General features: G+C 44.1%; 2 protein-coding genes across 2 annotated transcripts; both read right to left on the bottom strand.

Annotated features, from left to right (window-relative positions):
* Positions 1–17466: 17466 nt before the first annotated feature.
* SEZ6L2 (seizure related 6 homolog like 2) lies at positions 17467–80923 on the bottom strand. Its single transcript, XM_073646236.1, has 10 exons — positions 80487–80923; positions 77723–77872; positions 57166–57417; positions 56903–57036; positions 56428–56620; positions 29874–30059; positions 21113–21281; positions 20873–21036; positions 20387–20581; positions 17467–17609 (listed from the first exon to the last, which is right to left on the bottom strand). Exons 1-10 carry the CDS (start codon positions 80542–80544, stop codon positions 17467–17469), a joined length of 1644 nt encoding a protein of 547 aa, XP_073502337.1. The 5' UTR covers positions 80545–80923.
* Positions 80924–115954: 35031 nt separating this feature from the next.
* Positions 115955–118799, bottom strand: LOC141162563 (nucleoside diphosphate kinase A1). The gene is made up of 5 exons (XM_073648789.1): positions 118669–118799; positions 118258–118390; positions 117468–117569; positions 117116–117228; positions 115955–116239 (listed from the first exon to the last, which is right to left on the bottom strand). The coding sequence occupies exons 2-5, from the start codon at positions 118387–118389 to the stop codon at positions 116119–116121; spliced, it is 468 nt and encodes a 155-aa protein (XP_073504890.1). The 5' UTR covers position 118390; positions 118669–118799; the 3' UTR covers positions 115955–116118.
* Positions 118800–137941: the final 19142 nt, after the last annotated feature.

Genomic DNA, 137941 nt, shown 5'->3' with positions numbered 1-137941 from the left:
TGTGTATGGTGTGCGCTCTTTATGTGTGTATGGTGTGCGCTCTTTATGTGTGTATGGTGTGTGCTCTTTATGTGTGTATGGTGTGTGCTCTTTATGTGTGTATGGTGTGCGCTCTTTATTTGTGCATGGTGAGTGCTCTTTATGTGTGTATGGTGTGTACTCTTTATGTGTGTATGGTGTGTGCTCTTTATGTGTGTATGGTGTGTGCTCTTTATGTGTGTATGGTGTGTGCTCTTTATGTGTGTATGGTGTGTACTCTTTATGTGTGTATGGTGTGTGCTCTTTATGTGTGTATGGTGTGTGCTCTTTATGTGTGTATGGTGTGCGCTCTTTATGCGTGTATGGTGTGTGCTCTTTATGCGTGTATGGTGTGTGCTCTTTATGTGTGCATGGTGAGTGCTCTTTATGTGTGTATGGTGTGTGCTCTTTATGTGTGTATGGTGTGTGTGCTCTTTATGTGTGTATGGTGTGTGCTCTTTATGTGTGTATGGTGTGTGCTCTTTATGTGTGTATGGTGTGTGTGCTCTTTATGTGTGTATGGTGTGCGCTCTTTATGTGTGTATGGTGTGTGCTCTTTATGTGTGTATGGTGTGTGCTCTTTATGTGTGTATGGTGTGTGCTCTTTATGTGTGTATGGTGTGTGTGCTCTTTATGTGTGTATGGTGTGTGCTCTTTATGTGTGTATGGTGTGTGCTCTTTATGTGTGTATGGTGTGTGTGCTCTTTATGTGTGTATGGTGTGTGCTCTTTATGTGTGTATGGTGTGCGATCTTTATGTGTGTATGGTGTGTGCTCTTTATGTGTGTATGGTGTGTACTCTTTATGTGTGTATGGTGTGTGCTCTTTATGTGTGTATGGTGTGTGCTCTTTATGTGTGTATGGTGTGTGCTCTTTATGTGTGTATGGTGTGTGCTCTTTATGTGTGTATGGTGTGTGCTCTTTATGTGTGTATGGTGTGTGCTCTTTATGTGTGTATGGTGTGTGCTCTTTATGTGTGTATGTTGTGCGCTCTTTATGTGTGTATGGTGTGCGCTCTTTATGTGTGTATGGTGTGTGCTCTCTATGTGTGTATGGTGTGTGCTCTTTATGTGTGTATGGTGTGTGCTCTTTATGTGTGTATGGTGTGCGCTCTTTATGTGTGTATGGTATGTGCTCTTTATGTGTGTATGGTGTGCGCTCTTTATGTGTGTATGGTGTGCGCTCTTTATGTGTGTATGGTGTGTGCTCTTTATGTGTGTATGGTGTATGTGCTCTTTATGTGTGTATGGTGTGCGCTCTTTATGTGTGTATGGTGTGTGCTCTTTATGTGTGTATGGTGTGTGTGCTCTTTATGTGTGTATGGTGTGTGCTCTTCATGTGTGTATGGTGTGTGCTCTTCATGTGTGTATGGTGTGTGCTCTTTATGTGTGTATGGTGTGTGTTCTTTATGTGTGTATGGTGTGTGTGCTCTTTATGTGTGTATGGTGTGTGCTCTTTATGTGTGTATGGTGTGCTCTTTATGTGTGTATGGTGTGTATCATGTGTGCATTACAAGTGTATGGTGTGTGCTCTTTATGTGTGTATGGTGTGTGTTCTTTATGTGTGTATGGTGTGTGTGCTCTTTATGTGTGTATGGTGTGTGCTCTTTATGTGTGTATGGTGTGCTCTTTATGTGTGTATGGTGTGTGTGCTCTTTATGTGTGTATGGTGTGTGCTCTTTATGTGTGTATGGTGTGTGCTCTTTATGTGTGTATGGTGTGCGCTCTTTATGTGTGTATGGTGTGTGCTCTTTATGTGTGTATGGTGTGTGTGCTCTTTATGTGTGTATGGTGTGTGCTCTTTATGTGTGTATGGTGTGTACTCTTTATGTGTGTATGGTGTGTGCTCTTTATGTGTGTATGGTGTGTACTCTTTATGTGTGTATGGTGTGTGTGCTCTTTATGTGTGTATGGTGTGCGCTCTTTATGTGTGTATGGTGTGTGCTCTTTATGTGTGTATGGTGTGTGTGCTCTTTATGTGTGTATGGTGTGTGCTCTTTATGTGTGTATGGTGTGTGTTCTTTATGTGTGTATGGTGTGTGCTCTTTATGTGTGTATGGTGTGTGCTCTTTATGTGTGTATGGTGTGTGCTCTTTATGTGTGTATTGTGTGTGCTCTTTATGTGTGTATGGTGTGTACTCTTTATGTGTGTATGGTGTGTGCTCTTTATGTGTGTATGGTGTGTGTTCTTTATGTGTGTATGGTGTGCGCTCTTTATGTGTGTATGGTGTGTGCTCTTTATGTGTGTATGGTGTGCGCTCTTTATGTGTATATGGTGTGTGTTCTTTATGTGTGTATGGTGTGTGCTCTTTATGTGTGTATGGTGTGTGCTCTTTATGTGTGTATGGTGTGCGCTCTTTATGTGTGTATGGTGTGTGCTCTTTATGTGTGTATGGTGTGTGCTCTTTATGTGTGTATGGTGTGTGTTCTTTATGTGTGTATGGTGTGTGCTCTTTATGTGTGTATGGTGTGTGCTCTTTGTGTGTGTATGGTGTGTGTTCTTTGTGTGTGTGTGCTCTTTATGTGTGTATGGTGTGTGCTCTTTATGTGTGTATGGTGTGTGCTCTTTATGTGTGTATGGTGTGCTCTTTATGTGTGTATGGTGTGTGCTCTTTATGTGTGTATGGTGTGTGCTCTTTATGTGTGTATGGTGTGCGCTCTTTATGTGTGTATGGTGTGTGCTCTTTGTGTGTGTATGGTGTGCGCTCTTTATGTGTGTATGGTGTGTGCTCTTTGTGTGTGTATGGTGTGTGCTCTTTGTGTGTGTATGGTGTGTGCTCTTTATGTGTGTATGGTGTGTGCTCTTTATGTGTGTATGGTGTGTGCTCTTTATGTGTGTATGGTGTGTGCTCTTTATGTGTGTATGGTGTGTGCTCTTTATGTGTGTATGGTGTGTGCTCTTTATGTGTGTATGGTGTGTGCTCTTTATGTGTGTATGGTGTGTGCTCTTTATGTGTGTATGGTGTGTGCTCTTTATGTGTGTATGGTGTGTGCTTTTTATGTGTGTATGGTGTGTGCTCTTTATGTGTGTATGGTGTGTGCTCTTTATGTGTGTATGGTGTGTGCTCTTTATGTGTGTATGGTGTGTGCTCTTTATGTGTGTATGGTGTGTGCTCTTTATGTGTGTATGGTGTGTGCTCTCTATGTGTGTATGGTGTGTGCTCTCTGTGTGTGTATGGTGTGTGCTCTTTATGTGTGTATGGTGTGTGCTCTTTATGTGTGTATGGTGTGTGCTCTTTATGTGTGTATGGTGTGTGCTCTTTGTGTGTGTATGGTGTGCTCTTTGTGTGTGTATGGTGTGCTCTTTATGTGTGTATGGTGTGCTCTTTATGTGTGTATGGTGTGTGCTCTTTATGTGTGTATGGTGTGTGCTCTTTATGTGTGTATGGTGTGTGCTCTTTATGTGTGTATGGTGTGTGCTCTTTATGTGTGTATGGTGTGTGCTCTTTATGTGTGTATGGTGTGTGCTCTCTATGTGTGTATGGTGTGTGCTCTTTATGTGTGTATGGTGTGTGCTCTTTATGTGTGTATGGTGTGTGCTCTTTATGTGTGTATGGTGTGTGCTCTTTGTGTGTGTATGGTGTGCTCTTTATGTGTGTATGGTGTGCTCTTTATGTGTGCATGGTGTGTGCTCTTTATGTGTGTATGGTGTGTACTCTTTGTGTGTGTATGGTGTGTGCTCTTTGTGTGTGTATGGTGTGTGCTCTTTATGTGTGCATGGTGTGTGCTCTTTATGTGTGTATGGTGTGTGCTCTTTGTGTGTGTATGGTGTGTGCTCTTTATGTGTGTATGGTGTGTGCTCTTTATGTGTTTATGGTGTGTACTCTTTATGTGTGTATGGTGTGTGCTCTTTATGTGTGCAATGTGTGTGCTCTTTATGTGTGTATGGTGTGTGCTCTTTATGTGTGTATGGTGTGCTCTTTATGTGTGTATGGTGTGTGCTCTTTATGTGTGTATGGTGTGTGCTTTTTATGTGTGTATGGTGTGTGCTCTTTATGTGTGTATGGTGTGTGCTCTTTATGTGTGTATGGTGTGTGCTCTTTATGTGTGTATGGTGTGTGCTCTTTATGTGTGTATGGTGTGTGCTCTTTATGTGTGTATGGTGTGTGCTCTCTATGTGTGTATGGTGTGTGCTCTCTGTGTGTGTATGGTGTGTGCTCTTTATGTGTGTATGGTGTGTGCTCTTTATGTGTGTATGGTGTGTGCTCTTTATGTGTGTATGGTGTGTGCTCTTTGTGTGTGTATGGTGTGCTCTTTGTGTGTGTATGGTGTGCTCTTTATGTGTGTATGGTGTGCTCTTTATGTGTGTATGGTGTGTGCTCTTTATGTGTGTATGGTGTGTGCTCTTTATGTGTGTATGGTGTGTGCTCTTTATGTGTGTATGGTGTGTGCTCTTTATGTGTGTATGGTGTGTGCTCTTTATGTGTGTATGGTGTGTGCTCTCTATGTGTGTATGGTGTGTGCTCTTTATGTGTGTATGGTGTGTGCTCTTTATGTGTGTATGGTGTGTGCTCTTTATGTGTGTATGGTGTGTGCTCTTTGTGTGTGTATGGTGTGCTCTTTATGTGTGTATGGTGTGCTCTTTATGTGTGCATGGTGTGTGCTCTTTATGTGTGTATGGTGTGTACTCTTTGTGTGTGTATGGTGTGTGCTCTTTGTGTGTGTATGGTGTGTGCTCTTTATGTGTGCATGGTGTGTGCTCTTTATGTGTGTATGGTGTGTGCTCTTTGTGTGTGTATGGTGTGTGCTCTTTATGTGTGTATGGTGTGTGCTCTTTATGTGTTTATGGTGTGTACTCTTTATGTGTGTATGGTGTGTGCTCTTTATGTGTGCAATGTGTGTGCTCTTTATGTGTGTATGGTGTGTGCTCTTTATGTGTGTATGGTGTGCTCTTTATGTGTGTATGGTGTGTGCTCTTTATGTGTGTATGGTGTGTGCTCTTTATGTGTGTATGGTGTGCGCTCTTTATGTGTGTATGGTGTGCGCTCTTTATGGGTGTATGGTGTGCGCTCTTTATGTGTGTATGGTGTGTGCTCTTTATGTGTGTATGGTGTGTGCTCTTTATGTGTGTATGGTGTGTGCTCTTTATGTGTGTATGGTGTGTGCTTTTTATGTGTGTATGGTGTGTGCTCTTTATGTGTGTATGGTGTGTGCTCTTTATGTGTGTATGGTGTGTGCTCTTTATGTGTGTATGGTGTGTGCTCTTTATGTGTGTATGGTGTGCGCTCTTTATGTGTGTATTGTGTGTGCTCTTTATGTGTGTATGGTGTGTGCTCTTTATGTGTGTATGGTGTGTGTTCTTTATGTGTGTATGGTGTGTGCTCTTTATGTGTGTATGGTGTGTGCTCTTTGTGTGTGTATGGTGTGTGTTCTTTGTGTGTGTATGGTGTGTGTGCTCTTTATGTGTGTATGGTGTGTGCTCTTTATGTGTGTATGGTGTGTGCTCTTTATGTGTGTATGGTGTGCGCTCTTTATGTGTGTATGGTGTGCGCTCTTTATGTGTGTATGGTGTGCGCTCTTTATGTGTGTATGGTGTGTGCTCTTTGTGTGTGTATGGTGTGCGCTCTTTATGTGTGTATGGTGTGCGCTCTTTGTGTGTGTATGGTGTGTGCTCTTTATGTGTGTATGGTGTGTGCTCTTTATGTGTGTATGGTGTGTGCTCTTTATGTGTGTATGGTGTGTGCTCTTTATGTGTGTATGGTGTGTGCTCTTTATGTGTGTATGGTGTGTGCTCTTTATGTGTGTATGGTGTGTGCTCTTTATGTGTGTATGGTGTGTGCTTTTTATGTGTGTATGGTGTGTGCTCTTTATGTGTGTATGGTGTGTGCTCTTTATGTGTGTATGGTGTGTGCTCTTTATGTGTGTATGGTGTGTGCTCTCTATGTGTGTATGGTGTGTGCTCTTTATGTGTGTATGGTGTGTGCTCTTTATGTGTGTATGGTGTGTGCTCTTTATGTGTGTATGGTGTGTGCTCTTTGTGTGTGTATGGTGTGCTCTTTATGTGTGTATGGTGTGCTCTTTATGTGTGTATGGTGTGTGCTCTTTATGTGTGTATGGTGTGTGCTCTTTATGTGTGTATGGTGTGTGCTCTTTATGTGTGTATGGTGTGTGCTCTTTATGTGTGTATGGTGTGTGCTCTTTATGTGTGTATGGTGTGTGCTCTCTATGTGTGTATGGTGTGTGCTCTTTATGTGTGTATGGTGTGTGCTCTTTATGTGTGTATGGTGTGTGCTCTTTATGTGTGTATGGTGTGTGCTCTTTGTGTGTGTATGGTGTGCTCTTTATGTGTGTATGGTGTGCTCTTTATGTGTGCATGGTGTGTGCTCTTTATGTGTGTATGGTGTGTACTCTTTGTGTGTGTATGGTGTGTGCTCTTTGTGTGTGTATGGTGTGCTCTTTATGTGTGCATGGTGTGTGCTCTTTATGTGTGTATGGTGTGTGCTCTTTATGTGTGTATGGTGTGTGCTCTTTATGTGTTTATGGTGTGTACTCTTTATGTGTGTATGGTGTGTGCTCTTTATGTGTGCATGGTGTGTGCTCTTTATGTGTGTATGGTGTGTGCTCTTTATGTGTGTATGGTGTGCTCTTTATGTGTGTATGGTGTGTGCTCTTTATGTGTGTATGGTGTGTGCTCTTTATGTGTGTATGGTGTGCGCTCTTTATGTGTGTATGGTGTGTGCTCTTTATGGGTGTATGGTGTGCGCTCTTTATGTGTGTATGGTGTGTGCTCTTTATGTGTGTATGGTGTGTGCTCTTTATGTGTGTATGGTGTGTGCTCTTTATGTGTGTATGGTGTGTGCTTTTTATGTGTGTATGGTGTGTGCTCTTTATGTGTGTATGGTGTGTGCTCTTTATGTGTGTATGGTGTGTGCTCTTTATGTGTGTATGGTGTGTGCTCTTTATGTGTGTATGGTGTGTGCTCTTTATGTGTGTATGGTGTGTGCTCTCTATGTGTGTATGGTGTGTGCTCTTTATGTGTGTATGGTGTGTGCTCTTTATGTGTGTATGGTGTGTGCTCTTTGTGTGTGTATGGTGTGCTCTTTATGTGTGTATGGTGTGCTCTTTATGTGTGTATGGTGTGTGCTCTTTATGTGTGTATGGTGTGTGCTCTTTATGTGTGTATGGTGTGTGCTCTTTATGTGTGTATGGTGTGTGCTCTTTATGTGTGTATGGTGTGTGCTCTTTATGTGTGTATGGTGTGTGCTCTCTATGTGTGTATGGTGTGTGCTCTTTATGTGTGTATGGTGTGTGCTCTTTATGTGTGTATGGTGTGTGCTCTTTATGTGTGTATGGTGTGTGCTCTCTATGTGTGTATGGTGTGTGCTCTTTATGTGTGTATGGTGTGTGCTCTTTATGTGTGTATGGTGTGTGCTCTTTGTGTGTGTATGGTGTGTGCTCTTTGTGTGTGTATGGTGTGCTCTTTATGTGTGTATGGTGTGCTCTTTATGTGTGTATGGTGTGTGCTCTTTATGTGTGTATGGTGTGTGCTCTTTATGTGTGTATGGTGTGTGCTCTTTATGTGTGTATGGTGTGTGCTCTCTATGTGTGTATGGTGTGTGCTCTTTATGTGTGTATGGTGTGTGCTCTTTATGTGTGTATGGTGTGTGCTCTTTGTGTGTGTATGGTGTGCTCTTTATGTGTGTATGGTGTGCTCTTTATGTGTGCATGGTGTGTGCTCTTTATGTGTGTATGGTGTGTACTCTTTGTGTGTGTATGGTGTGTGCTCTTTGTGTGTGTATGGTGTGCTCTTTATGTGTGCATGGTGTGTGCTCTTTATGTGTGTATGGTGTGTGCTCTTTGTGTGTGTATGGTGTGTGCTCTTTATGTGTGTATGGTGTGTGCTCTTTATGTGTTTATGGTGTGTACTCTTTATGTGTGTATGGTGTGTGCTCTTTATGTGTGTATGGTGTGTGCTCTTTATGTGTGTATGGTGTGTGCTCTTTATGTGTGTATGGTGTGCTCTTTATGTGTGTATGGTGTGTGCTCTTTATGTGTGTATGGTGTGTGCTCTTTATGTGTGTATGGTGTGCGCTCTTTATGTGTGTATGGTGTGTGCTCTTTATGGGTGTATGGTGTGCGCTCTTTATGTGTGTATGGTGTGCGCTCTTTATGTGTGTATGGTGTGCGCTCTTTATGTGTGTATGGTGTGCGCTCTTTATGTGTGTATGGTGTGCGCTCTTCATGTGTGTATGGTGTGCGATCTTTATGTGTGTATGGTGTGCGCTCTTTGTGTGTGTATGGTGTGCGCTCTTTATGTGTGTATGGTGTGCGCTCTTTGTGTGTGTATGGTGTGTGCTCTTTGTGTGTGTATGGTGTGTGCTCTTTATGTGTGTATGGTGTGTGCTCTTTATGTGTGTATGGTGTGTGCTCAGTATGTGTGTATGGTGTGTGCTCTTTATGTGCGTATGTTGTGTGCTCTTTATGTGCGTATGATGTGTGCTCTTTATATGCGTATGGTGTGTGCTCTTTATGTGTGTATGGTGTGTGCTCTTTATGTGTGTATGGTGTGTACTCTTTATGTGTGTATGGTGTGTGCTCTTTGTGTGTGTATGGTGTGTGCTCTTTATGTGTGTATGGTGTGTGCTCTTTGTGTGTGTATGGTGTGTGCTCTTTGTGTGTGTATGGTGTGTGTGCTCTTTATGTGTTTATGGTGTGTGCTCTTTATGTGTGTATGGTGTGTGCTCTTTATGTGTGTATGGTGTGTGCTCTTTATGTGTGTATGGTGTGTGCTCTTTATGTGTGTATGGTGTGTGCTCTTTATGTGTGTATGGTGTGCTCTTTATGTGTGTATGGTGTGTGCTCTTTATGTGTGTATGGTGTGTGCTCTTTATGTGTGTATGGTGTGCGCTCTTTATGTGTGTATGGTGTGCGCTCTTTATGTGTGTATGGTGTGCGCTCTTTATGTGTGTATGGTGTGTGCTCTTTATGTGTGTATGGTGTGTGCTCTTTATGTGTGTATGGTGTGTGCTCTTTATGTGTGTATGGTGTGTGCTCTTTATGTGTGTATGGTGTGTGCTCTTTATGTGTGTATGGTGTGCGCTCTTTATGTGTGTATGGTGTGTGCTCTTTATGTGTGTATGGTGTGCGCTCTTTATGTGTGTATGGTGTGCGCTCTTTATGTGTGTATGGTGTGCGCTCTTTATGTGTGTATGGTGTGTGCTCTTTATGTGTGTATGGTGTGTGTGCTCTTTATGTGTGTATGGTGTGTGCTCTTTATGTGTGTATGGTGTGTGCTCTTTATGTGTGTATGGTGTGCACTTTATGTGTGTATGGTGTGTGCTCTTTATGTGTGTATGGTGTGTACTCTTTGTGTGTGTATGGTGTGTGTTCTTTATGTGTGTATGGTGTGTGTTCTTTATGTGTGTATGGTGTGTGCTCTTTATGTGTGTATGGTGTGTGCTCTTTATGTGTGTATGGTGTGTACTCTTTGTGTGTGTATGGTGTGTGTTCTTTATGTGTGTATGGTGTGTGTTCTTTATGTGTGTATGGTGTGTGCTCTTTATGTGTGTATGGTGTGTGCTCTTTATGTGTGTATGGTGTGTACTCTTTATGTGTGTATGGTGTGTGCTCTTTATGTGTGTATGGTGTGTGCTCTTTATGTGTGTATGGTGTGTGCTCTTTATGTGTGTATGGTGTGCTCTTTATGTGTGTATGGTGTGTGCTCTTTATGTGTGTATGGTGTGTGCTCTTTATGTGTGTATGGTGTGCGCTCTTTATGTGTGTATGGTGTGCGCTCTTTATGTGTGTATGGTGTGCGCTCTTTATGTGTGTATGGTGTGCGCTCTTTATGTGTGTATGGTGTGTGTGCTCTTTATGTGTGTATGGTGTGTGCTCTTTATGTGTGTATGGTGTGCGCTCTTTATGTGTGTATGGTGTGTGCTCTTTATGTGCGTATGGTGTGTGCTCTTTATGTGTGTATGGTGTGCGCTCTTTATGTGTGTATGGTGTGCGCTCTTTGTGTGTGTATGGTGTGTGCTCTTTATGTGTGTATGGTGTATGCTCTTTATGTGTGTATGGTGTGTGCTCAGTATGTGCGTATGGTGTGTGCTCTTTATGTGCGTATGGTGTGTGCTCTTTATGTGCGTATGGTGTGTACTCTTTATGTGTGTATGGTGTGTGCTCTTTATATGCGTATGGTGTGTGCTCTTTATGTGCGTATGGTGTGTGCTCTTTATGTGTGTATGGTGTGTGCTCTTTATGTGTGTATGGTGTGTGCTCTTTATGTGTGTATGGTGTGTGCTCTTTATGTGTGTATGGTGTGTACTCTTTATGTGTGTATGGTGTGTGCTCTTTATGTGTGTATGGTGTGTGCTCTTTATGTGTGTATGGTGTGCGCTCTTTATGTGTGTATGGTGTGTGCTCTTTATGTGTGTATGGTGTGTGCTCTTTATGTGTGTATGGTGTGTGCTCTTTATGTGTGTATGGTGTGTGCTCTTTATGTGTGTATGGTGTGTGCTCTTTATGTGTGTATGGTGTGTGCTCTTTATGTGTGTATGGTGTGCGCTCTTTATGTGTGTATGGTGTGTGCTCCTTATGTGTGTATGGTGAGTGCTCTTTATGTGTGTATGGTGTGTGCTCTTTATATGCGTATGGTGTGTGCTCTTTATGTGTGTATGGTGTGTGCTCTTTATGTGTGTATGGTGTGTGCTCTTTATGTGTGTATGGTGTGTGCTCTTTATGTGTGTATGGTGTGCGCTCTTTGTGTGTGTATGGTGTGTGCTCTTTGTGTGTGTATGGTGTGTGCTCTTTATGTGTGTATGGTGTGCGCTCTTTGTGTGTGTATGGTGTGTGCTCTTTATGTGTGTATGGTGTGTGCTCTTTATGTGTGTATGGTGTGTGCTCTTTATGTGTGTATGGTGTGTGCTCTTTATGTGTGTATGGTGTGTGCTCTTTATGTGTGTATGGTGTGTGCTCTTTATGTGTGTATGGTGTGTGCTCTTTGTGTGTGTATGGTGTGTGCTCTTTGTGTGTGTATGGTGTGTGCTCTTTATGTGTGTATGGTGTGTGCTCTTTGTGTGTGTATGGTGTGCGCTCTTTATGTGTGTATGGTGTGCGCTCTTTATGTGTGTATGGTGTGCGCTCTTTATGTGTGTATGGTGTGCGCTCTTTATGTGTGTATGGTGTGCGCTCTTTATGTGTGTATGGTGTGCGCTCTTTATGTGTGTATGGTGTGCGCTCTTTATGTGTGTATGGTGTGCGCTCTTTATGTGTGTATGGTGTGTGCTCTTTATGTGTGTATGGTGTGCGCTCTTTATGTGTGTATGGTGTGTGCTCTTTGTGTGTGTATGGTGTGTGCTCTTTATGTGTGTATGGTGTGTGCTCTTTATGTGTGTATGGTGTGCGCTCTTTATGTGTGTATGGTGTGTGCTCTTTATGTGCGTATGGTGTGTGCTCTTTATGTGTGTATGGTGTGTGCTCTTTATGTGTGTATGGTGTGTGCTCTTTATGTGTGTATGGTGTGTGCTCTTTATGTGTGTATGGTGTGCGCTCTTTATGTGTGTATGGTGTGTGCTCCTTATGTGTGTATGGTGAGTGCTCTTTATGTGTGTATGGTGTGTGCTCTTTATATGCGTATGGTGTGTGCTCTTTATGTGTGTATGGTGTGTGCTCTTTATGTGTGTATGGTGTGTGCTCTTTATGTGTGTATGGTGTGTGCTCTTTATGTGTGTATGGTGTGCGCTCTTTGTGTGTGTATGGTGTGTGCTCTTTGTGTGTGTATGGTGTGTGCTCTTTATGTGTGTATGGTGTGCGCTCTTTGTGTGTGTATGGTGTGTGCTCTTTATGTGTGTATGGTGTGTGCTCTTTATGTGTGTATGGTGTGTGCTCTTTATGTGTGTATGGTGTGTGCTCTTTATGTGTGTATGGTGTGTGCTCTTTATGTGTGTATGGTGTGTGCTCTTTATGTGTGTATGGTGTGTGCTCTTTGTGTGTGTATGGTGTGTGCTCTTTGTGTGTGTATGGTGTGTGCTCTTTATGTGTGTATGGTGTGTGCTCTTTATGTGTGTATGGTGTGCGCTCTTTATGTGTGTATGGTGTGCGCTCTTTATGTGTGTATGGTGTGCGCTCTTTATGTGTGTATGGTGTGCGCTCTTTATGTGTGTATGGTGTGCGCTCTTTATGTGTGTATGGTGTGCGCTCTTTATGTGTGTATGGTGTGCGCTCTTTATGTGTGTATGGTGTGCGCTCTTTATGTGTGTATGGTGTGCGCTCTTTATGTGTGTATGGTGTGCGCTCTTTATGTGTGTATGGTGTGCGCTCTTTATGTGTGTATGGTGTGCGCTCTTTATGTGTGTATGGTGTGTGCTCTTTATGTGTGTATGGTGTGTGTGCTCTTTATGTGTGTATGGTGTGTGCTCTTTATGTGTGTATGGTGTGTGCTCTTTATGTGTGTATGGTGTGCTCTTTATGTGTGTATGGTGTGTGCTCTTTATGTGTGTATGGTGTGCTCTTTATGTGTGTATGGTGTGTGCTCTTTATGTGTGTATGGTGTGTGCTCTTTATGTGTGTATGGTGTGCGCTCTTTATGTGTGTATGGTGTGCGCTCTTTATGTGTGTATGGTGTGCGCTCTTTATGTGTGTATGGTGTGCGCTCTTTATGTGTGTATGGTGTGTGCTCTTTATGTGTGTATGGTGTGCGCTCTTTATGTGTGTATGGTGTGCGCTTTTTATGTGTGTATGGTGTGTACTCTTTATGTGTATATGGTGTGCGCTCTTTATGTGTGTATGGTGTGCGCTCTTTATGTGTGTATGGTGTGTACTCTTTATGTGTGTATGGTGTGCGCTCTTTATGTGTGTATGGTGTGCGCTCTTTATGTGTGTATGGTGTGTGCTCTTTATGTGTGTATGGTGTGTGTGCTCTTTATGTGTGTATGGTGTGTGCTCTTTATGTGTGTATGGTGTGCTCTTTATGTGTGTATGGTGTGTGCTCTTTATGTGTGTATGGTGTGTGCTCTTTGTGTGTGTATGGTGTGTGCTCTTTGTGTGTGTATGGTGTGTGCTCTTTATGTGTGTATGGTGTGTGCTCTTTATGTGTGTATGGTGTGCGCTCTTTATGTGTGTATGGTGTGCGCTCTTTATGTGTGTATGGTGTGCGCTCTTTATGTGTGTATGGTGTGCGCTCTTTATGTGTGTATGGTGTGCGCTCTTTATGTGTGTATGGTGTGCGCTCTTTATGTGTGTATGGTGTGCGCTCTTTATGTGTGTATGGTGTGCGCTCTTTATGTGTGTATGGTGTGCGCTCTTTATGTGTGTATGGTGTGCGCTCTTTATGTGTGTATGGTGTGTGCTCTTTATGTGTGTATGGTGTGTGTGCTCTTTATGTGTGTATGGTGTGTGCTCTTTATGTGTGTATGGTGTGTGCTCTTTATGTGTGTATGGTGTGCTCTTTATGTGTGTATGGTGTGTGCTCTTTATGTGTGTATGGTGTGCTCTTTATGTGTGTATGGTGTGTGCTCTTTATGTGTGTATGGTGTGCGCTCTTTATGTGTGTATGGTGTGCGCTCTTTATGTGTGTATGGTGTGCGCTCTTTATGTGTGTATGGTGTGCGCTCTTTATGTGTGTATGGTGTGCGCTCTTTATGTGTGTATGGTGTGCGCTCTTTATGTGTGTATGGTGTGCGCTCTTTATGTGTGTATGGTGTGCGCTTTTTATGTGTGTATGGTGTGTACTCTTTATGTGTATATGGTGTGCGCTCTTTATGTGTGTATGGTGTGCGCTCTTTATGTGTGTATGGTGTGCACTCTTTATGTGTGTATGGTGTGCGCTCTTTATGTGTGTATGGTGTGCGCTCTTTATGTGTGTATGGTGTGTGCTCTTTATGTGTGTATGGTGTGTGTGCTCTTTATGTGTGTATGGTGTGTGCTCTTTATGTGTGTATGGTGTGTGCTCGTTATGTGTGTATGGTGTGTGCTCTTTATGTGTGTATGGTGTGCTCTTTATGTGTGTATGGTGTGTGCTCTTTATGTGTGTATGGTGTGCGCTCTTTATGTGTGTATGGTGTGTGTTCTTTATGTGTGTATGGTGTGCGCTCTTTATGTGTGTATGGTGTGTGCTCTTTATGTGCGTATGGTGTGTACTCTTTATGTGTGTATGGTGTGCTCTTTATGTGTGTATGGTGTGTGCTCTTTATGTGTGTATGGTGTGCGCTCTTTATGTGTGTATGGTGTGTGTTCTTTATGTGTGTATGGTGTGCGCTCTTTATGTGTGTATGGTGTGTACTCTTTATGTGCGTATGGTGTGTACTCTTTATGTGCGTATGGTGTGTACTCTTTATGTGTGTATGGTGTGCTCTTTATGTGTGTATGGTGTGTGCTCTTTATGTGTGTATGGTGTGCGCTCTTTATGTGTGTATGGTGTGTGTTCTTTATGTGTGTATGGTGTGCGCTCTTTATGTGTGTATGGTGTGTGCTCTTTATGTGTGTATGGTGTGTGCTCTTTATATGCGTATGGTGTGTGCTCTTTATGTGCGTATGGTGTGTGCTCTTTATGTGCGTATGGTGTGTGCTCTTTATGTGTGTATGGTGTGTGCTCTTTATGTGTGTATGGTGTGTGCTCTTTATGTGTGTATGGTGTGTGCTCTTTATGTGTGTATGGTGTGTGCTCTTTATATGCGTATGGTGTGTGCTCTTTATGTGTGTATGGTGTGTGCTCTTTATGTGTGTATGGTGTGTGCTCTTTATGTGTGTATGGTGTGTGCTCTTTATGTGTGTATGGTGTGTGCTCTTTGTGTGTGTATGGTGTGTGCTCTTTGTGTGTGTATGGTGTGTGCTCTTTGTGTGTGTATGGTGTGTGCTCTTTATGTGTGTATGGTGTGTGCTCTTTATGTGTGTATGGTGTGCGCTCTTTATGTGTGTATGGTGTGCGCTCTTTATGTGTGTATGGTGTGCGCTCTTTATGTGTGTATGGTGTGCGCTCTTTATGTGTGTATGGTGTGCGCTCTTTATGTGTGTATGGTGTGCGCTCTTTATGTGTGTATGGTGTGCGCTCTTTATGTGTGTATGGTGTGCGCTCTTTATGTGTGTATGGTGTGCGCTCTTTATGTGTGTATGGTGTGTGCTCTTTATGTGTGTATGGTGTGTGTGCTCTTTATGTGTGTATGGTGTGTGCTCTTTATGTGTGTATGGTGTGTGCTCTTTATGTGTGTATGGTGTGCTCTTTATGTGTGTATGGTGTGTGCTCTTTATGTGTGTATGGTGTGCGCTCTTTATGTGTGTATGGTGTGCGCTCTTTATGTGTGTATGGTGTGCGCTCTTTATGTGTGTATGGTGTGCGCTCTTTATGTGTGTATGGTGTGCGCTCTTTATGTGTGTATGGTGTGTGCTCTTTATGTGTGTATGGTGTGCGCTCTTTTTGTGTGTATGGTGTGCGCTTTTTATGTGTGTATGGTGTGTACTCTTTATGTGTATATGGTGTGCGCTCTTTATGTGTGTATGGTGTGCGCTCTTTATGTGTGTATGGTGTGTACTCTTTATGTGTGTATGGTGTGCGCTCTTTATGTGTGTATGGTGTGCGCTCTTTATGTGTGTATGGTGTGCGCTCTTTATGTGTGTATGGTGTGTGCTCTTTATGTGTGTATGGTGTGTGCTCTTTATGTGTGTATGGTGTGTGTGCTCTTTATGTGTGTATGGTGTGTGCTCTTTATGTGTGTATGGTGTGTGCTCGTTATGTGTGTATGGTGTGTGCTCTTTATGTGTGTATGGTGTGCTCTTTATGTGTGTATGGTGTGTGCTCTTTATGTGTGTATGGTGTGCGCTCTTTATGTGTGTATGGTGTGTGTTCTTTATGTGTGTATGGTGTGCGCTCTTTATGTGTGTATGGTGTGTGCTCTTTATGTGTGTATGGTGTGCGCTCTTTATGTGTGTATGGTGAGTGCTCTTTATGTGTGTATGGTGAGTGCTCTTTATGTGTGTATGGTGTGTGCTCTTTATGTGTGTATGGTGTGCGCTCTTTATGTGTGTATGGTGTGTGCTCTTTATGTGTGTATGGTGTGCGCTCTTTATGTGTGTATGGTGTGCGCTCTTTATGTGTGTATGGTGAGTGCTCTTTATGTGTGTATGGTGTGTGCTCTTTATGTGTGTATGGTGTGTGTGCTCTTTATGTGTGTATGGTGTGTGCTCTTTATGTGTGTATGGTGTGCGCTCTTTATGTGTGTATGGTGTGTGCTCTTTATGTGTGTATGGTGTGTGCTCTTTATGTGTGTATGGTGTGCGCTCTTTATGTGTGTATGGTGTGTGCTCTTTATGTGTGTATGGTGTGTGCTCCTTGTGTGTGTATGGTGTGTGCTCTTTATGTGTGTATGGTGTGCGCTCTTTATGTGTGTATGGTGTGTGCTCTTTATGTGTGTATGGTGTGTGCTCTTTATGTGTGTATGGTGTGTGTGCTCTTTATGTGTGTATGGTGTGTGCTCTTTATGTGTGTATGGTGTGTGCTCTTTATGTGTGTATGGTGTGCGCTCTTTATGTGTGTATGGTGTGTGCTCTTTATGTGTGTATGGTGTGCGCTCTTTATGTGTGTATGGTGTGTGCTCTTTATGTGTGTATGGTGTGCGCTCTTTATGTGTGTATGGTGAGTGCTCTTTATGTGTGTATGGTGTGTGTTCTTTATGTGTGTATGGTGTGTGCTCTTTATGTGTGTATGGTGTGTGTTCTTTATGTGTGTATGGTGTGCGCTCTTTATGTGTGTATGGTGTGTGTTCTTTATGTGTGTATGGTGTGCGCTCTTTATGTGTGTATGGTGTGTGCTCTTTATGTGTGTATGGTGTGCGCTCTTTATGTGTGTATGGTGTGTGCTCTTTATGTGTGTATGGTGTGTGCTCTTTATGTGTGTATGGTGTGCGCTCTTTGTGTGTGTATGGTGTGTGCTCTTTATGTGTGTATGGTGTGCGCTCTTTATGTGTGTATGGTGTGCGCTCTTTATGTGTGTATGGTGTGCGCTCTTTATGTGTGTATGGTGTGCGCTCTTTATGTGTGTATGGTGAGTGCTCTTTATGTGTGTATGGTGTGTGCTCTTTATGTGTGTATGGTGTGTGCTCTTTATGTGTGTATGGTGTGTGTGTTCTTTATGTGTGTATGGTGTGTGCTCTTTATGTGTGTATGGTGTGTGCTCTTTATGTGTGTATGGTGTGCGCTCTTTATGTGTGTATGGTGTGCGCTCTTTATGTGTGTATGGTGTGCGCTCTTTATGTGTGTATGGTGTGTGCTCTTTATGTGTGTATGGTGTGCGCTCTTTATGTGTGTATGGTGTGCGCTCTTTATGTGTGTATGGTGTGCGCTCTTTATGTGTGTATGGTGTGCGCTCTTTATGTGTGTATGGTGTGCGCTCTTTATGTGTGTATGGTGTGCGCTCTTTATGTGTGTATGGTGTGTACTCTTTATGTGTGTATGGTGTGCGCTCTTTATGTGTGTATGGTTTGCGCTCTTTATGTGTGTATGCCGATTAGGCTACTGACTCCTTACATTTCTATCTCCAGCAGCACCCTCCGGTCCTCCTGCACATGGATCCCCCATACACAGTCCTGGCCCTTTGCGTAATTCTGGGGCCAATCAGGAGACAGGATCACCCCGGCTGGTTCAGAGATTTCTCCTCCACATAGCGCTGATAGACAGAAGAGAGGAGAGGCCACAAAGTACAGTCCATTATATACATAGTACAAATAAAGGGGGAAAGGACAATGATACACTGACACTCGGGGTACAGGATAATGACACTGACACTCGGGGTACAGGATAATGTCACTGACACACGGGGTGCAGGATAATGTCACTGACACACGGGGTGCAGGATAATGTCACTGACACTCGGGGTACAGGATAATGACACTGACACTTGGGGTACAGGATAATGACGCTGACACTCGGGGTACAGGATAATGACACTGACACACGGGGTGCAGGATAATGTCACTGACACACGGGGTGCAGGATAATGTCACTGACACTCGGGGTACAGGATAATGTCACTGACACACGGGTTGCAGGATAATGTCACTGACACACGGGGTGCAGGATAATGTCACTGACACTCGGGGTACAGGATAATGACACTGACACTTGGGGTAAAGGATAATGACACTGACACTCGGGGTCCAGGATAATGTCACTGACACACGGGGTCCAGGATAATGTCACTGACACTCGGGGTACAGGATAATGTCACTGACACTCGGGGTACAGGATAATGTCACTGACACTGGGGGTACAGGATAATGTCACTGACACTCGGGGTACAGGATAATGTCACTGACACACGGGGTACAGGATGATGACACTGACACTCGGGGTACAGGATAATGTCACTGACACTGGGGGTACAGGATAATGACACTGACACTCGGGGTACAGGATGATGACACTGACACTCGGGGTACAGGATAATGTCACTGACACTCGGGGTACAGGATAATGACGCTGACACTCGGGGTACGGGATAATGACGCTGACACTCGGGGTACGGGATAATGACGCTGACACTCGGGGTACGGGATAATGACGCTGACACTCGGAGTACAGGAAAATGACGCTGACACTAGGAGTACGGGATAATGACGCTGACACTCGGAGTACAGGAAAATGACGCTGACACTCGGAGTACGGGATAATGACGCTGACACTTGGGGTACGGGATAATGTCACTGACACTGGGGGTACAGCATAATGACACTGACACTTGGGGTACAGGATAATGACACTGACACTGGGGGTACAGGATAATGACGCTGACACTCGGGGTACAGGATAATGACACTGACACTTGGGGTACAGGATAATGACACTGACACTCGGGGTACAGGATAATGACACTGACACTCGGGGTACAGGATAATGACATTGACACTGGGGGTACAGGATAATGACACTGACACTGGGGGTACATTATAATGACACTGACACTTGGGGTACAGGATAATGATGCTGACACTCGGGGTACAGGATAATGACGCTGACACTCGGGGTACAGGATAATGACACTGACACTCAGGGTACAGGATAATGACACTGACACTCAGGGTACAGGATAATGACACTGACACTCAGGGTACAGGATAATGACACTGACACTGGGGGTACATTATAATGACACTGACACTTGGGGTACAGGATAATGATGCTGACACTCGGGGTACAGGATAATGACGCTGACACTCGGGGTACAGGATAATGACACTGACACTCAGGGTACAGGATAATGACACTGACACTCGGGGTACAGGATAATGACATTGACACTGGGGGTACAGGATAATGACACTGACACTCAGGGTACAGGATAATGACACTGACACTGGGGGTACATTATAATGACACTGACACTGGAGGTACAGGATAATGACACTGACACTCGGGGTACAGGATAATGTCACTGACACTCGGGGTACAGGATAATGACACTGATACTCGGGGTAGAGGATAATGACACTGACCCTCGGGGTGCAGGATAATGTCACTGACACTCGGGGTACAGGATAATGACACTGACACTCGGGGTACAGGATAATGACACTGACACTCGGGGTACAGGATAATGTCACTGACACTCGGGGTACAGGATAATGACACTGACACTCGGGGTACAGGATAATGACACTGACACTCGGGGTACAGGATAATGACGCTGACACTCGGGGTACAGGATAATGACACTGACACTCGGGGTACAGGATAATGACACTGACACTCGGGTACAGGATAATGACACTGATACTCGGGGTAGAGGATAATGACACTGGCTCTGGGGGTAGAGGATAATGTCACTGACACTCGGGTACAGGATAATGACACTGATACTCGGGGTAGAGGATAATGACACTGGCTCTGGGGGTAGAGGGTAGTACAGTGACAGTTTTCGGTACCGGACACTGACCCTTTTGGGTCTCCCGGCACGTCTCCTTGACATTAGGACCTGGTTCTCTTTTCGTTACATAACATTGAATTTTCTTAGGTTTCATCTCTTCTGGTGGTGTAAGGGTTAATCGGGAGCCCTACATTAGTTACCATGGCAACTGGAAATTGCTAAGAAACATCTCAGCTCCGCGGCCCCGCCTTCACGCCTCCCGCCTCCCCGCCTCTCACAGGGTGAGGTGCGTGTGGAGAGCCGCCATGTGACGCAGCATGGCGCCCTCTAGTGTCCTATAGCAGGACTGCCATATACGGATGATGGGGGCGCACCATAACCGGAGCTGTCTGTGAGACATCCCTGATTGTACCAGCAGAGGGCAGCACAGGGCGGCCTGTGATCAGGGGTCAGACATGGGGGGCAGCATGCAGATGATGACTACTTGTCTCCGTGTATCTCTAGGTGTAATTCCCCTGGTTATCCACCTGGTGACGCCACTGCATACGGTGGGCTGCAGGGTGATTGTGGCGGTCTCTTACCTTTGCACACGGGCTCGCTCTCGTTCCAGTGAGGGTCGGTGGGGTCCACGCACTCTATGACGGGGGGCCCCTGCTCCAGCATGTACCCCGCATTACATGAGAAAGAGACCAGGGTCCCCGGGGAGAAGAGGGGGTCCGTGGTGCTGAAATTACCGTGGGCCAGGAAAGGCTCGTAACATCGAGTCTCCGAGAACACTGCAGAGAAAGAGCGGTAAATAACCGGACCACCAGAGGGCGAATGGGATGTACTACTACCCCCAGCAAGGCACGATGAGGACTCCGCACGTAAAAGAAATTGTACTTTTTACCCTCCAGTCACCTCCAGAGCTGCTGCACGGCCCTCACCCCTCGCTGCTGCCTCCTGATGTACATTAGTTTGATGTGAACATTACAGCCGTGCATTGGAAACGTAACCGCAGCTTTAGATGTAACCGGAGTAAAAATAGTAAGGAACACTCACAAGGAATATACAGTATATCCAGTTACCTTCATAGCGCAGGCTGAGCAGCAGGGGGACGGCGGGGTTCTCCGACACCAGCTCTATGTACAGGGACTGCGCGTCACTCAGGAGACCCCTCTCCGGGGCATCGTCTATATCCGAATCATAGATGAGGGGGGACAACGTGGAGCTTCCGGAGTGAACGACCAACCTGAGGGGAGACGTGTATATATATATACCAGGCACAGAGCTGGAGATATTAGGGGTAACAGGAGCACGTAACTCACCTGTCATTGTCCTCGTCTAGAGAGACCCTCTCAAAGTGCAGGTGAAGCCGCTGACCCTCAGACGCCTCAATCAGCCAATGACAGCTCAAGTTGTTCCCGTGATGCGTGGTGACATCAGGAGAGACGATACGTCCAACGGTGGCGTTACGTATAACACCGCCACAGGTCGCTGGACAAGAGAGAGAACAATATAGTACGCCAGGTAATGCACCTCAGCATACCCTGTACTGATCCTGAGTTACATCCTGTATTATACTCCAGAGCTGCACTCACTATTCTGCTGGTGCAGTCACTGTGTACATACATTACATTACTGATCCTGAGTCACATCCTGTATTATACTCCAGAGCTGCACTCACTATTCTGCTGGTGCAGTCACTGTGTACATACAATACATTACTGATCCTGAGTCACATCCTGTATTATACTCCAGAGCTGCACTCACTATTCTGCTGGTGCAGTCACTGTGCACATACATTACATTACTGATCCTGAGTTACATCCTGTATTATACTCCAGAGCTGCACTCACTATTCTGCTGGTGCAGTCACTGTGTACATATATTACATTACTGATCCTGAGTTATAACCTGTATTATACTCCAGAGCTGCACTCACTATTCTGCTGGTGCAGTCACTGTGTACATACATTACATTACTGATCCTGAGTTACCTCCTGTATTATACTCTAGAGCTGCACTCACTATTCTGCTGGTGCAGTCACTGTGTACATACATTACATTACTGATCCTGAGTTACATCCTGTACTATACTCCAGAGCTGCACTCACTATTCTGCTGGTGCAGTCACTGTGTACATACAATACATTACTGATCCTGAGTCACATCCTGTATTATACTCCAGAGCTGCACTCACTATTCTGCTGGTGCAGTCACTGTGTACATATATTACATTACTGATCCTGAGTCACATCCTGTATTATACTCCAGAGCTGCACTCACTATTCTGCTGGTGCAGTCACTGTGTACATACAATACATTACTGATCCTGAGTCACATCCTGTATTATACTCCAGAGCTGCACTCACTATTCTGCTGGTGCAGTCACTGTGTACATACAATACATTACTGATCCTGAGTCACATCCTGTATTATACTCCAGAGCTGCACTCACTATTCTGCTGGTGCAGTCACTGTGCACATACATTACATTACTGATCCTGAGTTACATCCTGTATTATACTCCAGAGCTGCAGTCACTATTCTGCTGGTGCAGTCACTGTGTACATATATTACATTACTGATCCTGAGTTATATCCTGTATTATACTCCAGAGCTGCACTCACTATTCTGCTGGTGCAGTCACTGTGTACATACATTACATTACTGATCCTGAGTTACCTCCTGTATTATACTCTAGAGCTGCACTCACTATTCTGCTGGTGCAGTCACTGTGTACATACATTACATTACTGATCCTGAGTTACATCCTGTACTATACTCCAGAGCTGCACTCACTATTCTGCTGGTGCAGTCACTGGGTACATACATTACATTACTGATCCAGAGTTACCTCCTGTATTATACTCCAGAGCTGCACTCACTATTCTGCTGGTGCAGTCACTGTGCACATACATTACATTACTGATCCTGAGTTACATTCTGCATTATACTCCAGAGCTGCACTCACTATTCTGCTGGTGCAGTCACTGTGTACATACATTACATTACTGATCCTGAGTTACCTCCTGTATTATACTCTAGAGCTGCACTCACTATTCTGCTGGTGCAGTCACTGTGTACATACATTACATTACTGATCCTGAGTTACATCCTGTATTATACTCCAGAGCTGCACTCACTATTCTGCTGGTGCAGTCACTGTGTACATACATTACATTACTGATCCTGAGTCACATCCTGTATTATACTCCAGAGCTGCACTCACTATTCTGCTGGTGCAGTCACTGGGTACATACATTACATTACTGATCCTGAGTAACCTCCTGTATTATACTCCAGAGCTGCACTCACTATTCTGCTGGTGCAGTCACTGTGTACATACATTACTGATCCTGAGTTACATCCTGTATTATACTACAGAGCTGCGCTCACTATTCTGCTGGTGCAGTCACTGTGTACATACATTACATTACTGATCCTGAGTTACATCCTGTATTATACTCCAGAGCTGCACTCACTATTCTGCTGGTGCAGTCACTGTGTACATACATTACATTACTGATCCTGAGTTACATCCTGTATTATACTCCAGAGCTGCACTCACTATTCTGCTGGTGCAGTCACTGTGTATATACATTACATTACTGATACTGAGTTACATCCTGTATTATACTCCAGAGCTGCACTCACTATTCTGCTGGTGCAATCACTGTGTACATACATTACATTACTGACCCTGTACTGATCCTGAGTTACATCCTGTATTATACTCCAGAGCTGCACTCACTATTCTGCTGGTGCTGTCACTGTGTACATACAATACATTACTGATCCTGAGTTACATCCTGTATTATACTCCAGAGCTGCACTCACTATTCTGCTGGTGCAGTCACTGTGTACATACAATACATTACTGATCCTGAGTTACATCCTGTATTATACTCCAGAGCTGCACTCACTATTCTGCTGGTGCAGTCACTGTGTACATACATTACATTACTGATCCTGAGTTACATCCTGTACTATACTCCAGAGCTGCACTCACTATTCTGCTGGTGCAGTCACTGGGTACATACATTACATTACTGATCCAGAGTTACCTCCTGTATTATACTCCAGAGCTGCACTCACTATTCTGCTGGTGCAGTCACTGTGTACATACATTACATTACTGATCCTGATTTACATTCTGTATTATACTCCAGAGCTGCACTCACTATTCTGCTGGTGCAGTCACTGTGTACATACATTACATTACTGATCCTGAGTCACATCCTGTATTATACTCCAGAGCTGCACTCACTATTCTGCTGGTGCAGTCATTGGGTACATACATTACATTACTGATCCAGAGTTACCTCCTGTATTATACTCCAGAGCTGCACTCACTATTCTGCTGGTGCAGTCACTGTGTACATACATTACATTACTGATCCTGAGTCACATCCTGTATTATACTCCAGAGCTGCACTCACTATTCTGCTGGTGCAGTCACTGTGTACATACAATACATTACTGATCCTGAGTCACATCCTGTATTATACTCCAGAGCTGCACTCACTATTCTGCTGGTGCAGTCACTGTGTACATATATTACATTACTGATCCTGAGTCACATCCTGTATTATACTCCAGAGCTGCACTCACTATTCTGCTGGTGCAGTCACTGTGTACATACAATACATTACTGATCCTGAGTCACATCCTGTATTATACTCCAGAGCTGCACTCACTATTCTGCTGGTGCAGTCACTGTGCACATACATTACATTACTGATCCTGAGTTACATCCTGTATTATACTCCAGAGCTGCACTCACTATTCTGCTGGTGCAGTCACTGTGTACATATATTACATTACTGATCCTGAGTTATATCCTGTATTATACTCCAGAGCTGCACTCACTATTCTGCTGGTGCAGTCACTGTGTACATACATTACATTACTGATCCTGAGTTACCTCCTGTATTATACTCTAGAGCTGCACTCACTATTCTGCTGGTGCAGTCACTGTGTACATACATTACATTACTGATCCTGAGTTACATCCTGTACTATACTCCAGAGCTGCACTCACTATTCTGCTGGTGCAGTCACTGGGTACATACATTACATTACTGATCCAGAGTTACCTCCTGTATTATACTCCAGAGCTGCACTCACTATTCTGCTGGTGCAGTCACTGTGCACATACATTACATTACTGATCCTGAGTTACATTCTTCATTATACTCCAGAGCTGCACTCACTATTCTGCTGGTGCAGTCACTGTGTACATACATTACATTACTGATCCTGAGTTACCTCCTGTATTATACTCTAGAGCTGCACTCACTATTCTGCTGGTGCAGTCACTGTGTACATACATTACATTACTGATCCTGAGTTACATCCTGTATTATACTCCAGAGCTGCACTCACTATTCTGCTGGTGCAGTCACTGTGTACATACATTACATTACTGATCCTGAGTCACATCCTGTATTATACTCCAGAGCTACACTCACTATTCTGCTGGTGCAGTCACTGGGTACATACATTACATTACTGATCCTGAGTAACCTCCTGTATTATACTCCAGAGCTGCACTCACTATTCTGCTGGTGCAGTCACTGTGTACATACATTACTGATCCTGAGTTACATCCTGTATTATACCCCAGAGCTGCACTCACTATTCTGCTGGTGCAGTCACTATGTACATACATTACATTACTGATCCTGAGTTACATCCTGTATTATACTCCAGAGCTGCACTCACTATTCTGCTGGTGCAGTCACTGTGTACATACAATACATTACTGATCCTGAGTCACATCCTGTATTATACTCCAGAGCTGCACTCACTATTCTGCTGGTGCAGTCACTGTGCACATACATTACATTACTGATCCTGAGTCACATCCTGTATTATACTCCAGAGCTGCACTCACTATTCTGCTGGTGCAGTCACTGTGTACATACATTATATTACTGATCCTGAGTTACATCCTGTATTATACTACAGAGCTGCGCTCACTATTCTGCTGGTGCAGTCACTGTGTACATACATTACATTACTGATCCTGAGTTACATCCTGTATTATACTCCAGAGCTGCACTCACTATTCTGCTGGTGCAGTCACTGTGTACATACATTACATTACTGATCATGAGTTACATCCTGTATTATACTCCAGAGCTGCACTCACTATTCTGCTGGTGCAGTCACTGTGTATATACATTACATTACTGATCCTGAGTTACATCCTGTATTATACTCCAGAGCTGCACTCACTATTCTGCTGGTGCAGTCACTGTGTACATACATTACATTACTGATCCTGAGTTACATCCTGTATTATACTCCAGAGCTGCACTCACTATTCTGCTGGTGCAGTCACTGTGTATATACATTACATTACTGATCCTGAGTTACATCCTGTATTATACTTCAGAGCTGCACTCACTATTCTGCTGGTGCAGTCACTGTGTACATACATTACATTACTGATCCTGAGTTACATCCTGTATTATACTCCAGAGCTGCACTCACTATTCTGCTGGTGCAATCACTGTGTACATACATTACATTACTAACCCTGTACTGATCCTGAGTTACATCCTGTATTATACTCCAGAGCTGCACTCACTATTCTGCTGGTGCTCTCACTGTGTACATACAATACATTACTGATCCTGAGTTACATCCTGTATTATACTCCAGAGCTGCACTCACTATTCTGCTGGTGCTCTCACTGTGTACATACAATACATTACTGATCCTGAGTTACATCCTGTATTATACTCCAGAGCTGCACTCACTATTCTGCATGTGCAGTCACTGTGTACATACAATACATTACTGATCCTGAGTTACTTCCTGTATTATACTCCAGAGCTGCACTCACTATGCTGCTGGTGCAGTCACTGTGTACATACATTACATTACTGATCCTGAGTTACATCCTGTATTATACTCCAGAGCTGCACTCACTATTCTGCTGATGCAGTCACTATGTACATACATTACATTACTGATCCTGAGTTACCTCCTGTATTATACTCTAGAGCTGCACTCACTATTCTGCTGGTGCAGTCACTGTGTACATACATTACATTACTGATCCTGAGTTACATCCTGTACTATACTCCAGAGCTGCACTCACTATTCTGCTGGTGCAGTCACTGGGTACATACATTACATTACTGATCCAGAGTTACCTCCTGTATTATACTCCAGAGCTGCACTCACTATTCTGCTGGTGCAGTCACTGTGTACATACATTACATTACTGATCCTGATTTACATTCTGTATTATACTCCAGAGCTGCACTCACTATTATGCTGGTGCAGTCACTGTGTACATACATTACATTACTGATCCTGAATCACATCCTGTATTATACTCCAGAGCTGCACTCACTATTCTGCTGGTGCAGTCACTGGGTACATACATTACATTACTGATCCAGAGTTACCTCCTGTATTATACTCCAGAGCTGCACTCACTATTCTGCTGGTGCAGTCACTGTGTACATACATTACATTACTGATCCTGAGTCACATCCTGTATTATACTCCAGAGCTGCACTCACTATTCTGCTGGTGCAGTCACTGTGTACATACAATACATTACTGATACTGAGTCACATCCTGTATTATACTCCAGAGCTGCACTCACTATTCTGCTGGTGCAGTCACTGTGTACATATATTACATTACTGATCCTGAGTCACATCCTGTATTATACTCCAGAGCTGCACTCACTATTCTGCTGGTGCAGTCACTGTGTACATACAATACATTACTGATCCTGAGTCACATCCTGTATTATACTCCAGAGCTGCACTCACTATTCTGCTGGTGCAGTCACTGTGCACATACATTACATTACTGATCCTGAGTTACATCCTGTATTATACTCCAGAGCTGCACTCACTATTCTGCTGGTGCAGTCACTGTGTACATATATTACATTACTGATCCTGAGTTATATCCTGTATTATACTCCAGAGCTGCACTCTCTATTCTGCTGGTGCAGTCACTGTGTACATACATTACATTACTGATCCTGAGTTACCTCCTGTATTATACTCTAGAGCTGCACTCACTATTCTGCTGGTGCAGTCACTGTGTACATACATTACATTACTGATCCTGAGTTACATCCTGTACTATACTCCAGAGCTGCACTCACTATTCTGCTGGTGCAGTCACTGGGTACATACATTACATTACTGATCCAGAGTTACCTCCTGTATTATACTCCAGAGCTGCACTCACTATTCTGCTGGTGCAGTCACTGTGCACATACATTACATTACTGATCCTGAGTTACATTCTGCATTATACTCCAGAGCTGCACTCACTATTCTGCTGGTGCAGTCACTGTGTACATACATTACATTACTGATCCTGAGTTACCTCCTGTATTATACTCTAGAGCTGCACTCACTATTCTGCTGGTGCAGTCACTGTGTACATACATTACATTACTGATCCTGAGTTACATCCTGTATTATACTCCAGAGCTGCACTCACTATTCTGCTGGTGCAGTCACTGTGTACATACATTACATTACTGATCCTGAGTCACATCCTGTATTATACTCCAGAGCTGCACTCACTATTCTGCTGGTGCAGTCACTGGGTACATACATTACATTACTGATCCTGAGTAACCTCCTGTATTATACTCCAGAGCTGCACTCACTATTCTGCTGGTGCAGTCACTGTGTACATACATTACTGATCCTGAGTTACATCCTGTATTATACCCCAGAGCTGCACTCACTATTCTGCTGGTGCAGTCACTATGTACATACATTACATTACTGATCCTGAGTTACATCCTGTATTATACTCCAGAGCTGCACTCACTATTCTGCTGGTGCAGTCACTGTGTACATACAATACATTACTGATCCTGAGTCACATCCTGTATTATACTCCAGAGCTGCACTCACTATTCTGCTGGTGCAGTCACTGTGCACATACATTACATTACTGATCCTGAGTCACATCCTGTATTATACTCCAGAGCTGCACTCACTATTCTGCTGGTGCAGTCACTGTGTACATACATTACATTACTGATCCTGCGTTACATCCTGTATTATACCCCAGAGCTGCACTCACTATTCTGCTGGTGCAGTCACTATGTACATACATTACATTACTGATCCTGAGTTACATCCTGTATTATACTCCAGAGCTGCACTCACTATTCTGCTGGTGCAGTCACTGTGTACATACAATACATTACTGATCCTGAGTCACATCCTGTATTATACTCCAGAGCTGCACTCACTATTCTGCTGGTGCAGTCACTGTGCACATACATTACATTACTGATCCTGAGTCACATCCTGTATTATACTCCAGAGCTGCACTCACTATTCTGCTGGTGCAGTCACTGTGCACATACATTACATTACTGATCCTGAGTCACATCCTGTATTATACTCCAGAGCTGCACTCACTATTCTGCTGATGCAGTCACTGTGTACATACATTACATTACTGATCCTGAGTTACATCCTGTATTATACTACAGAGCTGCGCTCACTATTCTGCTGGTGCAGTCACTGTGTACATACATTACATTACTGATCCTGAGTTACATCCTGTATTATACTCCAGAGCTGCACTCACTATTCTGCTGGTGCAGTCACTGTGTACATACATTACATTACTGATCCTGAGTTACATCCTGTATTATACTCCAGAGCTGCACTCACTATTCTGCTGGTGCAGTCACTGTGTACATACATTACATTACTGATCCTGAGTTACATCCTGTATTATACTCCAGAGCTGCACTCACTATTCTGCTGGTGCAGTCACTGTGTATATACATTACATTACTGATCCTGAGTTACATCCTGTATTATACTCCAGAGCTGCACTCACTATTCTGCTGGTGCAGTCACTGTGTATATACATTACATTACTGATCCTGAGTTACATCCTATATTATACTTCAGAGCTGCACTCACTATTCTGCTGGTGCAGTCACTGTGTACATACATTACATTACTGATCCTGAGTTACATCCTGTATTATACTCCAGAGCTGCACTCACTATTCTGCTAGTGCAGGACTGTCTGTATTTCTACTCTGTACAAATTTTCTCACCTGTGCAGACTGGGGGTTTTCCACTCCATTGAGGGCGGGTGATATTGAGACAGACAAGTGAATCTGCACCTTTCAGTGTGAACCCAGGAGCACAGTGAAAGTTAGCAGATCCTCCAGGATGGAGGTCGGTAACAGTGACTTCGCCATTTTCAGGTCGAGGTGGAAACACACAGCTGAGGACATAAGCTGGAAAGAAGAAAATAACAATTACCTTTGCAATAACAGCCATAAATCTAAAAATATAGTGAGACATCAGCCTTATACAGTATAATACTGCCCCTATATACAAGAATATAACTACTATAATACTGCCCCTATGTACAAGAATATAACTACTACAATACTGCCCCTATGTACAAGAATATAACTACTATAATACTGCCCCCTATGTACAAGAATATAACTACTATAATACTGACCCTATGTACAAGAATATAACTACTATAATACTGCCCCTATGTACAAGAATATAACTACTATAATACTGCCCCTATGTACAAGAATATAACTACTATAATACTGCCCCTATGTACAAGAATATAACTACTATAATACTGCCCCTATGTACAAGAATATAACTACTATAATACTGCCCCTATGTACAAGAATATAACTACTATAATACTGCCCCTATGTACAAGAATATAACTACTATAATACTGCCCCTATGTACAAGAATATAACTACTATAATACTGCTCCTATGTACAAGAATATAACTACTATAATACTGCCCCTATGTACAAGAATATAACTACTATAATACTGCTCCTATGTACAAGAATTTAACTACTATAATACTGCTCCTATGTACAAGAATATAACTACTATAATACTGCCCCCTATGTACAAGAATATAACTGCTATAATACTGCTCCTATGTACAAGAAAATAACTACTATAATACTGCCCCCTATGTACAAGAATATAACTACTATAATACTGCTCCTATGTACAAGAATATAACTATTATAATACTGCCCCTATGTACAAGAATATAACTACTCTAATACTGCCCCTATGTACAAGAATATAACTACTATAATACTGCTCCTATGTACAAGAATTTAACTACTATAATACTGCTCCTATGTACAAGAATATAACTACTATAATACTGCCCCCTATGTACAAGAATATAACTGCTATAATACTGCTCCTATGTACAAGAAAATAACTACTATAATACTGCCCCCTATGTACAAGAATATAACTACTATAATACTGCTCCTATGTACAAGAATATAACTATTATAATACTGCCCCTATGTACAAGAATATAACTACTCTAATACTGCCCCTATGTACAAAAATATAACTACTATAATACTGCCCCCTATGTACAAGAATATAACTGCTATAATACTGCTCCTATGTACAAGAAAATAACTACCATAATAGTGCCCCCTATGTACAAGAATATAACTACTATAATACTGCTCCTATGTACAAGAATATAACTATTATAATACTGCCCCTATGTACAAGAATATAACTACTATAATACTGCCCCCTATGTACAAGAATATAACTACTATAATACTGCCCCTATGTACAAGAATATAACTACTATAATACTGCCCCCTATGTACAAGAATATAACTACTATAATACTGCCCCTATGTTCAAGAATATAACTACTATAATACTGCCCCCTATGTACAAGAATATAACTACTATAATACTGCCCCCTATGTACAAGAATATAACTACTATAATACTGCTTCTATGTACAACAATATAACTACTATAATACTGCTCCTATGTACAAGAATATAGCTACTATAATACTGCCCCTATGTACAGGAATATAAGTACTATAATAGTGCCCCTATGTACAAGAATATAACTACTATAATACTGCTCCCTATGTACAAGAATATGACTACTATAATACTGCCCCCTATGTACATGAATATAACTACTATAATACTACCCCTATGTACAAGAATATAACTACTATAATAGTGCCCCCTATGTACAAGAATATAACTGCTATAATACTGCCCCCTATGTACAAGAATATAACTACTATAATACTGCTCCTATGTACAAGAATATAACTACTATAATACTGCTCCTATGTACAAGAATATAACTACTATAATACTGCCCCCTATGTACAAGAATATAACTGCTATAATACTGCCCCTATGTACAAGAATATAACTACTATAATACTGCCCCTATGTACAAGAATATAACTACTATAATACTGCCCCCATGCACAAGAATGTAACTACTATAATACTGCCCCCTATGTACAAGAAAATAACTACTATAATACTGCCCCCTATGTACAAGAATATAACTGCTATAATACTGCCCCCTATATACAAGAATATAACTACTATAATACTGCCCCCTATGTACAAGAATATAACTACTATAATACTGCTCTCTATGTACAAGAATATAACTACTATAATACTGACCCCTATGTACAAGAATATAACTACTATAATACTGCTCCTATGTACAAGAATATAACTACTATAATACTGCCCCTATGTACAAGAATATAACTACTATAATACTGCCCCCTATGTACAAGAATATAACTACTATAATACTGCCCCCTTTGTACAAGAATATAAATATAGTTATATTCTTGTACATAGGAGCAATGTTATAGTATTTATATTCTTGTACATAGGGAGCAGTATTATAGTAGTTATATTCTTGTACATAGGGGGCAGTATTATAGTAGTTATATTCTTGTACATAGGGGCAGTATTATAGTAGTTATATTCTTGTACATAGGAGCAGTATTATAGTAGTTATATTCTTGTACATAGGGGTCAGTATTATAGTAGTTATATTCTTGTACATAGGAGCAATGTTATAGTAGTTATATTCTTGTACACAGGGGGCAGTATTATAGTAGTTATATTCTTGTACATAGGGAGCAGTATTATAGTAGTTATATTATTGTACATAGGAGCAATGTTATAGTAGTTATATTCCTGTACATAGGGGGTAGTATTATAGTAGTTATATTCTTGTACATAGGAGCAATGTTATAGTAGTTATATTCTTGTACATAGGAGCAATGTTATAGTAGTTATATTCTTGTACATAGGGGGAGTATTATAGTAGTTATATTCTTGTACATAGGGGGCAGTATTATAGTAGTTATATTCTTGTGCATAGAGAGCAGTATTATAGTAGTTATATTCTTGTACATAGGAACAGTATTATAGTAGTTATATTCTTGTACATAGGAGCAGTATTATAGTAGTTATATTCTTGTACATAGGGGGCAGTATTATAGTAGTTATATTCCTGTACATAGGGGCAGTATTATAGTAGTTATATTCTTGTACAAAGGGGGCAGCATTATAGTAGTTATATTCTTGTACATGGGGGGCAGTATTATAGTAGTTATATTCTTGTACATAGGGGCAGTATTATAGCAATTATATTCTTGTACATAGGAGCAGTATTATAGTAGTTATATTCTTGTACATAGGAGCAATGTTATAGTAGTTATATTCTACTACTATAGAATACTACTACTATAATACTGCTCCTATGTACAAGAATATAACTACTATAATACTGCTCCCTATGTACAAGAATATAACTACTATAATACTGCCCCTATGTACAAGAATATAACTACTATAATACTGCTCCTATGTACAAGAATATAACTACTATAATACTGCCCCTATGTACAAGAATATAACTACTATAATACTACCCCTATGTACAAGAATATAACTACTATAATACTGCCCCTATGTACAAGAATATAACTACTAAAATACTGTTCCTATGTACAAGAATATAACTACTATAATACTGCCCCCTATGTACAAGAATATAACTACTATAATACTGCCCCTATGTACAAGAATATAACTACTATAATACTGCCCCCTATGTACAAGAATATAACTACTATAATACTGCTCCTATGTACAAGAATATAACTACTATAATACTGCCCCCTATGTACAAGGATATAACTACTATATAATACTGCCCCCTATGTACAAGAATATAACTACTATAATACTGCCCCTATGTACAAGAGTTTAACTACTATAATACTGCTCCTATGTACAAGAATATAACTACTATAATACTGCCCCTATGTACGACAATATAGCTACTGTAATACTGCTCCTATGTACAAGAATATAACTACTATAATACTGCTCCTATGTACAAGAATCTAACTACTATAATACTCCCCCTATGTACAAGAGTATAACTATTATAATACTGCTCCTATGTACAGGAATATAACTACTATAATACTGCCCCCTATGTACAAGAATATAACTACTATAATACTGCCCCCTATGTACAAGAATATAACTACTATAATACTGCCCCCTATGTACAAGAATATAACTACTATAATACTGCCCCTATGTACAAGAATATAACTACTACAATACTGCCCCTATGTACAAGAATATAACTACTATAATACTGCCCCTATGTACAAGAATATAACTACTATAATACTGCCCCTATGTACAAGAATATAACTACTATAATACTGCCCCTATGTACAAGAATATAACTACTATAATACTGCCCCTATGTACAAGAATATAACTACTATAATACTGCTCCTATGTACAAGAATATAACTACTATAATACTGCCCCTATGTACAAGAATATAACTACTATAATACTGCTCCTATGTACAAGAATTTAACTACTATAATACTGCTCCTATGTACAAGAATATAACTACTATAATACTGCCCCCTATGTACAAGAATATAACTGCTATAATACTGCTCCTATGTACAAGAAAATAACTACTATAATACTGCCCCCTATGTACAAGAATATAACTACTATAATACTGCTCCTATGTACAAGAATATAACTATTATAATACTGCCCCTATGTACAAGAATATAACTACTCTAATACTGCCCCTATGTACAAGAATATAACTACTATAATACTGCTCCTATGTACAAGAATATAACTACTATAATACTGCCCCCTATGTACAAGAATATCACTGCTATAATACTGCTCCTATGTACAAGAAAATAACTACTATAATACTGCCCCCTATGTACAAGAATATAACTACTATAATACTGCTCCTATGTACAAGAATATAACTATTATAATACTGCCCCTATGTACAAGAATATAACTACTCTAATACTGCCCCTATGTACAAAAATATAACTACTATAATACTGCCCCCTATGTACAAGAATATAACTGCTATAATACTGCTCCTATGTACAAGAAAATAACTACCATAATAGTGCCCCCTATGTACAAGAATATAACTACTATAATACTGCTCCTATGTACAAGAATATAACTATTATAATACTGCCCCTATGTACAAGAATATAACTACTATAATACTGCCCCCTATGTACAAGAATATAACTACTATAATACTGCCCCTATGTACAAGAATATAACTACTATAATACTGCCCCCTATGTACAAGAATATAACTACTATAATACTGCCCCTATGTTCAAGAATATAACTACTATAATACTGCCCCCTATGTACAAGAATATAACTACTATAATACTGCCCCCTATGTACAAGAATATAACTACTATAATACTGCTTCTATGTACAACAATATAACTACTATAATACTGCTCCTATGTACAAGAATATAGCTACTATAATACTGCCCCTATGTACAGGAATATAAGTACTATAATAGTGCCCCTATGTACAAGAATATAACTACTATAATACTGCTCCCTGTGTACAAGAATATGACTACTATAATACTGCCCCCTATGTACATGAATATAACTACTATAATACTACCCCTATGTACAAGAATATAACTACTATAATAGTGCCCCCTATGTACAAGAATATAACTGCTATAATACTGCCCCCTATGTACAAGAATATAACTACTATAATACTGCTCCTATGTACAAGAATATAACTACTATAATACTGCTCCTATGTACAAGAATATAACTACTATAATACTGCCCCCTATGTACAAGAATATAACTGCTATAATACTGCCCCTATGTACAAGAATATAACTACTATAATACTGCCCCTATGTACAAGAATATAACTACTATAATACTGCCCCCATGCACAAGAATGTAACTACTATAATACTGCCCCCTATGTACAAGAAAATAACTACTATAATACTGCCCCCTATGTACAAGAATATAACTGCTATAATACTGCCCCCTATATACAAGAATATAACTACTATAATACTGCCCCCTATGTACAAGAATATAACTACTATAATACTGCTCTCTATGTACAAGAATATAACTACTATAATACTGCCCCCTTTGTACAAGAATATAAATATAGTTATATTCTTGTACATAGGAGCAATGTTATAGTATTTATATTCTTGTTCATAGGGAGCAGTATTATAGTAGTTATATTCTTGTACATAGGGGGCAGTATTATAGTAGTTATATTCTTGTACATAGGGGCAGTATTATAGTAGTTATATTCTTGTACATAGGAGCAGTATTATAGTAGTTATATTCTTGTACATAGGGGTCAGTATTATAGTAGTTATATTCTTGTACATAGGAGCAATGTTATAGTAGTTATATTCTTGTACACAGGGGGCAGTATTATAGTAGTTATATTCTTGTACATAGGGAGCAGTATTATAGTAGTTATATTATTGTACATAGGAGCAATGTTATAGTAGTTATATTCCTGTACATAGGGGGTAGTATTATAGTAGTTATATTCTTGTACATAGGAGCAATGTTATAGTAGTTATATTCTTGTACATAGGAGCAATGTTATAGTAGTTATATTCTTGTACATAGGGGGCAGTATTATAGTAGTTATATTCTTGTACATAGGGGGCAGTATTATAGTAGTTATATTCTTGTACAAAGGGGGCAGCATTATAGTAGTTATATTCTTGTACATGGGGGGCAGTATTATAGTAGTTATATTCTTGTACATAGGGGCAGTATTATAGCAATTATATTCTTGTACATAGGAGCAGTATTATAGTAGTTATATTCTTGTACATAGGAGCAATGTTATAGTAGTTATATTCTACTACTATAGAATACTACTACTATAATACTGCTCCTATGTACAAGAATATAACTACTATAATACTGCTCCCTATGTACAAGAATATAACTACTATAATACTGCCCCTATGTACAAGAATATAACTACTATAATACTGCTCCTATGTACAAGAATATAACTACTATAATACTGCCCCTATGTACAAGAATATAACTACTATAATACTACCCCTATGTACAAGAATATAACTACTATAATACTGCCCCTATGTACAAGAATATAACTACTATAATACTGTTCCTATGTACAAGAATATAACTACTATAATACTGCCCCCTATGTACAAGAATATAACTACTATAATACTGCCCCTATGTACAAGAATATAACTACTATAATACTGCCCCCTATGTACAAGAATATAACTACTATAATACTGCTCCTATGTACAAGAATATAACTACTATAATACTGCCCCCTATGTACAAGGATATAACTACTATATAATACTGCCCCCTATGTACAAGAATATAACTACTATAATACTGCCCCTATGTACAAGAGTTTAACTACTATAATACTGCTCCTATGTACAAGAATATAACTACTATAATACTGCCCCTATGTACGACAATATAGCTACTGTAATACTGCTCCTATGTACAAGAATATAACTACTATAATACTGCTCCTATGTACAAGAATCTAACTACTATAATACTCCCCCTATGTACAAGAGTATAACTATTATAATACTGCTCCTATGTACAGGAATATAACTACTATAATACTGCCCCCTATGTACAAGAATATAACTACTATAATACTGCCCCCTATGTACAAGAATATAACTACTATAATACTGCCCCCTATGTACAAGAATATAACTACTATAATACTGCTCCCTATGTACAAGAATATAACTACTATAATACTGCCCCTAATGTACAAGAATATAACTACTATAATACTGCCTCTATGTACAAGAATATAACTACTATAATACTGCCCCCTATGTACAAGAATATAACTACTATAATACTGCCCCTATGTACAAGAATATAACTACTATAATACTGCCCCTATGTACAAGAATATAACTACTATAATCCTGCCCCTTATGTACAAGAATATAACTACTGTCATACTGCCCCCTATGTACAAGAATATAACTACTATAATACTGCCCCTATGTACAAGAATATAACTACTATAATACTGTCCCTATATACAAGAATATAATTACTATAATACTGCCCCTATGTACAAGAATATAACTACTATAATACTGTTCCTATTTACTAGAATATAACTACTATAATACTGCCCCTATGTGCAAGAATATAACTACTATAATACTGTCCCCTATGTACAAGAAGATAACTACTACAATACTGCCCCTATGTACAAGAATATAACTACTATAATACTGCCCCTATGTACAAGAATATAACTACTATAATACTGCCCCTATGTACAAGAATATAACTACTATAATACTGCTCTTATGTACAAGAATATAACTACTATGATATTGCTCCTATGTACAAGAATATAACTACTATAATACTGCCCCTATATACAAGAATTTAACTACTATAATACTGCCCCCTATGTACAAGAATATAACTACTATAATACGGCCCCTATGTACAAGAATATAACTACTATAATACTGCCCCCTATGTACAAGAATATAACTACTATAATACGGCCCCTATGTACAAGAATATAACTACTATAATACTGCCCCTATGTACAAGAATATAACTACTATAATACTGCCCCCTATGTACAAGAATATAACTACTATAATACTGCCCCTATGTTCAAGAATATAACTACTATAATACTGCCCCCTATGTACAAGAATATAACTACTATAATACTGCCCCCTATGTACAAGAATATAACTACTATAATACTGCTTCTATGTACAACAATATAACTACTATAATACTGCTCCTATGTACAAGAATATAGCTACTATAATACTGCCCCTATGTACAGGAATATAAGTACTATAATAGTGCCCCTATGTACAAGAATATAACTACTATAATACTGCTCCCTATGTACAAGAATATGACTACTATAATACTGCCCCCTATGTACATGAATATAACTACTATAATACTACCCCTATGTACAAGAATATAACTACTATAATAGTGCCCCCTATGTACAAGAATATAACTGCTATAATACTGCCCCCTATGTACAAGAATATAACTACTATAATACTGCTCCTATGTACAAGAATATAACTACTATAATACTGCTCCTATGTACAAGAATATAACTACTATAATACTGCCCCCTATGTACAAGAATATAACTGCTATAATACTGCCCCTATGTACAAGAATATAACTACTATAATACTGCCCCTATGTACAAGAATATAACTACTATAATACTGCCCCCATGCACAAGAATGTAACTACTATAATACTGCCCCCTATGTACATGAAAATAACTACTATAATACTGCCCCCTATGTACAAGAATATAACTGCTATAATACTGCCCCCTATATACAAGAATATAACTACTATAATACTGCCCCCTATGTACAAGAATATAACTACTATAATACTGCTCTCTATGTACAAGAATATAACTACTATAATACTGCCCCCTTTGTACAAGAATATAAATATAGTTATATTCTTGTACATAGGAGCAATGTTATAGTATTTATATTCTTGTACATAGGGAGCAGTATTATAGTAGTTATATTCTTGTACATAGGGGGCAGTATTATAGTAGTTATATTCCTGTACATAGGGGCAGTATTATAGTAGTTATATTCTTGTACATAGGAGCAGTATTATAGTAGTTATATTCTTGTACATAGGGGTCAGTATTATAGTAGTTATATTCTTGTACATAGGAGCAATGTTATAGTAGTTATATTCTTGTACACAGGGGGCAGTATTATAGTAGTTATATTCTTGTACATAGGGAGCAGTATTATAGTAGTTATATTATTGTACATAGGAGCAATGTTATAGTAGTTATATTCCTGCACATAGGGGGTAGTATTATAGTAGTTATATTCTTGTACATAGGAGCAATGTTATAGTAGTTATATTCTTGTACATAGGAGCAATGTTATAGTAGTTATATTCTTGTACATAGGGGGCAGTATTATAGTAGTTATATTCTTGTACATAGGGGGCAGTATTATAGTAGTTATATTCTTGTACATAGAGAGCAGTATTATAGTAGTTATATTCTTGTACATAGGAACAGTATTATAGTAGTTATATTCTTGTACATAGGAGCAGTATTATAGTAGTTATATTCTTGTACATAGGGGGCAGTATTATAGTAGTTATATTCCTGTACATAGGGGCAGTATTATAGTAGTTATATTCTTGTACAAAGGGGGCAGCATTATAGTAGTTATATTCTTGTACATGGGGGGCAGTATTATAGTAGTTATATTCTTGTACATAGGGGCAGTATTATAGCAATTATATTCTTGTACATAGGAGCAGTATTATAGTAGTTATATTCTTGTACATAGGAGCAATGTTATAGTAGTTATATTCTACTACTATAGAATACTACTACTATAATACTGCTCCTATGTACAAGAATATAACTACTACAATACTGCTCCCTATGTACAAGAATATAACTACTATAATACTGCCCCTATGTACAAGAATATAACTACTATAATACTGCTCCTATGTACAAGAATATAACTACTATAATACTGCCCCTATGTACAAGAATATAACTACTATAATACTACCCCTATGTACAAGAATATAACTACTATAATACTGCCCCTATGTACAATAATATAACTACTATAATACTGTTCCTATGTACAAGAATATAACTACTATAATACTGCCCCCTATGTACAAGAATATAACTACTATAATACTGCCCCTATGTACAAGAATATAACTACTATAATACTGCCCCCTATGTACAAGAATATAACTACTATAATACTGCTCCTATGTACAAGAATATAACTACTATAATACTGCCCCCTATGTACAAGGATATAACTACTATATAATACTGCCCCCTATGTACAAGAATATAACTACTATAATACTGCCCCTATGTACAAGAGTTTAACTACTATAATACTGCTCCTATGTACAAGAATATAACTACTATAATACTGCCCCTATGTACGACAATATAGCTACTGTAATACTGCTCCTATGTACAAGAATATAACTACTATAATACTGCTCCTATGTACAAGAATCTAACTACTATAATACTCCCCCTATGTACAAGAGTATAACTATTATAATACTGCTCCTATGTACAGGAATATAACTACTATAATACTGCCCCCTATGTACAAGAATATAACTACTATAATACTGCCCCCTATGTACAAGAATATAACTACTATAATACTGCCCCCTATGTACAAGAATATAACTACTATAATACTGCTCCCTATGTACAAGAATATAACTACTATAATACTGCCCCTAATGTACAAGAATATAACTACTATAATACTGCCTCTATGTACAAGAATATAACTACTATAATACTGCCCCTATGTACAAGAATATAACTACTATAATACTGCCCCTATGTACAAGAATATAACTACTATAATACTGCCCCTATGTACAAGAATATAACTACTATAATACTGCCCCTTATGTACAAGAATATAACTACTGTCATACTGCCCCCTATGTACAAGAATATAACTACTATAATACTGCCCCTATGTACAAGAATATAACTACTATAATACTGTCCCTATATACAAGAATATAATTACTATAATACTGCCCCTATGTACAAGAATATAACTACTATAATACTGTTCCTATTTACTAGAATATAACTACTATAATACTGCCCCTATGTGCAAGAATATAACTACTATAATACTGTCCCCTATGTACAAGAAGATAACTACTACAATACTGCCCCTATGTACAAGAATATAACTACTATAATACTGCCCCTATGTACAAGAATATAACTACTATAATACTGCCCCTATGTACAAGAATATAACTACTATAATACTGCTCTTATGTACAAGAATATAACTACTATGATATTGCTCCTATGTACAAGAATATAACTACTATAATACTGCCCCTATATACAAGAATATAACTACTATAATACTGCCCCCTATGTACAAGAATATAACTACTATAATACGGCCCCTATGTACAAGAATATAACTACTATAATACTGCCCCCTATGTACAAGAATATAACTACTATAATACGGCCCCTATGTACAAGAATATAACTACTGTAATACTGCTCCTATGTACAAGAATATAACTACTATAATACTGCCCCTATGTACAAGAATATAACTACTATAATACTACCCCTATGTACTAGAATATAACTACTATAATACTGCCCCTATGTACAAGAATATAACTACTATAATACTGCTCCTATGTACAAGAATATAACTACTATAATACTGCCCCCTATGTACAAGAATATAACTACTATATTACTGCCCCTATATACAAGAATATAACTACTATAATAATGCCCCCAACGTACAAGAATATAACTACTATAATACTGCTCCTATGTACAAGAATATAACTACTATAATACTGCCCCCTATGCACAAGAATATAACTACTATAATACTGCCCCCTATGTACAAGAATATAACTACTATAATACTGCCCCTATGTACAAGAATATAACTACTATAATACTGCTCCCTATGTACAAGAATATAACTACTATAATACTGCTCCCTATGTACAAAGATATAACTACTATATAATACTGCCCCCTATGTACAAGAATATAACTACTATAATACTGCCCCCTATGTACAAGAATATAACTACTATAATACTGCCCCCTATGTAAAAGAATATAACTACTATAATACTGCCCCTATGTACAAGAATTTAACTACTATAATACTGCTCCTATGTACAAGAATATAACTACTATAATACTGCCCCCTATGTACAAGAATATAACTGCTATAATACTGCTCCTATGTACAAGAAAATAACTACTATAATACTGCCCCTATGTACAAGAATATAGCTACTCTAATACTGCCCCTATGTACCACAATATAACTACTATAATACTGCCCCTATGTACAGGAATATAACTACTATAATACTGCCCCCTATGTACAAGAATATAACTACTATAATACTGCCCCCTATGTACAAGAATATAACTACTATAATACTGCTCCTATGTACAAGAATTTAACTACTATAATACTGCTCCTATGTACAAGAATATAACTACTATAATACTGCCCCCTATGTACAAGAATATAATTACTATAATACTGCCCCTATGTACAAGAATATAACTACTATAATACTGTTCCTATTTTCTAGAATATAACTACTATAATGCTGCCCCTATGTGCAAGAATATAACTACTATAATACTGTCCCCTATGTACAAGAAGATAACTACTACAATACTGCCCCTATGTACAAGAATATAACTACTATAATACTGCCCCTATGTACAAGAATATAACTACTATAATACTGCCCCTATGTACAAGAATATAACTACTATAATACTGCTCTTATGTACAAGAATATAACTACTATGATATTGCTCCTATGTACAAGAATATAACTACTATAATACTGCCCCTATATACAAGAATATAACTACTATAATACTGCCCCCTATGTACAAGAATATAACTACTATAATACGGCCCCTATGTTCAAGAATATAACTACTATAATACTGCCCCCTATGTACAAGAATATAACTACTATAATACGGCCCCTATGTACAAGAATATAACTACTATAATACTGCTCCTATGTACAAGAATATAACTACTATAATACTGCCCCTATGTACAAGAATATAACTACTATAATACTACCCCTATGTACTAGAATATAACTACTATAATACTGCCCCTATGTACAAGAATATAACTACTATAATACTGCTCCTATGTACAAGAATATAACTACTATAATACTGCCCCCTATGTACAAGAATATAACTACTATATTACTGCCCCTATATACAAGAATATAACTACTATAATACTGCCCCCTACGTACAAGAATATAACTACTATAATACTGCTCCTATGTACAAGAATATAACTACTATAATACTGCCCCCTAAGCACAAGAATATAACTACTATAATACTGCCCCCTATGTACAAGAATATAACTACTATAATACTGCCCCTATGTACAAGAATATAACTACTATAATACTGCTCCCTATGTACAAGAATATAACTACTATAATACTGCCCCTATGTACAAGAATATAACTACTATAATACTGCTCCCTATGTACAAAGATATAACTACTATATAATACTGCCCCCTATGTACAAGAATATAACTACTATAATACTGCCCCCTATGTACAAGAATATAACTACTATAATACTGCCCCCTATGTAAAAGAATATAACTACTATAATACTGCCCCTATGTACAAGAATTTAACTACTATAATACTGCTCCTATGTACAAGAATATAACTACTATAATACTGCCCCCTATGTACAAGAATATAACTGCTATAATACTGCTCCTATGTACAAGAAAATAACTACTATAATACTGCCCCTATGTACAAGAATATAGCTACTCTAATACTGCCCCTATGTACAAGAATATAACTACTATAATACTGCCCCTATGTACAGGAATATAACTACTATAATACTGCCCCCTATGTACAAGAATATAACTACTATAATACTGCCCCCTATGTACAAGAATATAACTACTATAATACTGCTCCTATGTACAAGAATTTAACTACTATAATACTGCTCCTATGTACAAGAATATAACTACTATAATACTGCCCCCTATGTACAAGAATATAACTACTATAATACTGCCCCCTATGTACAAGAATATAACTACTATAATACTGCCCCTATGTACAGGAATATAACTACTATAATACTGCTCCTATGTACAAGAATATAACTACTATAATACTGCTCCTATGTACAAGAATATAACTACTATAATACTGCCCCCTATGTACAAGAATATAACTACTATAATACTGCTCCTATGTACAAGAATTTAACTACTATAATACTGCTCCTATGTACAAGAATATAACTACTATAATACTGCCCCCTATGTACAAGAATATAACTGCTATAATACTGCTCCTATGTACAAGAAAATAACTACTATAATACTGCCCCCTATGTACAAGAATATAACTACTATAATACTGCTCCTATGTACAAGAATATAACTATTATAATACTGCCCCTATGTACAAGAATATAACTACTATAATACTGCCCCCTATGTACAAGAATATAACTGCTATAATACTGCTCCTATGTACAAGAAAATAACTACCATAATAGTGCCCCCTATGTACAAGAATATAACTACTACAATACTGCTCCTATGTACAAGAATATAACTATTATAATACTGCCCCTATGTACAAGAATATAACTACTATAATACTGCCCCCTATGTACAAGAATATAACTACTATAATACTGCCCCTATGTACAAGAATATAACTACTATAATACTGCCCCCTATGTACAAGAATATAACTACTATAATACTGCCCCTATGTTCAAGAATATAACTACTATAATACTGCCCCCTATGTACAAGAATATAACTACTATAATACTGCCCCCTATGTACAAGAATATAACTACTATAATACTGCTTCTATGTACAACAATATAACTACTATAATACTGCTCCTATGTACAAGAATATAGCTACTATAATACTGCCCCTATGTACAGGAATATAAGTACTATAATAGTGCCCCTATGTACAAGAATATAACTACTATAATACTGCCCCCTATGTACATGAATATAACTACTATAATACTACCCCTATGTACAAGAATATAACTACTATAATAGTGCCCCCTATGTACAAGAATATAACTGCTATAATACTGCCCCCTATGTACAAGAATATAACTACTATAATACTGCTCCTATGTACAAGAATATAACTACTATAATACTGCTCCTATGTACAAGAATATACTATAATACTGCCCCCTATGTACAAGAATATAACTGCTATAATACTGCCCCTATGTACAAGAATATAACTACTATAATACTGCCCCTATGTACAAGAATATAACTACTATAATACTGCCCCCATGCACAAGAATGTAACTACTATAATACTGCCCCGTATGTACAAGAAAATAACTACTATAATACTGCCCCCTATGTACAAGAATATAACTGCTATAATACTGCCCCCTATATACAAGAATATAACTACTATAATACTGCCCCCTATGTACAAGAATATAACTACTATAATACTGCTCTCTATGTACAAGAATATAACTACTATAATACTGCCCCCTTTGTACAAGAATATAAATATAGTTATATTCTTGTACATAGGAGCAATGTTATAGTATTTATATTCTTGTACATAGGGGGCAGTATTATAGTAGTTATATTCTTGTACATAGGAGCAGTATTATAGTAGTTATATTCTTGTACATAGGGGTCAGTATTATAGTAGTTATATTCTTGTACATAGGAGCAATGTTATAGTAGTTATATTCTTGTACACAGGGGGCAGTATTATAGTAGTTATATTCTTGTACATAGGGAGCAGTATTATAGTAGTTATATTATTGTACATAGGAGCAATGTTATAGTAGTTATATTCCTGTACATAGGGGGCAGTATTATAGTAGTTATATTCTTGTACATAGGAGCAATGTTATAGTAGTTATATTCTTGTACATAGGAGCAATGTTATAGTAGTTATATTCTTGTACATAGGGGGCAGTATTATAGTAGTTATATTCTTGTACATAGGGGGCAGTATTATAGTAGTTATATTCTTGTACATAGAGAGCAGTATTATAGTAGTTATATTCTTGTACATAGGAGCAGTATTATAGTAGTTATATTCTTGTACATAGGAGCAGTATTATAGTAGTTATATTCTTGTACATAGGGGGCAGTATTATAGTAGTTATATTCCTGTACATAGGGGCAGTATTATAGTAGTTATATTCTTGTACAAAGGGGGCAGCATTATAGTAGTTATATTCTTGTACATGGGGGGCAGTATTATAGTAGTTATATTCTTGTACATAGGGGCAGTATTATAGCAATTATATTCTTGTACATAGGAGCAGTATTATAGTAGTTATATTCTTGTACATAGGAGCAATGTTATAGTAGTTATATTCTACTACTATAGAATACTACTACTATAATACTGCTCCTATGTACAAGAATATAACTACTATAATACTGCTTCTATGTACAACAATATAACTACTATAATACTGCTCCTATGTACAAGAATATAGCTACTATAATACTGCCCCTATGTACAGGAATATAAGTACTATAATAGTGCCCCTATGTACAAGAATATAACTACTATAATACTGCTCCCTATGTACAAGAATATGACTACTATAATACTGCCCCGTATGTACATGAATATAACTACTATAATACTACCCCTATGTACAAGAATATAACTACTATAATAGTGCCCCCTATGTACAAGAATATAACTGCTATAATACTGCCCCCTATGTACAAGAATATAACTACTATAATACTGCTCCTATGTACAAGAATATAACTACTATAATACTGCTCCTATGTACAAGAATATAACTACTATAATACTGCCCCCTATGTACAAGAATATAACTGCTATAATACTGCCCCTATGTACAAGAATATAACTACTATAATACTGCCCCTATGTACAAGAATATAACTACTATAATACTGCCCCCATGCACAAGAATGTAACTACTATAATACTGCCCCGTATGTACAAGAAAATAACTACTATAATACTGCCCCCTATGTACAAGAATATAACTGCTATAATACTGCCCCCTATATACAAGAATATAACTACTATAATACTGCCCCCTATGTACAAGAATATAACTACTATAATACTGCTCTCTATGTACAAGAATATAACTACTATAATACTGCCCCCTTTGTACAAGAATATAAATATAGTTATATTCTTGTACATAGGAGCAATGTTATAGTATTTATATTCTTGTACATAGGGGGCAGTATTATAGTAGTTATATTCTTGTACATAGGAGCAGTATTATAGTAGTTATATTCTTGTACATAGGGGTCAGTATTATAGTAGTTATATTCTTGTACATAGGAGCAATGTTATAGTAGTTATATTCTTGTACACAGGGGGCAGTATTATAGTAGTTATATTCTTGTACATAGGGAGCAGTATTATAGTAGATATATTATTGTACATAGGAGCAATGTTATAGTAGTTATATTCCTGTACATAGGGGGCAGTATTATAGTAGTTATATTCTTGTACATAGGAGCAATGTTATAGTAGTTATATTCTTGTACATAGGAGCAATGTTATAGTAGTTATATTCTTGTACATAGGGGGCAGTATTATAGTAGTTATATTCTTGTACATAGGGGGCAGTATTATAGTAGTTATATTCTTGTACATAGAGAGCAGTATTATAGTAGTTATATTCTTGTACATAGGAGCAGTATTATAGTAGTTATATTCTTGTACATAGGAGCAGTATTATAGTAGTTATATTCTTGTACATAGGGGGCAGTATTATAGTAGTTATATTCCTGTACATAGGGGCAGTATTATAGTAGTTATATTCTTGTACAAAGGGGGCAGCATTATAGTAGTTATATTCTTGTACATGGGGGGCAGTATTATAGTAGTTATATTCTTGTACATAGGGGCAGTATTATAGCAATTATATTCTTGTACATAGGAGCAGTATTATATTAGTTATATTCTTGTACATAGGAGCAATGTTATAGTAGTTATATTCTACTACTATAGAATACTACTACTATAATACTGCTCCTATGTACAAGAATATAACTACTATAATACTGCTCCCTATGTACAAGAATATAACTACTATAATACTGCCCCTATGTACAAGAATATAACTACTATAATACTGCTCCTATGTACAAGAATATAACTACTATAATACTGCCCCTATGTACAAGAATATAACTACTATAATACTACCCCTATGTACAAGAATATAACTACTATAATACTGCCCCTATGTACAAGAATATAACTACTATAATACTGCTCCTATGTACAAGAATATAACTACTATAATACTGCCCCCTATGTACAAGAATATAACTACTATAATACTGCCCCTATGTACAAGAATATAACTACTATAATACTGCCCCCTATGTACAAGAATATAACTACTATAATACTGCTCCTATGTACAAGAATATAACTACTATAATACTGCCCCCTATGTACAAGGATATAACTACTATATAATACTGCCCCCTATGTACAAGAATATAACTACTATAATACTGCCCCTATGTACAAGAGTTTAACTACTATAATACTGCTCCTATGTACAAGAATATAACTACTATAATACTGCCCCTATGTACGAGAATATAGCTACTGTAATACTGCTCCTATGTACAAGAATATAACTACTATAATACTGCTCCTATGTACAAGAATCTAACTACTATAATACTCCCCCTATGTACAAGAGTATAACTATTATAATACTGCTCCTATGTACAGGAATATAACTACTATAATACTGCCCCCTATGTACAAGAATATAACTACTATAATACTGCCCCCTATGTACAAGAATATAACTACTATAATACTGCCCCCTATGTACAAGAATATAACTACTATAATACTGCCCCCTATGTACAAGAATATAACTACTAAAATACTGCCCCCTATGTACAAGAATATAACGACTATAATACTGCCCCCTATGTACAAGAATATAACTACTATAATACTGCTCCTATGTACAAGAATATAACTGCTATAATACCGCTCCTATGTACAAGAATATAACTACTATAATACTGCTCCTATGTACAAGAATATAACTACTATAATACTGCCCCCATGTACAAGAATATAACTACTATAATACTGCCCCCTATGTACAAGAATATAACTACTATAATACTGCCCCCTATTTATAAGAATATAACTACTATAATACTGCCCCTATGTACAAGAATATAACTACTATAATAGTGCCCCTATGTACAATAATATAACTACTATAATACTGCCCCCTATGTACAGGAATATAACTGCTATAATACTGCCCCTATGTATAAGAATATAACTACTATAATACTGCCCCCTATGTACAAGAATATAACTACTATAATACTGCTCCCTATGTACAAGAATAATACTACTATAATACTGCTCCTATGTATAAGAATAATACTACTATAATACTGCTCCTATGTACAAGAATATAACTACTATAATACTGCCTCTATGTATAAGAATATAACTACTATAATACTGCAGCTATGTGCAAGAATATAACTACTATAATGCTGCACCTATGTGCAAGAATATAACTACTATAATACTGCCCCCTATGTATAAGAATATATCTACTATAATACTGCTCCTTTGTACAGGAAAATAACTACTATAATACTGTCCCTATGTACAAGAATATAACTACTATAATACTGCCTCCTATGTACAAGAATATAACTACTATAATACTGCACCTATGTGCAAGAATATAACTACTATAATACTGCCCCCTATGTACAAGAATATAACTACTATAATACTGCCCCCTATGTACAAGAATATAACTACTATAATACTGCCCCCTATGTATAAGAATATAACTACTATAATACTGCCCCTATGTACAAGAATATAACTACTATAATAGTGCCCCTATGTACAATAATATAACTACTATAATACTGCCCCCTATTTACAGGAATATAACTACTATAATACTGCCCCTATGTATAAGAATATAACTACTATAATACTGCCCCCTATGTACAAGAATATAACTACTATAATACTGCTCCCTATGTACAAGAATAATACTACTATAATACTGCTCCTATGTATAAGAATAATACTACTATAATACTGCTCCTATGTACAAGAATATAACTATTATAATACTGCCTCTATGTATAAGAATATAACTACTATAATACTGCACCTATGTGCAAGAATATAACTACTATAATGCTGCACCTATGTGCAAGAATATAACTACTATAATACTGCCCCCTATGTATAAGAATATATCTACTATAATACTGCTCCTATGTACAGGAATATAACTACTATAATACTGTCCCTATGTACAAGAATATAACTACTATAATACTGCCTCCTATGTACAAGAATATAACTACTATAATACTGCACCTATGTGCAAGAATATAACTACTATAATACTGCCCCCTATGTATAAGAATATAACTACTATAATACTGCCCCTATGTACAATACTATAGCTACTATAATACTGCCCCATATGTACAAGAATATAACTACTATAATACTGCCCCCTATGTACAAGAATATAACTACTATAATACTGCTCCTATGTACAAGAATATAACTACTATAATACTGCTCCCTATGTACAAGAATATAACTACTATAATACTGCCCCTATGTACAAGAATATAACTACTATAATACTGCCCCCTATGTACAAGAATATAACTACTATAATACTGCTCCCATGTACAAGAATATAACTACTATAATACTGCCCCCTATGTATAAGAATATAACTACTATAATACTGCCCCTATGTACAAGAATATAACTACTATAATACTGCCCACTATGTACAAGAATATAACTACTATAATACTGCCCTCTATGTACAAGACTAAAACTACTATAATACTGCCCCTATGTACAAGAATATAACTACTATAATGCTGCCCACTATGTACAAGAATATAACTACTATAATACTGCCCTCTATGTACAAGAATAAAACTACTATAATACTGCTCCCTATGTACAAGAATATAACTACTATAATACTGCCCCTATGTACAAGAATATAACTACTATAATACTGCCCCCTATGTACAAGAATATAACTACTATAATACTGCCCCCTATGTACAAGAATATAACTACTATAATACTGCTCCTATGTATAAGAATATAACCACTATAATACTGCTCCTATATACAAGAATATAACTACTATAATACTGCTCCTATGTACAAGAATATAACCACTATAATACTGCCCCCTATGTACAAGAATATAACTACTATAATACTGCTCCTATGTACAAGAATATAACTACTATAATACTGCCCCTATGTACAAGAATATAACTACTATAATACTGCCCCCTATGTACAAGAATATAACTACTATAATACTGCCCCTATGTACAAGAATATAACTACTATAATACTGCCCCCTATGTACAAGAATATAACTACTATAATACTGCTCCTATGTACAAGAATATAACTACTATAATACTGCCCCTATGTACAAGAATATAACTACTATAATACTGCTCCCTATGTATAAGAATATAACTACTATAATACTGCCCCTATGTACAAGAATATAACTACTATAATAGTGCCCCTATGTACAAGAATATAAGTACTATAATACTGCCCCCTATGTACAGGAATATAACTACTATAATACTGCCCCTATGTATAAGAATATAACTACTATAATACTGCCCCCTATGTACAAGAATATAACTACTATAATACTGCTCCCTATGTACAAGAATAATACTACGATAATACTGCTCCTATGTATAAGAATAATACTACTATAATACTGCTCCTATGTACAAGAGTATAACTACTATAATACTGCCCCTATGTGCAAGAATATAACTACTATAATACTGCACCTATGTGCAAGAATATAACTACTATAATGCTGCCCCTATGTGCAAGAATATAACTACTATAATGCTGCACCTACAGTACAGACCAAAAGTTTAGACACACCTTCTTATTTAAAGATTTTTCTGTATTTTCATGACTATGAAAATTGTACATTCACACTGAAGGCATCAAAACTATGAATTAACACATGTGGAATTATATACTTAACAAAAAAGTGTGAAACAACTGAAAATATGTCTTATATTCTAGGTTCTTCAAAGTAGCCACCTTTTGCTTTGATGACTGCTTTGCACACTCTTGGCATTCTCTTGATGAGCTTCAGGAGGTAGTCACCGGAAATGGTCTTCACTTCACAGGTGTGCCCTGTCAGGTTTAATAAGTGGGATTTCTTGCCTTATAAATGGGGTTGGGACCATCAGTTGTGTTGTGCAGAAGTCTGGTGGATACACAGCTGATAGTCCTACTGAATAGACTGTTAGAATTTGTATTATGGCAAGAAAAAAGCAGCTAAGTAAACAAAAATGAGTGGCCATCATTACTTTAAGAAATGAAGGTCAGTCGGTCCGAAAAATTGGGCAAACTTTGAAAGTGTCCCCAAGTGCAGTTGCAAAAACCATCAAGCGCTACAAAGAAACTGGCTCACATGAGGACTGCCCCAGGAAAGGAAGACCAAGAGTCACCTCTGCTTCTGAGGATAAGTTTATCCGAGTCACCAGCCTCAGAAATCGCAGGTTAACAGCAGCTCAGATTAGAGACCAGGTCAATGCCACACAGAGTTCTAGCAGCAGACACATCTCTTCAACAACTGTTAAGAGGAGACTTTGTGCAGCAAGCCTTCATGGTAAAATAGCTTCTAGGAAACCACTGCTAAGGACAGGCAACAAGCAGAAGAGACTTGTTTGGGCTAAAGAACACAAGGAATGGACATTAGACCAGTGGAAATCTGTGCTTTCGTCTGAAGAGTCCAAATTTGAGATCTTTGGTTCCAACCACCGTGTCTTTGTGCGACGCAGAAAAGGTGAACGGATGGACTCTACATGCCTGGTTCCCACCGTGAAGCATGGAGGAGGAGGTGTGATGGTGTGGGGGGGCTTTGCTGGTGACACTGTTGGGGATTTATTCAAAATTTAAGCCATACTGAACCAGCATGGCTACCACAGCATCTTGCAGCGGCATGCTATTCCATCCGGTTTGCATTTAGTTGGACCATCATTTATTTTTCAACAGGACAATGACCCAAAACACCTCCAGGCTGTGTAAAGGCTATTTGACCAAGGAGGAGAGTGATGGGGTGCTACGCCAGATGACCTGGCCTCCACAGTCACCAGACCTGAACCCAATCGAGATGGTTTGGGGTGAGCTGGACCGCAGCGTGAAGGCAAAAGGGCCAACAAGTGCTAAGCATCTCTGGGAACTCCTTCAAGATTGTTGGAAGACCATTTCCGGTGACTACCTCTTGAAGCTCATCAAGAGAATGCCAAGAGTGTGCAAAGCAGTCATCAAAGCAAAAGGTGGCTACTGTGAAGAACCTAGGATATAAGACATATTTTCAGTTGTTTCACAATTTTTTATTAAGTATATAATTCCACATGTGGTAATTCATAGTTTTGATGCCTTCAGTGTGAATGTACAATTTTCAAAGTCATGAAAATACAGAAAAATCTTTCAATGAGAAGGTGTGTCCAAACTTTTGGTCTGTACTGTATGTGCAAGAATATAACTACTATAATACTGCCCCCTATGTATAAGAATATATCTACTATAATACTGCTCCTATGTACAGGAATATAACTACTATAATACTGTCCCTATGTACAAGAATATAACTACTATAATACTGCCCCTATGTATAAGAATATAACTCCTATAATACTGTCCCTATGTACAAGAATATAACTACTATAATACTGCCTCCTATGTATAAGAATATAACTACTATAATACTGTCCCTATGTACAAGAATATAACTACTATAATACTGCACCTATGTGCAAGAATATAACTACTATAATACTGCCCCTATGTATAAGAATATAACTACTATAATACTGCCCCTATGTACAAGACTATAGCTACTATAATACTGCCCCCTATGTACAAGAATATAACTACTATAATACTGCCCCCTATGTACAAGAATATAACTACTATAATACTGCTCCTATGTACAAGAATATAACTACTATAATACTGCTCCCTATGTACAAGAATATAACTACTATAATACTGCCCCCTATGTACAAGAATATAACTACTATAATACTGCCCCCTATGTACAAGAATATAACTACTATAATACTGCTCCTATGTACAAGAATATAACTACTATAATACTGCCCCCTATGTATAAGAATATAACTACTATAATACTGCCCCTATGTACAAGAATATAACTACTATAATACTGCCCACTATGTACAAGAATATAACTACTATAATACTGCCCTCTATATACAAGACTAAAACTACTATAATACTGCCCCTATGTACAAGAATATAAATACTATAATGCTGCCCACTATGTACAAGAATATAACTACTATAATACTGCCCTCTATGTACAAGACTAAAACTACTATAATACTGCTCCCTATGTACAAGAATATAACTACTATAATACTGCCCCCTATGTACAAGAATATAACTACTATAATACTGCCCCCTATGTACAAGAATATAACTACTATAATACTGCCCCCTATGTACAAGAATATAACTACTATAATACTGCTCCTATGTACAAGAATATAACCACTATAATACTGCTCCTATATACAAGAATATAACTACTATAATACTGCTCCTATGTACAAGAATATAACCACTATAATACTGCTCCTATGTACAAGAATATAACTACTATAATACTGCTCCTATGTACAAGAATATAACTACTATAATACTGCCCCCTATGTACAAGAATATAACTACTATAATACTGCTCCTATGTACAAGAATATAACTACTATAATACTGCTCCCTATGTACAAGAATATAACTACTATAATGCTGCTCCTATATACAAGAATATAACTACTATAATACTGCCCCCTACGTACAAGAATATAACTACTATAATACTGCTCCTATATACAAGAATATAACTACTATAATGCTGCTCCTATATACAAGAATATAACTACTATAATACTGCCCCCTACGTACAAGAATATAACTACTATAATACTGCCCCTATGTACAAGAATATAACTACTATAATACTGCTCCCTATGTACAAGAATATAACTACTATAATACTACCCCCTATGTACAAGAATATAACTACTATAATACTGCCCCCTATGTACAAGAATATAACTACTATAATACTGCCCCTATGTACAAGAATATAACTACTATAATACTGCCCCTATGTACAAGAATATAACTACTATAATACTGCTCCCTATGTACAAGAATATAACTACTATAATACTACCCCCTATGTACAAGAATATAACTGCTATAATACTGCCCCTATGTACAAGAATATAACTACTATAATACTGCCCCCTATGTACAAGAATATAACTACTATAATACTGCTCCTATGTACAAGAATATAACTACTATAATACTGCCCCCTATGTACAAGAATATAACTACTATAATACTGCTCCTATGTACAAGAATATAACTACTATAATACTACCCCCTATGTACAAGAATATAACTGCTATAATACTGCCCCTATGTACAAGAATATAACTACTATAATACTGCCCCCTATGTACAAGAATATAACTACTATAATACTGCTCCTATGTACATTGTTTAGAGGGCTGTGAGAAATATTTTACCTTGGTAGCGCAATTTAAATGCTCCAGGGCTGGTGGCGCGGTAAGTCTGGAATCGCACTGCAATGTGATTGGTTGGACTGCGGATCACCTGACCCTCAGCCATCAGCGTCTCATTGGCCAGCAGGAAGCGGTGATCTTCTTCCAGCCCCTCCACGCTCAGCGCCTCCTCTTTGGACAGGTTCAGCTTCTCCACCTGGAAACATTTGGACCTTATAAATCACATAATTATGGAAAACAATTGGACTCCAGTCGTCTCCTATCAGGATGATAACGTTGGTCCCATCTGTGGCCAGGACGCCCGGTGACCACCAATATGGCTGCCATACAGCGCTGGTCGCTCAGGTGTCATTGCGGCTCGGTTCTGATGACGTATCACGGAATAATCCCGGTGTCTGATGTGACGGCCATATTGGTGGTCATCCTGCTGAGGACGACTCGGGGACAGGACAGAGATCTCTCCGCTGATCACACTCACCCGGATCTCCACGCCGTACCCCATATACACGGACACGCTGTATGTGCAGTCCAGGCCGCCAAAGAAGCTTCCCCCGGAATATTCCGGAGCCTCCAGGATGCCTTCCAGCTCCGAGATGTTATTATTACAGAGAACTGCAGAGAAGGAAAATCACAACCCCCATCATGCACAACCCCTGAAGCTGTCAGGGCACGCTTGGAGTTGTAGTTCTGCATCCCTTGGAGAGGATGATTACTAGTCAGGGTCACCCCCATCATCCTCACCTGGGCTGTGCACGGTCGTCACGGTGGTGGTGGTGATCAGAGTGGTGGTGGTCTCCTCCTCGCCCTCCGCAGAGGGTCCTGGACCTCCTGTTGGTGCTGGAGATGGAGGCGTCAATGTGCTGAGGGGTGGAGGAAGCGAGAACGTCCCCCCGACAGCCGTGGTGAGGACGCCAGAGGTCTCGCTGACCCCTGCAGGGGCCAGGTCGTCAGTCAGGGACACAGGGGCGGCCCGGGTGGGCACAGAGGTGGTACCTGGTGACGATATAACATAGAAATCATTACACCGACACTCACGACTTCACTTCTCCGGTACCGACCCTGAGGAATAACAGGTCAATACTCCAGTCACTCCCAATGCTGCATCCACGATTCTACTGGCGGCCTCTGGACAGCATCAGGACTTTAAGGATTAAAGGGTCATCATCAAATTTGTCCATAGGATATGGGGTAACGTACTGATCCTTGAGGGTCCACATGCTGCGATCCCCAGCCTTTCTTGAATGAAGGAGGGGTGGGTGAGCTCGGACTGCGCTCCATTCATTGTCAGTGGGACTGCCGTGCTCAGCCCCATAAAGCATGAAGCTTTGGTGGAGCCCCAGTCTCAGGACCCCCGCGATCGTTAATTTATCTCAATCCTATTTTCAGGTGATGACTTTAAAATTTGGCACAGCCCCTTTAAATTCAACATGACCTGGGAGTGGGCGTCTGAATAGACTGTCTGTGGAGGGTGATGGAGCGCCCCCATAAATGGTGGGTCCCCTTTTCTTACTTCTGATGCACCACAGACAGTGAGCCAGCAGGGGGCAGTCACAAGATGTAAAGTCCTGCAGACAGAAGCTTTGGATGTGACTGGAGGATATGACATGGTGTAACTCAGCAATGTAGATCTGACCCATAAAATGAATTGCAGCAGTGGTACCGGGGGTGAGGTGCGGCCCCCTATGTACAGACCCCGCTGGTTGCTGTACGTGTGCTCCCCCTCCCCCCACGTGTCGCTCTGATTGATGCCCCTCTGCAGATCTGATCTGTGTTTCTCCGCTCCTCGAGGACCCCCGCTGTTTGACCTATGGATTTTATAATTACGTGACCGCCTCAGGACGCAGATACGGATCTTCATCGCCGGAGATCAATACCCGGGAGCCCCTCCTGGAATGATTCCTCGCACCAGGACAGAGACCAGAGGACGGATTAATATGAGATTTCCACTGTTAATGATGCCCCCCTTATAATATGGCCGTCGTGACAGTTCGGGCAGTGGTCTTCCCCTAGCATTTCCTTAGTATATACCGCTCGATGCTTACAGAATACAGAACAGGTGGAGTAATACATGACTGCGGGATCAGACTGTAGCCGTAACCGTGGAGACACATAGACCTGCACAGGTGCTGTAGACACAAAACGGTAGTAAACCCCAGGTATGTTTTATGGGAGTATTAGTCAGTGACTAGTCTTCATCTTCCTCCAAAAGTCCATGGGTGACCATTGCTGTTTATTGGCGCATACCGCCCCTCAATCCGAACCTAATAGCGGTGTAGCTTACACCCGCAATCGCCATTTCCGGCCTTTTTTTAGTGAGGACCAGCACCGTCCGTTTTGGTAAATTCTTGTATTCCCCATGGGATAACAGATACGTGGTATTTTTTTCCTTTAACTCTACACTGCGCTGTTCCATAAGTTTAAACTGACAAATGGGCTTTGCCATTCCTCTTGTCAGAGGGGTGTGTCCCTGTAAGGAGATGGACATGCTGCCCATGTTCCCCCTTGAAGAAACAAGTTTAATGTTATGTGGTGTAATGTGAAATATGATGTATAATGTGAATTGTGATGTGCGGTAAAGATATTAGTAATGTTAATAGTGTTAATAGTAAGAGTTAATGTTTGGGACTAGCCCAGAATGGGAAGGGCTAAGTTGAAGGGAAAGTGACAATTTCCTGTTAGGAAGTCAGATAGGGCTTGGAGTGCATAGAAAGGTCTATTCTGTGGTGTCCCTAAAGTGAGAGGAGACCGAATGAAAAAGATAACAAGATCCGGAGCAAAAGTGACTGAGAGACAGATCGATTAGAGACGGGTCCTAGGAGAGAATGCTTAGCAGAAATGTCCAGAGTTTATCACTCTTAAAGGTACAGGGCCCTGACAGGACTGAGTATGTGAGATGAATAGAAAGTCCGGGGCGGGAGTTCCCTAAGAGTCAGAGAGCTTGAAGCTGAGTCCGGCCATATTGGCACCCTGAATGGAAGAAAAGATGCTGAACAGGAGGGCGAGTAAAGGACTCTTTCTAAACAGGACTGTAGTGTCAAGCTGGGTTGCGGTGAAGTAGTGAGAAACAGTGGATACTGAGGACAAGTACAGAGAGTAAAGAGAAAAGGAGAGCAATGGAGAAATGAAGGAAGGAAACTGTGTGGAAAATGCTTCAAGTTGTAAAGGAAACGTTCATAAGACTGTGCGCCCGCTATCTCCTATATGTTCCCTACCTAGTTCCAGTTCAGTAAAAAGTTTATTTTTGAATGGTGGTCTCCCTCATTGAACTCTGAAACATCGGGTCCTGGCAAACCCACAACGTCGGTTACATGCAGCCTACACGGGCGGAGTGTCTTCACAGCAAAAGTACACACACCCAGTCAGGACCACCACATTCGTATACTGTACCGGGGCGTGACAAACGAGTGCCTCGCTCACGGCTACTGCCCCACGCCACGCTACACTTGGCATAGTTGGCAGGATCAAGTCTTGCAGCTAGAAGAGCAAAATGCAGGGAAGATTCGAGTTGCCTGGAAGATGGTGACCATTACGCAGTGTAAGATGGCGTCGAGTGCGAACTTGAAAATGGCGAATACAGGTGCAAAACAACAAGAAGGTCCCACCCATCTTGGGAATAGAAGAAATGAAAGAGCGCGAAGAGGTGTCCAGCCCTTCAGAGGTTAGGCCTATAGAAGGGAGTGTTGGAACTGAGAGTGCCATCCTACAGCGAGGAGTAGCCGTAGTAGGGGAACGAAGTGGAAGAAAAAGGTCCGTCCAGTAAGGTGTGACTCCAGAGAATGGGCGGTGGAGTCAGAGAAATGGGACGGTGAGCCAGAGGAAACCCCACCCAGCGAAAGGTGGAGCCGTGATGGGCCTCAAGCAGCAAAGGAGATGGAGCCATTTGTGGGTTGTGAGTCGGAGAGGAAGCAGGGTGAGATGATGATGGCGGAATGGGGGATGCTGATGGCGCAGAGTGAGGTGAATGAGGAGAAGCTTGGCAGAGAACTGCAGCAGTTGTTGGCGGCAGTGGCGGAGGAGGTGAGACCGGGCAGCCTGATGGAGAAGATGGAGGTCGGACCGGAGCCAGAGCCTTTCACGATGGCCTGGTTCATGGCCTGCAGAAGAGCCAAGTGCTTGGAGGTCTTATGGGCCCAGATGCTAGTGGATAACCCATCAACCCCGAGAACAGTCCCCACCTCTGAGGAGGAGTCCCCTACCATCATGGATTGGTGGATCGCAGAGGTCGGCAGAGGACCAGTGAGGAAAACGGAGTTGGAAGCTGGAGAGGTTTACATTGTGCCCATTGCACCCCAATGCCTGAAGCAGCTCAAGGCTCCAGAGGAGCGAAGATCCAGCGGACCTAAGTTACAACTGCCTGGGACTGTAATGACCTGATAGCCGAAGATGGCTGGAATGTTTTCTTTTTATTGTTTTTGTTGCACTTGATGGACTATGCCCCTGTCGTTTGGGCTATTTGCAAGGAGACAAACTTTGCCGTTGTTTGTTCCAGGGCCCTTGCCAAGGAGAGCCAGATCGACCTGAGGAATGGATCCCTGGTCAAAGGACAGGGGTCCTCGCCAAGGAGGACCAAGTCAGTCTTGTTCTATGAGGAGAAGAAAGTTCTGTGAAGTTTAACTTTATGTGTGTTTTGAAATGCATTGTCGTTTTCTAGGTTCCTGATGGCCGAGGACGACCATCGTTAAAGAAGGGGGGAAAGTAAAGAGATGGACATACTGCCCATGTTTCCCTCTTGAAGAAACTAGTTTAATGTTATGTGGTTTCATTTGAAATGTAATATATAATGTGAATTGTGATGTGCGTTAAAGATATTAGTAATGTTGATAGTGTGTGTAGCTTGACAATAGGGATAGTGAGAGTTATTGTTTGGGACTAGCCCAGAGTGGGAGGGGATAAGTTGACGGGAAAGTGACAATTTCCTATTAGGAAGTCAGACAGGGCCTGGAGTGCATAGAAAAATGACCTAAGGTCCCTTGTAAGCAGTGTCGCATTCTGGGGTGTCCCTAAAGTGAGAGGAGACTGAAGGAAAGAGATAGCAAAATCCGGAGTAGAAGTGACTAAGAGACAGAGTGATTGATCAGAGACGGCTCCTGGAAGAGGACGTCTAGTAGAAATTTCCAGAGTTCATAACTCTTAAAGGTAACGGGCCCTAACAGGGCTGCGTACATGAGATGAATAGAAAGGTGAAGATAGAAAACAATAGAGAAAAGAAGGAAGGAAACTGTGTGGAAAATGCTTTGAGTTGTAAAGGAAACGTTCATAAGACTGTGCGCCCGCTATCTCTTGTATATGTACCTACCAAGTTCCCGTTCAGTAAAAAGTTTATTTTTGAATGGTGTCTTCCTTATTGAACTCTGAAACATCGGGTCCTGGCAAACCAGCAACATCGGTTACATGCGGCCTACACGGGCGTAAAACCCTGACATCTAAAGTCGATACACCCAGCCAAGACCTCCACTATCATGTAACGAGCCAGAGTGCAACAGACGAGTACCTCACCCGCGGCTACCGCCCTGCGCCACATCACACCCCTACTCAGACAGCACTGATTGGGCAGTCTCAGACTGTATAATGACACACCCAGATATCAATTTATATAGATATTTCCCAGAATAATTAAGGAGGAACGGCACAGAGTTCTAACAACACAAACACAATGATTTTCTTCTTTTTTTTTTGCTCCGTTCACTGACAGCAAGCTGAGAAATTTGCAGAGCTCCTCATTACCAAGTGATATGGCGATATGTTGCCATTACAACTATATCTGCAGATACAACTGAATGCAATGGTGGAGCAGAGAGTTGTCAGCTCCCTGCTCCACCATCGAGCTTGTGCATGCCCCTGGCATGATCTGAAGCACAGGATAGGAGGAGCGATGGCATCACTGGATGGTGCCTGCTGTGCTGAGCCTCAGTCTGCGCAGAGCGACTCAGGTCTGCTCTATTCACCATGGGAGCGGCAATGTGGGGGCATCGTACTGTGTGGAGGGATATCATGGGGGCGTCATGCTGTGTTGGAAACATCTTACTGTATAAGAACCATGAAAGGGGTGACTGACAGACAGACGTGTGACTGACGGACGATGCACGTGACTGTTGATGCCATTACTGGAGTCAGCAGGGCAAGAAATGCCTGATGCAGGGCGTCACTGCCCAGCACATGGTGGCCATTGTGTCCTAAGTGATCATGCATTGAGATGACCAGTGAATCGGCCAGGTCACAGGTTGTACGTCTTCTGCTCCTTAAAGAGAGAGTGCATTCAGCTTAAGGAAGTGAGGGGAAAACTGCCTGTGAGGGGCGAGAAAGCTAGAACCTAACTGTGTGAGGGCCAAGGAGAAAACCACTTGTGAAGGGCGAGAAGATAACCGCCTGTGAGGGGTGAGGAGATAACTGCTTATGAGGGACAAGGAGAAATCTACCTGTGAAGGGTGAGGAGAAAACTACCTTTCATGGGCGAGAAGATAACTGTTTGTGGGTGCAAGAAGATAACTATGTCTATGAGGGAGCGAGGAGATCATTGCCTGTGAGGGGCGACAAGATAACTGCCTGTGATAGGTGAGGAGATAGCTGCTTATGAAGGAAAAGGATAAAAATGCCTATGAAGGGAGAGAAGATAACAGCCTGTGAGGGGTAAGGACATAACCGCCTGTGAGGGGCGAAGAAATAACTGCCTGTGGGGGGCGAAGAGATAACTGCCTGTGGGGGGCGAAGAGATAACTGCCTGTGGGGGTGAAGAGATAACTGCCTGTGGGGGTGAAGAGATAACCGCCTGTGGGGGGGCGAGAAGTTTACCACCTGTGAAGGGAGAGAAGATAACAGCCTGTGAGGGGTAAGGACATAACCGCCTGTGGGGGGCAAAGAGATAACCGCCTGTGGGGGTGAAGAGATAACTGCCTGTGGGGGTGAAGAGATACAGTAACTGCCTGTGGGGGGCAAAGAGATAACCGCCTGTGGGGGTGAAGAGATAACTGCCTGTGGGGGGCGAGAAGTTTACCACCTGTGAAGGGAGAGAAGATAACAGCCTGTGAGGGGTAAGGACATAACCGCCTGTGGGGGTGAAGAGATAACTGCCTGTGGGGGTGAAGAGATAACTGCCTGTGGGGGTGAAGAGATAACTGCCTGTGGGGGTGAAGAGATAACTGCCTGTGGGGGTGAAGAGATAACCGCCTGTGGGGGTGAAGAGATAACTGCCTGTGGGGGTGAAGAGATAACTGCCTGTGGGGGTGAAGAGATAATTGCCTGTGGGGGTGAAGAGATAACTGCCTGTGGGGGGCGAGAAGTTTACCATTACCACCTGTGAAGGGATAGGAGATAACTGCCTGTGAGGGGTAAGGACATAACCGCCTGTGGGGGTGAAGAGATAACTTCCTGTGGGGGTGAAGAGATAACTGCCTGTGGGGGTGAAGAGATAACTGCCTGTGGGGGTGAAGAGATAACCGCCTGTGGGGGTGAAGAGATAACTGCCTGTGGGGGTGAAGAGATAACTGCCTGTGGGGGTGAAGAGATAACTGCCTGTGGGGGTGAAGAGATAACCGCCTGTGGGGGTGAAGAGATAACCGCCTGTGGGGGTGAAGAGATAACTGCCTGTGGGGGGCGAGAAGTTTACCATTACCACCTGTGAAGGGATAGGAGATAACTGCCTGTGAGGGACAAGGAGAAAACCACTTGTGAGGGCCAAAAAGAAAACCCGTTGGTGAGAGAGATAACTGAGTGAGATAACTGTCAGCGAGGGGAGAGGAGATAATCACCAGTCAGGGCTAAGAAGAAGACTGAATGTGAGGGCCAAGGAGATAGCAGTATGTGATGGGCGAAAAGACAACTGTACATGAGGGGTAAGGAGATAAGTGCCTGTGAGGGCTAAGGAGAAAACTGAATGTGAGGGGCAATGAGAAAACTGCCTGTGAGGGGCAAGAAGATAACCAACCGCCTGTAAGGGGAGAGATGATAACTACCTGTGATGGGTGAGGAGATACACCTCAGTGATAGCCAAGTAGAAAACCACCTGTGAGAAGCGAGGAGAAAACTGTCTCTGAGGGGAAAGAAGATAACAGTGTGAAAGGGGCAAGGAGATAACTGTCTGAGGGCCAAAGGGAAAACTGCCTGTAAGGGACAAGGAGGTAACTGCCTGTGAGGGGCGAAAAGATAACTGTGTGAGAGGGGCAAGGAGGTAACAGTCTGTGAAGGTCAAGGAGATAACTGCCTGTGACGGCATGGCCAAGAGAAAACCGTCTGAGAGGGGCGAGGAGAAACCTCTTGTGAGGAGCTAGGAGAAAACCGCTTGTGAGGGCCAAGGAATATGTAAGGGCTAAGGAGAGAGATAATTCTCTCTGTAAGGAGTGAGGAGATAAGAGTCTATGAGGCGACAAGGAGATAACTGCCTGTGATAGGCTAGGAAATAACTGCCTTTGAGTGCCAAAGAGAAAAATGCCTATGAGGGGAGAGAAAAGATCCGACTGTGAGGGGCGAAGAGATGACCGCCTGTGAGGGGCGAGGAGAGAGAGATAACCGCCTGTGAGGGGCGAGGAGAAAGAGATAACCACCTGTGAGGGGCGAGGAGAAAGAGATAACCGCCTGTGAGGGGCGAAGAGAAAGAGATAACCGCCTGTGAGGGGCGAAGAGATGACCGCCTGTGAGGGGCGAGGAGAAAGAGATAACTGCCTGTGAGGGGCGAGGAGAAAGAGATAACCAACCGCCTGTGAGGGGCGAAGAGATGACAGCCTGTGAGGGGCGAGGAGAGAGAGATAACCGCCTGTGAGGGGCGAGGAGAGAGAGAAAACCGTCTGTGAGGGGCGAGCAGAAAGAGATAACCGCCTGTGAGGGGCGAGGAGAAAGAGATAACCGCCTGTGAGGGGCGAGGAGAAAGAGATAACCAACCGCCTGTGAGGGGCGAGGAGATAGAGATAACCGCCTGTGAGGGGCGAGGAGAAAGAGATAACCAACCACCTGTGAGGGGCGAGAAGAAAGAGATAACCAACCGCCTGTGAGGGGCGAGGAAAAAGAGATAACCGCCTGTGAGGGGCGAAGAGAAAGAGATAACCGCCGGTGAGGGGCGAAGAGATGACCGCCTGTGAGGGGCGAGGAGAGAGAGATAACCGCCTGTGAGGGGCGAGGAGAAAGAGATTACCGCCTGTGAGGGGCGAAGAGAAAGAGATAACCGCCTGTGAGGGGCGAAGAGATGACCGCCTGTGAGGGGCGAGGAGAAAGAGATAACCGCCTGTGAGGGGCGAGGAGAAAGAGATAACCAACCGCCTGTGAGGGGCGAAGAGATGACAGCCTGTGAGGGGCGAGGAGAGAGAGATAACCGCCTGTGAGGGGCGAGGAGAGAGAGAAAACCGTCTGTGAGGGGCGAGCAGAAAGAGATAACCGCCTGTGAGGGGCGAGGAGAAAGAGATAACCGCCTGTGAGGGGCGAGGAGAAAGAGATAACCAACCGCCTGTGAGGGGCGAGGAGATAGAGATAACCGCCTGTGAGGGGCGAGGAGAAAGAGATAACCAACCACCTGTGAGGGGCGAGAAGAAAGAGATAACCAACCGCCTGTGAGGGGCGAGGAAAAAGAGATAACCGCCTGTGAGGGGCGAAGAGAAAGAGATAACCGCCGGTGAGGGGCGAAGAGATGACCGCCTGTGAGGGGCGAGGAGAAAGAGATAACTGCCTGTGAGGGGCGAGGAGAAAGAGATAACCAACCGCCTGTGAGGGGCGAGGAGAAAGAGATAACCGCCTGTGAGGGGTGAGGAGAAAGAGATAACCACCTGTGAGGGGCGAAGAGATGACCGCCTGTGAGGGGCGAGGAGAAAGAGATAGCCAACCACCTGTGAGGGGCGAGGAGAAAGAGATAACCGCCTGTGAGGGGCGAGGAGAAAGAGATAACCACCTGTGAGGGACAAAGAGATGACCGCCTGTGAGGGGCGAGGAGAAAGAGATAACCGCCTGTGAGGGGCGAGGGGAAAGAGATAACCGCCTGTGAGGGGCGAGGAGAAAGAGATGACCGCCTGTGAGTGGCGAGGAGAAAGAGATAACCGCCTGTGAGGGGCGAGGAGAAAGAGATAACCGCCTGTGAGGGGCGAAGAGATGACCGCCTGTGAGGGACGAGGAGAGAGAGATAACCACCTGTGAGGGGCGAGGAGAAAGAGATAACCGCCTGTGAGGGGCGAGGAGAAGAGATAATTGCCTGTGAGGGGCAAGGAGAAAGAGATAACCGCCTGTGAGGGGCGAAGAGATGACCGCCTGTGAGGGGCGAAGAGAAAGAGATAACCAACCGCCTGTGAGGGGTGAGGAGAAAGAGATAATCGCCTTTGAGGGGTGAAGAGATGACCGCCTGTGAGGGGTGAGGAGAAAGAGATAACCAACCGCCTGTGAGGGGCGAGGAGAAAGAGATAACCGCCTGTGAGGGGCGAAGAGAAAGAGATAACCGCCTGTGAGGGGCGAGGAGAAAGAGATTACCGCCTGTGAGGGGCGAAGAGAAAGAAATAACCGCCTGTGAGGGGCGAAGAGATGACCGCCTGTGAGGGGCGAGGAGAAAGAGATAACCGCCTGTGAGGGGCGAGGAGAAAGAGATAACCAACCGCCTGTGAGGGGCGAAGAGATGACAGCCTGTGAGGGGCGAGGAGAGAGAGATAACCGCCTGTGAGGGGCGAGGAGAGAGAGAAAACCGTCTGTGAGGGGCAGGCAGAAAGAGATAACCGCCTGTGAGGGGCGAGGAGAAAGAGATAACCAACCGCCTGTGAGGGGCGAGGAGAAAGAGATAACCGCCTGTGAGGGGCGAGGAGAAAGAGATAACCAACCGCCTGTGAGGGGCGAGAAGAAAGAGATAACCAACCGCCTGTGAGGGGCGAGGAGAAAGAGATAACCGCCTGTGAGGGGCAAAGAGAAAGAGATAACCGCCTGTGAGGGGCGAAGAGATGACCGCCTGTGAGGGGCGAGGAGAAAGAGATAACTGCCTGTGAGGGGCGAGGAGAAAGAGATAACCAACCGCCTGTGAGGGGCGAGGAGAAAGAGATAACTGCCTGTGAGGGGTGAGGAGAAAGAGATAACCGCCTGTGAGGGGCGAAGAGATGACCGCCTGTGAGGGGCGAGGAGAAAGGGATAGCCAACCACCTGTGAGGGGCGAGGAGAAAGAGATAACCACCTGTGAGGGGCGAGGAGAAAGAGATAACCACCTGTGAGGGACAAAGAGATGACCGCCTGTGAGGGGCGAGGAGAAAGAGATAACCGCCTGTGAGGGGCGAGGGGAAAGAGATAACCGCCTGTGAGGGGCGAGGAGAAAGAGATAACCGCCTGTGAGGGGTGAAGAGATGACCGCCTGTGAGTGGCGAGGAGAAAGAGATAACCGCCTGTGAGGGGCGAGGAGAAAGAGATAACCGCCTGTGAGGGGCGAAGAGATGACCGCCTGTGATGGGCGAGGAGAGAGAGATAACCACCTGTGAGGGGCGAGGAGAAAGAGATAACCGCCTGTGAGGGGCGAGGAGAAAGAGATAACCGCCTGTGAGGGGCGAAGAGAAAGAGATAACCGCCTGTGAGGGGCGAGGAGAAAGAGATAACCGCCTGTGAGGGGTGAAGAGATGACCTCCTGTGAGGGGCGAAGAGAAAGAGATAACCACCTGTGAGGGGCGAGGAGAAAGAGATAACCAACCGCCTGTGAGGGGTGAAGAGATGACCTCCTGTGAGGGGCGAGGAGAGAGAGATAACCACCTGTGAGGGGCGAGGAGAAAGAGATAACCGCCTGTGAGGGACAAAGAGATGACCGCCTGTGAGGGGCGAGGAGAAAGAGATAACCGCCTGTGAGGGGCGAGGGGAAAGAGATAACCGCCTGTGAGGGGCGAGGAGAAAGAGATAACCGCCTGTGAGGGGTGAAGAGATGACCGCCTGTGAGTGGCGAGGAGAAAGAGATAACCGCCTGTGAGGGGCGAGGAGAAAGAGATAACCGCCTGTGAGGGGCGAAGAGATGACCGCCTGTGATGGGCGAGGAGAGAGAGATAACCACCTGTGAGGGGCGAGGAGAAAGAGATAACCGCCTGTGAGGGGCGAGGAGAAAGAGATAACCGCCTGTGAGGGGCGAAGAGAAAGAGATAACCGCCTGTGAGGGGCGAGGAGAAAGAGATAACCGCCTGTGAGGGGTGAAGAGATGACCTCCTGTGAGGGGCGAAGAGAAAGAGATAACCACCTGTGAGGGGCGAGGAGAAAGAGATAACCAACCGCCTGTGAGGGGTGAAGAGATGACCTCCTGTGAGGGGCGAGGAGAAAGAGATAACCAACCGCCTGTGAGGGGCGAAAAGAAAGAGATAACCGCCTGTGAGGGACGAGGAAAAAGAGATAACCGCCTGTGAGGGGCGAAGAGATAACCGCCTGTGAGGGGCGAGGAGAAAGAGATAACCAACCGCCTGTGAGGGGCGAAAAGAAAGAGATAACCGCCTGTGAGGGACGAGGAAAAAGAGATAACCGCCTGTGAGGGGCGAGGAGAAAGAGATAACCGCCTGTGAGGGGCGAAGAGATGACCGCCTGTGAGGGGCGAAGAGAAAGAGATAACCGCCTGTGAGGGGCGAAGAGAAAGAGATAACCGCCTGTGAGGGGCGAGGAGAAAGAGATAACCGCCTGTGAGGGGCGAGGAGAAAGAGATAACCGCCTGTGAGGGGCGAGGAGAAAGAGATAACCAACCGCCTGTGAGGGGCGAAGAGAAAGAGATAACCGCCTGTGAGGGGCGAAGAGAAAGAGATAACCGCCTGTGAGGGGCGAGGAGAAAGAGATAACCGCCTGTGAGGGGCGAGGAGAAAGAGATAACCGCCTGTGAGGGGCGAGGAGAAAGAGATAACCGCCTGTGAGGGGCGAGGAGAAAGAGATAACCGCCTGTGAGGGGCGAGGAATAGCCACATCAGAGGAGTCTGGGAGCTGATGGCTGAATGTGAGGAGGATTCTCCCACCAGACACAGGTCAGGGGCTGCGATGTGATTACCGTGACGGGAAGGCTGTAAGTGTGTACAAGCGCTAGACAAGTTCCAGCAGGATCCTGCACCAGAGAGCGACGTTACCTTGTGTAAGATGGTGTAACCATCAAGCTTAATGCCTCACTGTGAGTAACATTCTTCCACTGCCCTGTGTGCTCCTGCCCGCGTCCCCCTCTACCCACAAGGGGTCACACTCGCCGGGGCCCTGCTGTTTTGGGGCCCAGTGATTAAAGTTATGCAGTAAATTTACAAACGATACAAGAAGAGACATAAAAGCTGGTGACATGTTACTGATGACATCGATGCCTGCACCATCACACTACAGATAAAAGCTGCATATACTGATCCCAGAGCTGAGTCCAAACTGCATACTGCTACATGCTCCAGTCACACCAAGAGCTGCATCTACAACTCTTATTCTTCAGTCACAGCTAAAGCTGCATTTACAATCCCCATCTTATCCAATCACATGCGGAGCTGCTTTATCAGCTACTAACAGTCCAGATAACATATGAATGTGCGCGCTCCAGCTTCTTCCGGGCACCGCATAAAAATATTGCACTGCAATGCAACCCAGCAAGAACTGGAAATGCAGATTTGGAAGTGACTAGAGAATACGAATTCTGAATGTAGTTCTAAAGGTGCGGAGAAAATGAACAGTGAGTGGGCTCTATAGGTAGGTGGGGTATAAGTATTGTGATTACAGCTCCGCAGGTGAATGGAGTATAAGAACAATGAATACAGCTCTGGAGGTGAATGGAGTATAATAACAATGAATGCAGCTCCGGAGGTAAAGGTAGTATAACAACGGTGAATGCACCTCTAAAGGTGAGTGGAGTATAAGAAAAATGAACGCAGCTCTAGAGGTAAGGGGAGTATAAGAACGATGAATGCAGCCCTGGGGTGAGTGGAGTATAAAAACAATGAATGCAGCTCCGGAGGTGAGGGGAGTATAAGAACAGTGAATGCAACTCAGAAGGTGAGTGAAGTATAAGACCAGTAAATGTAGCTCAGGAGCTGAGTGGAGAATAAGAATAATGAATGCAGCTCTGCAGTGGAGTGAAGTATAAGAACAGTGAGTGCAGCTCAGGAAGTGAGTGAAGTATAAGAATAGTGAATGCTGCTCTGGAGGTGAGTGGAGCATAAGAACAATGAATGCAGCTCTGGAGATGAGTGAAGTATAAGAATAGTGAATGCTGCTCTGGAGGTGAGTGAGGTATAAGAACAATGAATGCAGCTCTGGAGGTGAGTGAAGTATAAGAATGGTGAATGGTGCTCTAGAGGTGAGTGGAGTATAAGAATGGTGAATGCGACTCTGAAGGTGAGTGGGGTATAAGAACAGTGATTGCAGCTTTGGAGGTGAGTGGATTATAAGAATGGTGAATGCTGCTCAGGAGGTGAGTGGAGTATAAGAACAGTGAATGAAACTCAGAAGGTGAGTGAAGTATAAGACCAGTAAATGTAGCTCAGGAGCTGAGTGGAGAATAAGAATAATGAATGCAGCTCTGCAGTGGAGTGAAGTATAAGAACAGTGAGTGCAGCTCAGGAAGTGAGTGAAGTATAAGAATAGTGAATTCTGCTCTGGAGGTGAGTGGAGTATAAGAACAATGAATGCAGCTCGAGAGGTGAGTGAAGTATAAGAATTGTGAATGCTGCTCTGGAGGTGAGTGAGGTATAAGAACAATGAATGCAGCTCGAGAGGTGAGTGAAGTATAAGAATGGTGAATGGTGCTCTAGAGGTGAGTGGAGTATAAGAATGGTGAATGAAACTCTGAAGGTGAGTGGGGTATAAGAACAGTGAATGCAGCTCCGTAGGTGAGGGGAGTATAAGAACAGTGAATGCAACTCAGAAGGTGAGTGAAGTATAAGACCAGTAAATGTAACTCAGGAGCTGAGTGGATAATAAGAATAATGAATGCAGCTCTGCAGTGGAGTGAAGTATAAGAACAGTGAGTGCAGCTCGGGAAGTGAGTGAAGTATAAGAATAGTGAATGCTGCTCTGGAGGTGAGTGGAGTATAAGAACAGTGAGTGCAGCTCAGAAGGTGAGTGAAGTATAAGAATTGTGAATGCTGCTCTGGAGGTGAGTGAGGTATAAGAACAATGAATGCAGCTCGAGAGGTGAGTGAAGTATAAGAATGGTGAATGGTGCTCTAGAGGTGAGTGGAGTATAAGAATGGTGAATAAAACTCTGAAGGTGAGTGGGGTATAAGAACAGTGAATGCAGCTCCGGAGGTGAGGGGAGTATAAGAACAGTGAATGCAACTCAGAAGGTGAGTGAAGTATAAGACCAGTAAATGTAGCTCAGGAGCTGAGTGGATAATAAGAATAATGAATGCAGCTCTGCAGTGGAGTGAAGTATAAGAACAGTGAGTGCAGCTCGGGAAGTGAGTGAAGTATAAGAATAGTGAATGCTGCTCTGGAGGTGAGTGGAGTATAAGAACAGTGAGTGCAGCTCAGAAGGTGAGTGAAGTATAAGACCAGTAAATGTAGCTCAGGAGCTGAGTGGAGAATAAGAATAATGAATGTGGCTCTGCAGTGGAGTGAAGTATAAGAACAGTGAGTGCAGCTCAGGAAGTGAGTGAAGTATAAGAATAGTGAATGCTGCTCTGGAGGTGAGTGGAGTATAAGAACAATGAATGCAGCTTGGGAGGTGAGTGAAGTATAAGAATAGTGAATTCTGCTCTGGAGGTGAGTGGAGTATAAGAACAATGAATGCAGCTCGAGAGGTGAGTGAAGTATAAGAATGGTGAATGGTGCTCTGGAGGTGAGTGGAGTATAAGAACAATGAATGCAGCTCAAGAGGTGAGTGAAGTATAAGAATGGTGAATGGTGCTCTGGAGGTGAGTGTGGTATAAGAACAGTGAATGCAGCTCTGGAGGTGAGTGGAGTATAAGAATGGTGAAAGCGACTCTGGAGGTGAGTGTGGTATAAGAACAGTGAATGCAGCTTTGGAGGTGAGTGGAGTATAAGAATGGTGAATGCGACTCTGGAGGTGAGTGGGGTATAAGAACAGTGAATGCAGCTTTGTAGGTGAGTGGATTATAAGAATGGTGAATGCTGCTCTGGAGGTAAGTGGGGTATAAAAACAGTGAATGCAGCTCTGGAGGTGAGTGGATTATAAGAATGGTGAATGCTGCTCAGGAGGTGAGTAGAGTATAAAACAATGAATGCAGCTCTGGAGGTGAGTGGATTATAAGAATGGTGAATGCTGCTCAGGAGGTGAGTAGAGTATAAAACAATGAATGCAGCTTGGGAGGTGAGTAGGGTATAAGAACAGTGAACGCAGCTCTGGAGGTGAGTGGATTATAAGAATGGTGAATGCTGCTCAGGAGGTGAGTAGAGTATAAAAACAATGAATACAGCTCCGCAGTTGAGTGGAGTATAAGAACAATAAATGGTAAATGAAGCTCAAGAGGTGAGTGGAGAATAAGCAGCAGCTCCAGATGTGGGTGGAGAATAAGACCTGTGACTGCAGCTTTGGAAGTGTGTGGAGCAGAGTCCACCATGTAACCTAGGGTTAGTACTGGCGGCCGCCCTCCACCTGTTCAGATCCACAGGATTCTCCGTCCGGCTTTACCCCATACTCTCCTGACGCCAGTGAAGCGTTATTACGGAGGGGGGTCAATTCTTATAATCTGCGTCCACAATAAGCGCGGGGCGGCCATCTTCAGGACGGATTAATGTTCAGTATGAGATAAATGATTGATTCGCAAGGAACCGGAGACTCATAAATATTGTCCGCCATGACACAGGCGGGTTTTATAGGTTATAATATACAGGAGCAGTCCATTACTCTGGCATCCAACAGTCCGGGAAGACTATTAGTACATTATAGAAACAGTCGATTATAAACCTAAACGCGCAGTGACAGCGCCATCTTCTCCATCATGGCTAAAACATGAATGACAACCACTAATGTCCACCATACCGTGCCCATAATGGGTGTCAAATAAATCAAAGCACAGTATATACCGCTCAGTGCAAACGCTTTAAACAAGCGCTTCTCCATCATGTAATATTATCAGGAGGCGTCTGATCGGCTCCAAATTTATTCTGCGGCCGGACAACGACCCCCAACATCCAGCCAATGTCATTAATAGCGAGGAGTCCTGGGGGTGGTGATCCGGCCCTGGAGCCCTGATCTCACAGGATCCGCACAAGCCTCATACACAGAAGATCTGGGGGAAGTTCTCCAAGATGTTTGGAACAATCTCCTGGGAGATCCTCCATAACCACTGTACAAGTGACGAGAAGTGATGGAGGCGACGGGCGGTCACCAGATACTGATGATGGAGGCGACGGGCGGTCACCAGATACTGATGATGGAGGTGACAGGCAGTCACTAGATACTGATGATGGAGGTGAAGAGCGGTCACCAGATACTGATGATGGAGGCGACGGGAGGTCACCAGATACTGATGATGGAGGCGACGGGCGGTCACCAGATACTGATGATGGAGGTGACGGGCGGTCACCAGATACTGATGATGGAGGCGACAGGCAGTCACTAGATACTGATGATGGAGGTGAAGAGCGGTCACCAGATACTGATGATGGAGGCGACGGGAGGTCACCAGATACTGATGATGAAGGCGACGGGCGGTCACCAAATACTGATGATGGAGGTGACGGGCGGTCTCCAGATACTGATGATGGAGGCGACGGGCGGTCACCAGATACTGACGATGGAGGCAACGGGCGGTCACCAGATACTGATTATGGAGGTGACGGGCGGTCACCAGATACTGATGATGGAGGCGACAGGCAGTCACCAGATACTGATGATGGAGGTGAAGAGCGGTCACCAGATACTGATGATGGAGGCGACGGGAGGTCACCAGACACTAATGATGGAGGTGATGGGTGGTCACCAGATACTGATGATGGAGGAGACGGGCGATCACCAGATACTGATGATGGAGGCGACGGGCGGTCACCAGACACTGATGATGGAGGTGACAGACGGTCACCAGATACTGATGATGGAGGAGACGGGTGATCACCAGATACTGATGATGGAGGAGACGGGCAGTCACCAGATACTGATGATGGAGGTGATGGCGGTCACCAGATACTGATGATGGAGGAGACGGGTGATCACCAGATACTGATGATGGAGGTGACGGGCAGTCACCAGATACTGATGATGGAGGTGACGGCGGTCATCAGATACTGATGACAGAGGTGACGGGCGGTCACCAGATACTGATGATGGAGGTGACGGCGGTCATCAGATACTGATGACAGAGGTGACGGGCGGTCACCAGATACTGATGATGGAGGTGACGGGTGGTCACCAGATACTGATGATGGAAATGATGGGCGGTCACCAGATAATGATGATGGAGGTGACGGTCAGTCACCAGACACTGATGATGGAGACGACGGGCGGTCACCAGACACTGATGATGGAGGCGACGGGCGGTCACCAGATACTGATGATGGAGATGACGGGCGGTCACCAGATACTGATGATGGAGGTGACGGGCAGTCACCAGATACTGATGATGGAGGCGATGGGGGGTCACCAGATACTGATGGTGGAGGTGACGGGCGGTCACCAGATACTGGTGATGGAGGCGACAGGCAGTCACCAGATACTGATGGTGGAGGTGACGGGCGGTCGCCAGATACTGGTGATGGAGGCGACAGGCAATCACCAGATACTGATGGTGGAGGTGACGGGCGGTCGCCAGATACTGGTGATGGAGGCGACAGGCAATCACCAGATACTAATGATGGAGGTGATGGCGGTCACCAGATACTGATGACAGAGGTGACGGGCGGTCACCAGATACTGATGATGGAGGTGACGGGCGGTCACCAGATACTGATGATGAAGGTGACGGGCGGTCACCAGATACTGATGATGGAGGAGACAGGCGGTCACCAGATAATGATGATGGAGGTGACGGTCAGTCACCAGACACTGATAATGGAGACGACGGGCGGTCACCAGACACTGATGATGGAGGCGACGGGCGGTCACCAGATACTGATGATGGAGATGACGGGCGGTCACCAGATACTGATGATGGAGGTGACGGTCAGTCACCAGACACTGATGATGGAGGCGACGGGCGGTCACCAGATACTGATGATGGGGGCAACGGGCGGTCACCATATACTGTTGATGGAGGTGACGAGCAGTCACCAGATACTGATGATGGAGGTGACGGGCAGTCACCAGATACTGATGATGGAGGCGACGGGCGGTCACCAGATACTGATGATGGAGATGACGGGCGGTCACCAGATACTGATGATGGAGGTGACGGTCAGTCACCAGACACTGATGATGGAGGCGACGGGTGGTCACCAGATACTGATGATGGGGGCAACGGGCGGTCACCATATACTGTTGATGGAGGTGACGAGCAGTCACCAGATACTGATGATGGAGGTGACGGGCAGTCACCAGATACTGATGATGGAGGCGACGGGCGGTCACCAGATACTGATGATGGAGGCCACGGGCGGTCACCAGATACTGATGATGGAAGTGACGGTCAGTCACCAGATACTGATGATGGAGGCGATGGGTTGTAACCAGATACTGATGATGGAAGTGACGGGTGATCACCAGATACTGATGATGGAGGTGACGGGCGTCACCAGATAATGATAATGGAGGTGACGGTCGGTCACCAGATACTGATCATGGAGGTGACGGGCGGTCACCAGATACTGATGATGGAGGTGATGGGCAGTCACCAGATACTGATGATGGAGGTGATGGGCAGTCACCAGATACTGATGATGGAGGCGACGGGGGGTCACCAGATACTGATGATGGAGGTGATAGGGTGGTAACCAGACACTGATGATGGAGGCGACAGGCGGTCATCAGATACTGATGATGGAAGTGACGGGCGGTCATCAGATACTGATGATGGAGGTGACGGGCGGTCACCAGATACTGATGATGGAGGTGACAGGCAGTCACCAGATACTGATAATGGAGGTGACGGGCGGTCACCAGAAACTTACGATGGAGGTGACAGGCAGTCACCAGATACTGATGGTGGAGGTGACGGGCAGTCACCAGATACTGGTGATGGAGGCGACTGGCAGTCACCAGATACTGATGGTGGAGGTGACGGGCGGTCACCAGATACTGACGATGGGGGCGACAGGCAGTCACCAGACACTGATGATGGAGACGACGGGCGGTCACCAGACACTGATGATGGAGGTGACGGGTGATCACCAGATACTGATGATGGAGGTGACGGGCGGTCACCAGATAATGATAATGGAGGTGACGGTCGGTCACCAGATACTGATAATGGAGGTGATGGGCGGTCACCAGATACTGATCATGGAGGTGACGGGCGGTCACCAGATACTGATGATGGAGGTGATGGGCAGTCACCAGATACTGATGATGGAGGCGACGGGGGGTCACCAGATACTGATGATGGAGGTGATGGGTGGTAACCAGACACTGATGATGGAGGCGACAGGCGGTCATCAGATACTGATGATGGAAGTGACGGGCGGTCATCATATACTGATGATGGAGGTGACGGGCGGTCATCAGATACTGATGATGGAGGGGACGGGCGGTCACCAGATACTGATGATGGAGGTGACAGGCAGTCACCAGATACTGATAATGGAGGTGACGGGCGGTCACCAGAATCTTACGATGGAGGTGACGGGCAGTCACCAGATACTGATGGTGGAGGTGACGGGCGGTCACCAGATACTGGTGATGGAGGCGACAGGCAGTCACCAGATACTGATGATGGAGGTGACGGGCGGTCACCAGATACTGATGATGAAGGTGACGGGCGGTGACCAGATACTGAAGTTGGAGGCAACGGGTCTATGTATGAAGCTTCTTACTTTGCAGCAATTTCCACACCTGCCTAAAGCTTTTGCACGGTCCTGTCTGTGTGTGGATTACACCCTTTATGGACACAATATGGCAGCTGACTCCAAGGGCAGCCATCAGCAATGCTACATGAGACATCATTATGCGAATCTTCAGGGACAGCTCTGGCAGCGTACTGGGCCTGACCGGGGATGTTCCTAGTGGGATTTACCCTCATATCTGACAACCATCCCATTGATCATCGCTGTCCTGCATAATAGACCTTAACGGGGCAGCACTTGTATAAATATGCCCCCGGGGCGGGGTGTTGTTGCGAGGTCTGATATGGCGGCCTGCACAGTTCTGGCTTTTTTGGGATGGAAATAGATCAAGAGAATAAATCACAATCTGTGCAGGGCGGTATTTCAGGATCAAGCGGTAGTGTAAAGCGGCGCCGTTGCCCTTAGCAACCACTCCTGCCATTAGTCAGAGGGAAAGCTGCAATGGGATTGGCTGCCATGAGCCTGACCGCTGCGCTCTCACCCGTGAAGAATCCGTCCTGCCCCAGGAAATCCTTCTTCATGACGGCCTGATGCACCAGCTGCTCCAGGGACAAGGGGTCCGAGCGGCCCGGGGGAGGCATGTGCAGCAGATCTGGGGCTTCTGTCGCTTCATTGTCCAGTAGGGGCAGTCCTGGGGGGGGGAACACGGAAACAGCGTCACTCCACGGAAATCCCAGTAGACATCGGTGCAATCTCACTGCTGTGCACAGTATATCACGCTGCAATTTCCATCATTCTTTGCAGATTTATTCTAAACGCACATAAAAAGTAGGCCTCAATGGCCCAAACGCAAACCGTAGCAACCAATCATATTGCAGCTTTCATTTTATAATCTGCTCTAGGATAATATAAGCTGGAATTTGATTGGTTCTTATGGATAAACTCCTCCTTCTCCTCGACAATGGGCCCTAGCAACCAATCATAGCACAGCTTTGATTTTCTAATCAGTACTGGGAAAATGTAAACTGGAATCTGATTGGTTGTTATGGAGAAACTCCTCTGCAATGGCCCCTAGCAATCAATCATTGCCCAGCTTTGATTTTGTAATCTGCACTGGGAAAATGTAAACTGGAATCTGATTAGTTGTTATGGAGAAACTCCTCTTACTCCTCTACAGTGGCCCCTAGCAACCAATCATAGCACAGCTTTCATTTTCTAACCTGCACTAGGAAAATGTAAGTTGGAATTTGATTGGCCGTTATGGGGTAATGTCTTCTTCACCTCTACATCCATATAAATAAAGCATAGTACCAGCCAATTCCAACCAATCATATCACAGCTTTCATTTTTTAATCTTCACTGGGAGAATGTAAGTTGAAATCTGATTGGTTGTTATGGAGAAACTCATCTTACTCCTCTGCAGTGGCCCATAGCAACCAATCATGTCCCAGCTTTCATTTCGTTACCTGCACTGACAGTATTTAAGCTGCAATCTGATTGGCTTCTATAGGGAAACTCTTCCTATATCTCTACTTCCAAATAAAAGTACTCCCCTCCTCTATCACAATGTCAATAATGTCACTCAGTCACTTCTGAATTAAAAGTTGGGTTACAACACCCATCACACTGCTTCTCCAGTCCCAGTATCCTCATCAGACAGGGTCCCGACTGCCAGTAGTGGGGGTGAGGGTCCGCTCTACAGGGATTGAGGGGCCGAGAATAACCCCCAGGGGCAAGTGACCCACTATGGACGGCGTTAGCTGGGTTGTCATCTGGTCTCTCTTCACGGAACAATATGGTGATAGTAGTGGCCAATAGTGCGACAACCATTTGGTAGCTTTAATGGCGGCCACGTTGGTTGTCAGCCCGCTCTCTTAGGCGCAGACATAGGATAGAGCCCGACAAAAGAGGACGACTCAGGGGCCAATATGTCTAGACATGGGCACTATAAATATGGGCTCGGCCCACAATATGCTCGGAAGGGCACGCGATTCCTAAATAATCCCATCCCATAGCTGTTCCTCCAGAATCGGGAAGGGGAAAAGAAAATTGTATCATATCGGGCACAAAAATGTAATATTGTATCATATAATGTGACGGGATATTATACAATGTAATAGAATAGAAAGAAGAGAAACATCAACGTCATTAAATGGAATAGAACACAATATATTTAATATGTATCTATTATACAATATATATGCATAATAGGACAGATCATAATATAATAGAAAATAATATAATAGAATGGGATATAATATAATGGAACAGAACATAATATATAATAGGATAGAATACCATATAATGAATAATATAATATAATGGGACATGATATAGTGGAACAGAACATAATATATATGTAATATGTATATATTATATAATATATTTGTATAATAGGATTGAATATGATGGATAACAAAATACAATGGGAGAGAACATAATATAATAGGACAGAATAGGATATAATGGATAATATAATATATATAATAGGACAGAATATAATATAATGGGACATAATATAATATAATGGATTATAAAATAATGGGACAGAGCAGGATATAATGAAATATCACGATTACACGGCGAGTCGACGGCAGAAGAACAAGGTCTAATGACGGCAGAGGAAGGTGGAGGCGAGAACATGACTGAGCAATGAGGATGTGATCGAGGTGACACATTCGGGATGACCCTGATTAAATGTTCCGCAAACATGGTCGAATCCTAAAAAGATAACCCCACTCCTGGGAGACGGGACAAGTGAGACGGGCACGTTACACTGTCTGCTCCGCCGTGGTTAACCCTCTCGTCTCCAGGCTCAGGCCTCCCCCAGGCAACCACATGCAGCCCAACCACGCAGAGTGCAGGTGACATGACACCCACCAGCCCAGGTATATTATGCCTCTATAGGCGCCCCCCGTATACATCACCACAGCATCTATATCATCTACACACATTAATGTCTCCTCCATCAGCCCAGGCGTGCAGCGGACCGCACACAGGCGCAGACAATGGAAGACACTGGCCCTTTTTTTCTATATACGTTGCAAACATCACAGGCGTTTACCGGCTCCTATATCCCCTGCGTGCTCCATAAATGCCCCTATATCCCTTCTCCTATCTTGTTTTTTTTTTTTTCCAGCCCACATGCAGATTTTTTTCCGTTATTATGGATGTCTTATATCACGACGGACATTTCAGCCCATGACGTTAGCAGTTTGCCAGTGCATCTATGCATCCTATATGTGACGGGTGGTCTGTATGGGATTGCATCTGTCACTGCAGCAGTTCTCGGCCATGCTTCTCACCTTTGACAGCAGCCAGGAGCAGTAAGATGACGGAGGAGACGGCGTCCAGGGTCCGCATCCTGCCCTGCAGATCTACCCCAGACAGGGCTCTTCTTGCAGTCTCTGTGTATCCAGGGAGATGGAGCAGATCTGGTCCCTGGCTGTGCAGTCTGCTTAAGGATGCTGCGCTGCTCCAGCAAGCATACACCTCCTTGTGTCTTATGGGAAAGGTGCAGCTCTCTCTCCCACCTACAAGACGAAGCCCCCCTCCCTCTCCTGTCCCCACTGTTGTGGTGCTGGGGAGGTATATTGGGGGTGACGCCGGTCCTGCAGGGTGCTGCTATGTGGGGGTCTGACAGCTGAAGGTGATTCTTTACCCAAGAGCTGAATCAATAGGAGTTTTCGGAGGGGAGTGGAGGGTGGGGGGAGGGAGGGAACAGGAAACGTGTGGCCAGATGGGACCCAGACAAAATCTTGTCCCCCATGGGGAAAAGGGCAGGGGTGTTAACGTTAACCCTTTGGAGGCTAATTTGCATATAATGGTATTTTTTTATTATCTTTCTTTGCATTTACCATGGAGTGCTAGCACTTGATGCGGCATCGTCATATCCCCCTCCTGCTACATCCCCCCAAGCCCCAGGCGTTATTATCTGCCCTGTAAATAAAGGGAGCCCAGCCTATTATTACCGCTCAGAGACCACCATAGCAAGGAAGGGCCCTGAGGCAGAAAACTGCGGCTGCTTCATGCATGGCCAATGCCAGACTGTGCCCCCCAGGACAGGGAACCCTGCCACCTAATGACTGGCGCTAATTCTGTGCTGCTAGCACCAGGACTGGTGGACATGCTGGGAGTAGTAGTCCTCCATCTATAGGAATATGACAGATCAGCACCAGGAGTGGAGGACAGCTCCGTCTACTCAGGGCCCAGAGCCAGAGGACATGCTGGGAGTAGTAGTCCTCCATTTATAGGAATATGATCAGCTCCAGGACTGGTGGACAGCTCCATCTACTCAGGGATCAGAGCCAGAGGACATGCTGGGAGTAGTAGTCCTCCATCTATAGGAATATGACAGATCAGCACCAGGACTGGTGGACAGCTCCATCTACTCAGGGCCCAGAGCCAGAAGACATGCTGGCAGTAGTAGTCCTCCGTCTATAGGAATATGACAGATTAGCACCAGGAGTGGAGGACAGCTCCATCTACTCAGGGCCCAGAGCCAGATGACATGCTGGGAGCAGTAGTCCTCCATCTATAGGAATATGACAGATCAGCACCAGGACTGGTGGACAGCTCCATCTACTCAGGGCCCAGAGCCAGAGGACATGCTGGGAGTAGTAGTCTTCCATTTATAGGAATATGATCAGCTCCAGGACTGGTGGACAGCTCCATCTACTCAGGGCCCAGAGCCAGAGGACATGCTGGGAGTAGTAGTCCTCCATCTATAGGAATATGACAGATCAGCACCAGGACTGGTGGACAGCTCCATCTACCCAGGGCCCAGAGCCAGATGACATGCTGGGAGTAGTAGTCCTCCATCTATAGGAATATCACAGATCAGCACCAGGACTGGTGGACAGCTCCATCTACTCAGGGCCGAGAGCCAGAGGACATGCTGGGAGTAGTAGTCCTCCAGCTATAGGAATATGACAGATCAGCACCAGGACTGGTGGACAGCTCCATCTACTCAGGGATCAGAGACAGAGGACATGCTGGGAGTAGTAGTCCTCCAGCTATAGGAATATGACAGATCAGCACCAGGACTGGTGGTGGACAGCTCCATCTACTCAGGGATCAGAGACAGAGGACATGCTGGGAGTAGTAGTCCTCCATCTATAGGAATATGACAGATCAGCACCAGGACTGGAGCACAGCTCCATCTACTCAGGGTCCAGAGCCAGATGACATGCTGGGAGTAGTAGTCCTCCATCTATAGGAATATGACAGATTAGCACCAGGACGGGAGGACAGGTCCATCAACTCAGGGCCCAGAGCCAGAGGACATTCTGGGAGTAGTAGTCCTTCATCTATAGGAATATGACAGGTCAGCACCAGGACTGGTGGACAGCTCCATCTACTCAGGGCCCAGAGCCAGAGGACATGCTGGGAGTAGTAGTCCTCCATCTATAGGAATATGACAGATCAGCACCAGGACTGGAGGACAGCTCCATCTACTCAGGGCCCAGAGCCAGAGGACATGCTGGGAGTAGTAGTCCTCCAGCTATAGGAATATGACAGATCAGCACCAGGACTGGTGGGCAGCTCCATCTACTCAGGGATCAGAGACAGAGGACATGCTGGGAGTAGTAGTCCTCCAGCTATAGAAATATGACAGATCAGCACCAGGACTGGTGGACAGCTCCATCTACTCAGGGATCAGAGCCAGAGGACATGCTGGGAGTGGTAGTCCTCCATCTATAGGAATATGACAGATCAGCACCAGGACTGGTGGTGGACAGCTCCATCTACTCAGGGATCAGAGACAGAGGACACGCTGGGAGTAGTAGTCCTCCATCTATAGGAATATGACAGATCAGCACCAGGACTGGAGCACAGCTCCATCTGCTCAGGGTTCAGAGCCAGATGACATGCTGGGAGTAGTAGTCCTCCATCTACAGGAATATGACAGATCAGCACCAGGACTGGTGGACAGCTCCATCTACTCAGTAATCAGAGCCAGAGGACATGCTGGGAGTAGTAGTCCTCCATCTATAGGAATATGATAGATCAGCACCAGGACTGGTGGACAGCTCCATCTACTCAAGGATCAGAGACAGAGGACATGCTGGGAGTAGTAGTCCTCCATCTATAGGAATATGACAGATCAGCACCAGGACTGGAGCACAGCTCCATCTACTCAGGGTCCAGAGCCAGATGACATGCTGGGAGTAGTAGTCCTCCATCTACAGGAATATGACAGATCAGCACCAGGACTGGTGGACAGCTCCATCTACTCAGTAATCAGAGCCAGAGGATATACTGGGAGTAGTAGTCCTCCATCTATAGGAATATGACAGATCAGCACCAGGACTGGTGGACAGCTCCATCTACTCAGGGATCAGAGACAGAGGACATGCTGGGAGTAGTAGTCCTCCAGGTATAGGAATATGACAGATCAGCACCAAGACTGGTGGACAGCTCCATCTACTCAGGGCCCAGAGCCAGAGGACATGCTGGGAGTAGTAGTCCTCCAGGTATAGGAATATGACAGATCAGCACCAAGACTGGTGGACAGCTCCATCTACTCAGGGATCAGAGACAGAGGACATGCTGGGAGTAGTAGTCCTCCATCTATAGGAATATGACAGATCAGTACCAGGACTGGAGGACAGCTCCATCTACTCAGGGCCCAGAGCCAGAGGACATGCTGGGAGTAGTAGTCCTCCATCTATAGGAATATGACAGATCAGCACCAGGGCTGGAGGAGAGCTTCATCTACTCAGGGCCCAGAACCAGATGACATGCTGGGAGTAGTAGTCCTCCATCTATAGGAATATGACAGATCAGTACCAGGACTGGAGGACAGCTCCATCTACTCAGGGCCCACAGCCAGAGGACATGCTGGGAGTGGTAGTCCTTCATCTATAGGAATATGACAGATCAGCACCAGGACTGGTGGACAGCTCCATCTACGCAGGGCCCAGCGCCAGAGGACATGCTGGGAGTAGTAGTCCTCCATCTATAAGAATGTGACAGATCAGCACCAGGGCTGGAGGAGAGCTTCATCTACTCAGGGCCCAGAACCAGATGACATGCTGGGAGTAGTAGTCCTCCATCTATAGGAATATGACAGATCAGTACCAGGACTGGAGGACAGCTCCATCTACTCAGGGCCCAGAGCCAGAGGACATGCTGGGAGTAGTAGTCCTCCATCTATAGGAATATGACAGATCAGCACCAGGGCTGGAGGAGAGCTTCATCTACTCAGGGCCCAGAACCAGATGACATGCTGGGAGTAGTAGTCCTCCATCTATAGGAATATGACAGATCAGTACCAGGACTGGAGGACAGCTCCATCTACTCAGGGCCCACAGCCAGAGGACATGCTGGGAGTGGTAGTCCTTCATCTATAGGAATATGACAGATCAGCACCAGGACTGGTGGAGAGCTCCATCTACTCAGGGCCCAGAGCCAGAGGACATGCTGGGAGTGGTAGTCCTCCATCTATAGGAATATGACAGATCAGCACCAGGACTGGTGGACAGCTCCATCTACGCAGGGCCCAGCGCCAGAGGACATGCTGGGAGTAGTAGTCCTCCAGCTATAGGAATATGACAGATCAGCACCAGGACTGGTGGACAGCTCCATCTACTCAGGGATCAGAGCCAGAGGACATGCGGGGAGTAGTAGTCCTCCATCTATAGGAATATGACAGATCAGCACCAGGACTGGTGGACAGCTCCATCTACTCAGGGATCAGAGACAGAGGACATGCTGGGAGTAGTAGTCCTCCATCTATAGGAATATGACAGATCAGCACCAGGACTGGTGAACAGCTCCATCTACTCATGGCCCAGAGCCAGAGGACATGCTGGGAGTAGTAGTCCTCCATCTACAGGAATATGACAGGTCAGCACCAGGACTGGTGGACAGCTCCATCTACTCAGGGATCAGAGACAGAGGACATGCTGGGAGTAGTAGTCCTTCATCTATAGGAATATGACAGGTCAGCACCAGGACTGGTGGACAGCTCCATCTACTCAGGGCCCAGAGCCAGAGGACATGCTGGGAGTAGTAGTCCTCCATCTATAGGAATATGACAGATCAGCACCTGGACTGGAGGACAGCTCCATCTACTCATGGCCCAGAGCCAGAGGACATGCTGGGAGTAGTAGTCCTCCATCTACAGGAATGTGACAGATCAGCACCAGGACTGGTGGACAGCTCCATCTACTCAGGGATCAGAGACAGAGGACATGCTGGGAGTAGTAGTCCTCCAGCTATAGGAATATGACAGGTCAGCACCAGGACTGGTGGACAGCTCCATCTACTCAGGGCTCAGAGACAGAGGACATGCTGGGAGTAGTAGTCCTCCAGCTATAGGAATATGACAGGTCAGCACCAGGACTGGAGGACAGCTCCATCTACTCAGGGCCCAGAGCCAGAGGACATGCTGGGAGTAGTAGTCCTCCAGGTATAGAAATATGACAGGTCAGCACAATGACTGGTGGTGGACAGCTCCATCTACTCAGGGCCCAGAGCCAGAGGACATGCTGGGAGTAGTAGTCCTCCATCTATAGGAATGTGACAGATCAGCACCAGGACTGGAGGACAGCTTCATCTACTCAGGGCCCAGAGACAGAGGACATGCTGGGAGTAGTAGTCCTCCATCTATAGGAATATGACAGATCAGCACTAGGACTGGTGGACAGCTCCATCTACTCAGGGCCCAGAACCAGAGGACATGCTGGGAGTAGTAGTCCTCCATCTATGGGACTATGACAGATCAGCACCAGGACTGGTGGACAGCTCCATCTACTCAGGGCCCAGAACCAGAGGACATGCTGGGAGTAGTAGTGATCCATCTATAGGAATATGACAGATCAGCACCAGGGTTGGTGGACAGCTTCATCTATTCTGTGCCGAGAGCCAACAAGGTCAGAGGATATGCTGGGAGTAGTAGTCCTCCATCTATAGGAATATGACAGATCAGCACAAGGACTGGTGGACAGCTTCATCTATTCTGGGCCCAGAGCCAACAAGGCCAGAGGATATGCTGGGAGTAGTAGTCCTCCAAATGCAGTAATATGACAGATCAGCACCAGGACTGGTGGACAGCTCCGTCTAATCAGGGCCCAGAGCCAGAGGCCATGCTGGGAGTAGTAGTCCTCCAGCTATAGGGATATGACAGATCAGCACAAGGACTGGTGGACAGCTTCATCTATTCTGGGCCCAGAATAAACAAGGCCAGAGGATATGCTGGGAGTAGTAGTCCTCCAAATGCAGTAATATGACAGATCTGCACCAGGACTGGTGGACAGCTCCGTCTACTCAGGGCCCAGAGCCAGAGGACATGCTGGGAGTAGTAGTCCTCCAGCTATAGGAATATGACAGATCAGCACAAGGACTTGTGGACAGCTTCATCTATTTTGGGCCCAGAGCCAACAAGGCCAGATGATATGCTAGGAGTAGTAGTCCTCCAAATGCAGTAATATGGCCGATCAGCACCAGGATTGGTGGACAGCTCCATCGGATCAGCAAATCTGTTGAGGAACTGCAAGAAGCAGCATGATGACCACGACCATTCCTGGGAGCAGTAGTACTTTGAGTTGCAGACATTGGCAAGATTAGATCTTATACCAAAGAAGTTATCTTAGAATGATATGCATGCTGGTACTTGTAGTACTTCACTGGTTCAGAGGTAGGTCAGGACTCCTGAAGCAGGAGGGCAGGAGATGTCATACCTCCAGTAGCCATACTGTTAGCAGACCACCACTAGGCCGGGGACGGATAACCAAGGAGGGGCAAGCTGGGACTATTAGTCCTCCAGTACCCAGAACTTCACTAGAGCAGCACCAGAACTAAAGCCAACTGTGCATCAGCCAAAGGAATAACATCTGTCTGGCACAGGATGGACTGAGGGCCTCTGGAGGAGGTCAGGATATGCTGGGACTTTTAGTTCTTCAAGTGCCACCAGCGTACAACATAAATAAAGGAGCCAACGTAATGCTGAGACTAGTAGTTGTACAGAATCCAGGGTGTCCCTACATTACTTTGCACTGGTGGAGGCTCTAAAGGGTTTGAAAGCTTGCTGGAACTAGTAGTTCTCAAACAGCTAGCCCTTCAGAAGACCAGCAACAGAATTGAAGGACACCATAATTTTAGCCTTGGACTACCAGGGAGGGAAGAGAGGCAACCTGCAGATGAGACATCTAGCTGTAAAGCCTCAGGTTAGCAGCACAAGGCCATAACTGGTGAGGTGCCATGGCACAGGATGCCCCCTGCCCTGGCATCAGCTGCCCCCTGCCCTGGCTGTCCCTGGCCCTGACTACCCCCTGTCCTGGCACAGGATGCCCTCTACCTTGGCACAGGCTGCCCCTTGCACTGGCACCTGTTTCACCTGCCCTGGCACAGGATGCCCTCTACCCTGGCACACAATGCCCCCTACCCTGGCACACAATGCCCCTACCCTGGCACAGGATGCACCCTGCCCTGCCATCAGCTGCCCTATGCCCTGGCACAGGATGCCCCCTTCTCTAGCAGCCCCTGGCCTTGTCTACCCCCTGTCCTGGCCCCAGCTACCCTCTGTCCTGGCACAGGCTGCCCCCTGCCTTGTCACAGGCTTCCCCTTGCCCTGGCACAGGCTGCACCCCCCTGGCACAGGCTGATCCCTACCCTGTCATAGGCTGCCCCCTGCCCTGGCACAGGATGCCCCCTGCCCGCCTCCCTGTGCTTTGCATGTGATGGAATATTGATGATCTCCTGCCGGCATTGATTCTCCTTTGTCCACTGTTTTACCTCCGTCTCCCCTCTCTCTTCTCTGAGGCTTCTCCATCATTCCTTACCTCCTGCACCCCCCACTCTGTCTCTCCTCCTCCTCCTCCTCTCTCCTCCCTACTCTCTGCATTGCAGGCTCTGCTGGGCACTGGAAGGGGAGAGCACAATCAATATTAACATTGGAGGAGAACACAGACCCCACACAAAAAAGAAAGCGAGAGTGGAGGAGACACCTGTGGAGAAGGGCACAAGGACCGAATACCCTGAGGGTGATCACACTGCGACCCTCACACACAATGCACCTAACACACTGGGCACATGGACAAAAGGAACACCAAACCAAAATGCATTCATAAGGAACTACAACTCCCAGCATACAGCCCAATGTTTAACACTATAGCAAAACCATTGTATGTACCTCATCCTAATCACCGCATCCCAAGGAAAGCGAAGGAAATGGTCTACAAGTACTTCTGCACATAGGAGCAGTATTATAGTAGTTATATTCTTGTATATAGGGGCAGTATTATAGTAGTTATATTCTTGTATATAGGGGCAGTATTATAGTAGTTATATTCTTGTATATAGGGGGCAGTATTATAGTAGTTATATTCTTGTACATAGGGAGCAGTATTATAGTAGTTATATTCTTGTACATAGGAGCAGTATTATAGTAGTTATATTCTTGTACATAGGGAGCAGTATTATAGTAGTTATATTCTTGTATATAGGGGCAGTATTATAGTAGTTATATTCTTGTACATAGGGAGCAGTATTATAGTAGTTATATTCTTGTATATAGGAGCAGTATTATAGTAGTTATATTCTTGTACATAGGGAGCAGTATTATAGTAGTTATATTCTTGTACATAGGGAGCAGTATTATAGTAGTTATATTCTTGTATATATGGGCAGTATTATAGTAGTTATATTCTTGTACATAGGAGCAGTATTATAGTAGTTATATTCTTGTACATAGGGGGCAGTATTATAGTAGTTATATTCTTGTACATAGGGGCAGTATTATAGTAGTTATATTCTTGTACATAGGGAGCAGTATTATAGTAGTTATATTCTTGTACATAGGGGGCAGTATTATAGTAGTTATATTCTTGTACATAGGAGCAGTATTAAAGTAGTTATATTCTTGTACATAGGGGGCAGTATTATAGTAGTTATATTCTTGTACATAGGAGCAGTATTAAAGTAGTTATATTCTTGTACATAGGGGGCAGTATTATAGTAGTTATATTCTTGTACATAGGAGCAGTATTAAAGTAGTTATATTCTTGTACATAGGAGGCAGTATTATAGTAGTTATATTCTTGTACATAGGAGCAGTATTAAAGTAGTTATATTCTTGTACAAAGGAGCAGTATTAAAGTAGTTATATTCTTGTACATAGGGGGCAGTATTATAGTAGTTATATTCTTGTACATAGGGGGCAGTATTATAGTAGTTATTTTCTTGTACATAGGGGGCAGTATTATAGTAGTTATATTCTTGTACATAGGAGCAGTATTAAAGTAGTTATATTCTTGTACATAGGGGGCAGTATTATAGTAGTTATATTCTTGTACATAGGAGCAGTATTAAAGTAGTTATATTCTTGTACATAGGGGGCAGTATTATAGTAGTTATATTCTTGTACATAGGGGGCAGTATTATAGTAGTTATATTCCTGCACATAGGAGCAGTATTATAGTAGTTATATTCTTGTACATAGGGGGCAGTATTATAGTAGTTATATTCTTATACATAGAGGGCAGTATTATAGTAGTTATATTCTTGTACATAGGGGGCAGTATTATAGTAGTTATATTCTTGTACATAGGGGGCAGTATTATAGTAGTTATATTCTTGTACATAGGGGCAGTATTATAGTAGTTATATTCTTGTACATAGGAGTAGTATTATAGTAGTTATATTCTTGTACATAGGGGCAGTATTATAGTAGTTATATTCTTGTACATAGGAGTAGTATTATAGTAGTTAAATTCTTGTACATAGGGGCAGTATTATAGTAGTTATATTCTTGTACATAGGGGCAGTATTATAGTAGTTATATTCTTGTACATAGGGGGCAGTATTATAGTAGCTATATTCTTGTACATAGTGGGCAGTACTATATTAGTTATATTCTTGTACATAGCGGGCAGTATTATATTAGTTATATTCTTGTACATAAGGGGCAGTATTATATTAGTTATATTCTTGTACATAGGGTGCAGTATTATAGTAGTTATATTCCTGCACATAGGAGCAGAATTATAGTAGTTATATTCTTGTACATAGGGGGCAGTATTATAGTAGTTATATTCTTGTACATAGGAGCAGCATTATAGTAGTAATATTCTTGTACATAGGGGCAGTAGTATAGTAGTTATATTCTTGTACATAGGGGCAGTATTATAGTAGTTATATTCTTGTACATAGGAGCAGTATTATAGTAATTATATTCTTGTACATAGGGGCAGTATTATAGTAGTTATATTCTTGTACATAGGAGTAGTATTATAGTAGTTAAATTCTTGTACACAGGGGCAGTATTATAGTAGTTATATTCTTGTACATAGGGGCAGTATTATAGTAGTTATATTCTTGTACATAGGGGCAGTATTATAGTAGTTATATTCTTGTACATAGGGGGCAGTATTATAGCAATTATATTCTTGTACATAGGGGCAGTATTATAGTAGTTATATTCTTGTACATAGGAGTAGTATTATAGTAGTTAAATTCTTGTACACAGGGGCAGTATTATAGTAGTTATATTCTTGTACATAGGGGCAGTATTATAGTAGTTATATTCTTGTATATAGGGGGCAGTATTATATTAGTTATATTCTTGTACATAGGGGGCAGTATTATATTAGTTATATTCTTGTACATAGGAGCAGTATTATAGTAGTTATATTCTTTTACATAGGGGGCAGTATTATAGTAGTTATATTCCTGCACATAGGAGCAGTATTATAGTAGTTATATTCTTTTACATAGGGGGCAGTATTATAGTAGTTATATTCTTGTACATAGGAGCAGCATTATAGTAGTAATATTCTTGTACATATGGGCAGTAGTATAGTAGTTATATTCTTGTATAAAGGGGCAGTATTATAGTAGTTATATTCTTGTACATAGGGGCAGTATTATAGTAGTTATATTCTTGTACATAGGGGCAGTATTATAGTAGTTATATTCTTGTACATAGGAGTAGTATTATAGTAGTTAAATTCTTGTACATAGGGGCAGTATTATAGTAGTTATATTCTTGTACATAGGGGCAGTATTATAGTAGTTATATTCTTGTACATAGGGAGCAGTATTATAGTAGCTATATTCTTGTACATAGGGGGCAGTATTATAGTAGTTATATTCTTGTACATAGGGGGCAGTATTATATTAGTTATATTCTTGTACATAGGGGGCAGTATTATATTAGTTATATTCTTGTACATAGGAGCAGTATTATAGCAGTTATATTCTTGTACATAGGGGGCAGTATTATATTAGTTATATTCTTGTACATAGGGGGCAGTATTATAGTAGTTATATTCCTGCACATAGGAGCAGTATTATAGTAGTTATATTCTTGTACATAGGGGGCAGTATTATAGTAGTTATATTCTTGTACATAGGAGCAGCATTATAGTAGTAATATTCTTGTACATAGGGGCAGTAGTATAGTAGTTATATTCCTGTAAATAGGGGCAGTATTATAGTAGTTATATTCTTGTACATAGGTGCAGTATTATAGTAGTTATATTCTTGTACATAGGAGTAGTATTATAGTAGTAATATTCTTGTACATAGGGGCAGTAGTATAGTAGTTATATTCTTGTACATAGGGGGCAGTATTATATTAGTTATATTCTTGTACATAGGGGGTAGTATTATATTAGTTATATTCTTGTACATAGGAGCAGTATTATAGCAGTTATATTCTTGTACATAGGGGGCAGTATTATATTAGTTATATTCTTGTACATAGGGGGCAGTATTATAGTAGTTATATTCCTGCACATAGGATCAGTATTATAGTAGTTATATTCCTGCACATAGGAGCAGCATTATAGTAGTAATATTCTTGTACATAGGGGCAGTAGTATAGTAGTTATATTCTTGTACATAGGGGGCAGTATTATAGTAGTTATATTCTTGTACATAGGGGCAGTATTATAGTAGTTATATTCTTGTACATAGGGGCAGTATTATAGTAGTTATATTCTTGTACATAGGGAGCAGTATTATAGTAGCTATATTCTTGTACATAGGGGGCAGTATTATAGCAGTGATATTTTTGTACATAGGGGCAGTATTATAGTAGTTATATTCTTGTACATAGGGAGCAGTATTATAGTAGTTATATTCTTGTACATAGGAGCAGTATTATAGTAGTTATATTCTTGTATAAAGGAGCAGTATTATAGTAGTTATATTCTTGTACATAGGGGGCAGTATTATAGTAGTTATATTCTTGTACATAGGGGGCAGTATTATAGTAGTTATATTCTTGTACATAGGAGCAGTATTATAGTAGTTATATTCTTGTACATAGGGGGCAGTATTATAGTAGTTAGTTATATTCTTGTACATAGGGGGCAGTAGTATAGTAGTTATATTCTTGTACATAGGGGCAGTATTATAGTAGTTATATTCTTGTACATAGGGAGCAGTATTATAGTAGCTATATTCTTGTACATAGGGGGCAGTATTATAGTAGTTATATTCTTGTACATAGGGGGCAGTATTATAGTAGTTATATTATTGTACATAGGGGCAGTATTATAGTAGTTATATTCTTGTACATAGGAGATGTATTATAGTAGTTATATTCTTGTACATAGGGGCAGTATTATTGTAGTTATATTCTTGTACATAGGGGGCAGTATTATAGTAGTTATATTCTTGTACATAGGAGCAGTATTATAGTAGTTATATTCTTGTACATAGGGGCAGTATTATAGTAGTTATATTATTGTATATAGGGGCAGTATTATAGTAGTTATATTCTTGTACATAGGGGCAGTATTATAGTAGTTATATTCTTGCACATAGGGGCAGTATTATAGTAGTTATATTCTTGTACATAGGGAGCAGTATTATAGTAGTTATATTCTTGTACATAGGGGCAGTATTATAGTAGTTATATTCTTGCACATAGGGGCAGTATTATAGTAGTTATATTCTTGTACATAGGGGGCAGTATTATAGTAGTTATATTCTTGTTCATAGGGAGCAGTATTATTGTAGTTATATTCTTGTACATAGGGGCAGTATTATAGTAGTTATATTCTTGTACATAGAGGGCAGTATTATTGTAGTTATATTCTTGTACATAGGAACAGTATTATAGTAGTTATATTCTTGTACATAGGAACAGTATTACAGTAGTTATATTCTTGTACATAGGAACAGTATTATAGTAGTTATATTCTTGTACATAGGGGGCAGTATTATTGTAGTTATATTCTTGTACGTAGGGAGCAGTATTATCGTAGTTATATTCTTGTACATAGGGGTCAGTATTATAGTAGTTATATTCTTGTACATAGGAACAGTATTATAGTAGTTATATACTTGTACATAGGGGGCAGTATTATAGTAGTTATATTCTTGTACATAGGAACAGTATTATAGTAGTTATATTCTTGTACATAGGGGGCAGTATTATTGTAGTTATATTCTTGTACATAGGGGCAGTATTATAGTAGTTATATTCTTGTACATAGAGGGCAGTATTATTGTAGTTATATTCTTGTACCTAGGAACAGTATTACAGCAGTTATATTCTTGTACATAGGGGGCAGTATTATTGTAGTTATATTCTTGTACATAGGGAGCAGTATTATTATAGTTATATTCTTGTACATAGGGGGCAGTATTATTATAGTTATATTCTTGTACATAGGGAGCAGTATTATTATAGTTATATTCTTGTACATAGGGAGCAGTATTATTATAGTTATATTCTTGTACATAGGGAGCAGTATTATTATAGTTATATTCTTGTACCATACAGACCAAAAGTTTGGACACACCTTCTCATTTAAAGATTTTTCTGTATTTTCATGACCATGAAAATTGTACATTCACACTGAAGGCATCAAAACTATGAATTACCACATGTGGAATTATATACTTAACAAAAAAGTGTGAAACAACTGAAAATATGTCTTAGATTCTAGGTTCTTAAAAGTAGCCACCTTTTGCTTTGATGACTGCTTTGCACACTCTTGGCATTCTCTTGATGAGCTTCAAGAGGTAGTCACCGGAAATGGTCTTCCAACAATCTTGAAGGAGTTCCCAGAGATGCTTAGCACTTGTTGGCCCTTTTGCCTTCACTCTGCGGTCCAGCTCTGCCTTCAATTTTGAATAAATCCTCAACAGTGTCACCAGCAAAGCCCCCCCACACCATCACACCTCCTCCTCCATGCTTCACGGTGGGAACCAGGCATGTAGAGTCCATCCGTTCACCTTTTCTGCGTCGCACAAAGACACGGTGGTTGGAACCAAAGATCTCAAATTTGGACTCCTCAGACCAAAGCACAGATTTCCACTGGTCTAATGTCCATTCCTTGTGTTCTTTAGCCCAAACAAGTCTCTTCAGCTTGTTGCCTGTCCTTAGCAGTGGTTTCCTGGCAGCTATTTTACCATGAAGGCCTGCTGCACAAAGTCTCCTCTTAACAGTTGTTGTAGAGATGTGTCTGCTGCTAGAACTCTGTGTGGCATTGACCTGGTCTCTAATCTGAGCTGCTGTTAACCTGCGATTTCTGAGGCTGGTGACTCGGATAAACTTATCCTCAGAAGCAGAGGTGACTCTTGGTCTTCCTTTCCTGGGGCGGTCCTCATGTGAGCCAGTTTCTTTGTAGCACTTGATGGTTTTTGCAACTGCACTTGGGGACACATTCAAAGTTTTCCCAATTTTTCGGACTGACTGAACTTCATTTCTTAAAGTAATGATGGCCACTCGTTTTTTTTTACTTAGCTGCTTTTTTCTTGCCATAATACAAATTCTAACAGTCTATTCAGTAGGACTATCAGCTGTGTATCCACCAGACTTCTGCACAACACAACTGATGGTCCCAACCCCATTTATAAGGCAAGAAATCCCACTTATTAAACCTGACAGGGCACACCTGTGAAGTGAAAACCATTTCCGGTGACTACCTCTTGAATCTCATCAAGAGAATGCCAAGAGTGTGCAAAGCAGTCATCAAAGCAAAAGGTGGCTACTGTGAAGAACCTAGAATATAAGACATATTTTCAGCTGTTTCACACTTTTTTGTTAAGTATATAATTCCACATGTGGTAATTCATAGTTTTGATGCCTTCAGTGTGAATGTACAATTTTCAAAGTCATGAAAATACAGAAAAATCTTTAAATAAGAAGCTGTGTCCAAACTTTTGGTCTGTACTGTACATAGGGGGTAGTAAAATATTGCACTGGTTAATGCACAAGAATACTACAGTTAAGTTCAGAAATCTTTGGCCAGTGCCCTAATCTTTGTGATTTCAGCTCTGCAGGCCGCTACTTTGATATTTTGGATGTAAAATAAAACAACTGAGATACAATTGAAGTTGAGACTTTCAGGTTTAATTAAAGGGGTTGAATAAGTCTATCCTATGAAAGGTTTAGGAATTGCAGCCATTTTTCTAGAAAGACTGCTCCTTTCAGGAGATCAGAAGTAATTGGACAAATTCACTTTGCCATCAATAAAATGTTCATGTTTATTCCTTTGTAGAGAATCCTTTCCAGCAATGATGGCCTGAGGTCTGGAGGCCATGGATGTCACTATCACTGGTTTCCTTCTTCATGAGGCTTGGCCGCGTTTACTGCAGTGACTTCAGTTCTCGCTTGTTTGTGGATCTTTCTGCCTTATGTTTTATCTTCAGCCTATGAAATGCGGCTCGATGGCCTGAGATCTGGTGATGACTCGGCCACTGCAGAATATTCCACTTCTTTGCTTTCGCAGGATGTTTTGGGTCATTGTCCATCTGTCTTGTGAAGCGCCGTCCTATTAACCTTGCTGCATTTGGTTGAATCTGAGCAGAAAGTATCGTCCTGTACACACAGGATTCACCCGGCTGCTACTGTCTTCAGTCACATCATCAGTAAACACTAGTGACCCGCTGCCATTGGAAGCCATCAATGCCCCTGTGCTTTTAACTGTTTGTAGTACTCACCTCTCCCTGTTACCCGCAGCTCCGGTGTCTTCTGACTCTGTGACGTCTCAGGGCAGAGGGCGCGATGACGTCACTACAGTGCAGAGAGCCGTAAGACGCAGAAGAGACCACAGCAGCGGACAGCGAAAACTAGGAGAGGCGAGTATTTGATTATTTATTTTTTTATATATGGAGCATTATAAGGGGCCCATTATTCTGTATGGAGCATTATATGGGGCCCATTATTCTGTATGGAGCATCATATGGGGCTCATTATTTTGTATGGAGCAATATATGTGGCCCATTATTCAGTATGGAGCATAATATGGGGCCCATTATTCTGTATGGAGCATTATATGAGGTCCATTATTCTGTATGAAGCAATATATGGGGCCCATTATTCTGTATGGAGCATTATATGAGGTCCATTATTCTGTATGAAGCAATATATGGGGCCCATTATTCTGTATGGAACATTATATGAGGTCCATATTCTGTATGAAGCATTATATGGGACCCATTATTCTATATGGAGCATTATATGGGGTCCATTATTTTGTATGAAGCATTATATGGGGCCCATTATTCTGTATGAAGCAATATATGGGGCCCATTATTCTGTATGGAGCATTATATGGGGCCCATTATTCTGTATGGAGCATTATATGGGGCCCATTATTCTGCATGGAGCATTATGTGGGGCCCATTCTGTATGGAGCATTATATAGGGCCCATTCTGTATGGAACATTATATGGGGTCCATTATTCTGTATTGAGCATTATATGGGGCCCATTATTCTGTATGCAGCAATATATCGGGCCCATTATTCTGTATGGAGCATTATATGGGGCCCACGATACTGTATGGAGCATTATATGGGGCCCATTATTCTGTATGGAGCATTATATGGGGTCCATTATTCTGTATGGAGCATTATATGTGGGGCTCATACTGTATGGAGCATTATATATGGCCCATTATTCTGTATGGAGCACTATATGGGACGCATTATTCTGTAAGGAGCATTATATCGGGTCCAATATTCTGTATGGAGCATTATATGAGGCCCATTAATCTGTATGGAGCATTATATGGGGCCCTTTATTCTGTATGGAGCATTATATGAGGTCCATTATTCTGTATGAAGCAATATATGGGGCCCATTATTCTGTATGGAGCATTATATGAGGTCCATTATTCTGTATGAAGCAATATATGGGGCCCATTATTCTGTATGGAACATTATATGAGGTCCATATTCTGTATGAAGCATTATATGGGACCCATTATTCTATATGGAGCATTATATGGGGTCCATTATTTTGTATGAAGCATTATATGGGGCCCATTATTCTGTATGAAGCAATATATGGGGCCCATTATTCTGTATGGAGCATTATATGGGGCCCATTATTCTGTATGGAGCATTATATGGGGCCCATTATTCTGCATGGAGCATTATGTGGGGCCCATTCTGTATGGAGCATTATATAGGGCCCATTCTGTATGGAACATTATATGGGGTCCATTATTCTGTATTGAGCATTATATGGGGCCCATTATTCTGTATGCAGCAATATATCGGGCCCATTATTCTGTATGGAGCATTATATGGGGCCCACGATACTGTATGGAGCATTATATGGGGCCCATTATTCTGTATGGAGCATTATATGGGGTCCATTATTCTGTATGGAGCATTATATGTGGGGCTCATACTGTATGGAGCATTATATATGGCCCATTATTCTGTATGGAGCACTATATGGGACGCATTATTCTGTATGGAGCATTATATCGGGTCCAATATTCTGTATGGAGCATTATATGAGGCCCATTAATCTGTATGGAGCATTATATGGGGCCCTTTATTCTGTATGGAACATTATATGGGGTCCATTATTCTGATGGAGCATTATATGGGGTCCATTATACTGTATGGAACATTATATGCGGCCCATAATCGGTATGGAGCATTATATGGTGCCCATTATTCTGTATGGAGCATTTCATGGGGTCCATTATTCTATACAGAGCATTATATAGGGCCCATTGTTCTGTATGGAGCATTTCATGGGGTCCATTATTCTGTATTGAGCATTATATGGGGCCCATACTGTATGGAGCATTATATGGGACCCATTATTCTGCATAGAGCATTAGATGGGACCCATTATTCTGTATGGAGCATTATATGGGGTCCATAATAATGTATGGAGCATTATATGGGGCCTATTATACTGTATGGAGCATTATATGTGGCCTATTATTCTGTATGGCGCATTATATGGGGTCCAATATTCTGTATGGAGCATTATATGGGGTGCATTATTCTGTATAGAGCATTATATAGAGCCCATTCTGTATGGAGCATTATATAGGGCCCATTCTGTATGGAACATTATATGGGGTCCATTATTCTGTATTGAGCATTATATGGGGCACATTATTCTGTATGCAGCAATATATCGGGCCCATTATTCTGTATGGAGCATTATATGGGGCCCACGATACTGTATGGAGCATTATATGGGGCCCATTATTCTGTATGGAGCATTATATGGGGTCCTTTATACTGCTTGGAGCATTATATGGGGTCCATTATTCTGTATGGAGCAATATATGGGGCCTATTCTGTGTGGATCATTAGATGGGGCCCATTATTCTGTATGGAGCATTTCATGGGGTCCATTATTCTGTATGGAGCATTATATGGGGCCCATACTGTATGGAGAATTATATGGGACCCATTATTCTGTATAGAGCATTATATGGGACCCATTATTCTGTATGGAGCATTATATAGGGTCCATAGTTCTGTATGGAGCATTATATGCGGCCCATTATACTGTATGGAGCATTATATGTGGCCTATTATTTTGTATGCGTATTATATGGGGTCCAATATTCTGTATGGACCATTATATGGGGTGAATTATTCTGTATGGAGCATTATATGGAGCCCATTCTGTATGGAGCATTATATAGGGCCCATTCTGTATGGAGCATTATATGGGGTCCATTATTCTGCATTGAGCATTATATGGGGCCCATTATTCTGTATGCAGCAATATATGGGGCCCATTATTCTGTATGGAGCATTATATGGGGCCCACTATACTGTATGGAGCATTATATGGGGCCCATTATTCTGTATGGAGCATTATATGGGGTCCATTGTACTGTTTGGAGCATTATATGGGGTCCATTATTCTGTATGGAGCAATATATGGGGCCTATTCTGTGTGGATCATTATTTGGGGCCCATTATTCTGTATGGAGCATTATATGGGGCCCATTATTCTGTATGTAGCATTTCATGGAGCCCATTATTCTATAAGGAGCATTATATGGGGCCCATTATTCTGTATGGAGCATTATATGGTGCCCACTATACTGTATGGAGCATTATATAGGGCCCATTATTCTGTATGGAGCAATATATGTGGCCCATTATTCTGGTTGTAGCATTTTATAGAGCCCATTATTCTGTATGGAGAATTATATGGGGCCCATTGTAACATCCCTGGCGGCATGCTTGCATAGTGCACCACCTCCCACTATGCAAGACCGCAATCTTACCAGTCTGTCCAGTCTGCTATTCCTGCTCCAGTGCATGCTGTGTGCATGTCCCTTGACTGTCTGCTTAGGGCGGCGGCCCGGTTACTTCCTGATTCTTATAGCTGCTGTGGGCGCACCCCTAATGCGTCTTCAGCCTATTGCTGTGAGTCACTGGATATTTAAACCCCCTCCACCCAGTAGGAGGTGCCTGAGCAACTCTTACCTTCAGAGGGCTCCTTGCCTCTGATGTGCCAGGTCCCATCCCGTTCTGTCTCTTGCCTGTCCGCCAACCTGGGGGCTGTATTCCCAGGCCTGTCTGAACTATCTCCTAGCCTGTTTGTCCGCCTCTCTGGGGGCCGTATACCCAGACTCGCTCCTGTAACTTGTTGCAGTGTCAATTCCTGTCTGAACACTCTCCTAGCCTGTTTGTCCGCTTCTCTGGGGTCTGTATACCCAAGACTCACTCCTGTATCTTGTTGCAGTGTCAGTTCCTGTCTAAACACTCTCCTAGCCTGTTTGTCTCTGTGTCCGTACCTTCCCTTTTCCTGCAGTCTCTGAACCTGCAACTAACTCCTACTGGTTGTCTCTGTACTTCTGTTGTGAGTTTAGATTCTGTTGTGAGTTTAGAGTCCACTTGCTACTTCATTGCAAGTACCTTGTGTGTATCTGGTTCTGCTTTTCCCTTCCAGTCTGTTCAGTGTGAACAGAGCCCTGTCCTCTCTGCTCTCCCTTGCTCACCGCTCCGGCGGTTCCTGCCTGCTCTGCCTTGCTCACCGCTCCGGCGGTTCCTGCCTGCTCTGCCTTGCTCACTGCTCCGGCGGTTCCTGCCTGATCTGTCCTGCGCACCGCTCCGGAGGTTCCTGCCTGCTCTGTCTTGCTCACCGCTCCGGCGGTTCCTGCCTGCTCTGCCTTGCTCACCGCTCCGGCGGATCCTGCCTGCTCTGCCTTGCTCACCGCTCCGGTGGTTCCTGCCTGCTCTGCCTTGCTCACCGCTCCGGCGGTTCCTGCCTGCTCTGCCCTGCTCACCGCTCCGGCGGTTTCTGCCTGCTCTGCCTTGCTCACCGCTCCGGCGGTTCCTGCCTGCTCTGCCCTGCTCACCGCTCCGGCGGTTTCTCCCTGCTCTGCTTGCTCACCGCTCTGGCGGTACCGCTCTGCACTGCCTTGCCCACCGCTCCAGCGGTTCCTCTCTGCTCTGCTTGTCTACCGCATCTGTGGTTCTGTTCCTGAATCCCAGTCTGTACTGGACCCTATCCAGCCTGTGCTCCAACCTGCTAGTACCTCCCCGTCTGCACGCCAGCCGTTCTTGTTAGCACCCCCCCTGTCTGCATACCAGCCGTGCCTGCCAATACCCACCTGTCTGCATACCAACTGTGCCTGCTAATACCCACCTGTCTGTGTGCCAGCCTAACCTGCCTGTTCCTGTATTTCCCGGTGTGGGCCAACAGCCGTGTCCGGGATCTGACCTGGAGTAGCACCTGGTCCCTCTGCTCGGTTCCTCCCTGGTGCACGGCGTCGTTAGCCGTCGTGCGACCTTGGTCGGATCAGGTTGATACTTAGATACGCCCCTCCTCACACTCTCCGGTTCATAGCACAGTGGAATCACTAAATCACGCACACGCCAGTCAGCCCGGGCGTGTGCATAACAGTTTTCTCAGGCCATGGTTCCCGTTGAACCCCACGGCCTTTCGCTCTCAGAGACATTTTGAATCCTTGTCTGGCGAATATGTGCACCAAGAAAAAAAAATAATAATAATTTTTCTCAAGCTATGGCCCAGGCGATTTATGCACCAGCCCAAATGGATCTATCAGCACTCGTTCCTGCGGATCCACCAGGGTACTATGGGGATCCAAAACGAAGCCGTGCATTTGTGGAGCAATGCATGCTGCATTTCAAGTTCTGTGCTCACTATTTTCCTACCGATCGGGTTAAAGTGGGATTTATGATGTCCTACCTAGAGGGTGATGCCTTGGCATGGATCATCCCCCTATGGGAAGAAAGGGATCCTATCGTCTCTGACCTGCAGGCCTTCCTGGTGGCCTTTCTAATGGTCTTCAATGACCCTAATCCTGAAGCCTCTGCTAAAGCTTCCCTTCCCAATATCCCGGAACAGCCCCGATGGGTAATGTGTGTGGGTAGCTCACCAGTTCTCCCGCCTGAAGAGACTGCTGCTCACCCAGAATCCACACAGGATGACTACGCTCCGCAGAATACTTCTCTTCCCAACCTCAAGAGGCAGTCCAGACGTGCAAGGCGTAGAGGCAAACCATCACGCCAGGTTTTGTCCTCCCAAAGACCTCCTGTTCCCCAGCCTGTAAAAGCAGCTACCCGCACTGAATCCATGAAGGGTGACCATGTTCGTCAGGCGAAGCAAAGGCCGGAACTCAGTCACAAAATCGGATTGCGGTCCCGCTGCAGTTGTTTGGGACCCCCTGACGGTCTTTGACCAGAGAAGGTTGGAGAATCCCAAGACATTAGGCCTGTAGGAGAGGCTGCCCTTGGCCTTAGTGTTTCCTCTCCACAGATGACCATGACTGTCTCCGTGGCAAGTAAAAGCCTCGGATTAACCGGAAGTTTCGGGCTTAAAGCAAGCCTTGAAGAGTCGATGTCTGATTCCCGTCCGACAACTCCAGAAGCCGGTTTGGGCATTGTCAGCGGAAGGACGAGCCCTACTCAGAAACAGTCAAAATATGTCTGTACAAATTAAGCTCCAGATTGGAGCATTACACATGAAGAAGCTTACATTCCAGGTGATGACTGGCTTACCCACAAGTCGTCCAGAGCCAAGAGATCTAGTGCCCGCTCAGGTCTGGAGACCCTGTATGGTGTATCCTGGGGGACTGCTAAGGTACAAGGGGTGTCCAGTCCCCATATCTTCAGGACAGTCAGCAGTTTCTTCTTCTTCTTCACCAGATCTGCTAGTCGCTGACTCGCTGTGCGCTGAAGTCTCCGAAGGAATAGAAGCGGAGACAATGTCCCCACACAGTCTCGACGATTGTACCAATGATCTGGCTTCAGGTACCGTCCCGCCTCACAGACATGTCATCTCTGAAACCAGACTTAAGATGGTCCCAAAGCAAGGACCCTCCATCTCTAATAAATATGGCCTTACATCCATCAAGGCGGTGGATACCCCCAAGTCTCTGCACCCCTCCAACCAGGCGGAGGACCTCCAGTTGCCTCCTGAATCCTCCGGGGTGCTACCTGATAACAAATGGAGAGAGACTTCCCTACACCCTGTACCTGATACCTCGCCCACTTCATCCAGTGAGCTTGACAAAGTGGACTCTGAAGCAGTGATTACACCCGAGTCTCTGCATCCCTCCAACCAGGTGGAGGACCTCCAGTCGTCTCCTGAATTTCCCAGGGTGCTACCTGATAAACGGAGAGAGACTTTCCTACACCCGGTACCTGGTACGCCGCCCACTGCATCCAGGAAGCTTGGCAAAGTGAACGTCAAGGCGGTGGTTACCCCTGAATCTCTGCACCCCTCCAACCAGACAGAGGACCTCCAGCTGTCTCCTGAATCCACCAGGATGCTACCTGATAACAAATGGAGAGAGACTTTTCTGTGTGCTGTTCCCGGTACTTCACCCACTTCATCTGTTGCTCAGGATGGCTTGATGGGAGGAAGCATCCTAGTTACCAAGATGATGAGACCAGTTTCGTTTCCTCTAATGGACAGAAGAGGTAATCCTCTTGAAGAGAAGGATTGGCCTCCAAATTCTCTACAGATGACTCTTGCAGGCTTGAAGAAGAGGGGGCGTAAGGGGGGGGGGGTACTGTAACATCCCTGGCAGTGTGCTTGCATAGTGCCCCATCTCCCACTATGCAAGACCGCAATCTTACCAGTCTGTCCAGTCTATTCCTCCTCCAGTGCATGCTGTGTGCATGTCCCTTGACTGTCTGCTTAGGGCGGCGGCCCGGTTACTTCCTGATTCTTATAGCTGGTGTGGGCGCACCCCTAATGCGTCTCCAGCCTATTGCTGTGAATCACTGGATATTTAAATCCCCTCCACCCAGTAGGAGGTGTCTGAGCAACTCTTACCTTCAGAGGGCTCCTTGCCTCTGATGTGCCAGGTCCCGTCATGTTCTGTCTCTTGCCTGTCCGCCAACCTGGGGGCTGTATTCCCAGGCCTGTCTGAACTATCTCCTAGCCTGTTTGTCCGCCTCTCTGGGGGCCGTATACCCAGACTCGCTTCTGTATCTTGTTGCAGTGTCAGTTCCTGTCTGAACACTCTCCTAGCCTGTTTGTCCGCCTCTCTGGGGGCTGTATACCCAGACTCGCTCCTGTATCTTGTTGCAGTGTCAGTTCCTGTCTAAACACTCTCCTAGCCTGTTTGTCTCTGTGTCCGTACCTTCCCTTTTCCTGCAGTCTCTGAACCTGCACCTAACTCCCACTCGTTGTCTCTGTACTTCTGTTGTGAGTTTAGATTCTGTTGTGAGTTTAGAGTCCACTCGCTACTTCATTGCAAGTACCTTGTGTGTATCTGATTCTGCTTTTCCCTTCCAGTCTGTTCAGTGTGAACAGAGCCCTGTCCTCTCTGCTCTGCCTTGCTCACCACTCCGGCGGTTTCTGCCTGCTCTGCCTTGCTCACCGCTCCGGCGGTTCTTGCCTGCTCTGCCTTGCTCACTGCTCCGGCGGTTCCTGCCTGCTCTGTCTTGCTCACCGCTCCGGCGGTTCTTGCCTGCTCTGTCTTGCTCACCGCTCCGGCGGTTCTTGCCTGCTCTGCCTTGCTCACCGCTCCGGCGGTTCCTGCCTGCTCTGCCTTGCTCACCGCTCCGGAGGTTCCTGCCTGCTTTGCCTTGCTCACCGCTCCGGCGGTTCCTGCCTGCTCTGCCCTGCTCACCGCTCCGGCGGTACCTCTCTGCTCTGCCTTGCCCACCGCTCCAGCGGTTCCTCTCTGCTCTGCTTGTCTACCGCATCTGTGGTTCTGTTCCTGAATCCCAGTCTGTACTGGACCCTATCCAGCCTGTGCTCCAACCTGCTAGTACCTCCCCGTCTGCACGCCAGCTGTACTTGTCAGCACCCCACTGTCTGCATACCAGCCGTGCCTGCCAGTATCCTCCTGTCTGCACTCCAGCCGTGCCTGCCAATACCCTCCTGTCTGAATACCAACTGTGCCTGCCAATACCCACCTGTCTGTGTGCCAGCCTAACCTGCCTGTTCCTGTATTTCCCGGTCTGGGTCAGCAGCCGTGTCCGGGGTCTGACCTGGAGTAGCACCTGGTCCCTCTGCTCGGTTCCTCCCTGGTGCACGGCGTCGTCCGCCATCGTGCAACCTTGGTCGGATCGGGTTGATACTTAGTTACGCCCCTCCAGGCACTCTCCGGTTCATGGCACAGTGGAATCACTATATCACGCACACGCCAGCCAGCGCAGGTGTGTGCATAACACCCATTATTCTATAATATGGAGTCCAATATTCTGTATGGAGCATTATATGGGGTCCATTATTCTGTATGGAGCATTATATGTGGGGCTTATACTGTATGGAGCATTATATAGGGCCCATTATTCTGTATGGAGCATTATATGGGGTCCTTTATTCTGTATGGAGCATTATATGGGGCCCATTATTCTGTATGGAGCATTATATGGGGTCCATTATTCTGTATGGAGCATTATATGGGGTCCATTATTCTGATGGAACATTATATGAGGTCCACTATACTGTATGGAGCATTATATGGGGCCCATTATTCTGTATGGAGCATTTTATGGGGTCCATTATTCTGTACGGAGCATTATATGGGGCCCATTATTCTGTATGGAGCATTTCATGTGGTCCATTATTCTGTATGGAGCATTATATGGGGCCCATATTGTATGGAGCATTATATGGGACCCATTATTCTGTATAGAGCATTATATGGGACCCATTATTCTGTATGGAGCATTTTATGGGGTCCATTATTCTGTACGGAGCATTTTATGGGGCCCATTATTCTGCATGGAGCATTTCATGGGGTCCATTATTCTGTATGGAGCATTATATGGGGCCCATACTGTATGGAGCATTATATGGGACCCATTATTCTGTATAGAGCATTATATGGGACCCATTATTCTGTATGGAGCATTTTATGTGGCCCATTATTCTGTATGGAGCATTTCATGGGGTCCATTATTCTGTATGGAGCATTATATGGGGCCCATACTGTATGGAGCATTATATGGGACCCATTATTTTGTATAGAGCATAATATGGGACCCATTACTCTGTATGGAGCATTATATGGGGTCCATAATTCTGTATGGAGCATTATATGGGGCCCATTATACTGTGTGGAGCATTATATGTGGCCTATTATTCTGTATGGGCGCATTATATAGGGTCCAATATTCTGTATGGAGCATTATATGGGGTGCATTATTCTGTATGCAGCATTATATGGAGCCCATTCTGTATGAAGCAATATATGGGGCCCATTATTCTGTATGGAGTATTATATGGGGCCCATTATTCTGTATGGAGCATTATATGGGGTCCATTATTCTGTATGGAGCATTATATGGGGCCCATTATTCTGTATGGAGCATTATATGAGGCCCATTATTCTGTATGGAGCATTATATGGGGCCCATTATACTGGAGCATTATATGGGGCCCATTATTCTGTATGGAGCATTATATGGGGTCCATTATTCTGTATGGAGCATTATATGTGGGGCTCATACTGTATGGAGCATTATATGGGGCCCATTATTCTGTATTGAGCATTATATGGGGCGCATTATTCTGTATGCAGCAATATATGGGGCCCATTATTCTGTATGGAACATTATATGGGGCCCACTATACTGTATGGAGCATTATATGGGGCACATTACTCTGTATGGAGCATTATATCGGGTCCATTATACTGTTTGGAGCATTATATGGGGTCCATTATTCTGTATGGAGCATTATATTGGGCCCATTATTCTGTTGGGTTCATTATATGTCATCTATTATACTGTATGGAGCATTATATGAGGTCCATTATGCTGTATGGAGCAATATATGTGGTCCATTATTCTGTATGTAGCATTTTATGGAGCCCATTATTCTGTATGAAGCATTATATGGGGCCCATTATTCTGTATGGAGGAATATATGTGGCCCATTATTCTGTATGTAGCATTTTATGGAGCCCATTATTCTGTATGGAGCATTATATGGGGTCAATTATTCTGTATGTAGCATTTTATGGAGCCCATTATTCTGTATGGAGCATTATATGGGGCCCTTTATTCTGTATGGAGCATTATATGGGGTCCATTATGCTGATGGAGCATTATATGGGGTCCATTATTCTGTATGGAGCATTATATGTGAGGCTCATACTGTATGGAGCAATATTTATGGGGTCCATTATTCTGTATTGAGCATTATATGGAGCCCATTATTCTGTATGCAGCAATATATGGGCCCCATTATTCTGTATGGAGCATTATATGGGGCCCACTATACTGTATGGAGCATTATATGGGGCCCATTACTCTGTATGGAGCATTATATGGGGTCCATTATACTGTTTAGAGCATTATATGTGGTCCATTATTCTGTATGGAGCATTATATGTCATCTATTATACTGTATGGAGCATTATATGAGGTCCATTATTCTGCATGGAGCAATATATGTGGTCCATTATTCTGTATGTAGCATTTTATGGAGCCCATTATTCTGTATGAAGCATTATATGGGGCACATTATTCTGTATGGAGCATTATATGGGGTCAATTATACTGTACATAGCATTTTATGGAACCCATTATTCTGTATGGAGCATTATATGGGATCAATTATTCTGTATGTAGCATTTTATGGAGCCCTTTATTCTGTATGGAGCATTATATGGGGTCCATTATTCTGATGGAACATTATATGAGGTCCACTATACTGTACGGAGCATTATATGGGGCCCATTATTCTGTATGGAGCATTTTATGGGGTCTATTATTCTGTACGGAGCATTATATGGGGCCCATTATTCTGTATGGAGCATTTCATGTGGCCCATTATTCTGTATGGAGCATTATATGGGGCCCATACTGTATGGAGCAGTATATGGGACCCATTATTCTGTATAGAGCATTATATGGGACCCATTATTCTGTATGGAGCATTTTATGGGGTCCATTATTCTGTACGGAGCATTATATGGGGCCCATTATTCTGTATGGAGCATTTCATGGGGTCCATTATTCTGTATGGAGCATTATATGGGGCCCATACTGTATGGAGCATTATATGGGACCCATTATTCTGTATAGAGCATTATATGGGACCCATTATTCTGTATGGAGCATTTTATGGGGTCCATTATTCTGTACGGAGCATTATATGTGGCCCATTATTCTGTATGGAGCATTTCATGGGGTCCATTATTCTGTATGGAGCATTATATGGGGCCCATACTGTATGGAGCATTATATGGGACCCATTATTCTGTATAGAGCATAATATGGGACCCATTATTCTGTATGGAGCATTATATGGGGTCCATAATTCTGTATGGAGCATTATATGGGGCCCATTATACTGTATGGGCGCATTATATAGGGTCCAATATTCTGTATGGAGCATTATATGGGGTGCATTATTCTGTATGCAGCATTATATGGAGCCCATTCTGTATGAAGCAATATATGGGGCCCATTATTCTGTATGGAGTATTATATGGGGCCCATTATTCTGTATGGAGCATTATATGGAGTCCATTATTCTGTATGGAGCATTATATGCGGTTCATTATTCTGTATGGAGCATTATATGGGGCCCATTATTCTGTATGGAGCATTATATGGGGCCCATTATACTGGAGCATTATATGGGGCCCATTATTCTGTATGGAGCATTATATGGGGTCCATTATTCTGTATGGAGCATTATATGTGGGGCTCATACTGTATGGAGCATTATATGGGGCACATTACTCTGTATGGAGCATTATATCGGGTCCATTATACTGTTTGGAGCATTATATGGGGTCCATTATTCTGTATGGAGCATTATATTGGGCCCATTATTCTGTTGGGTTCATTATATGTCATCTATTATACTGTATGGAGCATTATATGAGGTCCATTATTCTGTATGGAGCAATATATGTGGTCCATTATTCTGTATGTAGCATTTTATGGAGCCCATTATTCTGTATGAAGCATTATATGGGGCCCATTATTCTGTATGGAGGAATATATGGGGCCCATTATTCTGTATGTAGCATTTTATGGAGCCCATTATTCTGTATGGAGCATTATATGGGGTCAATTATTCTGCATGTAGCATTTTATGGAGCCCATTATTCTGTATGGAGCATTATATGGGGTCAATTATTCTGCATGTAGCATTTTATGGAGCCCATTATTCTGTATGGAGCATTATATGGGGCCCATTATTCTGTATGGAGGAATATATGTGGTCCATTATTCTGTATGTAGCATTTTATGGAGCCCATTATTCTGTATGAAGCATTATATGGGGCCCATTATTCTGTATGGAGGAATATATGGGGCCCATTATTCTGTATGTAGCATTTTATGGAGCCCATTATTCTGTATGGAGCATTATATGGGGTCAATTATTCTGCATGTAGCATTTTATGGAGCCCATTATTCTGTATGGAGCATTATATTGGGCCCTTTATTCTGTATGGAGCATTATATGGGGTCCATTATGCTGATGGAGCATTATATGGGGTCCATTATTCTGTATGGAGGATTATATGGGGTCCATTATTCTGTATGGAGCATTATATGTGGGGCTCATACTGTACGGAGCAATATTTATGGGGTCCATTATTCTGTATTGAGCATTATATGGAGCCCATTATTCTGTATGCAGCAATATATGGGGCCCATTATTCTGTATGGAGCATTATATGGGGCCCACTATACTGTATGGAGCATTATATGGGACCCATTACTCTGTATGGAGCATTATATGGGGTCCATTATACTGTTTAGAGCATTATATGTGGTCCATTATTCTGTATGGAGCATTATATGTCATCTATTATACTGTATGTAGCATTATATGAGGTCCATTATTCTGCATGGAGCAATATATGTGGTCCATTATTCTGTATGTAGCATTTTATGGAGCCCATTATTCTGTATGAAGCATTATATGGGGCACATTATTCTGTATGGAGCATTATATGGGGTCAATTATACTGTATATAGCATTTTATGGAGCCCATTATTCTGTATGGAGCATTATATGGGGTCAATTATTCTGTATGTAGCATTTTATGGAGCCCATTATTCTGTATGGAGCATTATATGGGGCCCATTATTCTGTATGTAGCATTTTATGGAGCCCATTATTCTGTATGGAGCATTATATGGGGCCCATTATTCTGTATGGAGCATTATATGCGGTCCAATATTCGGTATGGAGCATTATATGGAGCCCATTATTCTGTATGGAGCATTATATGGGATCAATTACTCTGTATGTAGCATTTTATGGAGCCCATTATTCTGCATGGAGCATTTTATGGGGCCCATTATTCTGTATGGAGCATTATGTGGGGTCCAATATTCTGTATGGAGCATTATATGGGGCACACCTGGGACCGGCCACTGACCTCGTGATGTCGGAAGATCAGGCCCCCTCTATGGTACCTTGCCTGAGCCGTCGGCTCCAGACGCTGTTGGAATTTCCATCAGAGATCTCCTTTTGGCCGCCCACTGCCCCGGACTTTTGGCCCATGCTGCCCCTAGCAAGCCACCGCAGCTGAACTTGGACGCACTCCACACTTCACTGGCTGACACTGAACTCCCTCTAACCAGGAAGTGCCCCCCTTCTTATCAACACTAGTGCCCCCCACTGGGCTACTCCTAACCGTAATCATTTCCTATCTACATGCTAACCTGTGCTATATCCTATGCTGTCCTAAGCTTATCCTTATGCTGTACTCACATTATGCTCTAACACCTTATATACTGTACATCACCACAATACATTATATCACATATTAGACACACGTTACCTTCACATATAAAACCGCACGAAGGTATTCACATAGTGCGTCTGTCGTCTTCAGGAGCAGAAACGGGATAACACAGTCCACATCCCTACATTCCTCCCCTATTTAAACACAGTTATCCTTGACCATTCTGGGACCTGGAAGACAGCACACAGCATGTAACAATCACAGAAAACATTTAAACTGTTAGTCTCCTCTCTTCTGGGGTATAGAGGGTCCATTGACCCCAAAATCAAAGAGCACAAGTTCCTGGGCCTATAGGCCAACGTAACAACCGCCCAACAGTCCTTGGGCGCATACCACATCCTTCTCCTGCCCGAGACTTTCAGTATGCTGTCCTCGCGATCAGAACTGCAGGACCAATGTCTATCCGAGTCCGAGTCCATGTTCCAGAAAACAATGGCCCTTAAGCCCACACCTTAACAGTTGACCGTTGCCCGATAGTCCATGGGCATAGTTCAGTTCCTTCATGGGTCTGCATGACCCTGACACCGCGTGTCTAAGTTCTTTGTACTCACAGGCCCGTTGGCCAACACAGTAACAGCTCCAGTAGTTCTGGAGCACAGTCCATACAGTCCCTCATCTGTCTTTTAGACAAGGGTGCAATTAACACAGTCCTAACCAGGCTTGATCCTTGGGTCGTCCTATTCCATTCCTCCCCTCCCCTTTTGTGAATAGCAGTCCATTTAAGCTGCTCAATGCATAGGGACAAAAAAGGGTTTCTGGTCTTTTATGCGTCCAGTCCCGCCTTTCAGCAGGGCTGTACGCAACGTGCGTAAAACAAACTTGGAGAAGGTGGGGGGGGGAGAAAAAACACAAAAACCAGTATCAGGGTTTTTTCGACACATTTAGGGCCTCCTGCCCTCAAAAAAATGAGGAACAGTTCCTTTTGGTGGCTTTCCTCAGGTGCAATGAACACAACTAAGCCTTACAGAGCGGAATCCTCTTTAGGTGTCGAATTTTCCTCTACGTCCTCAGTAGGCTGTGGGGACTACCTCCACCTGCTTCTCGATGCCCAGTTCCCAGGCGCCTGGGCTGCAAGTGACCCAGATTCGGGTACTGTCAGAACCCCCGACATATAGAAATGGGCTATGGCCCCCTGCATCACGTGTACTGTTGCATGCTCTCGTGTGGGAGTTGGGGACCCCCAAGGGCCATCCGATGACCCGAGGTGGTGGGCCCAACACGAGCTGCTTCGATGACTATCTCCCAGGCTCTTTCATTCCGCAGGAAAGGCTCATCCTGCTCTCTGTCTTCCCGGATAATGCCAATGGCGTGCCATCTCTGCTGACCATTCATTTTCATGAAGGTAACCCTGGTACAGGCCGCCAGTTTCTGCAGCCTTCGGGACAGGTGCTCGGTCTCGACTGCTCTCTGGTCAAAGAGGAAATTACGGCGGGTGATGAATTCCTCGACACACCAGTGCCTGCGCTGCAGGTCATAGGCAACGACTACCCCCCGGGAAGCCAGTTCACGGTACCTTGAGGCGAGCAGACCCACAAGCATGTCCCCAGCCCTGGTTCTGGCTCTTCTCCTCTTCGCTTCCGTACTAGTCTCATCCAGCTCTTCCATTCTTGGTCTTCAGGAACCCCGGTGGAGAAGTCTGCGGTCTGGATTTGGGCCTCAGTGGCTCCGTGAAGCCTGCCGATTCCAGACCACAGGCTCTTGCTCCCTCTCCCTCCTGGTCTCGCTTGACTCCACCATTGTTCACTACTGGTGTAGACTCTTCCAGCTTCTGGGGCCTGTCATGGTTCCACCCCGTTCTGGGTGGTGCTACTTCCGGCTCACTTGCCCGTTTTCTGGCAGTCTCCGCCCGTTCTCTTTTGACTGGCTTTTTCTTTCATCGTGCCCATTGGGGCCTGGCACTGCCCACCATGGGCCGGCCTCTCTGGACAAGTTTCTTCCTAGGCTGGATGGACTTTCGCGTGGTTTCTCTTCGAGTATACCCACGATGGACCGGTCTATCTAGCCATTTCATGCCACTCACTGCCATCTTGTCGTCGGTGTTCAGCGCCATCTTTGTTTTAGCTGAATCCTTCCCCGCATCTGTCTGGTTGCCTCTGGCACGTTACAGACAAGGGGTGTCCCAGTCCCAGTGTGCTGTAGGGTGTGGGTGCATCACACTCACTTATAGGCCGCAGAACTCCACTGCCTACAGGCTTCAGTCCGTCCTCAGGAGCCACCGCACACAATACATGGGACACCAGGTTCTTTGCAACAATCAAACTCTTACTAAACAGTCCAAGTTCGTCAAGTGGGCAGCGGTGGGATAGGGCACAGCAAAATGAACTTCCTTCCTCCTTAACACAACTCCTCTTCTTTTCTCCCACCCGTTCGTTCTGCACTACCTCAAGCCTGCTGACTCCATCAGCCCCAGGGATTCACTGTTCACTCCAGCAGTGCACCCGGGACCGGGCCACCTGCCCCTCATTAAACTCCATGTCCACCGACCTCGTGATGTCGGAAGATCAGACGCGCTCCTTGGTACCTGGCCCGAGCCCAAGGCTCCAGACGCTGTTGGAATGTCCACCAGGGATCTCTATTTGGTCGCCCACTGCCCTGAAGTTTGGCCCACGCTGCCCCTAGCACCGAACCTGAACTCTCCTCCACAGCTGACCCTGAACTCCATCTAACCAGGAAATGCCCTTATCAGCACTAGTGCCCACCCACTGGGCTAGTCCTAACCTTAACCATTTCCCATCTACATGCTAACCTGTGCTATATCCTATGCTGTCCTAAGCTTATCCTTATGCTGTACTCACATTATGCTCTAACACCTTATATACTGTACATCACCACAATACATTATATCACATTATATTAGACACATGTTCATGTTACGTTCACATATAAAACCGCACAACGGTATTCACAGTGCGTCTGTTGTCCTCGGGGGCAGGAATGGGGTAAGAGTCCACATCCCAACACCCGCGCCTCCGCCATGTGTTAGAGGATGTGTTGTGCAGAGGATGAGGAGCCATTCCAACGTTCTCCATACTTTCTTCTTGCCATCATCGGATTGATCTTAGTTTTACCTTTCCAGAACTGGGCGGCTTCTTTAGATATTTTTTTGGGCAAAGCCTTTCTATTTCTAAGGCTGATTAATGGTTTGCACCTTGTGGTGAACCACCTGTATTTGCTCTCATGAAGTCTTCTCTTTATGGTAGACTTAGATACTGAGACACTTACTTCCTGGAGAGTGTTCTTCACAACGCATGTTGTGGGTTCACAGCAACAGCTTCTAAATGCAAATGCCACACTTAAAATCAGCTCCAGACCTTTAACCTGCTTAATTGATGGATTAACAAGGGAAAAGACCATGCAGACCATTAAGGAGCTGTAATTCCTAAACCTTTCCTCCAAATTGGATGAGAATGCCCTCAAATTAAAGCTGAGAGTTGGCACTTTAAGCCCATATTCATTATAAAACCAGATCTTGAATTTGTTTTGGTAAACAGCGAAAAATGCCAAAACTTGTGACACCATCTGAATATTTCTGGACTTAACTGTATAATTTATATATAAATTTTCCTTGTCATTAGTTGTTTTTATAGGAGCTGCATTCTCTAACAGATATTACTGCGACAGGACAAGTGTTTCTAAAAAGTTCCCCCCAATATTCAGGTAAATTCTGCATTCCTCCAGCAGAGGGCAGTATAGATCTGTGGATCACGCAGGCAGAGCGATAAGTGCCGCAGAGCCGCGGAAACCCTGAGCCGAGCTGTCCAATGCTCATAGAAGTCGTCCTGACCCCCGTGTGATATTATTCACCGTTAATATTAAAATAAAAATCACTTCCATTAAGCCCCATTGAAAAATAAAAGAATAAAAAAGTAAAATAGCAGAATTTTCAGTGCTGTCCCTGACAGTCCCGTCTATCAGAAAAGAATGTGATAGAACCGGTAAAGTAAGTGCGGTAAAGGCCAGTAGAAAGAAAAACACTAAATAAAGATTCCTACCCAATTAAAAGGTTGTCAGAAAATCAACTATAGTTTGTCAAGTTTTAGCGTCACATTTTTCAATTTACGATATTTGTTTAAAAAAAAAATAAAATTTGTAAGTTTGCTATTTTCACACTGGTCACCGGGGGTTGTCAAGACTCAAACTTCCTTTCAGTAAGAGATTACAGCAGACTCATTATCATCACAGACAGGATTACATTAACAGGTAACACCTCTATGCACAGCTGATAATAGGATCCACCAATCACAAGGCAATGTCACAGCTCACCTTCTCCTGCCCGACTGCAGGATCACACTACACAAGGACTGCTTGTAACCAAGTAGACATCGCTTTGCACAGGAGCTGCATACAAATACAGTATATTTTTATCCATTGATTTCAGCAAATTGCTTCTCATTTTAGATTCCTCAGTGTCCACTGCTCTTCTGCTGCTAGGGACAGGGGTCTGTATGTAGGGGCTACACATTGGGGGCCCCCAGTGACCTGGAAGTGGCGATGGCAGCACTAACAATTACATTCTGTATTACCCAACAGCCATGAGCACAGGAACACCAGTATCATTTCTCCAGAGCTGCACTCACAATTCTGCTACTTCACACATAAAATCTACAAACATTTCTTGCAGATTCAGAGCTTGGAAAGAACGTGCTCTGGCGATTTCTATCCTGAAAAGTGACATCTCAAGATACATCTGTACAAACTCTAGAAAAACCTGACCCCCTACATGACACGAGGCCAGCGAGGGATGTAACTGTATGTACACAGTGACTGCACCAGCAGAGTAGTGAGTGCAGCTCTGGGGTATAATACAGGATGTAACTCAGGATCAGTAATGTAATGTATGTACACAGTGACTGCACCAGCAGAGTAGTGAGTGCAGCTCTGGAGTATAATGCAGGATGTAACTCAGGATCAGTAATGTAATGTATGTACACAGTGACTGCACCAGCAGAGTAGTGAGTGCAGCTCTGGAGTATAATACAGGATGTAACTCAGGATCAGTAATGTAATGTACACAGTGACTGCACCAGCAGAATAGTGAGTGCAGCTCTGGAGTATAATACAGGATGTAACTCAGGATCAGTAATGTACACAGTGACTGCACCAGCAGAATAGTGAGTGCAGCTCTGGAGTATAATACAGGAGGTAACTCAGGATCAGTAATGTAATGTACACAGTGACTGCACCAGCAGAATAGTGAGTGCAGCTCTGGAGTATAATACAGGATGTAACTCAGGATCAGTAATGATTTGACATCAAAGATCTGCCACAGCTCACATGCTGCTCCACCTGTGGGCAGGGATGCGCCCATGTTCCAGCCCCTCCAGCTTTGCCCCCTCCCCCACCCCCTGTTATCCACAACATAAACCACAGTTCAGATTGTGCAAACCAGGTTGAAGGTTTATTAATATCGGAGATTGTCTGGCCGGCGCTGCAGCGCCTCTCACAGGACGGGTTGTAATACTTATATTGCGGAGCAGTAACGGAATACAGTACGGTGGTGGCAGAGGGCGCTCAGTTCTCGTACACCCACTAGAGGGCGCTCAGTTCTCGTACACCCACTGGTAGGCACAGTTCTGGTAATCCACCAGCTCTTCTGGCTTAAACCACAAGGCAATTTCCTTCTTGGCACTCTCCACGGAGTCACTACCATGGATGATGTTCCTGCAGGAGAGAGGAGACAGTCAGCAGGGTGTTCCATACTTGTCCTTGCACCCCAGCCTAAACTAACTTCACACAAATGCAGCACAATAAACCACATTGTATAACCAGCAGCATTGTGGTTGCAGCTCTGGGTGTGACTGGAGTAGGACATTACATAAGAGCAGGGACAATGCGGCGCACTGGCTGTGCTCCACGGCGCGGTATTACTGTAATCTCTGCCCAGGATCCGCAGCTGACATTACAGCGGGTTAATCTGCAGCGACAGATCACATTGTACCGGGATTATCAGTCTCCGCTCATCCACCTCTGCGACCTCCGGGATTACAGTGACCCCCGATAAATCACTGCTGTATCAGCCTGGATTACAGGAGACACTGATCCAAGGGGAGGAATTGCCCTGTAAGCAATTGTCTTTATGCAACATTTACTTTATGATGTTCAGCACCACACAGGCTGTAAGGCAAAGGGAACCACCAGCCAGAACATGCAATACCTGCCCCAGTCTGTAGGGGGCACTGTGTATACAACCTGGGATGTGCTATTCTACAAATCCAGCTTAGTATTACCACAGTCTCCTCTTTCACGTGGGAAGGAATGATTACATTTTATGTGACATTTTTTAGTAGATCAAACTGTACAACTTTTAGATCTAAAAATATATTCAATTTGTTGGGCAAAATTTGTGAGTCTCCCCCCATGCACCATTCAGAATAACTAACATTAAAGACCAAAATAAAAATTTTTAGACTTTAGTCTGAAAACAATGGAAACCAGTGCAGGGAAATCTCACTGAGAGCAGAGCATGAGGCACAATATGGGCAGAGGGGAGAAGAAAGTCCCATTATACGTGACTGAGTACACGAGGCGGCCGCTCACCTGCCAACCTGGATGGCGAAGTCTCCCCTGATGGTGCCAGGCTTGGAGTCAGCAGGGTTGGTCTCTCCCAGCATGACACGGCCGGTCTTAACCACATTTAACCCTTCCCAGACCTGCAAAATAAGAGCAAGGATTACTGGAAACTTCTGGAGTTTTTCCTCCTTTATCCAGCAGTGACTCCGCGCAGGTGGAAAAAGAAAGACACCCAACAGCACAGAATTGTCTTCAGGGGTGTCCACAACACTGCTAGCCCTGCAGGGCAGGTGTATCAGGGTTGACATTTCCACCCTCCCCCACAAACTTTTCTGTGGATTCATTAATGACCATTCAGAATAGAGCAGACCCCACTAACCATGGTGACCACGGGTCCGGAGTGCATATAGTCCACCAGTCCGTTGTAGAAGGGGCGATCCTTCAGGTCGATGTAGTGCTGCTGCAGAAGCTCTTTGGAAGCCTAGAAGGAAAAATAAGCGCACGAGACTAGTGTGAGTATTCCGGTTATTCTGCCCCCAGGGATGGGAGTACATGGAATACAGAGGAGCCACAAAGGGTTAACGTGACTAATGCAAGGAGGAGAGTTCCTTCTGCAAACTCTGGAGCCACCCGCCAGCACCCAGGAAGCCCCAGAGCCACCGCCGCCTGCACCCAGGAAGCCCCGGAGCCACCAACCAGGACACGCCACAAGGTCACCGAGGCACCGCCACCACCTGCACCCAGGAAACCCCAGAGCCACCACCGCCTGCACCCAGGAAGCCCCGGAGCCACCAACCAGGACACGCCACAAGGTCACCGAGGCACCGCCACCACCTGCACCCAGGAAACCCCAGAGCCACCACCGCCTGCACCCAGGAAGCCCCGGAGCTACCGCCGCCTGCACCCGGAAGCCCCGGAGCCACCAACCAGGACACGCCACAAGGTCACAGAGGCACCGCCACCACCTGCACCCAGGAAACACCAGAGCCACCACCGCCTGCACCCAGGAAGCCCCGGAGCCACCAACCAGGACACGCCACAAGGTCACAGAGGCACCGGGGCAGATTAGGGCAGAGCCTGTACTCCAGGATTAGAAATAATGCAGATTAACACCAAGGGTCAGAAATCAAATTGGAGGGGGGGGCTGACATCCTCTGCAGCGGCCTCACCTGCCGCATCTTCAGGGACACCATCCGGAAGCCTTTCTGCTCGAAGCGCTTGATGATGTCGCCGACCAGGCCGCGCTGGACGCCATCAGGCTTGACGGCGATGAAGGTCTGCTCCTTGTTGCTGGCCGCCATCCTGAAAGGAAGAAGGAGTCAGAGTAAATAGTAAGAACAGCAGCAGACACCAGAGGACAACAGCAGCAGTGAGACTCACAACAGAGCACAAATACAGAGTGACTCCCAGCTGGAGAACTACAAGTCCCAGCAGCGCAGCCCTGAGATCAGGGCAGTCACAGAACACAATACACTAAGTGTATACAGCACAAAGGAAGGATATAGAGCTGTCCTAATCACAGACAACCCCACCCATCCGGCACAGCCGCGCTCCCGCCTCCCAGCACACATATCACTCACTTTCACCAGAGGAGAATGTACACGAAAGAAGAAAGAGCTTCCGTTCCGGCTTTATTTATACTAGCGGTGACGTCACCAGTTCCGGCTTCCTATTGGCAGATGAGTGGGCAGAACGACGGAACGAGCCGGCCGCGTGCGACGAGGAATCTGATTGGTCGGATAGAAGGATCGATGCTATTGGCCGTTATATTTAAATATGCGCATTGTGCAGTGCGCGGTGCATGTTCGTCCTGAGTGAGCTCCATAGTAACCAGAAGGGCTAAATAGAGCAGAGAGGTCACTGAGAGGCTGTGGGGGAGGGGGGCTAGGGTGGGAGCAGAGGTCAATTCAGAGCCTGTGTGGGGTCCAGGGTTGGAGCAGTGGTCACTCATAGCCTGTGGGGGGCCAGGGTGTGAGCAGTGGTCACCGAGAGCCTGTGGGGAGGCCAGGGTGGGAGCAGTGGTCACTGAGAACCTGCGGGGGGCCAGGGTGGGTTCCATGGTCACCAATGTGGAGCAAATAAAGGAGTGAATACAAGTCAATAATGTTCATTGCTAATTTTGGTGATTTCCTTGACTATTCATGGCTGCGCTGGCGCTACATGGCGTCTCACTAGCCCAATGCTAGGACACCATAATGACCGTCACTGTGACCTTGTTATGGCTGGCAGGTCACATGACACGCTGGGCCCACCAGGCCCCTCACCACTTTTCCTTCTTCGTCATAGCTATAACTTTATTTGGCTGAAGTTTTCATTGTTCCCACTTTATGAGTCTGTCCTACGATTATTTTCAGGAGTCCGCACCAAAATGTAGACACTTCCATAGTTCCCGTTGTTCTCCTGGGTCCAACAATGAGGTTTTCTGGATGAGACATCATAAAGGGTCTTGTCCGTCCCCCACTTCCTCGAGGTCTGGTGAGAGGACGACGGCTAAGTGTATGCAAGGAAAGACGGTGCGGGACATAATTCTAATTTATGTCATATTTTCCCTGAGAAACCTCCTAGTGGAGTGATATGACACCATATTTCCAAGCATACATGCACCATCCTGCACACCGATCACTATGAAATGTCCCTAATTCAGGCTGATATTACATTGCTGTGGTTTCCCCAAGACTGAAAGTACCGGCGCTCAAACCCACTGTGCCACTGGCCTGGCTCACCTAGGAGGGGCATAGCTAAGCGGCTACCTGGTGTTCACTGGATCTCATAACAGTGGAGTAAGGCTTCAGCTGCAAGTAGCCGCCAGGTACCACTTTTAGGCAGTCCCCGATACTGGCGCTTCTGACCCCAAGGTTCAGCCTCACAGACAAAGGCTGGTCTCGGAGTAACTGGCAGGAGAGGGTTCGGACTCTTTCCAGACTTCACAGGTTCTGGATTCTTAGGCAGAATGGATACTGACACGGAGTAACAGACAAGGCTGGATTCGGAACCTGTTCAGACAGGTGCGGCATCAGGGTTCAGGTACCTCCGGAGCAGGTTCAGGGTCCACAGGAGAGGCTTCAGGGTTCAGGTACCGCTGGAGCGGCTCTAGGTTTCAGGTACCTCCGGAGCAGGTTCAGGGTCCGCCGGAGCGGCTCCAGGTTTCAGGTACCTCCGGAGCAGGTTCAGGGTCCGCCGGAACGGCTTCGGGATTCGCTTCCGCTGTAGCGGCTTCAGGTACCGCCAGAGCGGCTTCGGGGTTCAGGTACTTCCGGAGCAGGTTCAAGATCCACCCGAACGACTTCGGGGTTCAGCTACCGCTGTAGCGGCTTCAGGGTAACGTACACACTATACAGGAACAGAATCAAGATAACAAACAACTTCAATGGATTAGAACATACACTTGCACACACAAGAATTGTAGGGAAACTACAGGGGTTGCTCAGGCACATCCCTATTGGGGAGGGTGCCTTTTATACAGGATGCCTCCCAGCCATTGGCTGGGTGCATTTTCAGTATTTTCTCTGCCCCTTTAAGAACAGAGGAGTGCATGCGCACTAGGCGTGCCTCCGGGAAGCCTGTGTAGCGTGCACAGGAAACAGGAAGGTCACCGCTTGGCCGGGGCGGTGAGTATGTTGGCGTCCCTGCATGGAGGGGAAAGGGGAACCATTCAGGGGCGCCAGCATTGGTGTTATACATGGAAGTTATTAGGTCCCCCAATCACAGATATATATATACGTAGATTATTATAGGTATGACATGGAAATATTGTACATCCATTGCAGTTTGATGTCCCTGGTTTGGACAAGACACGTCCAGTCTGCCTTAGCGGCCTTTATCTTTTCCCGCATATTTTAGCCTCCCTTTTCTGGTGAGAAAAATACACAGAGAACATTTTCTCTTCTCATCACTGTCGGATCCTTGTTAATTAAATTTTTTGCACACAGGAGATGTGGCCGGGTGTCCAATGATATCGGATTTATTCCCCTAATCCATAACTCCTCCATAACAAGACCTATACAACTTTCTGAATTCTTTATATGTTTTTCATTGTTTTTTTTTTTCTCCATTTTTTATTGGTCCTCGAAGGGAGTTTTAATTTGCAATCGCTTGTACGATACACTGCAGTTATGTAATATCGTAATGTAAAATCACCACACTCCTGTAATAGCAGGTGTACAAACATGGCGGATATGAGGGACTTCATTAACCCCCCCGGCTTCCATTACGATGCCATCGGCACTCTGTTTCCAGCCTCATAAATGCTGTTGTCGCAATTGACAGTGGCATCTAAAGGTTTGAACGGCTGAGGTCAGAGTCGGCTCTGACAGATAGACTCAGGTGCCGGCTGCACAGCACAGACGCCAGCCACGTAGTACGGCACCAGCACTGATCGATACCTGTTTTTTTTTGCCAAACTCGCCATACAGAGTTGGTAACAAGTGATAGGTGACGGCAAAGTCGAGTGCAACCTGCGACCAAACATCCAGCAGGTTCAGTCTCTAGATTTACTATCCTTATAACAAGAGAAGAAGCAGCCTAGGTGTTCTGGAGTAGAAGATCTTTGTGCTGAGGTTTCCACTATTCTCCACTCCATTGATGTAACAAGCCTGGAAAACATGCCCTTTAGGGACAAAACGGGGCTACCTAGCATTTCAGAAAGCTTTCGAGCATGATGTTGGTGGCCAAATTTTTATTTTTTTTTTATAGTAAAACCTCTTGAAGTTCATCTTTACTGAGAAAACTAAAGGAAGTCAACTTGTAATTTTACTTGGTCAGCAACAGATGTATCTGAGACGTTCCCAATCTGTTAGTGAAAGTACTTGATGGAGAAAGTCCACTCTCCTGGGTTCAGACTCTTCCGAAGATCATCCTGGACCTGTTGAATCCACGGCTCCTCAGTCTGGCAGACTTCACTCTGACCACTTCAGGATTGTCCTGTCTTCTCATCACCAGGCGAAACGTCTCGTGCTCCTTGTCTTGTTGATGTAAAATACGTAACTGCATATTCTGACCAGACCAGACCTTCTCCGTGCTTGATTCTTGAGATGAAAGAGTGCAAGTCTTACATCTTTCATTTACCTGAGATGAATGAATATTTTCTATTTTAGGATCTGTCCCCAAACTGATCGATGAATCAGTATCAGAATGAAGCATCAGTAGTTATAACAATTTGCTCCATCAGTTGAAAACATTACACTCTGGAAAGACCGGATGTTAAAAGCACCAAAGAAAGTCCTGCGAATAAGAGGAATAATTTCATATTACTTGTGATAATCTACAAGATTGCCATTTCAGACAAAAAGAATTCCCTGTGGCAGATCTTGAAAAAAATGAGTCTTCACCCGAAGGATTGCACTGATGGAAGCGGTTACCAGCCCCAGAACTGTGGAGTCAAATGCACCAAGACTGTCACAGGTGTGTCAGAAGTGACAGACAGTCGCCCTGCAGCTGGTTGCAGGAGATCTCTTCATTTGGCATTACAGACACCTTCTTAGAGGCTGTCTCTGTAGGACCCAGCGGCTACCTTCCTCTTGCTAATTAACACCCTAGCCTGGGTGTATAAATACCTGCTGTCTGCTGGAGGGAGGTGCCGGCGATACTCACATTTCCCCTTGTGAATGCTCGGAGCAAGTGCATTACTTCTTCCTCTCTGGAGCTATGAGGGCGGGTGTTATCTCTCTGAAGTCGACTAAAAGCTAAGCTATCTTCCCTTGTTTGTTCCCCCTTGTTGTCTTTAGTTGTCAGTGGGGTTCGACTAGCGCTCATCCCCCTCCCACCCTAGCCAGGGCCAAATGCCAGGGAAAGACAGGACGAGGCTCGCGTGCAGCAATTAGTGAAGAACCAATATAGGGACGTTAGTGGAGACAGGGTGACGCTATATCAGCCTAGGAGGTCTTCACTCCCCCCTTTCCCTAGAGTCTGGGCTCCCTTTCCCTCTTCCCTTTGTGTTGCACTAAGTCTTTTCCACTCCTTGTGTGACAAAGACATGGGAAGGATAAATAAGAAGACCGACTTCTTTCTTGAAGTTAAAAATCTTGTCCTCAGGAAGAAACAAGGTTTGGTATGTAGAGGCCATCATGAAACAAAGGAATGACTTCTTGGTATCAGAAGTTAAATGATGTTGAAAAGAAACTACAGTTTCTGGAGAAGTTGGAGAGTTGCTCAAAGGAGAGACTGAAGGTTTATTGGCGAAGGGTGCCATAACCAGCCAATAATCTAGATAGGTGTGACGATACGGAGTACAATCTTAATTATGCCAGACATACTTTATAATGGCAAGAGCAGCACACCTTTATTTTTATGTTGACTCTTTAATCTGTGTTCTTCTTTAGTTGATTAACACAGACTATTATTTGTAAAACCCTGAATGCTATCCGCTCTTTGATTCTGAAACAATGATGTGTATTTACAAGAGCCCCTTTGATACAAACTATGTAAATAGATTAGCTAGAGCAATGAATGTTTGCTAGATATGTTAAATACCATTGTAGGGTGTTTGCCAGCCAATCTTGGGGGATGAGCTGCTCCGCTCTGTGGGGGCCTGCGAAAAACGGGGGGCCACTGGTTGAGGTAGTTAGCCCTGGAAGTCTCCAAAGTCACAGCTGTTCCATCCCTGGTGGGCCAGCGGAAGTGTGAGACTGTGTAATGTTTTACCATCTTGGGTATTTGCTGGGACTGTTCTGTGTGTTTGTTGTCCGCTTTGTGGTTCAATAAAGTATTGCCACGCTGTTTTACCCTCACCCTGTTCTGTCTGAGTAGCGTTATGCCAACGGAAGACCCCGGGTCTTCACAATACCTAATGACATATTCCCTGAAGGTATAAAGCTGTTATGGCAACAATGGCCACTTTTGTGAACACTCTTGAAACTGGTGAGAGGGAAACTTTGGATTTGAGATGAAAACGTTTCCTTGAATACAGCAATCCTGAGAAATGCGCGCTCTTCCGCTGAAGTAGAAAGGTGCAAATCGGCATCTAATAAGGTCTACATTGACCAAAATGTCGTTAATTTACAAGATGGAAATAACGGAATTGATTGTTTCCATTATGAATATCTCTTTCTACCAAAGGACGTCCGCCTTCGGCCCTGTAAAGAGTGATTTTCCATGTTGATAGTTCAGAGTGTTCATGCATCCAGTCACCACGGCTCAGGACCGAGCCAAAGGCCGTTAAATGATAATAATTATAATTGTTCTGTTTGGTCAGGAATCAGATGGATTAATTTTACACATCTGAAAAACCTTGAAGAAATGTAGGTAGTCGTCTCGTATGATCTTCATCCTCCATTTTCTGCAGTGGTCTATGACCAGACATGAAATACGTTTAGTAATAATGACCCTACAAGAACGAACCTTCTGGCATAGAATTAAGACTTTCTTTTTGGATTTATCTTAAATTCTCAAACTATCAAAGCATCTGTGACATAAGCTTCCATTATGAAAGGACCTAAATCTTCAGTTAGTGAGGGCTGGTGTAGTGCCATTGCCGGCGCCCCTGCATGGTGTCCCCTTCTCGCTCTATGCAGAGACGCTGGCTTGCTCACCGCCCCGGCCCCGTGGCGAGCTCCCTGCTCTTGTCACTTCCTGACGTGCACACCGCACTGTCCCGGCAGCGTGCATAGGGCACGTGTGCTCCCTTGTACTTAAAGAGGCAGCGCTTGTACATGCTAAACGCTCCCAGCATCAGCTGGGAGGCATGTAGTTAAATGTTTGTTCACCTGTAAGGTGTCTCCCAGTCGATAGCTGGGAGTCATCTTGTATAAAAGGTACCCTCCCTAATAGAGGGGTGCGTGAACAACCCCTATAGTTCTGTTAGGTGGTTGGTGTGTATGCAACTGTATGTTGTCAGGTCCCCAATCCCTAGCCAGCTATAGTATCCTGTGTACCATAGTCCTTGTTACCTGTGACCGCTTTGGCGGTGTTCGAATCCCGAAACCACGTCTGCGGTACCTGTACCCTGTGGCCGCATTGGCTGTACCTGTCTGACACCCTGGGAGCTGAATACCCAGGCCAGACGTAGCCTTAACCTGTCCCAGTGGCCGTCCTGTCTGCACAGTGTGAACTTGTCTCAGTGATCGTCCTGTCTGCGCAGTGTGAACCTGTCCCAGTGGCCGACCTGTCTGCACAGTGTGAACTTGTCCCAGTGACCGTCCTGTCTGCACAGTGTGAACCTGTCCCGGAGGTCGTGCTGTCTGCACAGTGTGAACCTGTACCAGTGACCGTCCTGTCGGTGTCAGGGTCAGAAAGAATATATTTTTTCCACTTTTATACTTTTATACGCTTTGCTTATGTACTAACCACCATTTTGTGTCTTATAACAATAAGCTTTCCTTGCTACGTGTTACTTAGATCGAAACTTATGCTAAGATGGTGCCAGTATCAGCCAACACCTATTTCAGAGAAATGAAACCGGATCATCAACTGACTGTTGCAATATCTGCCCAGAGACTGAGTTAAGGAGACGTGGACCAATCAGGAGTGGCCGGATACTAGACATTCATGGCTTACCCCGCCCCGAACACTCCCTTTCCCCTCCCCATTATGTAGTGTATTTAGGTTTGTGCATGCGGAAATAAAGACAGAACATTGCTGAGATCGTGGCTTGCCAGTAGCCTTCTGAGCATGCTCTGAGTTTGAACCAGCTTGTTGTCTGACTCATTCTTTGAATGGTTGACCCATGCTCATAGCCTTAATTTGGAGTGACTGGAGGACGAGTGGATTGTCGTTACGACCCCGACATCGGCACAGTCTGATCCTGTCCCAGTGGCCGTCCTGTCTGCATAGTGTTAACTCGTCCCAGTGGCCACCCTGTCTGCACAGTCTGAACCTGTCCCAGTGGCTGTCCTGTCTGCACAGTGTGAATCTGTCCCAGTTGTTATGATCTGCTTAAGAGACTAAGGAAAGGCAGGAGATCTGTCCCTACAATAGAACTAAACTAGATCCCTACGATGTAACGGGGAACCTGATCCTGCGATCAGACCCGCTAAAGTCCTCGGCTAGTCTGAACGCAGACCTATAGATGTGGGGGAGGGATCCCTACAAGATCTAAGGACTGGGATTAAGTAGGACACCTCCTAGCAGAAATAGAAGCAGTCAAAGACAAACACACAACAAAAAGCGAAGAGGTCAGAAGACCTAGCAAAACTAACAGGGAACGGCAATAGAGCAACAAGCTAGCTCAACAGTAGTAAATACAAATGAAGTCCAGCAAAGCCAGAAGGGCGGAGCCAGATTAAATAGGCAAAATGGTCATGTGACCAGCAAACTAAAAAAAACCTAACAGGAGAGTTGTAACAGTACCCCCTCTTCTAAGAGGATCCTCCGGATCCCCTAGGCCCAGGCTTACCAGGAAACCTCCTGTGAAACGCTCGGACAAGTCTGGGGGCAGAAACATCATCCCCCCTCACCCATGAGTTATCCTCAGGTCCGAAACCCTTCCAAGCGACGAGATACTGCAAACTCCCTCTATACCGTCTAGAATTTAGGATGCGGGAAATTTCATATTCCCCGTCCTCCACCACCGGAGGAACAGTGGCAGAGGCGTCACCATCCGACACATCAGCTTTTTTCAACAGAGAAACATGAAACACCGGGTTAATCCTCCAGGACGTAGGAACCTCCAGCCTAACAGCAGATTGGTTAACTATCTGAAGTACCTTAAAGGGCCCTACGAACTTGGGACCCAATTTTTTAGAAGGAATCCTCAATCGCAGATTCTTAGAGGACAACCAAACCATGTCACCAACAGCAAACAAAACCTCTTGCCGTTTCCTATCAAAGTACCTCTTAGATTTTTTGTTAGCCTCCTGAAGATTACCACGCACATCCGTCCAAACTCTCTCCAAATCACCGGAAAAACTCTCCTCCTCAGGCACAGCCGAAACCAATTTGGAAAATGACCCAAAAGACGGATGTCTCCCAGAACAACAAAAAAAGGCGAACACCCAGCAGAAGAGGATGTATGGTTGTTAAGAGCAAATTCAGCAAGTGGCAGAAACTCAGACCACCCCTCTTGATTGTCTGCCACAAAACAACGCAAGAACTGCTCAACATCCTGGTTCTTCCTTTCTGTCTGGCCATTAGACTCAGGATGATATCCGGATGAAAACGACAAATGAACTCCCAACCTGTCACAAAAGGCACGCCAAAAACGAGCCACGAACTGAGGTCCCCTATCAGAAACAATGTCAGTAGGAACACCATGTAGTCTGACAATCTCCTTGACAAAGGCCTTAGCGAGTGTCTTAGCGCAAGGAAGTTTGATGAAGGGAACCAAGTGACACATCTTGCTAAAACGGTCCACGACCACCCAGATGACCGTGAAACCTTCAGAGGGAGGAAGGTCAGTAATAAAGTCCATAGCCAGATGTGTCCAAGGTGCACTAGGAACCTCCAGAGGGCAAAGCAACCCCGCAGCAGAAGCATGCGAAGACTTGGATCTAGCACACACAGTACATTGGCGCACCCACTTAATGACTTCCTTCTGCCATCCAGGTCACCAAAAACTGCGACCCACAAGTCTCTTGGTCTCAGAAATTCTAGGATTTTCTGCCAACCGAGACTCATGACACTCAACAAACAAATCTCTCCTAAAGGTCCTAGGCACAAACAACATCCCTTGGGGAGTGTTAGATGGGGCATTCTCCTGTGCTTTAAGAATCTCATCCTCCAAAACGGAGTCCAAAGCAGCTATCACAACACCTTCTTGTAAAATGTTCTCCTCTTCCTCCTCAACACCGACCATGGGAGAAAAGCTGCGAGACAAAGAATCCGCTTTAACATTCTTGGTACCCGGGATGTAAGTAACGGAAAAATTAAACCGTGAGAAAAAAAGTGCCCACCTAGCCTGACGGGCATTCAAGCGCTTGGCAGCATGAAGATAGATCAGATTTTTATGATCAGTGAGAACCTGAACGGGAAATTCAGCACCTTCCAAGAGGTGACGCCAGTGTTCAAATGCGAGTTTAATAGCCAGCAATTCCCGATTACCAATATCATAATTAAGTTCAGTCTCGGAAAATTTTTTTTGAAAAAAAGGCACAGGGATGTAATCCATCCCCGTTATCCTGAGACAATACTGCGCCAACCCCCACAGAGGAAGCATCAACCTCAACCAAAAACGGCTTAGTCACATCAGGCTGCATAAGGATGGGAGCAGAGGTGAACCTCTCCTTGAGATACACAAAAGCTTCAATGGCCTCAGAAGACCACTGAACCGCATCAGCACCTTTCCTGGTGAGATCGGTCAGCGGTTTGACAATAATAGAAAATTTTTTTATGAATTTTCTGTAATAATTGGCGAAACCCAAAAACCTCTGTATCGATTTCAAACCAATAGGCCTAGGCCATTCCTGCACAGCTTGAACTTTAACCGGATCCATCTCAAAACCTTCACTGGAGATAATGTAGCCCAAAAAACTAATTCTCTGTACAGCGAACTCACATTTCTCCAGCTTAGCAAAAAGCGAATTGTCCATCAACAACTGCAATACCTCACGTACGCTCCGCCAATGAGACTCCAGATCTGGCGAATAAATCAAAATGTCATCCAAATACACAACCACATTTTTGCCGATTAAAGGTCTAAGGATGTCATTAATAAGATTCTGAAAAAATGCTGGAGCATTGGTAAGACCAAAAGGCATAACCAGATTCTCAAAATGACCCACAGGAGTGTTAAAAGCAGTCTTCCATTCATCACCCTCCTTCATGCGCAACAAATTGTATGCCCCCCGGAGATCAATTTTAGAGAACCACTTGGCCCCCACTAACTGGTTAAATAAATCGGGAATCAATGGCAGTGGGTAAGGATTGCGTACAGTAATTTTATTAATCTCACGAAAGTCCAGACAAGGACGTAAACCGCCATCTTTTTTTTTTACAAAAAAAAACCCAACAGCCACAGGAGACTTGGAAGGCCTAATGTGACCGGCGGCCAAACTTGTCTGTATGTATTCCTCCAAAGCCTTTCTCTCAGGAATAGTAAGATTAAATAAACGACTCTTAGGAAGAGTCGCTCCAGGGACAAATTCAGTGGTACAATCATAGTCTCTATGGGGAGGCAAAACCTGCGACTCCTCCTCAGAAAAAACTCTCCAAAAATCCTGAATAGGTACAGGCAACTCCCCTCTATCCACAGCAGCAATGCGCCCGTTACAACACTTGTCATAACACTTAGGGCTCCAGGACTTAATTTCATTGGTAGACCAATCCAGCACAGGATTGTGCAATTTCAACCAGGGTAACCCCAATATTACTGGAGAAGGCAAATTATTCAATACCACCAAATCCAAATTCTCTTGATGAATACCATTAATAGTGAGGGGAAATTCACAGACCTTGTGAGTAACACTCTTCAAGGGAGAGCCATCGACAGAAACCACAGCAATAGGGGATGACAAAGTTTTAGGTTCTAAATTAAGTTTTTCCAAGAATCCCCCATCAATCACATTCAGAGTAGATCCACAATCCACAAATACCCGAAATTCAATTAATTCATCCTGAGCAGCAGTAGTGGCAGATAGGAATACTCCCTTAGAATTTAAACAGACAATACGGGCATGACTGACCATTTTTTTTTCCTTTCTTCATACGAAGCACACAGCTTTTAATAAAATGACCAGAATTTCCGCAATAGAAACACAAGCCTTCAGAAAGTCGGCGGTCTTTTTCCTGAGAGCGGGGTGCCATCGCCCCAATTTTCATCGGCTCTCCATTGTCAGCACAGAACCTCTCAGAACTCAAAGCTGACATAGCAGAGGATTTGCTCTCATTAACCCTTTCACGCAGTCTCCTGTCCACCCGTATAGCTAATTGCATTGCCTCCTGCAAGTTTCCAGGTGTGGGATAGGCAATCAGTAAATCCTTTACCCTTTCACATAGCCCTGCAAGAAACAAGCTTTTCAAAGCAGAATCGTTCCACCCCACCTGGGCAGAGCACCGACGGAAGTGAGAACAATATTTTTCCACATTACCTGATCCCTGCCTCAAACGTCTTAATTCAGACTCAGCAGATGAGACACGATCAGGATCATCGTACAACAAACCCAAAGCAGAAAAAAAACTATCCACTGATCTAAAGCACGGATCACTAGGTTGGAGAGAGAAGGCCCATCCCTGAGGATCTTTGCGCAAAAGTGACATAATGAACCCTATGCGCTGTGATTCATCACCAGAGGATCCGGGTCTCAAACGAAAATATAATAGACAAGTATTTTTAAAAGAAAAAAAATCTTGTTGTTCGCCAAAAAATAGATCAGGCAGACGTACCTTAGGTTCAACAAAATGCGCTCCAGAACAGCTACTCACGTGTTGTTGGAGCTTGGTCACCTCCAGAGAGAGTCCCTGCAAGCGTTGAGCCAAATCTTGCACCGAGACCATGATGGAAAACTGGAGGTCTTTCCTTAGAGAATTTTTTTTTTTTTTTTTTACTGGCTGGACTTACTATTATGATCTGCTACAGAGACTAAGGAAAGGCAGGAGATCTGTCCCTACAATAGAACTAAACTAGATCCCTACGATGTAACGGGGAACCTGATCCTGCGATCAGACCCGCTAAAGTCCTCGGCTAGTCTGAACGCAGACCTATAGATGTGGGGGAGGGATCCCTACAAGATCTAGGGACTGGAATAAGTTGGACACCTCCTAGCAGAAATAGTAGCAGTCAAAGACAAACACACAACAAAAAGCAAAGAGGTCATAAGACCTAGCAAAACTAACAGAGAACGGCAACAGAGCAACAAGCTAGCTCAACAGTAGTAAATACAAATGAAGTCCAGCAAAGCCAGGAGGGCGGAGCCGGATTAAATAGGCAAAATGGTCATGTGACCAGCAAACAAAAAAAAACCTAACAGGAGAGTTGTAACACCAGTGGCCGTCCTGTCTGCATAGTGTGAGCCTGTCAGCACAGTCTGATCTTGTCCCAATTGGCTGTCCTGACCTGTTGAGAATCTGAAGTAACGTCTCTGTCCTTTGCCGAACACCGACCTAGAGTGGTACCTGGCAGCTACCTGCTGTACAAGCCTGACCTCACCACTAGAGGCTCCGGTGAACACCAAGGTACCTGCTTAGTCACGCCCCTCCAGAGTAAGTTTGGTCTGTGGAACAGTGGGTCCACGAACCACTTGCACCACCTAGGAGCATAACAGTTGCTCAGGCCATGGATTTCGCTGTGCCCCAAGGTCCTTCGCTCTCTGAGACATTCGAATCTTTGTTTGGCGAATATATGTGACAAGAAAATGTTTTACCCTATCAGAAGCCTCGACTTTTGCTGCACCAGCCCAAGTCACAATACCTGCGGTCATGCCTATTCAACCTATGACTTGCACGTCAAGAGTGGAACCCGTCCCGCCGGATCCGCCATGGTACTTTGGGAATCTGAAGCAGTGCTGTGGGTTCCTGGAGCAGTGCATGCAGCACTTCAAATTTTTTGCTCCTTATTTTTACTCCAATCAGGTTAAAGTGGAATTCCTGATGTCCTACTTAGCAGGAGATGCTAAGTAGGACATGGCTCAACCCCCTATGGGAAGCAGGGGATCTTATCATCTCGGACCTGCAGGCCTTCCGAAAGGTCTTCGATGAGCCAAGCCCAGAGTCTACTGCCAAGCCTTCCCAACTTCCAGGAGCCGAGCAGACGAGTGACACCTGTGAGGAAACTGTCATGTCTGGCCCTGTCCTTTCAAAGACCAACTGTTCCCCAGCCTGCTGAGGCAGCTACCCCTGCTGACTTCGTGAAGCTCAACCATGTCTGGCGGTCTGAGCTGAAGCCTGAGCTCAGTTACGAGATGGGATTGCAGTATCGTTGTGGTTGCGTGGAACATCCTGATATTCTTTGTCCAGTGAAGACTAAAAAAAACTCCAAAACCTTGGGCCAGTAGGAGAGGCTGCCCTTGGTCGGGAGTATTCCTTCTCCACGTGCCTGTATGACCTCCCTACAACGCCTGGGCATGCTCCTGATGAGGCTGAGTATTGTGTGTGGCCTCCACGTGCCTGTATGACCTCCCTACAACGCCTGGGCATGCTCCTGATGAGGCTGAGTATTGTGTGTGGCCTCCACGTGCCTGTATGACCTCCCTACAACGCCTGGGCATGCTCCTGATGAGGCTGAGTATTGTGTGTGGCCTCCACGTGCCTGTATGACCTCCCTAAAACGCCTGGGCATGCTCCTGATGAGGCTGAGTATTGTGTGTGGCCTCCACGTGCCTGTATGACCTCCCCACAACGCCTGGGCATGCTCCTGATGAGGCTGAGTATTGTGTGTGGCCTCCACGTGCCTGTATGACCTCCCTACAACGCCTGGGCATGCTCCTGATGAGGCTGAGTATTGTGTGTGGCCTCCACGTGCCTGTATGACCTCCCTACAACGCCTGGGCATGCTCCTGATGAGGCTGAGTATTGTGTGTGGCCTCCACGTGCCTGTATGACCTCCCTAAAACGCCTGGGCATGCTCCTGATGAGGCTGAGTATTGTGTGTGGCCTCCACGTGCCTGTATGACCTCCCCACAACGCCTGGGCATGCTCCTGATGAGGCTGAGTATTGTGTGTGGCCTCCACGTGCCTGTATGACCTCCCTACAACGCCTGGGCATGCTCCTGATGAGGCTGAGTATTGTGTGTGGCCTCCACGTGCCTGTATGACCTCCCTACAACGCCTGGGCATGCTCCTGATGAGGCTGAGTATTGTGTGTGGTCTCCACGTGCCTGTATGACCTCCCTACAACGCCTGGGCATGCTCCTGATGAGGCTGAGTATTGTGTGTGGCCTCCACGTGCCTGTATGACCTCCCTACAATGCCTGGGCATGCTCCTGATGAGGCTGAGTATTGTGTGTGGCCTCCACGTGCCTGTATGACCTCCCTACAATGCCTGGGCATGCTCCTGATGAGGCTGAGTATTGTGTGTGGCCTCCACGTGCCTGTATGACCTCCCTACAATGCCCGGGCATGCTCCTGATGAGGCTGAGTATTGTGTGTGGCCTCCACGTGTCTGTATGACCTCCCTACAACGTCTGGGCATGCTCCTGATGAGGCTGAGTATTGTGTGTGGCCTCCACGTGCCTGTATGACCTCCCTACAACGCCTGGGCATGCTCCTGATGAGGCTGAGTATTGTGTGTGGCCTCCACGTGCCTGTATAACCTCCCTACAATGCCTGGGCATGCTCCTGATGAGGCTGAGTATTGTGTGTGGCCTCCACGTGCCTGTATGACCTCCCTACAACGCCTGGGCATGCTCCTGATGAGGCTGAGTATTGTGTGTGGCCTCCACGTGCCTGTATGACCTCCCTAAAACGCCTGGGCATACTCCTGATGAGGCTGAGTATTGTGTGTGGCCTCCACGTGCCTGTATGACCTCCCCACAACGCCTGGGCATGCTCCTGATGAGGCTGAGTATTGTGTGTGGCCTCCACGTGCCTGTATGACCTCCCTACAATGCCTGGGCATGCTCCTGATGAGGCTGAGTATTGTGTGTGGCCTCCACGTGCCTGTATGACCTCCCTACAACGCCTGGGCATGCTCCTGATGAGGCTGAGTATTGTGTATGGCCTCCACGTTCCTGTATGACCTCCCTACAACGCCTGGGCATGCTCCTGATGAGGCTAAGTATTGTGTGTGGCCTCCACGTGCCTGTATGACCTCCCTACAACGCCTGGGCATGCTCCTGATGAGGCTGAGTATTGTGTGTGGCCTCCACGTGCCTGTATGACCTCCCTAAAACGCCTGGGCATGCTCCTGATGAGGCTGAGTATTGTGTGTGGCCTCCACGTGCCTGTATGACCTCCCCACAACGCCTGGGCATGCTCCTGATGAGGCTGAGTATTGTGTGTGGCCTCCACGTGCCTGTATGACCTCCCTACAACGCCTGGGCATGCTCCTGATGAGGCTGAGTATTGTGTGTGGCCTCCACGTGCCTGTATGACCTCCCTACAATGCCTGGGCATGCTCCTGATGAGGCTGAGTATTGTGTGTGGCCTCCACGTGTCTGTATGACCTCCCTACAACGTCTGGGCATGCTCCTGATGAGGCTGAGTATTGTGTGTGGCCTCCACGTGCCTGTATGACCTCCTATGACCTCCCTACAATGCCCGGGCATGCTCCTGATGAGGCTGAGTATTGTGTGTGGCCTCCACGTGTCTGTATGACCTCCCTACAACGTCTGGGCATGCTCCTGATGAGGCTGAGTATTGTGTGTGGCCTCCACGTGCCTGTATGACCTCCCTACAACGCCTGGGCATGCTCCTGATGAGGCTGAGTATTGTGTGTGGCCTCCACGTGCCTGTATAACCTCCCTACAATGCCTGGGCATGCTCCTGATGAGGCTAAGTATTGTGTGTGGCCTCCACGTGCCTGTATGACCTCCCTACAACGCCTGGGCATGCTCCTGATGAGGCTGAGTATTGTGTGTGGCCTCCACGTGCCTGTATGACCTCCCTACAACGCCTGGGCATGCTCCTGATGAGGCTGAGTATTGTGTGTGGCCTCCACGTGCCTGTATGACCTCCCTACAACGCCTGGGCATGCTCCTGATGAGGCTGAGTATTGTGTGTGGCCTCCACGTGCCTGTATGACCTCCCCACAACGCCTGGGCATGCTCCTGATGAGGCTGAGTATTGTGTGTGGCCTCCACGTGCCTGTATGACCTCCCTACAACGCCTGGGCATGCTCCTGATGAGGCTGAGTATTGTGTGTGGCCTCCATGTGCCTGTATGACCTCCCTACAACGCCTGGGCATGCTCCTGATGAGGCTGAGTATTGTGTGTGGCCTCCACGTGCCTGTATGACCTCCCTACAACGCCTGGGCATGCTCCTGATGAGGGTGAGTATTGTGTGTGGCCTCCACGTGCCTGTATGACCTCCCTACAATGCCTGGGCATGATCCTGATGAGGCTGAGTATTGTGTGGGGCCTCCACGTGCCTGTATGACCTCCCTACAACACCTGGGCATGATCCTGATGAGGCTGAGTATTGTGTGGGGCCTCCACGTGCCTGTATGACCTCCCTACAACGCCTGGGCATGCTCCTGATGAGGCCGAGTATTGTGTGTGGCCTCCACGTGCCTGTATGACCTCCCTACAACGCCTGGGCATGCTCCTGATGAGGCTGAGTATTGTGTGTGGCCTCCACGTGCCTGTATGACCTCCCTACAACGCCTGGGCATGCTCCTGATGAGGCTGAGTATTGTGTGTGGCCTCCACGTGCCTGTATGACCTCCCTACAACGCCTGGGCATGCTCCTGATGAGGCTGAGTATTGTGTGTGGTCTCCACGTGCCTGTATGACCTCCCTACAACGCCTGGGCATGCTCCTGATGAGGCTGAGTATTGTGTGTGGCCTCCACGTGCCTGTATGACCTCCCTACAATGCCTGGGCATGCTCCTGATGAGGCTGAGTATTGTGTGTGGCCTCCACGTGCCTGTATGACCTCCCTACAATGCCTGGGCATGCTCCTGATGAGGCTGAGTATTGTGTGTGGCCTCCACGTGCCTGTATGACCTCCCTACAATGCCTGGGCATGCTCCTGATGAGGCTGAGTATTGTGTGTGGCCTCCCCGTGTCTGTATGACCTCCCTACAATGCCTGGGCATGCTCCTGATGAGGCTGAGTATTGTGTGTGGCCTCCACGTGCCTGTATGACCTCCCTACAACGCCTGGGCATGCTCCTGATGAGGCTGAGTATTGTGTGTGGCCTCCACGTGCCTGTATGACCTCCCTACAACGCCTGGGCATGCTCCTGATGAGGCTGAGTATTGTGTGTGGCCTCCACGTGCCTGTATGACCTCCCTACAACGCCTGGGCATGCTCCTGATGAGGCTGAGTATTGTGTGTGGCCTCCACGTGCCTGTATGACCTCCCCACAACGCTTGGGCATGCTCCTGATGAGGCTGAGTATTGTGTGTGGCCTCCACGTGCCTGTATGACCTCCCTACAATGCCTGGGCATGATCCTGATGAGGCTGAGTATTGTGTGGGGCCTCCACCTGCCTGTATGACCTCCCTACAACACCTGGGCATGATCCTGATGAGGCTGAGTATTGTGTGGGGCCTCCACGTGCCTGTATGACCTCCCTACAACGCCTGGGCATGCTCCTGATGAGGCCGAGTATTGTGTGTGGCCTCCACATGCTTGTATGACCTCCCTACAACGCCTGGGCATGCTCCTGATGAGGCTGAGTATTGTGTGTGGCCTCCACGTGCCTGTATGACCTCCCTACAACGCCTGGGCATGCTCCTGATGAGGCTGAGTATTGTGTGTGGCCTCCACGTGCCTGTATGACCTCCCTACAATGCCTGGGCATGCTCCTGATGAGGCTGAGTATTGTGTGTGGCCTCCACGTGCCTGTATGACCTCCCTACAACGGCTGGGCATGCTCCTGAGGCGGCTCAGTATTGTGTGTGGCCTCCACGTGCCTGTATGACCTCCCTACAGCGCCTGGACATGCTCCTGATGAGGTTTCGGATGGTCTCCTGTGGGATCTCCTCCTAGACCTGGACTAAAGCATCCGCCATCTCCTGGACAGTCTGTGGTGCAACGTGACGTTGATGGATGGAGCGAGACATGATGTCCCAGATGTGCTCAATCGGATTCAGGTCTGGGGAAAGGGCGGACAGTCCATAGCTTCAATGCCTTCATCTTGCAGGAACTGCTGACACACTCCAGCCACATGAGGTCTGGCATTGTCCTGCATTAGGAGGAACCCAGGGCCAACCGCACCAGCATATGGTCTCACAGGGGGTCTGAGAATCTCATCTCGGTACCTAATGGCAGTCAGGCTACCTCTGGAGAGCACATGGAGGGCTGTGCGGCCCTCCAAAGAAATGCCACCCCACACCATTACTGACCCACTGCCAAACCGGTCATGCTGAAGGATGTTGCAGGCAGCAGATCGCTCTCCACGGCTTCTCCAGACTCTGTCACGTCTGTCACATGTGCTCAGTGTGAACCTGCTTCATCTGTGAAGAGCACAGGGCGCCAGTGGCGACTTTGCCAATCCTGGTGTTCTGTGGCAAATGCCAAGCGTCCTGCACGATGTTGGGCTGTGAGCACAACCCCCATCTGTGGACGTCGGGCCCTCATACCACCCTCATGGAGTCGGTTTCTAACCGTTTGTGCAGACACATGCACATTTGTGGCCTGCTGGAGGTCATTTTGCAGGGCTCTGGCAGTGCTCCTCCTGTACCTCCTTGCACAAAGGCGGAGGTAGCGGTCCTGCTGCTGGGTTGTTGCCCTCCTACGGCCCCCTCCACATCTCCTGGTGTACTGGCCTGTCTCCTGGTAGCGCCTCCAGTCTCTGGACACTACGCTGACAGACACAGCAAACCTTCTTGCCACAGCTCGCATTGATGTGCCATCCTGGATGAGCTGCACTACCTGAGCAACTTCTGTGGGTTGTAAAGTCCGTCTCATGCTACCACGAGTGTGAAAGCACAACCAACACTCAAAAGTGACCAAAGCATCAGCCAGAAAGCATTGGTACTGAGATGTAGTCTGTGGTCCCCACCTGCAGAACCACTCCTTTATTGAGGGTGTCTTGATAATTGCCAATAATTTCCATCTATTGTCTATTCCATTTGCACAGGAGCATGTGAAATTGATTGTCAATCAGTGTTGGACAGTTTGATTTCACAGAAGTTTGATTTACTTGGAGTTATATTCTGTTGTTTAAGTGTTCCCTTTATTTTTTTGAGCAGTGTACATGAAGAAGATCACCTCCCAGATGCTGTTTGGTATGCCCACAGGACATCCAGAGCCAAGAACTCTAGTGCCCGTTCAGGTCTGGAAATCCAGCATGGTGCTTCGTGGGGGACAGCTGAGTCACAAGAGGTGTCTGGTCCCCATACCTCCAGGTCAGTCAGCAGTGTCGCCATCTTCTCCGCCAGT

Source organism: Phyllobates terribilis, unplaced genomic scaffold (genome assembly GCF_046119375.1).
Source record: "Phyllobates terribilis strain yellow unplaced genomic scaffold, ASM4611937v1 Scaffold_9__5_contigs__length_417890890, whole genome shotgun sequence".
Lineage (NCBI taxonomy): Eukaryota > Metazoa > Chordata > Amphibia > Anura > Dendrobatidae > Phyllobates > Phyllobates terribilis.
Note: the sequence above shows the minus strand (reverse complement) of the source record. Positions and strands in the feature narration are given on the sequence as shown.

Bases quoted from the DNA above. Each gene is read 5' to 3' on its own strand.
- SEZ6L2 (XM_073646236.1), bottom strand. From the start codon at position 80,544: ATGCGGACCCTGGACGCCGTCTCCTCCGTCATCTTACTGCTCCTGGCT. The intron at 77,873-80,486 runs GTGAGAAGCATG...TCCCCCCCCCAG, and splicing joins GCTCCTGGCTGCTGTCAAAG to GACTGCCCCTACTGGACAAT. The intron at 57,037-57,165 runs GTGAGGATGATG...CCTTCTCTGCAG, and splicing joins GACGACCGTGCACAGCCCAG to TTCTCTGTAATAATAACATC.
- LOC141162563 (XM_073648789.1), bottom strand. From the start codon at position 118,389: ATGGCGGCCAGCAACAAGGAGCAGACCTTCATCGCCGTCAAGCCTGAT. The intron at 117,229-117,467 runs GTTAGTGGGGTC...CTTATTTTGCAG, and splicing joins CCGGACCCGTGGTCACCATG to GTCTGGGAAGGGTTAAATGT. The intron at 116,240-117,115 runs GTGAGCGGCCGC...TCTCTCCTGCAG, and splicing joins TTCGCCATCCAGGTTGGCAG to GAACATCATCCATGGTAGTG.